Here is a 144,179-nt window from a genome sequence, read left to right as displayed (position 1 = left end):
GCAGCTTCCCCTGTGATTGGTATGCACCTTGCAGGGACTGGTCAAGACTATGGAAATGAAGTGTTTGTAGCCTACTGTGCAAATGAAACATCTGTGGCCTACTGAGTCTGTTTGTGGTCCTGGTGGGAGGGTCATGCCTTGAAATTGACCAGGAGTTTGTGTATCTATGCAGCCAGCCAACCCCAAAGAGGTTTTTCAGACACAAAGGAGTAAGAAGAGGAGCAGCAGGGAGAAGCAGAAAGATGAGAGAAGAAACAGAGAGAGAGGAGGCAAGAAACCTCCTGAAAGGGCTATAACATAGGTGAAGGGCTGCAAAACTGAAGCCATCAACTAATAGGTTCTTGTCAAGCAGACTAGTGAATTGAAGTCAGCCAGATGCAGGGTTGGAAGAATGAAAAGGTTTATTCATAGTTTCCAAACCAGGAGATAGGCAGGGTCTTGTGACCTAAAACTGCCAGCTCCCTGAACCAGGGCAGATTTGCTCCTTTTATAGGGAGTGACATACATATGCGTGAACAGTGAGGGGAGGATCTTCAGTGTTGTGATGCGAGGGCAGTCCACATAATTTTAGTGAATGAGTTTTTGTGGCTCTAAAAATACTGCACACGGCTCTAAAAATGGCGATGACTTGCTACTGGCGCTACGGCAACACCAGGAAGGTCATATAGTCAGTAAATTGCGAGTCAGTGTGCCTCCCCCTCAGGCTCCTGCCAGGAGAAGGGAAGAAACCTGTGGATTCGACCACTCATGGTGAAGTGCTGTAAAAGTTGTAACAAAAATGTACCAAAGTAGACTTTTCTGAAAAACAACTTTATGGGATGGTTAATAACCCTTTCATGACTGCCTGCTTCAACACTTGAAGACAGTGAGAAGCCCAGAAGGGGCCCTGCAGCAGAGTTAGTGGTGACAGACAGAGCCCAGAGGATCCTGTCGAGAGGGGGCCGAGAAGAGCCTTCCTGAAGGGACAGGTAGGAGCCTGTCCTCAAAGGGCCCAGAGGAGCCTTTTTTCAGGGAGCAGAGAGGAGGCCTGTACTGAGGAGGCTGAGAGGAAGCCTACATGGCTGAGAGGAGCTGAGAGAGCTGTCCTGCACTGAAGAAGAAAGATTTTGCATACATGCTTCCTAATCCTGATCCAGAGTTGTAGCCTCTTGATCATGATTCTGAATTGTACCCTGTTGCTTCCTTAATAAACCACTTAATTATAGTATGATCTGTGAATTCTGTGTGGCCATTGCAATGGATTATCAAACCCAGAAGAGAAGTAGAGAGTGCCTTGGGAGGGACGACTGGTGTCAGAGTTGGTAAAAAATTTGGAGAGTGGGGGTATGTCTGACCTCCACCTCATGGGAATCAGATTTGGGCTGAGCCATCATTAAAAAAAAAAAAATCTGCCCTGAAATTAGACAGGTTCTGACACTACTACTAATACTACTAGACCATTTACACAGATGTGATTGCAGATAGGGTTTTCATTGGCTGAGTTTCAGAAGTGGATTGCCAGGCCTTTCTTCCTAGCCCATCTTAGTTTGGAAGCACTGCCACCGTCCCCAATATACCTGTTATGGATTGAATTGTGTCCCCCCAAAATGTGTATCAGCTTGGCTAGGCCCTGAATCCCAGTATGGTGTGATTGTCCACCATTTTGTTATCTGATGTGATTTTCCTATGTGTTGTAAATTCTACCTCTGTGATGTTAATGAGGCAGGATTAGAGGCAGCTATGTTAATGAGGCAGGACTCAATCTACAAGATTAGGTTGTATCTTGAGTCATTTTCTTTTGAGATTTAAAAGACAGGAACAAGCAGAGAGATGGGGGACCTCATACCGCCAAGAAAGCAATGCCAGGAGTAGAGTGTGTCTTTTGGATCCAAGGTCCCTGTGCTGAGAAGCTCCTAGACCAGGGCAAGGTTGATGACAAGGACCTTCCTCCAGAGCCGACAGAGAGAGAAAGCCTTTCCCTGGAGCTGGCGCCCTAAATTTGGACTCCCAGCCTACTAGACTGTGAGAGAATAAACTGTTTGTTAAAGCCATTCACTTGTGATATTTCTATTGTAGCAGCACTAATACTAAGGCAATACCTAATACAATGATTTATATAATAATTAAAAAAAAATAATACAAAATTCTGGCAAAAAAGTGGAGCAGGCATAACTTTATACTTTGGAAAACAGTTTTTTGGTTTCTTATAAAGTAAAGTTAAGCATATATTACCATATGACTCACCAATCTCACTCCCAGGTGAATCTCGCGAGAGAGAAATGAAAACCTATGTCCATACAAAAACCTGTATGAAAATGTTTATAGCAATATTAATCACTGATAACCCATGACTGGAAACACAAATGTCCGTCCACTGGTAAATAGATGAACAAATTGTGGTATCTCCATGAAGCAAGAAGAAACTACTGACACATGCAATAAAATAGGTGACTCTCAAACGCATTATGATACGTGAAAGAAGCTAGACACAAAAGGTTGCATACATATTGTCTGATTCCCTTCATACAACATTCTGGAAAAGGCAAAACTATAGAAACATAAATCAAACCAGTGATCCCCTGGAGCAGGGGGTAAGGAGTTGGGAGGGATTTACTACTTCAAAAGGTCTCAAGGGAGCCTTTGCGTGTTAATGGAAATGTCCTATATCTCAATGTTGCTGGTGGTTACATGACTGTATGCATTTGCCAAAATCCATCAAACTGTATATCTAATACTGTATATCATGTATGTAAATTATACTTCAATAACGTGAATTTTAAAATAGTGCATCCCTAAAAAAAAAAATCAGTCAATGTAATCAACCATATTAAAGGATTAAGGAGAAGAATCACACGGTCGTCTAAATAGATGCAGAATTTTATGAAATTCAACATCCAATAATAATAAAAGCTCATAGAAAATAAAAAATATAAGGGAATGCCCTTAATCTGTTACAGGATTTCTATGACATACCTCCAGCAAACCGCCATTATTAAAGAGGAAATAATGAAAAAATTTCCATTTGAGATCAGGAACAGAACAATGGTCCTGGTATCACTCACTTTATTCACTCTTTCAGATGTTCTAAACAACCGAGAGTAGTTAAAAAACAAAGTCATAAGTATTTAAAAAAAAGTATACACTCCCATTATTTGCAAATAACATGCTCCTATACAGAGAAAACCTGACATATTCTACAGATATAATTATTAGGATTAATAAAAGAGTTCAGTGATACTGCTGGGTATAAAATTAATATGAAATAATTTATTTTCTGATTCATTAATCACAAACAATTAAAAATTGAAGTTAAAGAGATACCATTTAAAATAGCATCAAAAATGTGAAGTACCTAGGAATAAACCTAACAAACATATGTCAGATCTCAATTAATAAAATTATAAAACTTTATGGACAGGCATTAAAATTTTAAATAAATGGAAAGATAGTCCATGTTCATGAATAAAAAAACTAAAATTGTAAAGGGTCACTATGAGGCAAGATCGACTCGACAGCAATGGGTTTGATTTTTTTTTTTTTCAATTACCCCAAGATGATTTATTTTCAGTGCAACTCCAACAGGTTATCTTGGTGAAGTTAATGGGTTGTTCTAAAATGTATACGGATGGGGCCAAGAGTAGCAAGGACAATATTGAAATAGTAAATGGGATGAATTGTTCTCTCGGACACCAAGGCTTATTAAAAAGGTTATAGTTATGACATGTGTTAGTGCAGGATTAGATAAACAGACCACTGGAACCCAAACAAAGTCCAAAGTGTAATTGGCCACTTAATACATGACAGTTATAGCACGGCATATCAGTGAGGAAAGCCTGGGTTATTCAGTAAATGGAATTTAGAAAATTAGATACCATATAAACCCAGTGCCATCGAGTCGATTCCGACTCATAGTGACCCTATAGGACAGAGTAGAACTGCCCTGTAGAGTTACCATATAGAGAAGGAAAAGAAAAAAGAAACTGGATCTAAACTATATTAGCCTGTTTAGATTAAGTTATACTGTGATTAACAAACGCAAAAATCTCTGTAGCTTACGACCTGTTGATGTTGTTAGTTGCTGCCCAGTCAATTCTGATTCATGGTGACCCCATGTGTGCAGAGTAGAAGGGCTCCATAGGGTTTTCAAGGTTGTGACCTTTTGAAGGCAGATCACCAGACCTGTCTTCTGAGGCACCTCTGAATGGGTTTGAACCATCAACCTTTTGCTAGTAGTCAAACGCTTAACTCTTTGTGCCACCCAGGGCTTCCAGTGGTTGTCAAACTTTAATATGCAGAAGAATCATCTGGAAGACTTGTTGAAACACAGGCTTCTCAGCTTCTCCATACAGTTTCTGCTTCAGGATGGGGTGAGCCTGATAATTTGCATCTCTGTCAAGTTCCCTGATGCTGATGCTGCTGGTTCAGGAATGATGCTTTGAGGACTACTGGCTCACAAGCCAGTTTTATTTCTCAGTGATGTTACTTGTCCTTTGCAAGTCAGCTAAAGTTCTGGTCTGTGGTGTCTTTAATTGGGATCAGAGCAAAAAAGCAGCCTATTTGGGATATGCCAGGTTAGAGGTGGAGAGAAAAGAGGAGAGTTGAGTAGTACCGCGTTCTTAAAGCTTCTGCTCAAGTGGCACACACTGTTTCACTCATATTTAATTAACCAAAGCAAGTCAAATGGCCAAACTGATGGCTATGGGTCAGGACATAGACTCCCCTGACAGGGAGGGTCTCCTTTGGGAAGGGCCTGTAAGGAGAGGCCGAGAATATTTTTAGCGGTGATGTACTTTACCACAAATCACTACCTTACACCATACTTATGTCAACTTCAAGTGACTTATAAACCTACTGTGAAAAACAAAACCACAAAGCTTTTAAAAGACAATATCTTAGGACTTTGGAGTCATGAAGGAATTCTTAAGGCACAAAAGAAGGAAGAGTTTGATAAATTTAACTACATTAAAAATAAAAACTTATGTTCATCAAATACATGATAAAGATGGGGAAAACGAGCCAGAGAAAGAGGAAACATCATTGCAATAAGTAATAAAATAGTCATATCCAAAAAAAGTAAACCCTAAAAATCAATCATAAAAAAAACAGGCAACGCAACATACAGAAAAAATAAGCAAAAGATTTGGAGAATCACTTTCCAAAGGAGAAATCTAAATGGAAATATTCTATTTTTTTTTTTTTTTATCATGTGATACTGGTGCTCACATAAGGGTTAGTTTATGGAGCCATAGGATTTTCTTGCTACTACTCTGAGAGTTACTTTTCTACCTTTAGGCCAAGTACAGAAAGAAGTGCCAGTAAACTCTGAGAACTGTTTGGATATTGCATTTGAACTGTAGATTTCTCTGTCTTTGTGTCTTGTATTTTCTGCCTGTTTGAGATTGAATTAGTCAAAATGAACTCTAGCAATACCACTATACACCTATTAAACCCAGACCCAGTGCTGTCAAGTTGATTCCGACTCATAGCAACAGAGTAGAACTGCCCCACAGAGTTTCCAAGCAGTGCCTGGTGGATTCAAAGTCCCGACCCTTTGGTTAGCAGTCGTAGCACTTAACCACTACGCCACCAGGGTTTCCACACCTATTAGAATGGCTAAAATCCAAAACTGACCATACCAATTGCTGACGAGGATGTGGAGTAACACGAACTCTCATTCGCCACCAGTAAAAATGCAAAATGGTACACCTACATTGGAAGACAGTTAAACACAGTCTTCCATGTGATCTAGTAACTGCACTCCTAGGTATTACCCGACTAACTTGGCAACTTATGTCTGTAGAGAAACCTGCACCCCAATGTATATAACAGCTTTATTCATAATCTCCAAAAACTGGAAGCAGTCAAAATGTCTTTCAAGGTGAATGAATAAGCAAACTGTGATATATCTATATAATGGAATGCTAGTCAGTGATAAAACGGAATGAGCTATCCAGACATGCAAAGACTTGGATGAAACTTAAACGCAAATTGCTAGGCCAAAGAAGCCAGTGTGGTAAAGCTACATACTCTGATTCCATTTATATGGCATTCTGGAAAAGACCGAATTACAGAGACAGTAAACAGATCAGTGGTTGCCAGTGGTTTGGCAGAAGAGGGCAAGGTTGAATAGATAAAGTACAGAGTATTTTCTAGGGCAGTGAAAATAGTCTGTATGAAACTGTATTGGTGGATACATGCCACTATGCAGTTGTCAAAAACCGTAGAACTTTACACCACGAAGAGTGAACCTTAATATATACAAATTTTAAAAAATCACGTAAGAAATCTGGGGAGTCCAGAAAGGAATGCAGAATGTAGCAAAGAATCTAAGTATAATACAAATATGTGAAACAACCTCACTGAAATGGGGCAGGGAGTGCAGACCCAACTACCTTTGTAAATGAGCGAAGTCTGCAACACTGAAGGCAAAAGAAACTATATAAGCACTGTATTCCATCTGTTTCATAAAGTTGTTTCCCATGGGCGTACAGGTCAACAGTTCTGAAACCACTATACATGTATACTGGAATTGAATAATTAAGTAAGTGGCAAATGTTAGGAGCCAGGTTTGTCACTGCTGGAGTGGAAGGTTACAGATAAGCAAGGGAAGAAGGCTAGAATGATCTGTGTGGTAATGGATTAGAATTGGAGACATCAGTATGGACTCGTGTTTGGCTTAACATAGATAGAGGTGGTGTCTTGGTTACCTAGTGCTGTCGTAACACAAATACCACAAGTGGGAGGTTTTAAAGAACAGAAATGTATTTCTTCACAGTTTTGAAGGCTAGAAGTCCAAATCAGGGTCTCAACTATGTTGATTCCTTCAATGGGCCTCTCTCCTAGTTTCTGGTGACTGCTGGCGTTCCTTTCCTTATAGGGGATTTTCACATGCCATCTGTCTTCCCTCTATGTGCATCTCTGTGTCAATTCAACTCTTTTTATAACTCAGAAGTGACTAGGTTTAGGAGCCACCCTACTCTGATATGACCTCATTAACATAACAAAAGATAACTCCTATTCCACAACATGGTGATATTTACAGGTACAGGAGTTAGGATTTCAACACATATTTTGGGCTGACACAATTCAATCCATAACAGATGGTTACATATAGAAATATTCATAAATATCTGTGTATATACACAGGTTAGTAGTGTATATACATGGGTTTCTTGCTCTGTCAGCTGAGAGGGTCTAAAAGCAAAGACACCGCAGTTGCAAGGAGCAAATGTAGGACCCATATCTTGTTTTCTAACACCATTCTCCAATTAAAAAGAAAACAAAAACCCAGGGCTCCTTGGGGAAATAGCTGATTCTAGGACTCCCAACCCAGACCCAGTGCCGTGGAGTCGATTCCGACTCATAGCGACCCTATAGGACTAGGCCACGAAATATACAAAATGAGTCTGGAGCATCTGGTATTGCCAGAAAGTAAGGAAGTGCTCAAAACAAAACAAACAAGTATTGGGGGCCAGTGGCATCACTATGATTGGTGTCACCCAGTGTGACATGGTGTCAACCGTCTCATGGCCCTCCTCCCCTGTCAGACCATGCAGAATCCTTAGTAATGTTTTTTTTGTACTGTTACTCAAAAATCGTGATTTCTGTATATCACTCCTTCTTTTCCTTTAATTACTACTTCATTCTCAAAAAAATTATTGATATAGGTTCACAAATGCTAATTACTACAATATTGTAAGTAGAATATGAGAAAATTTGACAAAATCAGCCACTGTAAAAACACGGGCAACAAGGAGAACAACAGCGAGTGCTTGCAGTGTGTGCAGACAAAACCACGTGATTCAAAGAGTCGTTGTAATTGAGTAATAATGACAGCTCTGACCGGAGCACGTTAGAAGGTTCAAAAAGTAAATTAGCTTTGAGTTTTAGCCTTGTAGGTATCTTGAGGAGTCCCGGTGACGCGATGGTTAAGAGCTGTGTTGCTAACCAAAAGGTCGGTAGTTGCAATCCACCAACCGCTCCTCGGAAACCCTATGGGGGAATTCTACTCTGTTCCATAGGTTCGGTATGAGTCGGAGTCAACCTGACCGCAATGGTTTGGTTTTGGTTGGTAGGTACATTTACACCTGTGAGCTGGGCTTACAAAAAATGTTTTTGTCTTTATAGCTACCTACGGTGATATTTTTATAGGCAGTCACTTTGGTGTCACACCTTCTGACAGTGTCATCTGGTGTGGTCTGCATCCCCCACATCCCCCTAGTGACACCACTGATTGGGGCATATATAGGGACAAAGAGCAAATAGAAAGAGCTCCTAATGGCCAAACCAGGAAAAATTTGAGCAAAAAAAGTGGCATTGGATTATAACCCAAAGTATAAAATAAATATTGATGAGTCCCTACTGATGTAAATCAATGAAAAAACAAATAACTGAGATAATAAATCTTCCTTGCAAAAAAATTCCAAATAATTTGTGTAGTGTGGAAATAAATGAAAAACACCCAAATAAGAATTAACAAAGTCTATTTATTCGGAGCTTGCTATATAGCAAAGGAGTCATCCATCATCACTTTCATGTGACAGAGACTCAAAGGGAGTGGGAAACCTTTAAAGTGAAAAAAAGGGAAGGCTTCAGGCATGCCCTGATTGGAGGATGTTGGCATGGGAATGCTGAAGGTGTGAGTTATCCTATGTGATTGGTCAGGGGTGCATATTTGGCCTTCTTCAGTTGGTATAAGTTAGGAGCAAGGGCAAAAATTAGGGAAGTAGTCAGTTATTGATCAAGTCTTGGTCATTTTGGGCCTACTGTTACAAGGATTGTTGTTTGGCTTCCTGACCTGATAGCTGCAGATAGTGGTTTGACTTCCTGGGATGGCGCTGCAGATGGTGGGTCAGAGTTCTATTTTCGTATATGGCCTGGCCATTGTTCTTGTTCATTCAGTCTCTCAGTAGATAGTCTTCCCTCAAGGAGGTGGAGCATAATTCCCCACTCTTTAATTGTGGTCCGTGCATAGCAACTTCCTTCCAAAAATTACAGCATGAGAAGGCAGAAAAAAAATGAGTAACTTTATAGTGGAGAAACTTGACAAACGCTACCTCAGCCAGGTAAACGAGTTAACATCAACAGTGAGAAGTCATATTGATAATATGTAGCTTGACATGATGTATAATGTGGTGAGAATGAAATTTTATCTCTGCGCCATTGCTCCAAAAAACGATAACTCCAGTCTAATAGTGAGAAAAATATCAGACAATTCTCAGTAGAGGAACATTCTAAAAAATACCTGAACTGTACAACTCAAAATTGTCCAGGTCATCAAAACAAGGAAAGTCTGAGAAACTTACTGCCAAGAGGAGCCTAAGGGAGACATGACAAATGCAAAGTGATATCCTGGATGGGATCCTAGAACAGAAAAGGGACATTAGGTGTGTTTAAAAAAAAAAAAAACTGAGACTCAAATTAACGGATTCCTCTAAATGCATAGGAAATTTCTCAAAGGTCATTGACCAATGTGGAATGTATCCAAAAACTGATACAAAGGAGACACAAATAATCATAGAATCAGGCAAACCCCCTTTGTGACATGACATTTGTTAACCATGGGCTCACTTGAAGTTTACCTTGTGTAAAGAATTTAACTTTACCCAAGTAATCTGATTTTCACCCTTCTTTCCTGAGAAGATATTTGAGATACCTTTGGAACCCTGGTGGCACAGTGGTTTAAGAGCTACGGCTGCTAAACAAAAGGTCAGCTGTTCAAATCCACCAGCCACTCTTTGGAAACTGTATGGGGTAGCTCTCCTCTGCCCTATAGAGTTACCATGAGTTGGAATCAACTCTACGGCAATGAGTTTTTTGGTTTTGTTGTATCTCATACTGTAGCGTAACAACTTGCATCCAAGCCTTCTGCAACAGAGATTTTTTTAAATATATTTTACCATTTTTCTTTACTTATTCTTTAATAAGCCTTTTTGATTTTTTCCAATTTTTGTATATTTTTATTGCAAATGTTTTACTAGTCTTTTAATTTTGCTTATATTCTTTCTTGATAGTCAAAAGTTTAAAATACTTTTGCCACTCAAATGCAGTATCTCCTGTGTCATTCATGCCATTGAAAAAAACATAAAAAGATCTTGTCTATTTGGAGACCAACTAGATATCAAATAGTTTTTTTAAATTTTTTTGTTGTGCTCTAAGTGAAAGTTTACAATTCAAGTCAGTTTCTCATACAAAAACTTATACACACATTGTTATGTGGCCCTAGTTGCTCTCCCTACAATGTGACAGCGCACTCCTTCTTTCCACCCTGTACTTCCCGCATCCAATCAAACAGCTCCTGTCGCTCTCTGCCTTCTCATCTTGCCTCCAGACAGGAGCTGCCCACATAGTCTAATGTGTCTACTTGAGGTAAGAAGCACACTCCTCACCAGTATCATTTTATGTCTTTTAGTCCAGTCTAATCTTTGACTGAAGAGTGAGCTTTGGGAATAGTTTTAGTTTTGGGCTAACAGAGAGCCTGGGGGCCATGACATCTGGGGTCCCTCCAGTCTCAGTGAGGCCATTAAGTCTGGTCTTTTTACTAGAATTTGGGGTCTGCATCCCAGTGTTCTCCTGCTCCATCAGGGGTTCTCTGTTGTGTTCCCTGTCAGGGCAGTCATTGGTGGTAGCCAGGCACCATCTAGTTCTTCCAGTCTCAGGCTCAGGCTGATGGGAGTCTCTGGTTTATGTGGCCCTTTCTTTCTCTTGGGCTCATATTTTCCTTCTGTCCTTTGTGTTCTTCATTATCCTTTGCTCCAGCTTTTAAGGCCCCACACGCCACTCACCAAAGTGGGATGCAGAAGTTTTCTTAATACACTTTGTTATACAAATTGACTTAGATGTCCCCTGAAACCATGATTCCCCAGACCCCTGCCCCTGCTACTCTGTCCCTCAAAATGTTTGATTGTATCCAGAAAACTTCTTAGCTTTCGAATTAGTCCAGTTGAGCTGACTTCCTCTGTACTGTGTGTTGTCCTTCCCTCCACCTAAAATAATTCTTATCTGCCATCTAATTAGTGAATACCCTTCTCCCTCCCTCCCCATCCTCTTAACCATCAAAGAATGTTTTCTTCTGTGTTTAAACATTCTCTGGAGTTCTTACAAATAGTGGTCTCATACAATATTTGTCCTTTTGAGACTGGCTGATTTCACTCAGCATAATGCCTTCCAGATTCCTCCAAGTTATGATGAGATGTTACACTGATTCATTGTTGTTCTTTATTGTGTAATATTCCACTGAGTGAATATACCATAATTTGTTGATCCATTCATCCTTGATAGGCACCTTGATTGTATCTATTATTTTTTGCTATTGGAAACAGTGCTGCAATGAACATGGGTGTGCGTATATCTATTTGTGTGAAGGCTCTTATTTCCCTAGGATATATTCCAAGGAGTGGGATTGCTGGATCCTATGGTACTTCTATTTCTAGCTTTTTTTTTTTTTTTTTTTAATATTTTTTAATGTGCTTTAAGTGAAAGTTTACAAATCAAGTCAGTCTCTCACATAAAAACATATATACACCTTACTACATATTCCCAACTACTCTCCCCCAATGAAACAGCACGCTCCCTCCTTCCACTCTCTCTTTTTGTGTTCATTTTGCCAGCTTCTAACCCCCTCTACCTTCCCACCTCCCCTCCAGGAAGGAGATGCCAACATAGTCTCAAGTGTCCACCTGATCCAAGTAGCTCACTCATCATCAGCATCCCTCTCCAATCCATTGTCCAGTCCAATCCCTGTCAGATGAGTTGGCTTTGGGAATGGTTCCTGTCCTGGGCCAACAGAAGGTTTGGGGGCATGACCACCAGGGTACTTCTAGTCTCAGTCAGACCATAAAGTCTGGTCTTTTTATGAGAATTTGGGGTCTGCATCCCACTACTCTCCTGCTCCCGCAGGGGTTCTCTGTTTTGTTCCCTGTCAGGGCAGTCATTGGTTGTGGCCAGGCACCATCTAGTTCTTCTGGTCTCAGGATGATGTAGTTGCTGGTTCATGTGGCTCTTTCTGTCTCCTGGGCTCGTAATTACCTTGTGTCCTTGGTGTTCTTCATTCTCCTTTGATCCAGGTGGGTTGAGACTCATTGATGCATCTTAGATGGCCGCTTGCTAGCGTTTAAGACCCTAGACTCGACTCTTCAAAGTGTGATGCAGAAAGTTTTCTTCATAGATTTTATTATGCCAGTTGACTTAGATGTCCCCTGAAACCATGCCCCTGCTACACTGGTCTTTGAAGCATTCAGTTTATTCAGGAAACTTCTTTGCTTTTGGCTTAGTCCAGCTGTGCTGACCTCCCCTGTATTTAGTGCTGTGCTTCCCTTCACCTAAAGTAGTTCTTATCTAATATCTAATTAGTTAATACCCCTCTCCCACCCTCCCTCCCTTCCCCCTCTAGTAGCCACCAAAGAATGTGTTCTTCTCAGTTTAAACTATTTCTCAAGATCTTATAATAGTGGTCTTATATAATAATTGTCGTTTTGCAACTGATTAATTTCACTCAGCATAATGCCTTCCAGGTTCCTCCACGGTATGAAATGTTTCACAGATTCCTCACTGTTCTTTATTGATGCGTAGTATTCTATTGTGTGAACATACCATAATTTATCCATTCATCTGTTGATGGGCACCTTGGTTGCTTCCATCTTTTTGCTATTGTAAACAGTGCTGCAATAAACATCTGTGTGCATATATCTGTTCGTGTAAAGGCTCTTATTTCTCTAGGATATATTCCAAGGAGTGGGATTGCCGAGTCATATGGTAGTTCTGCTTCCCAAAGTGGTTGTACCATTTTACATTCCCACCAGCAGTACATAAGTGTTCCAATCTCTCCACAGCCTCTCCAACATTTATTATTTTGTGTTTTTTGGATTAATGCAAGCTTTGTTGGAGTGAGGTGGAATCTCATTGTAGTTTTGATTTGCATTTCTCTAACGGCTAATGATCGTGAGCATATCCTCATGTACCTGTTAGCCACCTGAATGTCTTCTTTAGTAAAGTGGCTGTTCATATCCTTTGCCTATTTTTTCTGTTTTTTAAAATAATATTTATTGTGCTTTAAGTGAAAGTTTACAAATCAAGTCAGTCTCTCACACAAAAACCCGTTTACACCTTGCTACACACTCTTTTTTTACACGCTCCCAATTACTCTCCCCCTAATGAGACAGTCTGCTCTCTCCCTCCACTCTCTCTTTTCGTGTCATTTTCGCCAGCTTCTAACCCCCTCGACCCTCTCATCTCCCTTCCAGGCAGGATGCCATAATGGTCTCAAGTGTCCACCTGATCCAAGAAGCTCACTCCTCACCAACATCCCTCTCCAACCCATTGTCCAGTCCAATCCATGTCTGAAGAGTTGGCTTCGGGAATGGTTCCTGTCCTGGGCCAACAGAAGGTCTGGGGGCCATGACCACCGGGGTCCTTCCAGTCTCATTCAGACTATTAAGTCTGGTCTTATGAGAATTTGGGGTCTGTATCCCACTGCTCTCCTGCTCCCTCAGGGGTTCTCTGTTGTGTTCCCTGTCAGGGCAGTCATCGGTTGTAGCTAGGCACCATCTAGTTCTTCTGGTCTCAGGCTGTTGTAGTCTCTGGTTCATGTGGCCCTTTCTGTCTCTTGGGCTCATAATCGCCTTGTGTCCTTGGTGTTCTTCATTCTCCTTTGATCCAGGTGGGTTGAGACCAACTGATGCATCTTACATGGCTGCTTGCTAGCATTTAAGATCCCAGACGCCACTCTTCAAAGTGGGATGCAGAATGTTTTCTTCATAGATTTTATTTTGCCAATTGACTTAGATGTCCCCTGAAGCCATGGTCCCCAGACCCCTGCCCCTGCTACACTGGCCTTCGAAGCATTCAGTTTATTCAGGAAACTTCTTTGCTTTTGGTTTAGTCCAATTGTGCTGACTTCCCCTGTATTGTGCTAAAGTAGTTCTTATATCTAATTAGTTAATACCCCTCTCCCACCCTCCCTCCCTCCCCCCTCTCGTAACCACAAAAGAATGTTTTCTTCTCAGTTTAAACTATTTCTCAAGTTCTTATAATGGTGATCTTATAGAATACTTGTCCTTTTGCAACTGATTAATCTCACTCAGCATAATGCCTTCCAGGTTCCTCCATGGTATGAAATGTTTCACAGATTCCTCACTGTTCTTTATCGATGTGTAGTATTACATTGTGTGAATATACCATAATTTATTTATCCATTCATTTGTTGATGGGCACCTTGGTTGCTTCCATCTTTTTGCTATTGTAAACAGTGCTGCAATAAACATGGGTGTGCATATATCTGTTCATGTAAAGGCTCTTATTTCTCTAGGATATATTCCAAGGGGTGGGATTGCTGAGTCATATGGTAGTTCTGTTTCCCAAAGTGGTTGTACCATTTTACATTCTCACCCATTTTTTTTTACCTGCAGTACATAAGTGTTCCAATCTCTCCACAGCTTCTCCAACATTTATTATTTTGTGTTTTTTTGGATTAATGCCAGCCTTGTTGGAGTGAGATGAAATCTCATTGTAGTTTTGATCTGCATTCCTTTAATGGCTAAAGATGGTGAACATTTCCTCATATATCTGTTAGCTACCTGAATGTCTTCTTTAGTGAAATGTCTATTCATATCTTTTGCCCATTTTTTAATTGGGTTATTTGTCTTTTTGCAGTTGAGTTTTCGCAGTATCATGTAGATTTTAGAGATCAGGCGCTGATCAGAAATGTCATAGCTAAAAACTTTTTCGCAGTCTGTAGGTAGTCTTTTTACTCTTTTGGTGAAGTCTTTGGGTGAGCATAAGTGATTGAGTTTTAGGCGCTCTCAGTTATCTAGTTTTTCTTCTATGTTCTTTATAATGTTTTCTATACTGTTTATGCCATGTATTAAGGCTCCTAACATTGTCCCTATTTTTTCTCCCATGATCTTTATTGTTTTATATTTTATACTTAGGTCTTTGATCCATTTTGAGTTAGTTTTTGTGCATAGAGTGAGGTATGGGTCTTGTTTCATTTTTTTGCAGATGGATATCCAGTTATGCCAGCACCATTTGTTAAAAAGACTGTCTTTTCCCCATTTAACTATTTTGGGGCCTTTGTCAAATATCAACTGCTCATATGTGGATGGATTTATATCTGGATTCTCAATTCTGTTCCATTGGTCCAGGTATCTGTTGTTGTACCAGTACCAGGCTGTTTTGATTACTGTGGTGGTATAATAGGTCCTAAAATCCGGTAAAGTAAGGCCTCCCACTTTGTTCTTCTTTTTCAGTAATGCCTTATTTACCCAGGGCCTCTTTCCCTTCCATGTGAAATTGGTGATTTGTTTCTCCATCTCATTAAAGAATGTCCTTGGGATTTGGATCGGAATGGCATTAAATGTATAGATCGCTTTTGGTAGAATAGACATTTTTATAATGTTAAGTCTTCCTATCCACGAGCAAGGTATGTTCTACCACTTATATAAGTCTCTTCTGGTTTCTTGCAGAAGTGTACTATAGTTTTCTTTGTATAAGTCTTTTACATCTCTGGTAAGATTTATTCCTAAGTATTTTATCTTCTTGGGGGCTGCTGTAAATGGCATTGATTTGGTGATTTCCTCTTCGATGTTCTTTTTGTTGGTATAGAGGAATCCAACTCTTTTTTGTGTGTTTATCTTGTATCCCAATACTCTGCTGAACTCTTCTATTAGTTTCAGTAGTTTTCTGGAGGATTCCTTAGGGTTTTCTGTGTATAAGATCATGTCATCTGCAAATAGAGATACTTTTACTTCTTTCTGACCAATCTGGATGCCCTTTATTTCTTTATCTAGCCTAATTGCTGTGGCTAGGACTTCAGCACAATGTTGAATAAGAGTGGTGATAAAGGGCATCCTTGTCTGGTTCCTGATCTCAATGGGAATATTTTCAGGCTCTCTCCATTTAGGGTGATGTTGGTTGTTGGCTTTGTATAAATGCCCTTTATTATGTTGAGGAATTTTCCTTCTATTCCTATTTTGCTGAGAGTTTTTATCATGAATGAGTGTTGAACTTTGTCAAATGCCTTTTCCGCATCAATTGATAAAATCATGTGATTCTTTTGTTTTATTTATGTGGTGGATTACATTAATTGTTTTTCTAATGTTGAACCATCCCTGCATACCTGGTATGAATCCCACTTGGTCATGGTGAATTATTTTTTTGATATGTTGTTGAATTCTATTGGCTAGAATTTTGTTGAGGATTTTTGCATCTACATTCATGAGGGATAAAGGTCCATAATTTTCTTTTCTTGTGGTGTCTTTACCTGGTTTTGGTATCAGGGAGATGGTGGCTTCATAGAATGAGTTTGGTAGTATTCCATCCTTTTCTATGCTCTGAAATACCTTTAGTAGTAGTGGTGTTAACTCTTCTCTCAAAGTTTGGTAGAACTGTGCAGTGAAGCTGTCCGGACCAGGGCTTTTTTTTGTTGGGAGTTTTTTGATTACCTTTTCAATCTCTTCTTTGTTATGGGTCTATTTAGTTGTTCTACCTCTGTTTCTGTTAGTTTAGGTAGGTAGTGTGTTTCTAGGAATTCATCCATTTTTCTTCTAAGTTTTCAAATTTGTTTGAGTATAGTTTTTTATAGTACTCTGACATGATTCTTTTAATTTCAGTTGGGTCTGTTGTAATACTGCCCATCTCATTTCTTATTTGGGTGATTTGCTTCCTCTCCTGTTTTTCTTTTGTCAGCTTGGCCAATGATTTATCAATTTTGTTCAGTTTTTCAAAAAACCAGCTTTTGGTCTTGTTAGTTCTTTCGATTGTTTTTCTGTTTTCTATTTCATTTAGTTCAGCTCTCATTTTTACTATTTGTTTTCTTCTGGTGCCTGTGGCTTTCTTTTGTTGCTCTCTTTCTATTTGTTCAAGCTGTAGGGATAGTTCTTTGATTTTGGCCCTTTCTTCTTTTTGGATGCGTGCATTTATTGATGTAAATTGGCCTCCGAGCACCGCTTTTGCTGTGTCCCAAAGGTTCTCAGAGGAAGTGTTTTCATTCTCATTGGATTCTCTGAATTTCTTTATTCCCTCCTTAATGTCTTCTATAATCCAGTCTTTTTTGAGCAGGGTGTTGTTCAGTTTCCAAGTGTTTGATTTCTTTTCCCTGCTTTTCCTGTTGATTTCCACTTTCATGGCCTTATGGTCAGAGAAGATGCTTTGTAATATTTCAATGTTTTGGATTCTGCTAAGGCTTGCTTTATGACCTAATATATGACCTATTCTAGAGAATGTTCCATGTGCACTAGAAAAGAAAGTATAGTTGGTTGCTGTTGGGTGGAGTGTTCTGTATATGCCTACGAAGTCAAGTTGTTCGATTGTGGCATTTAGATCTTCCGTGTCTTTATTGAGCTTCTTTCTGGATGTCCTGTCCTTAACCAAAAGTGGTGTGTTGAAGTCTCCTACTATTATTGTGGAGCTGTCTATCTCATTTTTCAATGCTGATAGAGTTTGTTTCATGTATCTTGAAGCCCTGTCATTGGGTGCATAAATATTTAATATGGTTATATCGTCTTGGTGTATTGTCCCTTTAGTCATTATATAGCGTCCTTCCTTATCCTTTCTGATGGATTTAACTTTAAAGTCTATTTTGTCAGAAATTAATTTTGCCACTCCTGCTCTTTGATTGTTGTTTGCTTGATATATTTTTTTCCATCCTTTGAGTTTTATTTTCTTTGTGTCTCTAAGTCTAAGGTGTGTCTCTTGTAGGCAGCATATAGACGGATCTTGTTTTTTAATCCATTCTGCCACTCTCTGTCTCTTTATTGGTGCATTTAGTCCATTTACATTTAGGGTAATTTTGGATAGGTATGAATTTAGTGCTATCATTTTGATGTCTTTTTTTGTGTGTCGACAGTTTCTTTTTCCCACTTGATTTTATGTACTGAGTAGATTTTCTTTATATATTGTCCTTGCCTCATATTCGTTGTTGATTTTGTTTCTGCTGAGCCTGTATTTTTCGCTTGTATTTTATTTTGATGAGTAGGATAGTTTGTGTCCTTTGTGGTTACCTTATTATTTACCCCTATTTTTCTAAATTTAAAACTAACTTTTATTTCTTTGTATCGCCGTATCTTCCTCTCCATATGGAAGATGTATGATTACATTTCTTAGTCCTTCTTTATTATTTTAACGTTGTCTTCTTTTATATAATAACATTGCTGTTACCCTGTGTTGGGCTTTTTTTTTTTTTTTTTTATCTTGCTTTGTTTTTTTGGATTTCTCTGTCTGGGTTGACTTCTGGTTGCTCTGCCCAGTGTTCTAGTCTTGGGTTGATAACCGATATTATTGATTTTCTAACTAAAGAACTCCCTTTAGTATTTCTTGTACTTTTGGTTTGGTTTTTACAAACTCCCTCAACTTGTGTTTATCTGGAAATGTCTTAATTTCACCTTCATATTTAAGAGACTGTTTTGCTGGATATATGATTCTTGGCAGGGAATTTTTTTCCTTCAATTTTTTAAATATGTCATCCCACTGCCTTCTTGCCTGCATGGTTTCTGCCGAGTAGTCTGAGCTTATTCTTATTGGTTCTCCTTTGTAGGCAACTTCTTTTAACCCTCACTGCTCTTATAATTGTCTCTTTATCTTTGGTTTTGGCGAGCTTGATTATAATATGTCTTGGTGACTTTCTTTTAAGATCTACCTTATGTGGAGTTCGAAGAGCATCTTGTATAGATATCTTCTCATCTTTCACAATATCAGGGAAGTTTTCTTCCAATAAATCCTCAATAATTTTCTCTGTATTTTCTGTTATCCCTTCCTGTTCTGGTACTCCAATCACTCGTAGGTTATTTCTCCTGAAAGAGGCCCACATGATTCTTAAGATTTCTTCATTTTTTTTAATTCTTTTATCTGATTTTTCTTCAAATATATAGTGCCAAGTGATTTATCTTCGAATTCAGAAATTCTATCTTCTACTTGCTCAATTCTGGTCCTCTGACTTTCTACTGAGTTATCTAATTCTGTAATTTTATTGTTAATCTTCTGAATTTCAGATTGCTGTCTGTCTATAGATTTTTCCAGCTTATTAAACTTCATTATGTTCCTGAATAATCTTTCTAATTTCTTCAGTTGCTTTATCTGTGTGTTCCTTGGCTTGTTCTGCGTATTGCCTCATTTCCTTCCTGATGTCTTGAAGGGTTCTGTATATTAAACTTTTGTATTCTGCATCTGGTAATTCCAGGAATGCACTTTCATCTAGAAGCTCCCTGGATTCTTTGTTTTGAGAGCCTGTTGAGGTGATCATAGCCTGTTTCTTTATGTGACTTGATATTGATTGTTGTCTCTGAGCCATCTATAAGTTATTGTATTCGTTTATGCTTGCTTACTGTGTCATAACTGCTTGCCTTGTTTTGTTTTGGTATACCCCTGTGGGTTGCTTGAGTGAGCTAGCTTGATTATTTTCGCCTTTGGAGCTCTGGTGTCCTGCCCCCAGCTGGCTAAAGCTGTTATCAGGTATATCAGTCTAAGAGTCCCTTCAGTTTTCTTCTATGAATTCAGCTCAGGTTTTCAGGTAGCTCATATCAAGTGTGTGGTACAGGCTCTGTCCTACAGTCTTAGAGGGGCAGGGCTAATTGGCGTATATACTGGTACATGATTGCAGCAGGGAGTCACACTCTGAACAATGCAGGGGCCTGAGAACCGACCCCCAAGTGTCTCTGAGGAGAACGCATCTCTGTTCCCTAGAGTGTGCTGGCGAGTGGGTTCTGCAAAGGGACCATGGGCACCCAAAGTTTTTGTGGTAAGGACTGGGAGGTACCAGTTATCTTTGGACCTCTGTCGCGGGTGGCTGGGTTACCTGAGTGGAGCTACCAGTCCTTAGGTCCCTGTTGTGGGTAGGTGAGGACTTTGTTTAATAGGCAAAGCAATGTCAAACATCAAACACCCATCTCTCCACCGTACAGCTGAAACGATTGGAGTTTGCCAACAAGGGCCTATTCTCCCGAAATAGGCCCACACAGGTCCATGCAGAAGGGAAAGGTGCTCAAGGTCGACAGACGGTTTATGCTTGGACGGGAGCCACTTCTGTCCTGAGCTCCCCCAGTTAATGGAGCTAGCAAATTATCTTTTCCCCCCAGTTGCAAATTTTTTCCTTCCCGAAGGCTGGGAGGATGGCTCCAGGTGCTCACCAGGGTCTATCTCAGGCTCAGGGATTCAGCCCAAGCTGGCCTGGGGGTGGGAGGGGGGCGTGGTAAAATGTACGGAAGTACTTAGCTTTTGCCTGGAGCTTGCCGTTCTCAGGTTCTGGAGGTGTGGGTGGGCCACGTGGCTGGCCGCTTCTCCCTAAGGAAACTGCGGCCCAATGCTAGTACCAGCTCGCTGCCCCGCCGCTGCCGCCACTGCTCCGGGAATGATGCCTGAGGGCTCCCCGCGATTCAGGTCCGGTAACTGCTCTCCGCTTCTGAATGACCTGTTCCTACCCTGACCCCAGATTATTGTCTAAGCTTGCCTTTGATACTCAGGGCTCCGAGCTTGTCACAAATATACTCGTTTCACTTGTTTTTTCGGGTCTTCGTTGTAAAGAGGGCTCGATGGAAGCGCCTGTCTATTCCGCCATCTTGGCTCCGCCTCCCCTTTGACCATTTTTTAATTCAGTTGTTTGTCTTTTTGCAGTTGAGTCTTAGCAGAATCACGTAGCTTTTAGAGATTGGGTGCTGGTCGGAGATGTCTAGCTGAAAATTTTTTCCCAGTCTGTAGGTGGTCTTTTTACTCTTTTGGTGAAGTCTTCAGATGATCATAGGTGTTTGATTTTTAGGAGCTCCCAGTTATCTGGTTTCTCTTCTGCATTTTTAGTAATGTTTTGTATTCTGTTTATGCCTTGTATTAGGGCTCCTAATGATCTTTATCTTTTTTTTTTTCTTCCATGATCTTTATCGTTTTAGACTTTATCTTTAGGTCTTTGATCCACTTTGAGTTAGTTTTTGTGCATGGTGTGAGGTATGGGTCTTGTTTCTTTTTTTTCCAGATGGATATCCAGTTATGCCAATACCATTTGTTAAAAAGACTATCTTTTCCCCAATTAACTGACACTGGGCCTTTGTCAAATATCAGCTGCTCATATGTGGATGGATTTATGTCTGGATTCTCAATTCTGTTCCATTGGTCTATATATCTGTTGTTGTACCAGTACCAGGCTGCTTTGACTGCTGTGGCTGTATAATGGGTTCTAAAATCAGGTAGAGTAAGGCCTCCCACTTTGTTCTCCTTTTTCAGTAATTCTTTGCTTTTCCGGGGCTTCTTTCCCTTCCATATGAAGTTAGTGATTTGTTTCTCCATCACATTAAAAAATGTCTTTGGAATTTGGATCAGAAGCGCATTGCATATATAGATGGCTTTTCGTAGAATAGACATTTTTACAATGTTAAGTCTTCCTATCCATGAGCAAGGTATGGTTTTCCACTTATGTAGGTCCCTTCTGGTTTCTTGCAGTAGAGCCTTGTAGTTTTCTTTGTATAGGTCTCTTATGTCTCTGCTTAATTTATTCCTATGTATTTTATCTTCTTGGGGGCCATTGTAAATGGCATTGATTTGGTGATTTCCTCTTTGGTGTTCTCTTTGTTGGTGTAGAGGAATCCAGCTTATTTTTGTACGTTTATCTTGTATCCTGATGCTCTGCTGAACTCTTCTACTAGTTCCAGTAGTTTTCTTGAGGATTCTTTAGGGTTTTCTGTGTATAAGATCATATCATCTGCAAATAGAGATGGTTTGACCTCTTTCTTACCAATTTGGATGTCCTTTATTTCTTTTCCTAGCCTAATTGCTCTGACTAGGACCTCCAGCACAATGTTGAATAAGAGTGGTGATAAAGGGCATCCTTATCTTTTTCCCGTTCTCAAGGGGAATGCTTTCAGACTGTCTCCATTTTGGATGATGCTGGCTGTTGGCTTCCCTTCTATTTCTATTTTGTTGAGAGTTTTTATGATGAATGGGTGTTGGGCTTTGTCAAATGCCTTTTCTGCATCAGTTGATAAGATCATGTGGTCCTTGTCTTTTGTTTTATTTATGTGGTGGATTACATTGATTGCTTTTCTAGTGTTGAACCATCGGTGCATGCCTGGTATGAAGTGTACTCGGTCATGGCAAATTTTTGTTTTTTGGTATATTGTTGAATTCTGTTGGCTAGGGTTTTCTTGAGGGTTTTTGCGTCTAAGTTCATGAGGGGTATTGGTCTGTAATTTTCTTTTTTTGTGTGATGTGTTTACATGGTTTTGCTATCAGGGATATGCTGGCTTCATAGAATGAGTTTGGGATATTCCATCCTTTTCTATGCTCTGAAATACCTTTAGTAGTAGTGGTGTTAACTCTTCTGTGAAAGTTTGGTAGGATTCTGCAGTGAAGCCGCCAGGGCCAGGGTTTTTTTTGTTGTTGTTGTTGGGCATTTTAAAATTATCTTTCCAATCTCTTCTTTTGTTATGGGTTTATTTAGTTGTTCTACCTCTGTTTGTGTTAGTTTAGGTAGGTAATGTGTTTCTAGAAATTTGTCCATTTCCTCTAGATTTTCAAATTTGTTAGAGTACAATTTTTCATAGTAGTCTGTTATGATTGTTTTAATTTCAATTGGGTCTGTTGTCATACCGCCCATCTCATTTCTTATTTGCGTTATTTGCTTCCTTTGCTGTTTTTCTTTTGTCAGTTTGGCCAGTGGTTTATCAATTTTATTGATCTTTTCAAAGAACCAGCTTTTAGTCTTGTTAACTCTTTCAATTGTTTTTCTATTTTCTATTTCATTTAATTTCTCTCTAATTTTTATTATTTTCTTCTTTCTTGTGCCTGAGGGCTTCTTTTGGTGTTCTCTATTTGTTCGAGTTGTAGGGGTAATTCTTTGATTTTGGCCCTTTCTTCTTTTTGGATGTGTGCATTTATTGATATACATTGACCTCTGAGCACTGCTTTTGCTCTGTCCCAAAGGTTCTGGTAGGATGTATTTTCATTCTCATTTGATTCTATGAATTTCTTTATTCTGTCCTTAATTTCTTCTATAACCCAATAATTCTTGAGCCAGGTGTTGTTTAGTTTCAATATGTTTGTTTTTTTTCTTTGCTTTTTCTGTTATTAAGTTCTACTTTTATGGCTTTATGGTCAGAAAATATGCATTGCAATATTTTGGTGTTTTTGTATTTGTTAAGGCTTGCTTTATGGCCTAATATGTGGTCTATTCTGGAGAATGTTGATGTGCATTGGAAAAGGAAGCATACTTGGCTATGTATAAAGGAAATGTATATGTCTATGACTTTTAGTTTGTTGGTTGTGGCATTTAGATCTTCCATGTCTTTATTAAGCTTCTTTCTGGATGCTCTGTCCTTTACCAAAAGCGGTGTGTTGAAGTCTCCTACTGTTATTGTGGAGCTGTCTCTCTCTATTTTCAATGTTGTTAGAGTTTGTTTTATGTATTTTGGAGCACTGTCTTTGGGTGCATAAATACTTATTATGGTGATGTCCTCCTGGTGTACTGACCCTTTAATCATTATATAGTGTTCTTCCTTATCCTTTGTGGTGGATTTTACTTTAAAGATTATTTTGTCAGAAATTAATATTGCCACTCCTGCTCTGTTTTGGTTGTTGTTTGCTTGATATATTTTTTTCCATCCTTTGAGTTTTAGTTTGTCTCTTGTAATCTTTTACATAATGATGTCTGTTTCCCTGTTTGGAGCATTTTAGCTTTGATTTATTTTTGTGATTTTCCTATCTGGGTTGATACCCTGTTACTCTGCCCTGTGTTCTAGTTTTGGGTTGTTATCAGACGTAATTGACTTTCTATCAGGAGGGCTCCCTTTTGTATTTTTTGTAATTTTGGTTTTTTTTTTTTTCAAATTCCCTAAACTTCTGTTTAGTTGGAAATATCCTAATTTCGCTATTATATTTGAGAGACAGTTTTGCTGGATATATAATTCTTGGCTGGCAATTTTTTTCCTTCAAGACTATATATGTCATCCCACTGCATTCTTGTCTGCATGGTTTCTGCCAAGTAGTCCGAGCTTAGTCTTACTCTCCTTTGTAGATGACTTTTTATTTATCCCTAGCTGCTCTTAAAATTCTTTCTTTATCTTTGGTTTTGGCAAGTTTAATTCTAATACATCTTGGTGGCTTTTTGGGGGGGGGGGATCTACTTTGTGTGGGGTTCAATGAGCATCTTGGATAGATATCTTCTCATCTTTCACGATGTCAGTGAAATTGTCTGCCAACAAATCTTCAACAATTTTCTGTGTTTTGTGTTATCCTCCCATGTTCAGGAATTGCAATCACTCATAGGTTATTCCTCTTGATAGAGTCCCACGTAATTATTAGGGTTTCTTCATTTTTTAAAACTTTAAAAAAAAATTTTATTTTGCTTTAAGTGAAAGTTTACAAATCAAGTCAATCTCTCATATAAAAGCTTATATATACCTTGCTACATACTCCCAATTGCTCTCCCCCTAATAAGACAGCCCGTTCCCTCCCTCCACTCTCTCATTTCATATCCATTTCGCCAGCTTCTAACCCCCTCTACCCTCTCATCTCCCCTCCAGGCAGGAGATGCCAACATAGTCTCAGGTGTCCACCTGATCCAAGAAGCTCACGCCTCACCAGCAGCCCTCTCTAACCCGTTGATCAGTCCAATCCCTGTCTGAAGAGTTGGCTTTGGGAATGGTTCCTGTTCTGGGCCAAGAGAAGGTCTGGGGGCCATGACCACCGGGATCCTTCTAGTCTCAGTCAGACCATTAAGCCTGGTCGTTTTACAATTTTTTTAAAACTCTTTGTCTGATTTTTCTTCAGATGTGTTGGTGCCAAGTGCTTTATCTTCAATCTCACTAATTCTGACTTCCATTGCCTCGTTTCTGCTCCTATGACCTTCTACTGAATTGTCTAATTTTTCTGAAATTTTGTTGTTAATCTTCTGAATTTCTGTTTGCTGTCTCTGTATGAATTCTTGCAGCCTATTAAATTTGTCATTATGCTCTTGTCTAATCTGCTTAAGGTCCTCTAATGTTTTTTCTGTGTGCTGCTTGGCTTGTTCTGAGTTTTGTCTGATCTCCTTCCTAATCTTTTGAGGAGTTCTGTATATTAATCTTTTGTATTCTACTGCTGGCAGTTCCAGGAAATTCTGTTCATCTGGAAGATTTCTTAATTCTTTGTTTTGGGAGCTTGCTGAAGACATCGTGGTCTTCCTCTTTATGTGATTTGATATTGACTGTTGTCTCCGACCCATCAATAAGTTGTTGTATTTATTTTAAGTTTGCTTACTGTGTCCTAGCTTCTTGTTTTGTTATGCCCAAAAAGGCTGTTTGATTGAGCTAGTTTGATTATTGGTATCTTTGAAGCTCTAATGTCCTGTCACCAGGTGGTTAGACCTGTTACTAGGTATGTGACCCCAGGAATCCATTCACTTTTCTCATATGGATTCAGCTCAGGTGTCCAGGTAGTCAGTCACCAAGTGTGTGGTGCAGATTCTCACCTAGAGTCCTAGACTAGCAGGGGTGATTGGTGTAGGCACAAGCATCTGGCTGCAGTAGGGGGTCATGTGCTAAGCAAGGCAGAGGGCTGATAACTGCCCCTGAGTGTCTGTGAGGAAAGAGTGTCCCTGTTCCCTAAAGCACGTAGGTGGGTGGGTTTTTCAGCCAGACTACAGGCACCCAATGCTGTTGGCTGTAAGGACTGGCAGACAACACTTATTCTTGGACCCCTGTCACAAGTGGCTAGGTGGCGTGGGTGGAGTCACCAGTCTTCAGGCCCCTAATGTGGGTAGGTGAGGACTCTGTTTAATAGGCAGAGTGGTATCAAGTGTCATGAACCTGCCTGTCCACATGTAGCTGAAACAGTTCAAGTTAGACTTCAGTTATATACCCTGTTGTAGTGTCCTAAGTTCCTGACTTAGAGGAACCAGCAGGTTGTTTTTTCCCCGTTTGTTAATTGGTTCCCTCTCCAAGGCCAGGAGAATGGCTAAGGGTGAGTACAGGGTCCTTCTTCAGGCCCAGGGGATGTAGCCAGCTGGAACCCATTGCAGGGTGGGCAGGGAGCAGGTAAGTGGGAGAGAGGTTTTTCCCACAGGGGTATTTTTGGATCTGCTCAGAAGGTTAAACACAGGTCTGTTGCAGACTTAGGGCAGCTTCTCGCTTGTTCGGGAAGGTTGAGCAGACACTTCGCCACTTATTCTCTTCCAATGTGGAAAATCATTCCAAACATGACTGCTTGTGTTACTGTGCTTGCACCAGCGGAATCAGCCTGCAGGGTGCCAGTTCCCGCTGGGTCAGGTCTGGGAACTTCTCGCTGCTTCTGAACCATTTCTCCCTCCTCGTCACTATTATAAATGGTATCTCTTAAAAAATTATGATTCTTCAACTTTGCCTTTAATGTTCAGGGCACCTAGCTTGTCATATATAATCGATTCACTTGTTTTTTCAAGTCTTTGTTGTAAGGGGGACCACAGGAAGCATCTGACTACTCCCCCATCTTGGCCTCTCCTCTCTTAAATAGCTTTTATTAGTTATTCTTATCAATAAATTGTTTTATATATATATATATAATCATATATTAATTCAAAGAATATTTGATTGCTTTATGATTTAATAAACAATTTGCAAATTGGAGAAATGTCTTCTTGTGAGAGGAAACTGCTTCTAGAAAATTCACAGAGGGTTATGTAACTTTTGCTTAAAGAATATAGGTTTCCATGATGATGAAGTATTTAATGAGTTAATATTAAAAAAAGTAACTTCATGGAAGATTTGCTCCTCCACACACCTGCAATCCCAAGACCTCCAAAAAACCTAAACTCTGCTGTTGAGTCTGTTCTGACTCATAGCGATCCTATAGGACACAATTGGACTATCTTTTTTTATATGGATTCCAAGGAGCGGTTGGTGGATTCAAACTGCGACCTTCTGGTTAGCAGCCCAGCACTGTACCACCAAGAAGCCAGTCTTTCTCAATCACCGGTTAATGCTTTTGTTTTGGTCAGCTCTTTGAAACAGCCATTTTGGGTGAATAAGGGGTAAAAAAAAAACCCACTGGTGGATTAATTTTGGGTCAGGAAATTCTACCTTCATAGATAAGATAATCCCTCTTGAAATAAAAGTAAAATATCTATTTTTTTAATATAAATTTCATTTATATATATATATAAATTTCATTTATATATATATATATTTTTTATATATGTATATCACCTTGTGTTATCTTGCAGGAAGCACTAGATTATCCTTGGCCCTTTGATTTTCTACATAAATTTTAGGCTCTATTTGTTCCTAGCCAGGTAAATCCCTTTGGGATATTGTTTGGATTACACTGAGTCTGTAGATCAATTTGAGGACCACTAGAACCTTCACATTGTTGAGTCTTTCTATCCATGAACATTTTATACCTCCCAATTTATTTCTTCTTTTATGTCTTTCAATAAAGTGTCATAATAGTTTCCTTAAATATTTTACCTGTCTTTGGTTAGATGATTCCTACCTATTTCCATTGAGTTGATTCCCACTCAAAGGACAGAATAGAACTGCCCCATAGAGTTTCCAAGGAGCAGCTGGTGGATTTGAACTGCTGACTTTTTGGCTAGCAGCCAAATGCTTAACTACTGCGCCACCAGAGCTCCAGATGATTCCTAGTTATAGCATATATATTTTGTAGCTATTATAAATGGTATCTCTTAAAAAATTACATTTTCTAACTCTGTTTATAGAAAGGCAAATGATTTTAGAATTGCTCTTACATGTTGTGTTCTATGTAACCAATCATCTCATCTGCAACTGATGAGAGTTATGTTTATTCCAGTTGTGATTTTTCTTGGTGGGGGGGCACGGGTTAGTGCCCCCTAGAGGGAGTGATAATTGGAATTGTTGTCTTGTTCTTATTTTAAAGGAAATAAACTCTTCAAGTGATTTATCACTGAGTATAATATTTTCTGTAGATTTTTGGTAGAAAATCTTTATCAGGTTAAAGAAGATCCCTAGATTGCTAAATTTTTTTTTTTTTTTATCATGAGTGAATGTTGGATGTTGTCAAATGCTTTTTCTGCATCCATTTAGATAATCATTTTTTTCCCCCTTTAATCTGTTAATGCAGTGAATTACGTTAATAGCTTTTCTAAGTCTTTAATCTGTTAAAGTGCATTTCTGGGACAAACCAGACCTGGTTATGATATTTTTATGTATTTCAGTTTGCAAACATTTTGTTTAAGATTTTTAAACCTATGCTCCTGAATTTGGCCTGTAATTTTTATTTCTTGTACTAGCTATATATTAATCTCATAGAATGCATTGTTAAATGTTTTCCTTTTTTCTCTACTGGAATTATTTGTGAAAAAACTGTTCTGCTGCAACACATGTTTCTATATTGTAGATTAGTTCTGTGTTACGTGGCAGGTTTCTTAGTGAGGAGATACTGTTTGTTAAAAAAAAAAAAGTGTACAAGCCTTTAACCAGGGAACAAATTTTTTTCAACAGTATGTATGTGTATTGTTTTTAGCTGCTATAGATTCGGCCCCTGACCCATGCAACCCCATGCACAAGAGAACAAAATGCTGCCTGGTCCTGTGCCATCCCCATGATGGGCTGTGGATCAGAATGTTGTGATCCATAAGGTTTTCATTGGCTGATTTTTGGAAGTAGATCCCTAGGCCTTTCTTCCTATTCCATCTTAGTCTGGAAGCTCTGCTGAAACCTGTTCAGCATTACAGCAACGTGCAAGCACCACTGACAGACAGGTCTGGCTGCGCATGAAGTACGTTGGTCAGGAATCGAACCTAGGTCTTCAGCATGGAAAGCAAGAATTCTACCATTGAATCACTAAAAAAAATAACCAAGCCAGTTGCTGTTGAGTTGGAATCGACTCGTGGCGATCCATATGCATCAGAGTAGAACTGTGCTCCATAGAGTTTTCAGGAGCTGATTTTATACAAGTAGATCACCAGACATTCCTTCTGAAGAGCCTCTGGGTGGACTCGAACTGCCAACCTTCCACTTAGCAGCCCAGTGCTTAACTTTTTGTGTCATCCAGGTACTCGGCTGATCCACCAAACCCCTTATATATATGTTCTTATTGGGTGCCATCCAGTTGAGTCCTACTCATAGTGACCCCATGTGACAGAGTAGAACTGCCCCACAGGGTTTTCTTGGCTGTAATCTTTATGAAAGCAGATCACCAGGTCTTTCTCCTGCAGAGCCACTGGGTGGGTTTGAACCACGCCATTTTGGTTAGCAGTTGCGCGCTTAACTGTTACACCACCAGGGCTCCTCCCTATGTGTGTGTATATATATATACACACACACATATATATTCTTAATATCTGTCACATAGTAAAGTGTGAACTCTCATCACTCACAATTATTTTATTACTACTCTGGATAGGACAAGCCTCAGAAGAGAAATATATGGGCGTTTAGACAGCAGGATTAGAAACATTAAACTGAAATGTAAAAAATAATATAATTTTCTACATTAAATTTCCCACTGTAAAGAAATGAACAATGAAGCAAAACAAAAAGGACAGCAACTTGCTCAAGGTCATCCAGGTAAAAATTGACAGGACAGCATTTAAACCGTGCCTTCCCCGCCTCAGATTCTGTGCTTGGAACCACTACGCTTTAGCTAAGTTGAATGTCCTGGAATGCCTCAGGCCCAGTCAGAGTTTGGGGGTCAGGGAGCAAGCAGGACTTCTGTTAGCAGACCTTTTAAATTTCATCCTATGCATCAGCAAGCATTTTCTCAGCATTAGGTCATTGAGTCCAAGCAGCTGTTTGTTAATGCACAAGTGGTCCGTGTGATCAGTGCGTGGCCTGTGACTGGGAGTCCTGCCACGTATTCTCCTCCACTGCGGTCAGGCTGGAGAGGTAGCTGGTTCTCTGGATATAGCTCTGAGAAGGTGAGGGGTGGGGCCTGGGAGCATCTTTCTGTCAAGACTCCAAGAGTTCATGCCTTTGCAGTTTCCAGTTCCACTCTTGGGTAAACTGGTCCCTGCGGCCGTCCCCAGGGCATCTGGTGGTGGCAGCACACCTGGTGGTCATGGCTTAAACTGTGTCTTTGTGCAGTCTGGTCACCTGGCAGGGAAGAGCAGGAATGGGGTAGGGGTGGGGGGAACCAAACCTGTTGTTGTAGAGTCGATTCCAACTCATAGTGACCCTATATGACAAAGTAGAACTGCCCCATAGAGTTTCCAAGAAGTGCCTGGTGGATTCGAACTGCCCACCTTTTGATTAGCAGCCATAGCTCTTAACCACTGCACCACCAGGGTTTCTCCGGAATCTTAGGCTTTGAGTGAAGAATGGGGTGGATTGGGTGGCTGGTTCCTTCTCTCCTGCTCAACTTCTTAATGTCAGCGTCTCCTGGCCTCCGTCCTCACCCTCTGTTCACACTGTCTGCCAAGGTGATCACATCCATCCCTCGGCTTTAAATACCATATATTCGCTGAGTCCACCTGAGCTTTATCTCCTGCCACTGAGGCCTGGCTGGTCCCTCAATTCCAGAGTCATAAATCCAACTGTAGATTTGACCTATCCTCTCTAATCTCGAGTGGGATTCTTGGCTTTCGTATGTCCAAAACTGAACTGGTCTCTGCCCTCCTCCGACCTGCTCAGGGAATACTGTCCCCTGCCCAGGTGCCCCAGTCACAAGGCCTTCTCTCCCCCACCCCTCTGAGTCTACTACCCCAGGCCTGACATCCACCCACTTCTCTCTTTGCTGCCATTACCACCCTGGGAATGGATGCTTTTGCCCTCCCCTGGGCCCTTGTGAGAGCCTCTTGTTGGTTTCCCAGCTTCCCCTGAAGCTCCTTGAGAGTTCATCCTCCACCCAGGAGCCAGTGGGATGCTCTGATCTGTGAGTCTGGAACCTACGGCTGCAACTCTGACCAGTCATGAGCAGGGAAGGGCCATCCACCTCAAACAGTCCTTGCCTAGCACTAGCTAAGTGCCCTGCCCTTACCAACTTGTAAAATGTGTAGAGGTCGAGCTGGATGTGGGCCTCCTCACTCCAGCCTCTGCTAGAGAGGTGACTGGACAGCTCTTAGTGTGGCCAGAGAAGAGAGAAGGGTGGCATGGCTTCTGCTTACTCCCCCTGCTGGCTGATCAAATTCCCACAGGAGCCTTAATCCACCCTGTCTAATGCAGCCCAAGTCGACTCAGGCCCCCAGGTCCAGCCTGCTAATCCCTGTGCTGGGAGCACACCACCTGTCTCAGAGCACACGTTGCTCCCTTGGCATCAGAGAGCAAAATCCAGGGCTCCAGACAGGGATGGTGGTCAGAGTATCTTTTGGCCAAGCACCCTCATCTTGGGGCCAGTGGTGAGATGGGAAACTCAGGTATAGAGAGCCTCACATTATATGAGTCAGTCGCAGCTCAAGGCACTGCTTCAGACCACAGAACCCAGGAAGACCTTATAAATGACCAGAAGAACAATTCCTTAGGGTTCCATCATCAGATGCAAGAAGCAGGGGTGGGAACTGCAGGGTGAGCTGGCCCTGCTCCCTCCCTCCATCAAAGGTGGTGTGGCCTGGCAGTTTCTCACCAAGCTAGGCGTAAGTAAATCCTCACGCTGACATGTGCCAACTGTGTGACCTTGGCCAAATTACGTAATTTCTTGAGGCCTCTATTTCCCCCTCTGCAAAACAGGGATGATGGTAAAAGTATCTTCTTTTCAGGATTGTTGTATAAAGCAGAGCTCGCACTATTATTAAGGTCTGCTCTCGGGTGGGTCCTTCCTGTCCGGCCTTGTCCTCCTTCCACTAGTTCAGGTCACTTGGCTCACTCAACCTTTGCTCTTTTCTCCCTCCACTTGTGGGTTTACTGTGGGGTTTTGCAAGGAGAACATTTTGATGTACATTAGGCAGGTGGAATCAGAAGGACTGGTGGCCAGGAAAGAGAGGAAGAGACAGAAAAAGGAAGGGTAAGACATGGAGACAGAGAAATTGACACACAGAGACAGAGGCAAGAAGAAACAGAAAGAGATGAGAGAAATAAGGAGAGAGAGAGACAGAGACCAACAGACCAAAAGACAGAGTAAGACAGATATAGGACAAGGAGAGTGTGAGTGTCAGAGACAGCCCCCGAGGGAGATAGAGTTGGACTTACATCCAAAGACAGGAAAAAGAAGAGAATGGATCGGACCGGGGGACTAGAAGAGGGAGGGAAAGGAGATGTGGAGAGAGTGAGAGGGAGCCAGTTCTGCGCAGCACGTCCGTACTCCGGAGGGGTCTCCGCCCTCAGGGCTGCCGCTCATCCCCTTGCTAGAATCCTTAAATCCTCTCTCTCAGAGCCCCTCGGCATCTGTCACAGGCTTGTCCTGAACCAACAGCGGCTGGCGCAGGTGAGTGTGGTCAAGAAGGTGCGCTGGGGATGGACTTCAAGAAAGAGGGGCCCAGTGTCCAGGGTTGTTGGGAAGGGCCAAGACTGGAGGGGTGCAAACAGTTGTTAGGCAGGGGAACGTGTGCTATAAGGTTCAGAGCGCTGGTCTGGGAACTCTGGGTGGAGGACCGGGAGGACTGGCAGGGTACCTATCCCATTTAGTTACCAGAGCACTCGGCAAACATTTCTTGCTCTTCTTTCTTCTCCCTGGCCCCAAGACTCCCTCCCTTTGTCCCGGACTTTCCCCCGGACTTTGCCCCTGGCTCTCGGAGAGTTCTCCTTGCAGAACACCTGTTCCCATCTGCCTTCTCTCTTGCAGCCCGCGAGCCATGGCCGGGCCCCGGCGCATCCCGCGCCCGCTGCTTCTGGCGCTGCTGCCGCCCCTGGCGTGGCTGGTGCCGGCAGGCCTATCGCAAGCGGCGGGCTCGGTGCGCCTGGCCGGCGGCCTCACACTGGGCGGCCTGTTCCCGGTGCACGCGCGCGGCTCGGCTGGCCGGGCGTGCGGACAGCTCAAGAAGGAGCAGGGCGTGCACCGGCTCGAGGCCATGCTGTACGCGCTGGACCGCGTCAATGCCGACCCGGAGCTGCTGCCTGGCGTGCGGCTGGGCGCGCGGCTGCTCGACACCTGCTCGCGGGACACGTACGCGCTGGAGCAGGCGCTCAGCTTCGTGCAGGCGCTGATCAGCGGCCGCGGCGACGGCGACGAGGCGAGCGTGCGGTGCCCCGGGGGCGCCCCTCCGCTCCGCGCGGCGCCCCCGGAGCGCGTCGTGGCGGTCGTGGGCGCTTCAGCCAGCTCAGTCTCCATCATGGTCGCCAACGTGCTGCGCCTCTTTGCGGTGAGGGCCGCGGGGCCGTGTTTAGTTCCAGCATCTCTTGCCTGTCTTCGCCCTTGGGGTGGCCGATGTCTTTCGTGTTTTTCTCTCTTTACCTCAGTCCGGAAAGGTCTCCGCTTTAATCACTCTAATTTATACAGATTTAAAGCAGCTTCAAAGAAGCTCTCTCCGTTGGATCAGACACAGGCCTGAATCAGATCCAGCCACCTACCCCTAGACCCCCTTGTCTATTCTGACACCCCCCAGGCTGGCAGCCCCTCGTGTGAGTTAAGAAAACCTGCCTTCTGGGTTTCCCCCAGGCAAATGCAAACCCTGCACAGCTGTACAAGGTGGGCCTGCCCCTGGGCCCTGTGGAGGGCTCTGGGTGGGAGGAGCTTTGAGTTTTCCCTGGATCCAGGACCCTCCTTCGAATGCTGCAACGTAGACGTAGACACACCTTTTAATCATCTCTTGATGGCCATCTGAAGAGGCAAGACGACAGTGGGATTTCTTTTCTACAGCGCCCTGCCCAGCCCTACCTGAGACGCCTGGACCGCCTGCGGGGCCCTCATCTTTAGAGAACTGTCCTCTGTGAGGGACACAAGTTCCTTGCAGCCCTAGGCGACAATGATCGGGGTCATAGGAATCAAAGATTAGGCAACCTTTGGCATTATAGTTTGGGGGTTTTCTATAGTAGTCATTCACCGAAAGAGGCTTGTGGGATAGCTTTACTGGGGCTCTTCTAGGGTCCCTCTCTGTCCTTCCATGTCTGTGTGGATGGAGGGAAGCTTTGCTTCCATCTGTTAATTGAGAGTTTTCTTGAGAGCGTCTCTTGTTTCTACACCAAGCATTCTGGGTAGGATCTTTTCTGGGTCCTCCATCATCTGCACACATTTAATCTCTCTCTCCCCACAGTGTCCTCTGGATGGCAGCACTGGTGCCGGGCATACCGACACTGTCTAGCGGGCACAGAGAGAGGTTGTGGCTGTCTAGTGTGTCTGTGTGTTTGTGCGTGTAGGGGTGTCCGTTTTCGCTATCTGTAGGCTCTGTCTAAAGAGCCTGGTTTCTGTTGCTCTCCCTGTCTCTGCCCTTTAGGTCTAATGAAGGGATCTGAAACTCAAGGGCCTCCAAGGGCCAGGTGGGGACTGGAAGTGAGCGAAGCAGGACTCTGTGAGCCCAGGGCCCACTGCTGCCTGGCTCAGACCAGACCAGGATTCCAGACCAGATAGGGTTTTATATGTAAACATTCTATTTTTGGACATCAGCTACTAATTCAAAAATTAAAAATACAACATGGTGCACAAAACACAACCATGAGCCAGATTTGGCCTCATGGGGGCCATTTTGCGATTTCTATTGTAGAAGAAACTATGAGGGTCTTGAGTTCATTTCCCAGCCACGTCACTGGGATCACAGACATTTTAATTGATTTGACCTACCCTCAATTTCATCATCTGTGAAATGGAGGTTAAACCTGCATGAGAAGGTTGTTGCTAATCTGAAGTGTCGTGGAGTGCCCAATGTAGCTCCCTCTTTGCTCTTTGCTCCGTGTGATGTGGTTCTGATTCACACCCTCTCTCTGTCAGCCACCTCTTCAGTCCTCTGTTGCCATTCTCCACTGCTGTTTCAAACTTGCTCCTCACCCCACTCCCAGATCAGCTTAGCCTATAATCCCTGCTACTAATCACTACAATGCACACAGATAAACCCAGTTTCAAACAAGCCTCTCCATGGGGCCAGACACAGCCTTGAATCAGACACTTCCCTCCAACTCCTGTTTGCTCTGACCCTTCCTGTACAGACTGTCCCTTTGTGCTTTCCCCTGGGGCTGACAAGGACACTCCTTTTCCCCAGGTGGATGCAGCTGGATTGGGCTACAGACTGGACTTCAGTTCCTTCTTCCCTCTTGCTTAAGAGTTGGTGTTCAGGACACACCCTGCACAACTGTATAGGGCGACCTTGTCCTTTCTCTTAGACCCTCACATCTCCCGTATCCCACCAGATCCCTTCACAAAATGCAGACCTTTCCCCATACCTTCTGGCCTCTCCATGTAGCCACTCCACCTGGCCCCCAGCTCCCTACCCCAAACCTTCCATTCTCCCATCCATGTCCTGGATCTCCACAGCCATACCTCCCTAGGGCCACTACTAACCCTCCATTCACAGCCCAGGGATTCTTACCCCTTCCAGATACCACAGATCAGCTATGCCTCCACAGCCCCAGAGCTCAGCGATTCTACACGCTACGACTTCTTCTCCCGTGTGGTGCCACCTGACTCCTACCAGGCCCAGGCCATGGTGGACATCGTGCGAGCACTAGGATGGAACTATGTGTCCACGCTGGCCTCCGAGGGCAACTATGGCGAGAGTGGGGTTGAGGCCTTTGTGCAGATCTCCCGTGAGGCTGGTGAGTTGGGGTGGGGGGCTGTCTGAGGCACCAAAGAACCTACAGGGGTGTGGGCCAGGGGCCATTGGGTGGGGCAGGAAGCTGTAGGGTGGGGACACTGGATCTGTGGTGGGCCTCAGGGCTGCGATTAGCCTGGATGGGTCCCTGTGGGTGGTTCAAGGCTTGGCAGGCAGACAGCATTTTGTGTGGAAGAAAGGGTGCCCCTTCCTTTGGTGTACCCAGCCTCAGGCCATGTGGCCCAGCAAGTGGAGCCCAGGCTTGATTCCACCCCTTTCACCCCTCAGCCAGGCCCCTGATGACAAGCTAGGCAGTCATCTATGGTGGTGGCCCCCTGTGGGTACAGGGGCCGAGCCCTGATTTAGGCACCCCCGGCACCGAGGGGGGGTCTGTATTGCACAGTCCATCAAGATTCCCAGGGAACCAAAGCCAGGAGAATTCAACAAGTTAATCAGGAGACTCATGGAGACACCCAACGCCCGGGGCATCATCATCTTTGCCAATGAGGACGACATCAGGTGGGACAGCGTGGGTTCATTTACTGCTCTGAGGAGGCTCTCCTTGCATGCCCTGCCTCCCATTTTTACATACCCACCAGATTTGCACATACTCCTCCTTCCCCCTTGTTCCTCCCACCCACTTGAATCCCCTGCTGCCATCACTACATCTGGTTGCCCAAATGATCCCGGCCGGGTCTGGGTGGAGATGCCCCAGCCCAACCAGGGAAACTCACATGAATACTTGCCTGTTTTTACAACCGAGAGAGAGAGAGAGAGCGAAAGAGAGAGAGAGAGAGAGTGTGTGTGTGTGTGTGTGCGCGTGTGTCAGCAGAAGGGGCTGTCAGGACTGAGCCTAGGCAGTGTGGAGGGTATCAGCAGGGTCCTGCCCAAGTGGAGGTTCCTCTTTCAGCCTGGAGGTGCTGGAGGCAGGGTGTGGGGGTGGAGGGACTTCTGAGTGGCCTTGATCTTCCTCAAAGAGCACCTCCAAAGGCCAGACAGAGTACATGGGCTGGTCTGGGGTCAGAACCTGGTGTGGCATTCTACTAAGTGTCCTAAACACCCTGCACCCCGTTTTTCCTGGTAAAGAGGGTCTGCTGAGTGATGTGAGAGGGACAGATGGGTGAAGAAGAATGCTAAGTGGCCAGGGCTAAGTTGGAAGAGGATTCCAGGCCTCACTCACCTCCCAACCCTGTTCTACCAGGAGGGTCCTGGAGGCCACACGCCAGGCCAACCTAACGGGCCACTTCCTGTGGGTCGGCTCAGACAGCTGGGGAGCCAAGACTGCACCCATCCTGAACCTAGAGGATGTGGCCGTGGGCGCCATCACCATCCTGCCCAAAAGGGCTTCCATTGATGGTGAGTGGCAGTGTTGGCTCCCACATTCTGCCTCCCATCCCCATTTGTCCTTCCCCAGAATTCCCTCTTGGGAGCACTCATTCTCCCATTCGTATAATTGGTTTAGTGTTAGAATTCTCACCCTCCATGTGGGAGACCCAGGTTCAATTCCCAGCCAATGCACCTCATTCACAGCCACCACCCATCTGTCAATAGAGGCTTGTGTGTTGCTATGATGCGGAACAGATTTCAGCAGAGCTTCCAGACCAAGATGGATTAGGAGTAAAGGCCTGGCGATCTGCTCCTGAAAATCAGCCAGTGAAAACCCTATTGATCACAATGGTCCAATCTGAAACAGTTCACAGGGATGGCACAGGATCAGACAGCATTTCGTTTTATTGCACATGGGCTGCCATGAGTAGGGGGCTTACTTGATGGCAGCTAATTACAAAAATATATAATTGTTACCATGATCCAGGTCCCTTCTAGGGTTCTCAGATTCTCTGAGTCTGTAGTTCTGTGAATACTCCCCTCACAGCCATGTTTGAAGGGGGATGGCGTGTGAATAAGAGCATACCCGTTGTACAGGGTAAATAAATGTTAGTATTTTTTAAAATTCCATGCTTGTATTCTGGTACTACCAAAAGCACTAATTTAGTGGGGAGGAGGAGGAAGAAAAATCAAGGATCTGGAACATACCATCCTGCCGATGAGAGTGATGAGGCTTGCTCTGCCTCCCTGCTCTCCCTTTATCCCACAGGAGAATCATGGCAGCCTCCTGTCTCCTTCCCTACCTCCCAGGGTTTGACCAGTACTTCATGACCCGCTCTCTGGAGAACAACCGCCGGAACATCTGGTTTGCTGAGTTCTGGGAAGAGAATTTTAACTGCAAACTGACCAGCTCGCATACCCAGTCAGATGATTCCACTCGCAAATGTACAGGTGAGCGCTGCCCAGGGTGGAGAGGGTGGTAGGGGAAAAGGTGGAGGCCAGCTCAGGCATGTGGGGGCCAGGCCCACTTCCTGGCTCCTGGTCTCAGGGGTGGGGCATCCCTAGGACAGGCGAGGAACGCATTGGCCGGGATTCCACCTACGAGCAGGAGGGGAAGGTGCAGTTTGTGATCGATGCTGTGTACGCCATTGCCCACGCCCTCCACAGCATGCACCAGGCGCTCTGTCCCGGGCACAGAGGTCTGTGCCCAGCCATGGAGCCCACTGATGGGCGGACACTGCTGCAGTATATTCGAGCAGTCCGCTTCAATGGTGAGTGGATACTAGCATTCCTGTGGGTGAGGGGAAGGCCCCTGGGACAGATTTCTGTGCCAGACATGGGAGGATTCAGGATTGAAAGGAGGGAGAGGCAGAATGGCATAGTGGGCACCTGGGGCTGAGGGCTGGAGAACTGAGCCAAGCTCTGGTCCCCACTTTTTAAAAAATCCTAATTGTAAAATCTACATAAGATTTTCCATTTTAATTATATTTAGTGTACAATTCAGTGTCATTAATTATATTCACCATGTTGTACATCCATCACTACTACTTATTTCTAAAACTTCTGCATCACCCCAAACAGACACAGCACTCCTTAAGCAGTGTTGTTGTTAGGTGCCATCAAGTCAGTTCCTACTCATATCGACCCTGTGTACAACAGAAGGGAACACTGCCCGGTCCTGCCCCATCCTCACAATCGTTGTCATGCTTGAGCCCATTGTTGCAGCCACTGTGTCAGTCCATCTCCTTGAGGGCCTTCCTCTTTTCTGCTGAACCTCTACTTTACCAAGCATGATGTCCTCCTTCAGGGACTGATCCCTCCTGATAACATGTCCAAAGTATGTGAGATGAAGTCTTGCCATTCTTGCTTCTGATGAGCATTCTGGTTTACTTCTTCCAGAACAGATTTGTTTATTCTTCTCCGGCAGTCCATGGTATATTCAGTATTCTTCGCCAACACCATAATTCAAAGGCATCAATTCTTCAGTTTTCCTTATTCATTGTCCAGCTTTCACATGCATACGAGGTGACTGAAAACACCGTGGCTTGGGTCAGGTGCACCTTAGTTCTCAAAGTGGCATCTTTGCTTTTTCATACTTTAAAGAGGTCCTTTGCAGCAGATTTGCTAAATGCAATGTGTCATTTGATTTCTTGACTGCTGCGTCCATGAGTGTTGACCGTGAATCGAAGTAAAATGAAATACTTGACAACTTCAGCATTTTCTCCATTTATCATGATGTTGCCTATTGGTTCAATTGTGAGGATATTTGTTTTCTTTATGTTGAGGTGTAATCCATACTGAAGGCTGTGGTCTTTGATCTTCATCAGTAACTGCTTCAAGTCCTCTTCACTTCCAGCAACAAGGTTGTGTCATCTGCATATTGCAGGTGTTAATGAGTCTTCCTCCAATCCTGATGCCTTGTTCTTCTTCATATAGTCCAGCTTCTCAGATTATTTGCCCAGCATACAGATTGAATAAGTACGGTGAAAGGATACAACCCTGACGCACACCTTTCCTGACTTTAACCATGCAGTGTCCCCTCGTTCTGTTCGAACAACTGCCTGTAGGTCTATGTACAAGTTCCTCATGAGCACAATTAAGCGTTCTGGAATTCTCATTTTTCACAATGTTATCCATAATTTGTTATGATCCACACAGTCAAATGCCTTTGCATAGCCAATAAAACACAGGTAAACCTCTTAACTCCCTATTTCCTCTCTCCTCAACCCTTAATAACCACTATCCTATTTTCTGTCTCTATGCATTTGCCTATTCTAGATATTTCATATGACTGGAATCATACAGTATCTGTCCTTTCATGTCTGGCTTCTTTCTCTCACATAATGTATTCAAGGTTCGTCCATGTCGTAGCATGCATCAGAACCTCATTTCTCTTTATGGCTGAATTCTGGCTCCCCCTTTCTAACACCCCTCCCTTCCCAGGCTTCAGCACTCTGTGCCCCAATTTGCAAATTCAGAGTTAGGGAGCTTCTCTGCAACCCTGCCTGCCTCACACTCAGCGGGTTACACATAACTCCCCTCCACCGTGCAGGGCTGAGAGGCATCTGGACTCTAGGGTGTGTGGAGGACACAGTGAAAACCGCTCAAGGCATGGCCCACACTGTGGATGACCTGCCTGCTCTGAGTCACAGGCTTCTAAATGCCGCTAGGCTGGGAGCTGCTTGAGACAAGGGGCGTGTCTGATGCTTCTGTGTCTCCCAGCAGAGGGCCTGGCCTGTGGTCAGGACTCAAAACAATGTCTTTTGAAAAGAATCTAATGGACTCAAGCTGTACTCATGGTTTTGGGGGAGAGATTTGCTGCTTAGTAATTAAAACCAGTTGCCAGAGAGTTGACTCCGACTCATGGCAGCCCCATGTTTGTCAGACTAATAATGTGTTCCTTAGGGTTTTCAGTGGCTGATTTTTCAGAAGTAGATCACCAGCCCTTTCTTCTGAGGCACCTCTGGATGGACTCGAACCTCCAGCCTTTTGGTTATCAGCCAAGTGCTTAACTATTTGCACCACCCAGGGACTCCTCTTGGTAAATACTATCCTTCATAAAACCAAAAACTCTGTTCCCTCACCAAATATATATTGCGCACCTTCTCTCTGCCAAGCTTTCTTAAATATTATCCCAGACCAGCACTAGAGATTTTAGGACAAGCTTCTCAAAGAAACAAAGCTGACTTCAAAATGGTACCAATTTCATGCTATCATGAAGATCTTGGACCAGGTCTGAACTCTTCCTCAAGCCTGGGCAGTCAGACTCTATCTTACTTGCCCTGGATGCTGGCCAGCCCAGGTGACCTCTCTAGGAGGTGGCTCTGATGGGCAGGAGGGCCAGCTAAGGATGATGGGCTCTCCTCCAGGCAGTGCGGGCACCCCTGTAATGTTCAATGAGAATGGAGACGCACCCGGGCGCTACGACATCTTCCAGTACCAGGTGGCCAACGGCAGTGTGGGCAGCGGCGGGTACCAGGCTGTGGGCCAGTGGGCAGAGATCCTCAGGCTGGACGTGAGTAACACAGACAAAACCCTGGCATCGAGAGGTGGACCCACCATTCTGCAGCAGGGGGTCACAAGCCTGTGTCTCACTTGTCTCAGGTGGAAGCACTTCAATGGTCAGGCGACCTCCAAGATGTGCCCTCATCTCAGTGCAGCCTCCCCTGTGGGCCAGGTGAGCGGAAAAAGATGGTGAAGGGTGTCCCCTGCTGCTGGCACTGTGAAGCCTGTGACGGGTACCGCTTCCAGGTGGACGAGTTCACGTGCGAGGCCTGTCCTGGGGACATGCGGCCCACTCCCAACCACACAGGCTGCCGCCCCACGCCCGTGGTGCGCCTTACCTGGTCCTCCCCCTGGGCAGCCCCTCCACTCCTCCTGGCCATGCTGGGCATCATGGCGACCACCACAGTGGTGGCCACCTTTGTGCTGCACAACAATACACCCATCGTCCGGGCCTCTGGCCGAGAGCTCAGCTATGTCCTGCTCACGGGTATCTTCCTCATCTATACCATCACCTTCCTCATGGTGGCTGAGCCTGGGGTCGCAGTCTGTGCTGCCCGGAGACTCTTCCTTGGCCTCGGCACCACGCTCAGCTACTCTGCCTTGCTCACCAAGACCAACCGCATCTACCGGATCTTTGAGCAGGGGAAGCGCTCAGTCACGCCCCCACCCTTCATCAGCCCCACTTCGCAACTCGTCATCACCTTCAGCCTCACATCTGTGCAGGTGGGTCCTCAAGAGCCCCAAGGTGGCAGGGTGGGTGTTCTGGAGGCTGGGGGTGGGGTGAATTAGTCTCTTAGTAACGCCATAATTAAGTACAACAGAGTGGGTGGCTTAAAACAACAGAAATTTATTGTCGTACAGTTCTGGAGGCTAGTCTGAAATCAGGATGTCAGCAGGGCCATGCTCCCTCCCAAGGCTCTAGAAGCCCCTTTCTTGTCTCTCCCACCTTCTGGTAGCCCCAGTGCTCCTTGGCTTGTAGATGCATCACTCCATCTCTGCCTCCTTCATCACATGGCCATCTTCCCTCCATGTCTGTGTCTCTTCTCTTCCATAAGGACACCACTTATATCGGATTAGGATCCAGCTTACTCCATTATGACCTCATGTTAACTTAACTGATAACATTTTCAAAGATCCTATTTCCAAACAAGGTCATATTCACAGGTACAAAGTTTAGGACTTCAACATGTCTTTTTTGGGGGACACAATTCAGTCCATAAAAAGGCGGTTTGTACGCAACTTCAATCAGAGAAGTGGTATTTCTAGAGTGAGTCACTCCTTTCCATTTTTGGTTCCCATGTTAAAATAAAAATAGGCCCACGATATAGAGCTCTACTGTTTCCTTGAAAATGAGAAGAACTCATTTAAGAGAAGCCATTCCTCCCCTTTCCCTCACCTGCCACTGCCTCATTCAATCCATGAAGGAAATTAGGTAAGGTGGGACACATGAGTGTCTAGTTATTTTTGGTAAAACAGTGAAATTGTTTTCATAAAGTGAATATGCGCTTCCACAGTTGGGCTCTTATACAAACATAAGGAAAAGAGACGGCTGACTAATTTTCCTCAAAAAAAGTATCTTTTTCCATGAAACTAGTTACTGCTGGCCAGTTCACTGGGGTAGACTGGATGAGAGGTACAGGGTCCAGTGATTTTTTTGTGGAGTGTTGTTGTTCTTACGTGCTGTCCAGACAGCTCTGACTCGTAGCAACCCTGTGTACAACAGAAGGAAACACTGCCTGGTCCTGCACTATGCTCACCATCATTGTTATGCTTGAGCTGATTGTTGCAGCCACTGTGTCAATCCATCTCCTTGAGGATCTTCCTCTTTTTCACTGACCCTTTACTTTACCAAGCTTGATGTCCTTCTCCGGGGGCTGGTCCGTCCTGATAACATGTCCAAAGTACGTGAGATGAAGTCTCACCGTCCTTGCTTCTAAGGAGCATTCTGGCTGTACTTCCTCCAATACAGATTTGTTTGTTCTTTCAGCAGTCCGTGGTACATTCGATATTCTTTGCCAGCACCATAATCTGAAGGCATCAATTATTCTTTGGTCTTCCTTATTTATGGTCCAGGTTTCCCATGCATGTGAGGCCACTGAAAATACCATGGCTTGAATTTTTTTTTTCTTTTGGGTCAGGCACACCTTAGTCCTCAAAGTGACATCTTTGCTTTTTAACACTTTAAAGAGGTCTTTTGCAGCAGATTTGCCTAATACAATACAAGGTTTGATTTCTTGACTGCTGCTTCCATGAGTATTGATTATGGATCCAAGTAAAGTGAAATCTTTGACAACTTCAATCTTTTCTCCGTTTATCATGATGTTGTTTATTGGTCCAGCTGTGAGGATTTTTTTCTTTATGCTGAGGTATGATCCATACTGAAGGCTGTAGTCTTTGATCTTCATCAGTTAAGTGCTTCAAGTTCTCTTTACTTTCAACAAGCAAGGTTGTGTCATCTGCATGTTGACATATTGCTAATGAGTCTTCCTCCAATCCCGATGCCATGTTTTTCTTCATATAGCCCAGTTTCTAGGAGTATGTGCTCAGCATACAGATTGAATAAGTGTGGTGAAAGGATACAACCCTGACTCACGACTCCTGATTTAAACCACGCAGTAATCCCGTGTTCTGTTTGAACAACTGCCTTTTGGTGTATGTATAGGTTCCTCATGAGTACAATTTAAGTATCGTGGAATTCCCATTCTTTGCAATGTTATCCATAATTTGTTATGATCCAGAGTTGAATGCCTTTGCATAGCCAGTAAAACACAGGTAAACATGTTTCTGCTATTCTCTGCTTTCAGCCAAGATCCATCTGACATCAGCGATGATATCCCTCATTCCATGTCCTCTTCTGAATCCTGCTTGAATTTCTGTGGAGTACAGTGTCTAATTCCATAAAACAGCTGATGTTTTATGATGTAATGTACATCAAAAACAGATTTCCTTTGTGGTTTTCCCTAAATATAAGTACTATTACAGCTTTGGAAATGACTTGCATAGTCTGGAAAGCTCTAGATGTTTATGTGCAGAGGGTATTAAGAGACAGATGGCTTGGGGTGGTGGAACTGGTGTAATATTGCAGAGCCAGTCATGTTCTAAGGGCCAGGTGGAAGGTGACACAATTTCCACTCCAGACAAGCCCTTCTCTCATGTAGCTCTGCATGTACCACATTCATTCTTACCCATAGGCCTTTGTGCATGCAATTACCCATTAGTAGAAGGTGCTCCCACCCTCCCTAACAGGAATTGAACTTCCCCTTGTCAGGCCCAGCATATTCTGTGAAGGCACCTTGCTACTCCTGTGTCTCAGATACTTCCTAGTTCCCTTCGTCCACAGGATGGAGATTCTTAGCCTGTATTCACTGTTTCCCAATCTGCTCACCTCCCTGGTCTCACCTGCTTGAACTCCCCACATTACAACCGCCTTTCCAGATATAATGGACCCTTTAAAAGATGCACCTCTTCAAACTTTGTAGGTATTTTTGCCAAAAGGATGGATGTTAAATAGCATCTCATTTTTTTTAATTTGGCTATACTTAATTGTTAGCACAGTTGGCCTTTGGAATCTCCTCTTCTGTGAATTGCTTGTTCTTATCTTTTGTTCATTTTCTATAATTTTGTAGGAGTTCATACATGTATACTAATTTTTTTTTCTGCCACTTAGAAGTGTTGCAAAATATGTGTTGTACATTTTGGTTGTTACTTCTGTGCACTATAACTGAGTTTTATGATAGTTTCTCACAGGGGACTTCTCCCCGCAACCTACAGAGAGGAGTGAGAATGTAAGCTGGCCTGGGAGGTCTAAGTGCCAGGCACAGAGGCGCTTTCTTCCTGCCTTCCTAGACAGTGGGTGGAGTTTATTTCATTCAACCCTTGCTCACAGAGCAATCGCCAGAGCTGCTGCCTTGTGAGCATCACAAAAAGGTATTCCTTTTGGGCAGACAAATGATAAAAAGTGTCCCTTCCTTCAGAGTCACACCACCCAGCTCCAGGTCACTGCACAGCATGGAGTTTTGGTTGGGTTTCAGGTGCCACTTGCCTCCTGGAGTGCAACCTGCACACACGTATGGGGCAGCCCTCCGAGGGTCCCACCTTTATCCAGGTGTCTCAGTTCTTAGTCTTCAGCTTCTCTTGGATCAGGGTCTTGTCTCCTATCTCTGTGAGGGAATTGATTAGGGCCTGTGTTTGGCACTTATATGTCCCAGGCCAGCTCACATTCTCACCCCTGTCTATCAAGTGCTTCCTTTGTTTATTTTACCTGAGATGTTCCCTTATTTTGAGCATCACTATGCATTCACACATCATTTCGTTACATTTTACTCAACAGTTTTCTGGATTTGGACAAGGAAGGGGGTGCTCAGGAACTAGGTTTGCATGGTGCTGAGAGTAACTGGGAGTCCTTGGGTGTCACAAACAGTTAGGTGTTCTGCTACCAGCTTAAAGGTTGGTGGTTCACATCCACCCAGAGGTGCTTCTGAAGAAAAGCCTGGCAATCTACTTCCAAAAAATCAGCCATTGAAAGCGTTATGGAGCACAGTTCTACCCGACACACACGGGACGACCATAAGTCAAATCAACTCTATGGCAACTGGTTTGGGATTCTTTTTGGATTTAGAAGTGATCAATCTAGTGTGTGTTCACATCTACAGATAAGATAATAACACCTACCTGGAGGGTTGGGAGAAGTAGACAGAACGTCTCTTTAGGACCTGATTCTTAATATGTGCTACATGTACCAGGTAACCCCCTAAGATGGCATTTTGTCCTCACAACAACATTCTGAGGAGAGATTATGAGGGTTCCACTCTCTATATGGAGAAGCAGAGGCCAAGAGAGAAGTTGTGTTTAGGGTCACACAGTCGGACTTCAGATCCTTTGCCTGCATTCACTACCCCTTGAAGGGGCTTAGTCAATGGCGGTGGTAATGGGAAGAGCGCAGGAAAAGGGCATCAAAAATTGCCACATATCAACCAGCCCTGACGTTGCCAACACGTACCTCCACTACAGCCCTTCTCTCCACCTGGCTGTATCCCAGACCTCTGCTCAGGCAATCCCTCTTACCTGGACTTCCTTCCTTCTTTTTGGTGGCTCTCTCAGGCCTGAGAATCCCACTCGGTAGGCCAGAAGCTTTGAGGGAAATCCTATCCTGCCAGAGACCGAGGTCAGGGACTGGGGTGGGCTTGTTCCTGGAATAGGATATGTCTCTGATACGGTGTTGGTTCCTGCAGGTGGTGGGAGTGGTGGCATGGCTGGGGGCCCAGCCTCCACATAGTGTGATCGACTTTGAAGAGCAGCGGACAGTGGACCCAGAGCAGGCCAGAGGGGTGCTCAAGTGCGACATGTCAGATCTATCCCTCATTGGCTGCCTGGGCTACAGCCTTCTGCTCATGGTCACATGCACTGTGTACGCCATCAAGGCCCGTGGCGTGCCGGAGACCTTCAATGAAGCCAAGCCCATTGGCTTCACCATGTACACCACCTGCATCATCTGGCTGGCTTTTGTGCCTATATTCTTTGGCACTGCCCAGTCTGCTGAAAAGGTAATCTGGGGCCCCCTAGGAAGTTTGGCCACCTCATTTATTTCCTGCCTGTCCACTGAAGGGCCTGATTGTTTCAAGAGCTTAGCGGTACATTTAGATGCTTAATTCCTGGACTGACTGCTTGGTTGTTTGACTCATTTGTGCACTTAAATCCTTGTTCATTCATTGGTTTTTTCAATATCCCTCTGCTTGTTTATTCAGTCATTCCCCTCTTCCTTTGTTGACTCATTCATTGATTCACCCACTTGTCTATCCATCCATTAACTTGTTTTTATTCAATTATTTCTTCATTTCTTTACACACTTTATCTGTCAATCCATTAATTCATTGGTCCATTTGCTTGAACATTTAGTCATTCATTTATGTATACAGTAGAATATCCATCTATGTCATCCATTTGTTCACCTGTTTGCTCCTTTATTCAGTCTGTGAACTCATTCATTTGTATATTTGAAAATATGTTCATTCATTCACTTAACATGCCCTAGCCTGTTTTAGGCTTACAGATGATTTTCCCAGGTCTCCCTGTCTGTTAATTCACCCCTCCCTTCCCTCAATTACTTGTCCACTCAGTCCCATGTCACTCACCTACCTCCCTTTCTACACCAGAGGCACACGGTGACCACCAGACTCTTTATGCCACCAGGCTCTTCCCTATGCTGCTGTCTTTTCCTAAGTGCTCATTCCCATTCATCCTTCCTAACCCAGCTGACATAGACTCACACCCAGTCTATGTGGCAACAGAAGTGTAGGGGGTATGGAGGGCATAGGGCTGAGACCCATCTCATTCCTTCCTCCATGACTTAGATCTACATCCAGACAACCACCCTGACAGTGTCCTTGAGCCTCAGCGCATCAGTGTCCCTTGGCATGCTCTACGTCCCCAAAACCTATGTCATCCTCTTCCACCCAGAGCAGAACGTGCAGAAGCGGAAGCGAAGCCTCAAAGCGACCTCCACAATGGCAGCCCCACCCAAAGGTGAGGGCACAGAGGACCCCAAGTAGCAGGGTTGGGGATGAATGGGACTTGCTGCTTCCTCTTGTCTTCTCTTTTCTTTCTCCTGCTTCATGTGGAAGTTGTAAAAAGCCCAAGTGTGCAGTGAACCATTAAAGACAGGGAGCAAACCTTAGTTCAGGAAGGTCACACCCACCATGGAAGGGACTGGCCCTCAGAAAGAACTGGACCCATGCTTCACATTTTACCCCTACTTTTCTCTGGATATCAGCTTCATTCTTCTCAATGCAGACCAGACTTCTTACCCACAGTGGAAAATAGCCACTGAGAGGGCCCCACCACTAAAGAGAGCAAATTTACACTCTCTGAAGTTCAAAGGTCATGATGAAGCCCTGGACTTGCCCAGTTTGGGTGAGATTTCTATCCCTCAACTGAGCGCTCTAGCCTGCGGATTGGGCGGCATGTAGGAATGGGTAGATCCCAGAATGAAACACAGGGTTGGTATGGGAGAGGAGCACTCCAACAAGAGGAGACCTGTGGGTCTCTATTCTGGACAGAGTAACTCAGGCTTGGGTGACTATTTGGCTTGGCACAGAGGCTGGGCCCTTGGATGATAGCGCTGTGAGCAGAGGATGGGCCTAATGAGGACACAGGAGCAAGGAGAGGAACTAGGGTGCATTCCCATGAGGTTACTCACATCAAAGTATTTTCCTTGGGATCTTTTATCCTGGACTCTGGGGAGTGTCACATGTAGAGTACGGCTTTCTGTTTCCCCTTCCCATGTGTACTCCTGTCTTAGTTTCCTATTGCTGCCATAACCAAAAATACCACAAGTGGGTGGATTTTAAAGAACAGAAATGTTATTTTCTCATAATTCTGGAGGCTAGAAGTCTGAATTCAGGACATTAGCTGTGGGGGAAGGTCCGTCCCTGAGGAAGGTCCTTCTTTGTCTATTTCAGCTTCTAGTAGCTGCTGGCAGTCCTTAGGATTCCTGGACTTGTACATGCATCTGCAGTTTTTGTCTTCACATGGCATCTTCCCTCCTGTGTGTATCCACGTCTATTCTGCTCTTTTTATAAGACACTACTCAAATGATTAGGTTAAGTCTCCACCCGACTCGTTAACAATGTGATCTCATTAACATAACAAAAACCTTAAGTCTTAGTCACCTAGTTCTCCTATAACAGAAATGCCACAAGTGGATGGCTTTAACAATCAGAAATTTATTCTCTCACAGTTTAAGAAGCTAAGTCTGAATTCAGGGTGCTGACTCTAGGGGAAGGTTTTTTCTCTCTGTTGGCTTTGAGGGAAGGTCCTTGTCTCTTCAGCTTGTTTCCTGGTTCCTTGGAAATCTCCATGTGGCTTGACATCAGTCTTCCCCCATCTCTGCTCTCATGCTTGTTTTAATCTCTTCTATATCTCAAAAGAGATTGACTCAAAACACACCCTACACTAATCCTGCCTCATTAACATAAAAGACACAAGCCATTCCCAAATGAGATTATAACCACAGGCATAGAGGTTAGGATTTATAACACATATTTTTTGGGGACACAAATGAATCCATAACACCCTACTTCCAAATAGGCTCATATTCACATGTACAGGGGTTAGAACTTGCACATTTCTATTTGGGAGACACAATTCAATCCATAAAAACTTTTAAATTACTCCCAAACCTTAAGTGAATCTCATACACCTGTGTGGTGGTAGTGGTTTGAGAAGAAAGGAACAGAGTGGCATTTGCCCTTCTCTGATAACTGCGGAGGTTCTGTTTTGGAGTTGGGGTCAGTGTCTGAGAGTCGTGTGCATGGTGAGTGTTATGGATTGAATTGTGTTCCCCAAAAATATGTGTTGGAATCCTAATGTCCATATCTGTGGATGGGATCCCCTTTGGAACTAGAGTTTTCTGTTAATTAAGTCATAACTGAGTAGGGTGGGTTACACCTCATCATTTCTGAGTTACAAAAAGACCAGAATGGACACAGAGACACATACAGGGGAAGAAAGACATGTGAGCAATGTAGGAGGAATATAGTAAATCTTCTCTCCCAGTATTTACTAGGAAGTCTCCTTTGAAAGGAGAGCATGAAGCGTGTGGAGGAAGATACTTGGACTATAGATAAACGGATGTTCGTTTGTCAGTCATCTTTTTTACAAAAAGTTTTTCAGTTATAGAATATTGTTTCCCTGGGGTAGAATGCAAATTTGTTAATTTGACTGTTTCAATTTTTCAGTATAAATTCTATAGTATTTAACTAACTTTGAAAGGCTAAGCACACTTCATACAACATAGAGACTCTTCCCAATACAAATTCTTTGATGCACAATAACTTTTGACCTTCAGACTAGGATTTTTCACTACTTAGATAAATAAGGCATCTCCTTAGAATATCATCTTTGGTGTACAAATTCTCCTTCCTCACATTTGTTACATTAATAGGGTTTCTTCCTTGTATGAATTATAAAGTTTCATTTATTGATTAATGCTTTCCCAAATCATTATTTCTTAGGGCTTCTTTGTGGGTTCTCTGGTGTACAATGAGGTGTTTTCTTGCTGACGACTTTTCCACTCAGTACTTTATAGGGTTCTCCCCTATATAAACTCTGAGTGAGTTTTGTCTTTTTATGGACTTTCTCTTGTTCAGTACACTTGTAAGTTATCTCTACATCTTAGGTACAGTGGGGGCATTCTCTATGACTAAAGGCATTATATTTAACACATTCATGAGGTTTCTGTACTTTGTGAATTCTCTGTATACAAAGATATGATTTCTGTTGTTATTGTATTGTCATTAGGTGCCATTGAGTTGGTTCCGACTCATAGCAACCCTATGCACAACAGAACAAAACACTGCCCGGTCCTGTGCCATCCTTACAATCGTTGTTATGCTTGAGCTCATTGTTGCAGCCACTCTGTCAACCCACCTTGTTGAGGGTCTTCCTCTTTTCCACTGACCCTGTACTTTGCCAAGCATGAAGTCCATCTCCAGGGACTGATCCCTTCTGACAACATGTCAAAGTATGTAAGACGCAGTCTTGCCATCCATGCTTCTAATGAGCATTTTGGTTGTACTTCTTCCAAGACAGATTTGTTCGTTCTTTTAGCAGTCCACGGCATATTCAGTATTCTTTGCCAACACCACAACTCAAAGGCGTCAGTTCTTCTTCGGTCTTCCTTATTCATTGTCCAGCTTTCACATGCATATGATGAGATTGAAAATACCATGGCTTGGGTCAGGCGCACCTTAGTCTTCAAGGTGACATCTTTGCTTTTCAACACTTTAAAGAGGTCATTTGCAGCAGATTTACCCAATGCAATGTATTGTTTGATTTCTTGACTGCTGCTTCCATGGTTGTTGATTGTGGATCCAAGTAAAATGAAATCCTTGACAACTTCAATCTTTTCTCCATTTATCATGATGGTGCTCACTGGTCCAGCTGTGAGGATTTTTGTTTTATGTTGAAGTGCAATCCATACTGAAGGCTGTGGTCTTTGATCTTCATTAGTAAGTGCTTCAAGTCCTTTTCACTTTCAGCAAGCAAGGTTGTATCATTTGCATAACTCAGGTTGTTTAATGAGTCTTCCTCCATTCCCGATGCCCTGTTCTTCTTCATATAGTCCAGCCTCTTGGATTACTTGCTCAGCATACAGACTGAATAGTATGGTGGAAAGATACAACTCTGATGTACACCTTTCCTGACTTTAAACCAATCAGTATCCCCTTGTTCTATCTGAACAGCTGCCTCTTGATCTATGTAAAGGTTCCTCATGAGCACAATTAAGTGTTCCCAGAATTCCCATTCTTCGCAATGTTATCCATAATTTGTTATGATCCACACAGTCAAATGCCTTTGCATAGTCAAGAAAACACAGGTAAACATCGTTTTGGTATTCTCTGCTTTCAGCCAGGATCCATGTGACTTCAGCAGTGATATCCCTGGTTCCACGTCCTCTTCTGAAACAAGCCTGAATTTCTGGCAGTTCCTTGTCAATGTACTGCTAAAGCCGTTTTTGAATGATCTTCAGGAAAATTTTGCTTGCATGTAATATTAATGATATTGTTCTATAATTTCCGCATTTGGTTGAATCACCTTTCTTGGGAATAGGCATAAATATGGATCTCTTCCAGTCAGTTGGCCAGGAAGCTGTCTTCCATATTTCTTGGCACAGAGGAGTGAGCGCCTCCAGCACTGCATCTGTTTGCTGAAACATCTCAATTGATATTCTGTCAATTCCTGGAGCCTTGTTTTATGATGCTAGAGGAGTGTTTTTCCACATTCAATATGTACATAAGATTTCTCCCTTTGATCATTTCTTTGATGTTCACTTGGGGGTTGACAACTCCCTGAAGGTTTTCTCATAGTTTTTAATTCTCCAATCTCCAGATGAAGGTTTCCCTGAATTTATTGTTTTCTTTGTGTTTCACAGTATGAATTCTCTGATGTGCAGTGAGTTTTGACTGCTAGTTGAAGCCTTTTTCATATCTGTATCTATATCTACATACATTTGTGTGCTTTTCCCCACGCTGAACTCTGACCTAGGATTATTTCTTACCAGAAGCATTCCTACATGATTGTAATTGATTGCATTTAGAAAATTTCTTTCCAGGATGAGGTTTCTGACTTAGAGTCCTTGCTTCCTGCTGAAGGCCTTCACACACTTCCCACAACATTTAATATATTCTTTAATACATTAATCTCTCTGATGTGAATTCCTTGATGCATAGTGTCTTAGTTACCATGTGCTGCTGTAACACAAACACCACAGGTGGGTGGCTTTAAAAAACAAAAATTTATTTTCTCACAATCAGGAGGCTAGAAGTTTCAGTTCTGGGCATGGCTGTAGTGGGAGGTCTTTCATTGCCTATTTCAGCTTTTAGTAGCTACCAGCAATCATTGTAGATGGATCTGTATCTGTCATTGGTCTTTTCTCCCTGTATCTCTGCATCTATTCTGGTCTTTTTATAACTCAGAAGTTACTAGGTTTAGGATGCACCCTACACTGGTATGACATCACCTGATTGATTACATTAGACTGTGTTATGAATGGTGATTACATTGTATTAGATTACATTATGGAAAGTAATTACATTATAGAACAGCAACTAGACTAGTGTTTGCCAAATCACTGGGAACCATATCCTAGCCAAACTGACACAAATTAACTGTCACACCACAGTGAGTTTTGTTTTTTTATGGACTTTCTCTCATTCAGTCCACTTCTAAGTTGTCTCTGCAGCATGAATCATATTATGAACAGTGGGGGCATTCTCTATTACTAAAGGCGTTATCATATTTAACACGTTCATAGGGTTTTTCCCCTTTCTGAATTCTCTGTATACAAAGGTATGATTTCTAGAGGGGTGTTTTTTCACATTCAATATATACATAAGATTTCTCCCTTTGATCATTTCTTTGATGATGTTCAGTTGGGGTTGACAAGTCCCTGAAGGTTTTCCCACATTTCTTTTTTTTTTTTTTTTGCATTCATAGTTTTTAATTCTCTGATGTCCTATCAATCAATTTTGACTTCTGGATAAGCCCCACCCCCCCATTAGTGGAATTTATAAGGCATTCTCCATGTATGATTTTTATTATATTAATTAAGGGCCAAGCTATACCTGAAGGCTTTCTCATATTCATTGCCTTTGAATGATTTCTCCTTAATATGAATTATATGTTCCAGTGGAAATGGGACTTTTGATTGGAGGCTTTTCCACATTTATTACAAATACAGGATATCTGTCCAGTATGAGTTCTCAAAAGCAGAATAAGATTACATTTTGATATAAGCTTCTTCCCACCTATTCATAAGGTTTTTCACCTGTGTCCAATGAGTTGAGATTTGTATAGGAAGGCTTTTTTATATTAATTAAGTTCTTATGCTTTCTCACCAGTGTGAATTTTCTGACACCATTATTACAGCTTTGTTACATTTATTACATTTTTCGCTCTTTGGAAAATTTCTCCTAGGTAATTACGCTCATTGTCTCTCACTTTAGTCAGTGACATCTTGTTAAATAAATGTAACTTTTCCCAAAAGTTTGACTTGGGTTTCCTGTTGCTTATTTATACAATTTGCAAGACTCCTAAAATGGAATAAAATGCACAATTCCAAGTGAATATTTCCATCGGCATTTTATAGAATGAAACCTCTTAAGGAATACTCTTTGTTATATTGACACCTTTATTTCTAAGTATGGAAAAATTCTATGTGCAAATATTTTCCATCTTTTGGACTTGGAGGGAAAAACTGCTCTAGTTGGACCTACAGAAGCAGAATATTGATAGTTATTACAAGTAGCTTTGGAAGTTTCAAAGATGACCATTCAGCCTATGGAAGAAAGGATAAAGAAATACAAAGAGTAGGAGTGAAGAAAGGATAAGGTTCTGAATGGGGATGAGGATTGAATGGAAAGGTAAACAAGGATGTACGGAGGCAAACCAGTGAAAGGACTGGATTGGAAATCTTAAATTTTGCTGGTTTACTCATAGATTACTATCACTAGGATTCTAACTAGTCTTTCTGCTTCCTCTATCTTCCATCTCTTATCTATTACACACACAGTATAAAAATCATCTTTCCATGACACCAGTTCCCCCGTGTTTCAGGAATATTACTGTGGCCTGGTCCCCTCTCAGCACCTCCATTTCCTTGTGATTCATTTTTCATACTTGCCTGCAGACTCAGAAACAGACACAGCAGGAAGGGTACATTAGTCTAGAGATTGTGGCTCAGATTCTGTTCGCTGATATAATCTGAAAGATTAAGTATCAACGGGTTTTTCTACCAGAGAATTTGAATATTGAATAGATCCTTAGAATGAAGTTCTGAGTTATTTTACCCTTCCGATTTTCTGGACAAGGAAATTTCCCAGGTTCACAGACCTTGTCTTGCTCCTACCACTGCACTTCCTTAAGTCAGCTTGCACATCTTGAAGTTGTACACCATCATGGTTAAGATTTCTTGAGATCAAGTTTACCTTTGGCATTTAGTAGATGGGTGACCTTGGGCAAGATAATTAGCCTCTCCAACAGTCACTAACAGCCAAAATCTCCCTAACGATTGAACCCCGTAGAGATGCTCAAATCACTGGCCCATGTACCTACCACTGACACTCCCAGTTCTACCAATTACTGCCCAGGCAGACTCCACTCATTCAGCAAACACCACAACAGAACAATCACAGGGCCCAATCACAGACCTATGCTCCCCGTTCACTGACCCCACAGACTGCTCATTCATTATTGTTTTGACAAATATCATTGAGTACTTACTCTGTACCAGGCACTTGGGATACATCATTGTACAAAACAGACAAGGATTGTTGCCTTTGTGGGGCTTAGATTCACTTACATTCTAGTAACGTAGACACACAATAAACAATATACTAGAAAAAGAAATTAGATAATGCATTAGAAGGTGACAAGTGCTGTGGAAAAAGAAAATGGTAGAGCAGGGAAAGGGGAAGGGGGAAGGATAGAAGATATTGGCTGCAATTTAAATGGACTGGTTCAAGATAGGCTTCATTGAAAAGGCAGGGCTTGCAGGGGACAGGGAGTGAGCCATGGGGATCACCGGGGGAAGAGCAGATGTCGTAGCCAGTGCAGATGCTCAAGGGAAGACGTGTGCCTGGGGTGTTTGAAGAACAGCAAGGAGGCTAGTGTGGCTGGAGCAGACAAAGGGAAGGGAAACTGTGTGAGAAAGGTAGACAAGGTAATGGGAGTATATAATGTGGAGACTTGTAGGCCATTATAATTATGGACCTTGATTCTAGGTAGGATAAGAAGACATTGAAGGGTTACATTTGAGGTTTTTAAGAGAAGATTAAGATGATATGACAAGTTAAAAGGACCACTCTGACTGCTGTGTTGAAAACAGACCATAAGGGCTAATTGTAGAAGCTGGAGGTAATTAGGAGACCAGTGTAGTAACTCAGGCAAAAGGTGATGGTGGCTTGGACCACAGTGATAACAGGGAAGTTAAGGAAAAGTGGTCTGAATAGGTAAAAATTGTGAATGTAGAGACATCAAGATTTCCTTATGATTTGTTTGAAGGAGAAGGCAGGGGAGGAATGACAAGGAAAAAAAAAAAAAAAGAATTAAAGGATGACTCTAAGGTTTTGTGTATAAGGAGGTATGGATTGCCATAAACTGAGATAAGGAGATCTATAGGAGGAACAGGTTATGAGTGAAAGATACAGGGTTCAGTTTTGGATACACTGAATTTCATGTATCTATTAGCCATTCAAATGAAGAAGCTGAGTAGGTTGTCGGGTATGTGAGTTGGGGTTCAATAGAAAGGACTGATTGAAGATACGAATTTGAGAATCATTATAATATAGTGTCTTAGTCATCTAGTACTGCTATAACAAAAATACCATAGTGGATGGCTTTAACAAAGAGAAATTTATTCTCTCACAGTCTAGGCGTTGGCTATAGGGGAAGGCTTTCTGTCTCTGTCAGCTCTGGAGGAAGGTCCTTGTTCTCAATCTTTCTTTGGTTTAGGAGCTTCTGAGGCGCAGGGATCCCATGTCCAAAGGATGTGCTCTGCTCCTGGTGCTGCTTTCTTGGTGGTATGAGGTTCCCTACTCTCTACTTGCTTCCTTTTCCTTTTATCTCTTGAGAGATAAAAGGTGGTACAGGCCACACCCCATGGAAAACTCCTTTTACACTGGATCATGGAGGTGACCTGAGCAAGAGTGTTACATCCCACACTAATACTTTTAACCACAGGCAGAGGTTATGATTTAAAACACATAGGAAAATCACAAAATGGAGGACAACCACACATGGCCTACCAAGTTGATGCATATTTTGGGGGGACACAATTCATACCATTACATATAGGTATCATTTAAAGCTGTGAGACTAAATGAGATCAACAAGAGTGTGAGTGTAGATAACAACAACAACAAAAAAAACCCAAACCCACTGCCGTCAAGTCGATTCTGACTCATAGCGACCCCTATAGGACAGAGTAGAACTTCCCCATAGAGTTTCCAACGAGTGCCTGGTGGACTCAAACTGCCAACCTTTTGGTTAGCAGCCATAGCACTTAACCACTACGCCACCAGGGTAGATAGAGAAGAAAAATGGAACAAGGATTAAGACCTGGACTATATTACATTAAGAGGTAAGACCCCATTCCTTTTAATCACAATGCCACACACACAAAATGCCCCCCCCAAATAAAACCAGAGTCATATATGACCCTTAGACCCTGTAGTCATACACTTCACAAAACCTAAATGGTTAGGAATGCCTAGGAAGGTGCTGTATTGGAGGAAGACTCGTTAACAACCTGTGATATGCAGATGACACAACCTTGTTTCCTGAAAGCGAAGAGGACTCAAAGCACTTACTGATGAAGATCAAAGACTACAGTCTTCAGTATGGATTACACCTCAGCATAAAGAATACTAAAATCCTCACACCTGGACCAATAAACAACATCAGAAATGGAGAAAATACTGAAGTTGTCAAGGATTTCCTTTTACTTGGATCCATAATCAATGCCCATGGAAGCAGCAGTCAAGAAATCAAATGATATTCTGCACTGGGGAAATCTGCTGCAAAAGACCTCTTTAAAGAGTTGACAAGCACAGATGCCACTTTGAGGACTAAGGTGTGCCTGACCCAAGCCATAGTATTTTCAGTCACCTCATATGCATGCAAAAGCTGGACAATGAATAAGGAAGACCAAAGAGGAATTGATGCTTTTGTATTATGGTGTTGTATTATGGAAAATATCAGATATACCAGGGACTACCAGAAGAACAAACAAGTCTGTCTTGGAGGAAGTACAGCCAGAGTGCTCTTTGGAAGCGAGGCTGGAGAGACTTTGTCTCACATACTTTGGACATGTTATAAGGAGGGGCCAGTCCCTGGAGAAGGACATCATGCTTGGTAAGGTAGAGGGTCAGCATATAAGAGGAAGACTCTCAATGAGATGGATTGACACAGACTGTGACAATGGGCTCAAACATAGTAATGACTGTGAGGAAGGTGCAGGACCAGGTGGTGTTTCATTCTGTTATACATAGGGTTGCTTTGAGTCAGAAGTGACTCAACAGCACCTAACAACAACAACACACAGCTAGGAAGTGGAAAAAACAAAATGGGAGTCCCTGTCTCCATGTCTATCATTCCTACAAATACACCATGACTCTTCTCAAAAATACCCAAGCATTGCTTCTCTCACATTCCTTACCAAGTGATTTCAGTTTTAGAGATCACTTACTGTATACAGCCAAGCTTCCTGAAGCCCTTGTAACACTGCTGTCATTTCTGTTAATTCTGACAGCAGTTTGTTTTTATCTACTCATGGCTCTCGTCAGAGTTTTGTCACGTATCGGGGCTACTTATTTTTATCGAGTTGGAAGCCTATCGATGGCAATGGGGTTTTTGGTATTTTTATCTAGCCAAATGGATTATAATAGTTCATGGCTCATACATTTTTCTTTAAATCCCTGGTGACTCTGAACATTCATAATGAAATCTCAGGAAAAAAAAAAAAACTTAGAAATACAGTCAATTTTCTTTATTCATGGTAGTTATGTTCTTTAAAGTTGCTGTGAACACTGAATTAGCAAATACCGATCCATTGCTGCTAGGGGCAAATACAGGGTTAGGTTCCTGCAAGCCTGTGGTCACATTTTCATCAACCTATCAATCTATAACCTTGTTTTATGTATGCTTCTGTTTAAATACACATTTAATATATACCGTAAAACCTGTGAAAGCCGGAACCTGGGTAAGATGGAAACCTGCCAGAGATGGAAAACTCAAATATTTTCTACTAATAGAGAGTGACAGACAAGTGGTACGACTGCACCCTGTCAAAGGTAGAAAACATTCGAGACCCAGAAAAACAAGGCATTCCCGTCGAGTTCTGGCTCTCAATGGTTTCACTAAGTAATGTAATATATATTGTTAAGTCATTAACTGAATTCACAGCCAACAGTAGTATAACTCATGCCTGAACAAAAATTACCTAACACATATATTTTCTCTTTAAGGTCCATCACAGCCTTCTTGAGCTTAGGAACACTAGCCAGCACTTCAACACTACACTTGGGGGCCTTTTTAAACAACTAAATCACCAACGGAAGGCACAAAAATGTGAAAAGCGTGGGACTAAATAGGTCGTGCAAAGGATATGCGTTTACAATATAACAGCTGAAACCAGAAGGCACAGTGTCGCCTTGTTTGACCTCAGCAGGGAACATGCTCATCAGGCAACTCAAATTCTTTACCACTCTGCACATGTCTGTGAATAACGGGAAAAGTGCCACATGTATTGATTTTTGAGTTACAAATAACTTTTAGCAAGTAGGCGAATTTGCAAATAAGGAACCACAAATAATGAGGGTTAGCTATATTAAATGTAAATCTTCAATTTTCAACAATTCTCATCCCTTAAAAAATGGGTTCAACTTAGCATAAGGACCAACAATTGAACTGTATAAACAATTATACTATTGTGTACACAAAATCAATTATGGAGGACTTATTTATCTTGACATTAAAGCATAGTAACTCTCATCCAGTATTTATTCATTTCAGAATTCTTCTCATATGAAAGCTTTCATAATCATACTACAGTAACATCTGGAACAATATAGTTAACTAATCAAATTTAGTCCCTTTAAAAAACAAACAAACAAACCATTGCCTTTGAGTCACTTCCAACTCATGGCTACCCCATGTGTTACAGAGGAGAACTGCTCCATAGGGTACTCTTGGCTGTAGTCGTTATAGAAGCAGATCACCAGGCCTTTCTTCTGTAGTGTGACTGGTGGGCTCAAACTGCCAACCTTTAGGTTAGTAGTCAAGCACAAACCATTTGTGCCACCCAGGGACCTTTATCCCCTTTAGAACAGATTCAAATTTAACTCCACATTATATTAGAAAAAGATACACTTTGTTTTAAATTTATAAACCAAATTATACACCTTCGTTTTCTAGATACCCATAACCTACAGAGCAGGTTTTTGTATCTTTTAGTTTACAATGAAAACCTATTTATAACTACTCTACTGCAATCAGGAAACCCTGGCAGTGTAGTGGTTAAGTGCTACGGCTGCTAATCAAGAGGTTGGCGGTTCAAATCTGCCAGGCACTCCTTGGAAACTCTATGGGGCAGTTCTACTCTGTCCTATAGGGTCACTATGAGTCGGAATCGACTAGATGGCAGTGTGTTTTTTTTGGTTCTACTACAATCATGGATATTCTATATCTAAAAGATAATTTTCATATAATGTATTGATCTATGGAGAGCTTTTGGTTGGCTAGATTGTTAGATTTAAATGTCGGTCCCTAAATATGAATGTCCATTTCAACTTTCATCAGAATGTCATGAAAGGAATAAGAGTACACATGAATATACAGAACAAATTTCAATTCTAAAATCATAAAAAAGCTCTATCAAAATCCTGTTTTTTTTTTTTTAACCTGTCATGTAGCTACATAAACTGATATAGTTTTTACTGAAATAAATTGATATAGCCTGTTGGTTTAAAATGGTCAGTTAAACACTTATCTTTATCCCATCACCTATATTAAAAACCAAAAAAGCCAAATCCATTGCCATCGAGTTCATTCTGACTCATAGCGACCCTGTAGGATGGAGTAGAAATGCCCTATAGGGTTTCCAAGGAGCAGGGTGGATTTGAACTGCTGACATTTTGGTTAGCAGCTGAGTTCTTAACCACAGCGCCACAGGGCTAGGCCTCACTAAAATAATAGTAAAAGTATATGAATTATATAAACTCATACGAACAAAGAGAATATGAAAAACGACACAGTAGACAAGAGTACTTTGAAAAGTAGACAAGAGTACTTTGGGACAAGAGTACTTTGGGAAAGAGAAAGCAGAGAGCACTAATTTGCACAAGAGTCCCCCCAAGAGGCTGAGGGATTAGAAGTAGGAGATATAGAGAAGAGGGGGTGTGTGACAATGGAGGGAGAGCAGAGAAAACAGGAAGTTATTTTGAAAGTCCATCCATGAAACAATGAACCCTCACATCCTAGACACAGAAAGCCATCAACAGACACTTACCCACCAGGGATGAGACAAGCGGGTAGTTTGTTTTTTTCAGAGACAGTATCTGGGGAAGTCTGAGATTATTGGGTACGTAAGACATGGCAGGGGGCAGGGTGAGGCATGGGGTTAGAAGTAAGGGAAGTAAGGGTATTATTTAAAAGCCTACTTTCAGAAAGATTAACTTGTCACCTCACCCACCTCTAGAATTCTATAATCAGTCAACTATCAATAAATGTAAAGGCAGAATGAAGACATATTCAGGCATAAGCTTTCTTTCTTAGAATGCTTTTGGAGCATATCCTCCAACAAAACAATGGAGTAAGCCAAGAAAGATGAAGACATGGGATCCAGGAAACAATGCTTCAATCCAAGAAATTAGTAAAGAGAAAGTAAAGAGTTGGAAAGATATCAGTAATTTTAGACAGCAAACAGCCCAAATTGAAGGAGGACCAATGGCTCAAAATGGATGTCTACAGGTGAAATAAAGAGAGAAGATGGTAAATATACATAATGAAACATCTGGAGAGAATTAAGGATCTATGTGAATTTATGTAAGCAAAACTTACAGGAAATTAATTTAGGGAAAACACAAAGCTGTACAAAAATAAAAACTTTTATACAAGGTTCCAGTTCTGGGTAAAATGGAGTAAGCAAGCAGGCTCCACTCCTCTCTCCCACTGACACCCACTCCCTTCTCCCACTGAAGGCCTCTATAAAACCTGGACAGGATGCATGGAACAGCTATTTGAGGGTTCTGAAATATAACCGATAGCATGCAGGTTGGGAAAGAAGATCAAAATTTGAAAGCCACTGAACTGGCAGCAAGTTTTCCTCCCCCTCTTGTTTTTTTCTCTGTTGTTCCTCAGCCTGAAACCTGGAAATGAGTACAAGACACTGACAGAGAGACTGAGGTCAAGAAAGGGGTCTCCTAATGCTCAGAGAGAGGAAAGATACCCCACAGTTTTCTTCCTCTTTGTTCTCTTGTGCCCCATCCCCAGGCAGGTTTGGGGAGGAAAAATAGAGCTCAGTTTTGGATATGTTAAGATTGACACCTCTATTAGACATCCAAGTAGAAATTTTGAATAGGCTGTTACATATATGAATCAGGATTACATGGTAGACATCTTCACTGAACACATAAGCCTGGGAGTCCTTAGTATGTGTTGTTCCTAGTTGCCACTGAGTCAGCCAGGACTGCGGCAACCTCGCGTATCTGGTCACGTGCCAGCTTCGTGATCATTGGTGTGTTTGAATCTATTGTAGCTATTTTGTCAACCCATCTCATTGAGGGTTTCCCTTGTCTTGCTGGCCTTCTATTTTACCAAACATGATGATCTTTTCTAGAGATTGGTGTTTCCTGATGACAAAGACAAAGTAAGTAAGCTTACTTTGGACACGCCTCAATACAAAGATGGTATTTAAAGCCATACATTTGCATGATATCACCAAGAGAGTGATTGAAGATAAAAGAGAGGAAGTCAGAGGGTAGAATGTCTCAGTATTAAGAAGTCAGGGAGATGAATATGAACTAGAAAAAGATACTATTACAAAGAAATAGCAGGAGGACAGTAGCAGCGGGAAAAAAAACTCAAGAAAATGGATTGATCTGAAAGACAAGTAAATATTTTTAAGCAAATTAGAGTAGTAAACTGTGTCAAATGCTGCTAATAAGTAATGTAAGAAGAGGACTGAGAATTGACCCTCAAATTTAGCAAATGTGTAGGTCACTGATAACATTGTCAAGAAGAGTTACAGTAGAATAGTGGGGGCACCTGGCTGGCTGCATTCTAGAGAGCAGAAGGTCCTATTTCTGGGAAGGGAGAGAACAAGTTTACTGAAACCAAACTCTCCTGATTTCAGAAACTAAAAGGCATACTAAAATATTTTTTAAATCTTCTTAAAAGCATTGAAAAGCTGAAAGGATTGTAAGGATTATCAGGCCAAAATTTCAGTGAAAATGGGATCCAGTGAGGTGACTGCTGAAGCTGCTTTTTTCTTGATGGCATTTGAAGATCAAGGCAAATTTGAAAGTTGGTTTTTGATAATCTCCTGAGGCAATGCAGACTGAATTCAAAGCCCAAAGCCACCACATTAGGAGCATCTAATAGAAAATCTACATTCATGGTAAGGAAGAAATCAGAATTAACCTCGTCCGTGCCTCTCTCCATCACACAGAGGACTGCAGATACATTTGCCTGCATTGTGCAGCGTGGATCAAGGCAAAGACAGATCTGTTCCTTAGAAGTTAGAACCACAACAGCTTCAGTGTGGTCAAATTTACATCTCCTGCTGTTCACAGTCGCCTCGAGGGCACTGGGTTTTTTTTTTTTTTTTTGCTGTTCCAAAATATCCGAGCTATACAATTAAGTTTCCAGAGTGGCAGGGCCATGAGGTTAGTGGCAGAAGCAAATACAAATCTTCTTTGGAAGAAGGCACCTTCATCCTGTCATAAAAATTTCCTCAATATAGTTATTCAAAAATAAGGAAAAATATAGTATCAAAAGTAATCCAGCCAAAAGGGAAATGAGGTACCATGAATAAGAACCAGCATAAACAAGAGATGACAAAAAAAGACTCACAAAGACTTAAGATACTGAACTGATCAGACATAAATTTAAAAAACAACATGCTTCCTATGGCTAAGAAACAGGAGACAAGCTTGAAAATATCTTCTGTTACGAGGATACTATAGAAATGTATTAAAGATCTGCTTTAGTTTTGATATGTAGTATTTCCATTGCCATTCAGCTTTCTGCAGACATCAGTGCTGCATTCTATATATATTTCTTTTAGGTCAAGTTTGTTAATCATTCTGTTGAATTCTTCTATATCGTACTGACATTTTTTGTCCCATGATTCAAGCCAAAACATTTAAAAGCAAAAGAAAGGGTGAAATCTATAATGGAGACAAAGAAAGTGGACATCATTAAACATGCCAAAAGCAGTGACTGTTGAGCCCCGTTCGCAGAAGTTCATTAGACTGGACCAGTTGTCTGGGGCTTTAACTGTGAAGGCAAAGGACATGTACAAAGGGTTGAAAATACATCATTGAAAATTAGGCTTAAAAGTTAATGATGGAGAGATGGGCAAATACTTAAATGTTTACCGACATTCTTCCTAGCATTAAAATCAAGTTCTAATTATCGTCTTAAGTAAGGTGAAAGAACAAGATTTGAAGAAATTACTTTAGACAAATAAAATAAATTTTATTGTCTGTATTTAAGGGTCAATTCATGTTTTTAAAAGCTACAGTAATTCAAAATGTGTACTGGCTCATAGACCATAAATAGACCGATGGGACAGATAAATGATCTAGATATATGTGGAATGTGGTGAAACAAAAAGATGGCATTTCAAATCGGTACAGGAAAAGATGACTTAGTTAATAAATGGTATTGTGAAAACTGGGTAGCCATCTTTAAAAAAAAATTAAATTGGCTTCGTTATCTCACATCTTACATCAAAATGATTCCGAGGGATCAAATATTTTACATGAAAAATAAAAACAGAAAGAGGTGGGCAATTTAAAAGTAATCTTTGTGCGGGTAAGGACTTTCTACTATGATTTAAAACATAGAGGTCTTGGTGAGTAGCTTCTGGGGTCTTAAAAGCTTGTGAACAGCCATCTAAAATACATCTATAGGTCCCATTAGGTTTGGAGCAAAGGAGAATGAAGAAAACCAAAGACACAAGAAAAATATTAGCCCAAAGGACTAAAGGACCACATGAACCACAGCCTCCACCAGCCTGAGCCCAGAAGAACTAGACGGTGCCTGGCTACCACCCACTGACCACTCTGACAGGGATCACAATAGAGGGTCCCAGACAGAGTGGGAGAAAAACTTAGAAAAAATTCAAATTTACAAAAAAAAAAAAAGAAACACACCAGACTTTTGGGTCTGATGGAGACTGGGAGACCCCCTGAGGCTATGGCTCTGTTGACACCCTGCTAATTCAGAACTGAAGCCACTCTTGAAGTCTACCTTTCAGCCAAAGATTAGACAGGCCTGTAAAACTGTGGTGGCATAGCGGTTAAGAGCTACGGCTGCTAATCAAAAGGTTAGCAGTTCAAATCCACCAGGCGCACCTTGGAAACCCTATGAGGCAATTCTACTCTGTCCTGTAGGGTCGCTATGAGTCGAATCGGCTTGACGGCAACAGGTTATAAAACAAACAGGTACGTGCTTCTTAGTTCAATCAAGTGTATGAGACCAAATGGGCGACATCCCCTCAAAAGCAAAGACGAGAAGGTAGGAAGGGACAGGAAAACCGGACAAATGGACACGGACAACCCAGGGTGGAAAAGGAAAGGGGGAGAGTGCTAACACATTGTGGGGATTACAACCAATGTCACAAAGTAATCTGTATATAAATTTTTGAATGAAAAACTAATTTGCACAGTAAACTTTCACCTAAAACACAATTAAAAAACAAAACCAGAAGTCTAAGAAAAAAGATTATTCAATTTTATTTAAAAATAAAAACTCTTTGCACTAGAATCAACAAACCCATATGAACAAAGTCAAATGGCAAACTGAGAAAATACATTTGAAACTCATGATGGAAGACTAGAAAGAGATCCTGTAAATCGATTGTTAAAAACCAACAAGCCAAGAATAGAGATATAATGGCTCTTAAACATATGAAATCATGTTCAACTTAATTCATAGTAAGAGAATGGCAAAATAAAACCACCCTGATACATCGACTTATCAGGCTAGCAAAGTATAAAAACTTGGCTAAGGTTCTGTGCTGGCAAGGGTGGGTGGCACAGTCTCTTCCCCCAATGCAGGTGCACACTAGCACAACCTCTAAGGAGGGAAAGTTAGCACTTTCTAAATTGAAAAAATGCACCCATTCTTTGAACCCAGCAATGCAATTTGAGGAATTTTACCTAAAACTATACTTGCCCAAGTATGGAATGGAATATATGTAAGAATATTAATTGCAGCATTGTTTGCAGTAATGAAAAATTTGAAAACAACCTAACCGCACCTCAGTTTGGGATCAGCGATTGTTGTCAGAATGGTGCTGTCGAGTCCATTCCGATTCAAAATGACCCTACGTAAAACAGAACGAAACACTGCCTAGTCCTGTGCCATCCTCACAGTCATTGTTATGTTTGAGCCCATGTTGCAGGCACTGTGTCAATCATCTCATTGAGGGTCTTCCTCTTTTTCAGTGACCCTCTACTTTACCAAGCATGATGCCCTTCTCCAGACACTGGTCCCTCCTGACAACATGTCCAAAGTATGTGAGACAATGTCTCTCCAGCCTCTCTTCCAAGGAGCACTCTGGCTGTATTTCTTCCAAGACGGATTTGTTTGTTCTTTTGGCAGTCCATGGTATATTCAAAATTCTTCACCAACACCATAATTCAAGGTCATCAATCCTTCTTCGGTCTTCCTTATTCATTGTCCAGCTCTCTCATGCATATGAGGCGATTGAAAATATTATGGTTTGGGTCAGGCACACCTTAGTCCTCAAAGTGACATCTGTGCTTTTTAACACATTTAAAGAGGTCTTTTGCAGCAGATTTGCCCAATGCGATATGTCATTTGGTTTCCTGACTGCGCTTCTATGGTGACGTTGATTGTGTTTCCAAGCAAAATGAAATCTTTGACAATTTCATCCTTTTCTCCATTTATCATGATATTGCTTATTGGTCCAGTTGTGAGGATTTTTGTTTTATGTTGAGATGCAACCTATACTGAAGGCTAGTTCTTGATCTTCATCAGTAAGTACCTCAAGTCCTCTTTGCTTTCAGCAAGCAAGGTTTTATCATCTGCATATCACAGGTTGTTAATGAGTATTCCACCAATCCTGATGCCACATTCTTCTTCACATAGTCCAGCAAAAATCATACAGATTAAATAAGTATGGAGAAAGGATGCAACCCTGATGCACACCTTTCTTGATTTTCAAGCATGCAACATCCCCTTGGTCTGTTCAAATGACTGCCTCTTAGTCTATGTACAGGTTCCTCATGAGCACAATTAAGTGTTCTGGAATTCCCATTCTTTACAACGTTATCCATAATTTGTTATGATTCACACAGTCAAATGCCTTTGCATAGTCAGTAAAACACAGGTAAACATCCTTCTGGTATTCTCTGCTTTCAACCGACATCCATCTGACATCAGCAATGATATCCCTTGTTCTACATTCTCTTCTGAATCCAGCTTGAATTTCTGGCAGTTCCCTGTCAATGTACTGGTGCAACCACTTTTCAATGATCTTCAGCAAAATAAATACATTAAATGGGACCAATATTAAATACATTATGCTGTCTTGGAAGAAGTATAGCCAGAATGCTTCTCAGAAGCGAGGATGATGAGACTTTGTCTCGCGTACTTCGGATATGTTATCAGAAGGGACCAGTCCCTGGAGAAGGGCATCATGCTTTTTAAAGTAGAGGGTTAGTGAAAAAGAAGAAGACCCTCAATGAAATGGAGTGACACAGTGGCTGCAACAATGGGCTCAAACATTGCAGCAATGATTGTGAAGGTGGTGCAGGACCGGGCATTGTTTTCTTCTGTTGCAGATAGGGTCGCTATTAGTCGGAACCAACTGGATGGCTCCTAACAATGACAACGATATGGTGCATTCAACAATGGAGTATTTTGCACTTATTACAAAGAATGAGGCAGCTCTATATGTACTGAAATGAAAAGAACTTTGAGATATGTTGTTAAAGAAAAGTAGCAAAATGCAGAACATTGTATCTAATGTTACTTCCAGTAAAACCAGGTGCATTCCTACCCATGATGATGCCAGGTGTGTTGGAGTAGAACTGTGCTCCACAGGATTTTCAATGACTGATTTTTTGGAAGCGGATTGCCAAGCCTTTCTTCTGAGGTGTTTCTGAGTGGACTCTAACCACGAATCTTTCAGTTAGTAGTTGAGCATGTTAACCCTTTACACTACCCAGGAACTCCAATATCCTATCATCTGTATATGTACAGACTATCTCTGGAAGGACACACAGGATTCTGGTAACTGTTGTTGCCTCTGGCAAGGGAAATTGGGTAACAGGGGCATGGGAAGGTGAGAGACCTATTTTTCACTGTACACCCTTTTATTCCTTTTAAGTTTGTATCGTGTACTACCAAAATCCACATTATTTTAAATTTATGTATCTGTTGAATAACACTCAGGGGGTACCACCACAAATGCCTCCTTCCTTTCCCTCTCCAACATTTATACCACAGCCTAAGTCCCAGGGTACAGAACTTTCCCTTATAATGCAGCCCTCTAGAAAAATAAGCTCTGTTTATAAACTTCCAATAGGACAACTAAGGCATTTTACTTTAAAGAAATGCGTCAGATCCTCTACAGGCCTCAGCAAATATTCGTTTGAAATAATTGGGGCTAATTTATTTACTAACACACATTTACCGACATCAACTATGTGCCGAGCTTTAGCTGGGTACTGGGCACAGTGGGTTAAACTGGGCCAAGTCTCTGCCTTTGAGCTCAGTCTAGCTGGGGAAACAGACAATTACAGTTTGTGGTGCCAGGATCTTCTGCAATTTCCTTGTGTCTGCAATATAAATTGTGGGAGCTGAGGTGGGAGGTTAGGCTGGAGAGGTCTGCGTGGATCCACGTGTGTAGGGCCTTGAAGGCCTTGCTTAGAAGAGTAGCTCTTCTACTCTTGGCAAAGGGTAGAAAGGGTTTTAAGCAGGCAAGTGCTATGTCTGGTTAGGCAGATCACTGGCGGCTGGCGTGGGAGGTGGGCTGGAGGGGACCAGACCATAGGCAGGAAGATTGGTGAGGAGCCTGGGGCAATTCACCAGGGGAATCTGAAATAGCCCCTTCTGTAAAGATTTGGAAAAGGAGCCCTGGTGACACAGTGGTTAAGCGCTCAGCTGCTAACCGAAGGTCAGTCGGCAGTTTGAACCCATCAGCAGCTCCACAGGAGAAAGAAGAGGCAATCTGCTTTTATAAAGATTACAGCCTTGGAAACCCCATGGGGCAGTTCTACTCTGTCCTAGTGTTGCTATCAGTCCGGATGGACTTGACAGCAATGGGGTTGTAAATGTTTGTAACACCTTTATTTTTTCTTATAATGGTCAGAAATTATAAAACAACATTATGTAACATTTGTGTTTTAGAGAGCAATTGAACTTTGGGTGATTTTCCAAACTTTGGAGTTTCTTAGCTGCAAGGGAAATTAATAGGGAAAGAAAGAAAATTAATTGGGAAGCGCATCAGTTTCCTAGGGCTGCATAAGAAATTACCACAAGTGGGTGGCTTTAAAATAACTTATTCTCTCACAGTTCTGGAGGCCAGAAGTCCAAAATCAGGGTGTCATTCGTGTTTTCTTCTGAGGGATAATCTGTTCCATGTTTGTCTCCTAGCTTCTGGTGATGGCTAGCAATCTTTGGCGTTCCTTGGCTTGTAGACGCATCACTGAAAAATCTCTACCTCTGTCTTTATATGGCTGTCTTCCCTTTGTGTGCCTGTGTCTCTTCTCTTTCATAACACCACTCAGATGGGATTACAACCCACCCTACTCTAGTATGATCTCATGTTAACCAATTGCATCTTCAAAGACCCCATTTCCAAACAAAGTCACATTCACAGGTACCACGGGTTTGAACATACATTTTTGGGGCGACACAATTCAATTCATAACAGGAAGTTTTCCATTTTTTACACTCCTATATAAATTTAACACGTAAAAACTATCTGTACCTTGAAAGTTTGAAATAAAATACCTAAAATCTGGTAACAGCTTCCTCTGGGTTTAGAATGACGCCAAAGCTCACTGCAAGGGCTAAGTGGGTCTATGTGGTCTTGCTCTTCCTATCAAACCTCATCTTGCACATGTAGGTTCTGACTCTTTGGGTTCCACCCACACCTTTGTAAAGTCTCTCAAGCAGCCCAAGCTAGTTCCTGCCTCACAGTTCTCCCACATGCTGATCACTCTGTCTACAAAGCCCCGAACTCTGTGTCTGTCTTGCTCATTTATCCTGGGTCTCATCATCAGTTAATTTCCTCAGTGAGGCCTACCCCAACCACACAAACTAAAGCTGGGACCCTGACACACTCTTTCACAGTACCCTATTCTATCTACTCATTCTACTTACTACAATTATTTGCAAATTATTTGGCTTCATTTTATAATACCTGCCTTCCCCATTAGGTTTAAGGTTCATGGAAGAATAACTATATGCATATATAATCACTGTATACTATATTTGACAGAAATGATTTAATAAATGAATGGCCACTTCTCTGTTTTTCTCTGGCCACTAGCCTCCAAAATAGGTATTCCTAGTAATAACCCTCTCATTTGCCCTGGATCCAGGACCTGTCATGGCTATCTCAGGCTGTGCCCATGAGATGTCACAGGACCGTGTTGTCAGACTCAGATAAGTGTTTGTGAACACATGGATTCTGGACTTTCAGGTAGCAAGAGCACCTAAACTCTTTCCACCTTGACAAACTAGGGCTTGAAGAAAAGACTTCAATCCTATGTGTGGAAAGCCATGACAGGAAGCCTGGGTTGCAAGACTGAAGACTTTGCACACAGCCATCCCACCGCCATGCACATGAGTCCCACTTCAACACCTTAAACCATGTGGTTCACTATGTGCTCTAGAATGTGTCATAAAGGAGGTGGCCAAGTGCAGTGGTTAAGTGCCCAGTAGCTCTGCCACCTGGGGAAAAGTCCTTGATTCAACCTTTACCAGCTGACTTTTGGCCAGTTTCTAAATCTCTCTCCTCAATCTTCAAACAGGGATGGTACTGACAGTCTCATACAATTGTAAAGATTGAGTTAATATATGCAAAGCGCTTACCACAGTATCTGGCACAGAGTATGCTCTCAAATGTGAACCATTTTCCTCAGTGAGGAGGATACAGCTCTTTACATTCCACAGCCTGAACACTATGCTCAAGAAGCAAAAATTCAAAGTTCTCTGCTTTCCTATGAACACAGGGTTTAATACGTTCAGAAACCTGGACAAAGTTAGGGCAAGGACCAGAATGCAAAATTTCAATATTCTGTGGGTAGCAAACATACTCTGATGCAGTGGACACAGAGGTCTGTTCAGCCAAAGAAACCAGAGTAGATCAGCGCGCTGTGAGAACTGCCCTTGTGGGTCTAACCTCTTATGTCAGTTGTACACCAGGAACACAGGTTGCAGAAGTAGCCAGTGGCTCAGACGACCACAACTAGGTGGTTGGTATCCCTACACCTGAAGGTGAGCATGCCCCTGACTGCTCTGTGCAGTGAACTTAACTATAGTGCGGAACAACTGGAAGGTAATGACCACAGACTAAGGCCCCTATTGTAGGTATCACCCCAGGGTCAGAGTCAAGCTGAGCCCCAGAGAAACTGGGTAAATCAAGATTTTTGATTAAATTCTGCCCCCTAGGCAGGGGTCCTGGATTTTTGAAAGATGAATTTGGATGCTGTATCTAGAATCGTGGATTGTGAATGAAGTCAGATTACCACACTCCTCAAAGAAAATGAGGTGGTGACAAAGGACATGATGTTAATAGGCAGGAGTTGCTACATTAACAGAGGAACACACCATTCAGATGAATTGTCCCAGAAGAATTCAGGTAAGAAGCCAGTGGCTACACAGACCAGGGAGATCTGACAAAAGACGGACTGAAGTAGAACGTGGAAAACATAATTAAAGTAATTCCTGGGCTGACACATGGGTGACTGTACTTTCTTTAAACTGAATGCCTGGAGTGTGGGTGAGGAGAGAAATAAGAATTTCATTAAAGGTAGCAACCCTCTTATATAAGAGAATGAAGTAGAGTGAAATGCTTGTAGACCATTTCCTTTATTTCCCTTTGCTTCTCAGCCTTAATTTCTGCAATTTTATAATTTTTCTTAATAGTCAAAGTATAATTTTCTTAAACCAATTTCTATGTCCTTAGTGAAGCTCTGTTTTGGTTCTGATACTTGGTAATTCAGACTAATTAAACAGTACTGTTAATTCTATTGAGGCAATAAAAACAATAAGGAGTGTTTGCCATTCTCAAATTCTCAAAATGCACAATGTTGTGAAGCTTAACTCTTAGTACGTAAAATGACCATTTTGCTGTAAGCTTTCATAGTTATTTTCTAGCATGGATTTTCTTACATTCAGTAATTAACATACTCAGTCTCAAAGCTTTTCCATTTAAACTGCATTCATATCATTTTTCCCCAATGTGATGTCTCTGATGCTGAATCAGATTTGCAGTCTGGTTGAAGGCTTTCCCACATTTATTACATTTATAGGGTTTTTCTCCTGTATGAATCCTTTGATGTTGAGTAAGGTGTGTGCTTCGGATAAAGGCCTTTTCACAGATTTTACATTTGTAAGGTTTTTCTCTAGTATGAATTCTTTTATGTTGAGTAAGAGCTGAATGGTCACTGAAGGCCTTCTCACATATATTACATGTGTAAGGTTTTTCTCCAGTATGAATTCTCTGATGTTGGGCAAGGGCTGATTGGTCCCTGAAGGCTTTCTCACACAAACCACATCTGTATGGCTTCTCTCCAGTATGAATTTTCCGATGTCGAGCAAAAGACGAATTATCCCTGAAAGCCTTCCCACATTCATTACATTTATAAGGTTTCTCTCCAGTATGAATTCTCTGATGTTCCGTAAGGGAAGAGTTCACCCTGAAGGCCTTTCCACACTGATTACATTCAAATGGTTTCTCTCCAGTGTGAATTCTCTGATGCTGAAGAAAACTTGTACTCTGATTAAAGGCTTTCCCACATTCGTGACATTTATAGGGTTTCTCTCCACTATGAATATTCTGGTGCTTGGTAAGATGTGCCCTGCAGACAAAGGCTTTTTCACATACATTACATTTGAAAGGTTTCTCTCCAGTATGTATTCTATGATGATGGGCAAGATGTATATTTCGAATAAAAGCTTTTCCGCATAAGTTGCATTCAAAAGGTTTCTCTCCAGTATGAATTTTCTGATGATAAGTAAGTGAGGAGCTCACTGAGAAAGCTTTACCACATTCTTTACATTCATAAGGTTTCTCACCAGTGTGAATTCTTTGGTGATGAATAAGGTGTGTACTCTGGTGAAAGGCTTTCCCACATTCTCTACATTTATATCGCTTCTCTTTAATAGTTTTCAGATTTACATTAGGTTTTTCAGTATGGATTTTCTGATGTTTTTTAAGGGTTGAATTCTTAGAGAAGACTTTTCCACACTCATTACACTCAAAGGCTTTTTTGCCAGACTGACCTCTCTGACTTTGAATAAAAGATGAGCTCATAGTGCAGTCCTTCCCAGATTCATTATGCTCCTGGGCACCAACCCCAGATAGGGTTTTCTGGTGTGCAACTACTACTTGCTGCATATTTATCTCCTGGCCTCCATGCTGCTCTTCTAACAGGTTATCACATTTCCAGTGACAATCTCTAGCGAATCTTTCCTTTATCTTCCACTGATCCAATTCTTCATCAAGAACCTCTGCCTTGAGAGTGCACTTATTACTCATAAACATAGCCATCCAGTCTGAAAGACATTAAAAATAAATGTTTTACCTTAGTAAAACATCCATTTGGGATAAGATGATGAGCCTGTTAATGTTGACAAACATGTTACAGCACTGAAGTGAAGATAAAGAAGGAAAGGGAGGAGAGGTGAATAGAAGACTATGCAGGAAGGGGCTGATCTACTGTATAATGTATGAAGCAGGAGCGCTTGGAAGCTTTTGCTCAGAAGTCACAGGTCTGGGGTTGGAATCCTTAATATAAAACTTACTCTCCTGAGGGTCATAGAAAAGTTATCTGACTTTCTAAGCCTCAAAAAAAAAAAACCTGATATAGACCACACTATGCTAACAAATAAGAAAAAAATATATACCCTGCTCTCTTCTAGTGATGTGGTGTTTAAAACAAATAACCCAGATGTGGTCTCAAGAAATCACTGAAACTAGAGGTCAATACTTGGTAGAAAAAGAATTCAATTTAGGAGTAACTACCAAAGCTAACACTTTTATGTACTACAGGATTATTTTAGCATTCAGATAGATAATAAAAAGTAGGCTGCTGTAAAGGCTGTGTGATATGCTCATATCTACTAATAAAATTAGGACACCTCCTGTTTGTGAGGAAGCAATGTATATAAACCCATATGAATAATGTGACATCTACGTAGGAAAATGTACCATAAGGAAGTATGGTGACTATAGTAAATTAGGAACAGAAGAGCAAATCTCTCAGGATATACCCAGTATGTCTAGGACGAAGAGGGCTGGATCTAGGGGCAAGAAGTATAGTGGTCACTAGAACTAGGACTCTGCTACTGGGATAGGAGCCACGGCCCCATGAATTATCTGAGAAAATGATTCTTCTCCACAACACAAATTCCACACTTACTCAACAACCTCTTGCTTGGTTTCACGGGTCTCTCAGTATTAATAAGTAGAGTTCTGGATTACATATTGATCTTTCAGACTTCTTTGTGAGTATTCATCTTTTAACTTAATTCTACTTCAGGGTTTGTACTAGGACAAACTGCTAAGTACTAGAAACTAAAAACAGATGATGCAAAAGTTACTGTAAAATCCTATCGAGAACAAGCCTCTCTCTTCCTTTCTTCTTCCCAGTCACTCCAGAAAAATTTCTACAAAGAGCGACAATTAAAAAAAAAAACAAAAAACTTTACTTATCTGAAGAGGAAAGTTAAACAGGTACATTTTAAGACTAAAATCCTGCTGAGCTCAAAACAAAGAATGATCGAAGTTAAACATCAGGATTGCCAAGCCTCAAAATCTTATAGGTTGATTTCCACTGTGGTCATGATAGAGTTGCCTATGGCAGACCAACACTCCTGCAGAAAATATACATTAAAAACAAAACTAAGAAACCCCAAAATGGCCAGAAGGCATCCGATGTCATCTGAGACAGACCAAACTTGATAGTCTAATACCTGGAAGAGAAAGGAAATGCAATGATCCCCACATTTAATGGCTTTACCTCAAAGAATTTTCTGAATTCTTAAGAATTTTCTGAATTCTGAAGCTTCCAAGGGCAAGGGACTAAAACTAAAGAGAAATCCAGAATAGTTTATAATCTTATGGCATTGTCATGCCAAAAACTGCAGTTCATGACCTTCCAAGGAGGGGGTCATAATAAACATGTGAGGCTGTCAGCTGGAACTCCTGAGATCTACAAGATAGGAATAAGGGCAAACACTGCAATCCAACCTCCAGCTAAAACAGTCCCTGGCTGGATTAAATTGGTTTGCTCATAGTCTAGCTGTCTACCAGTGGAGAAGGTGTATCTTCTCTGGAGGAATACGACATCGTCCAAAGCCTTTAAAATCCTTCACACATAATGTCAGGCATTCAATCAAAAGGTAACATGTGTACTAGGAAACTGAATCAGGAGAAAAAATAGACAGTAGAAAAAGACTCACAGAACCCAGATACTGAAATTATCATGGACTTTAAAATAACTGTGTTATTATATTCAAGAAAACAGATAGGGATGAAAATTACAATAGAGATCTAAAACAAGAGAATCGAATGAGAATTCTAGAACTGAAAAATACTATAATTGAAACTAAGGACTCAATAGATAGATTTAATAGTATACTGGACACAGCAGGGGAAACAGTGAACGAGAAACATATTGCTGTTAGGTGCTGTTGAGTCAGGTTTGACTCATAGTGACCTTATGTATTACTGAACAAAATGTTGCCCAGTCATACATAGAAAATATCCACAGTAAGATATGGAGAAAAAAGGAAAGAGCTATACAGAATATGGCCAAAAGTTTGAACATATGTATGGCTGATGTTCTGGAATGGGGGGAGGAAAATGAACAGGTAAAAACATTAATTGGAAATAGAAAGTCTGAAAAGTGAAATTTGAGAAGCACTATGAACTCCAAGCAGGATAAATGCAAGGAAAACCTACCTAGACACATCATAGTAAAACTACTGAAAACCAAATAAAATCTTGGAAGCTGCCTGAGAAAGATGTATTACCTTCAGAAGAGCAAAAATAAGTCTGACATCTACCTTTTCAACAAAAACAATGGAAGCCAGAAGTCAATGAAATAACGTCTGAAGTGTTGAAAGAGCACTTTCAAATTAGTATAGAAAGATAAAATATCCCTAAAAAGTGAAGACGAAATAAAGATATTTCCACACAAATAAAAACAGAGATTGTGTCACCAGGAGACAAGTATTAAAAGACACAATGATGGAAAGGAAATAATAATTTCCTTTAGGCAGAAGGAAAATAATCCCAAGTGGAAATATGGAAATGTAAGAAGGAATGAAAAGCAACGGAGAGAATATGTGAATCAATAAAACCAATAATTACTGTAAAAACAATAACTATGTAATTATAATGTCTTGAGGGGTTGAAAATATATGTGGAATTAAAATAAATAGCAAAAATAGCACAAAAGGTGAAAGAAAGAAAACAGTAATTTAAAAAAAGATTTTAGCATTATCTGGTAATTATTAAAAGTAAAAATTTACATTAGACAGTAATAACCTGGTTTTACTTATTAGACTTGCCACTACATGACTAATTAAAGGTAAATTAATCAGCTTATACAACAGGAAAATGGAACAGTAAAAATATTTAATCCAAGATGAAAAGGAACATAAAGTAAGTAAAATATAAAATAAATTATAATACAGTACACATCAGATCCTACATAGTAATAATTGGTTTAAGTTATTCCATTAGAAGACTAAGACTGTCAGGCTGGATTTTTAAAAAAAAAAAAAACCTAACTAAATTCTACTTAGAAGAGAAATACCAAAAATATAGACAAATTTGAAAATGGAAGACTGAACAAGATATACCACGCACACAAACACTGACCAAAAGAAAGCTGGTGTATCTATACTAATATCAGACAAATCAGACAGTATTAAAGGCTTACGATTATTTCATATTTAGAAAAGGGTCAATTTTGCCAGGTACATATAAAAAAAAATCTAAATTTGTATGTACATAATAACTTCAAAATGTATAAAATGAAAATTGAGAGAATGAAAAGGAAAAATTGACACTCATAGTGGGAGATTTTACACACCCCTCTCAATAACTCAGAAATCAAACCATTAGAAATAGAGATGGCCTCAACAATCCAATAAACAAACCTGACCTAATTTATATACTTAAAACACTATATCTAAAAGTGACAGAATACATATTTTCAAGTGCACACTGAAGATTTACCAAAACTGACCATATACTGGGCCACAAAGAAAAAAAGTGTGAGTAAATTTCATAGGCCTGAAATACTTCAGAATATGTCCTTTGAACTAAGTGGAATTAAGCCAGAACTGGATACCAAAATAAAACAAGATAATTAGAAAATCCACGAATGCTTCTAAATTATATAATATATACAACAAAGAAGACATAATGTTTTAGTCATCTAGTGCTGCTATAACAGAAATACCACAAGTGGATGGCTTTAACCAAAACCAAATCCACTGCCGTTGAGGCAATTCCGACTCACAGGGACCCTACAGGACAGAGTAGAACCGCCCCATGGAGTTTCCAAGGAGCACCTGGTGGATTCGAACTGCCAACCTCTTGGTTAGCAGCTGTCGTACTCAACCACTACGCCACCAGGGTTTCTGGCTTCAACAAAGAGAAGTTTATGCTCTCACAGTCCAGTAGGCTACAAGTCTGAATTCAGGTCCCAGTTCCAGGGGAAGGCTTTCTCTGTCAGCTCTGGAGGAAGGTCCTTGTCATCAGTTTTCCCTGGGTCTGGGAGCATCTCAGTGCTGGAATCTCAGGTCCAAAGGATGCACTCTGCTCCCAGCACTGCTTTCTTGGTGGTATGAGGTTCCCCTGTCTCTCTGCTCACTTCTCTCTTTTATATCTCAAAAGAGATTGGCTCAAGACACTACCTAATCTTGTAGACCTCATCAATATAACTGCCACTAATCCATCTTATTATATCATAGTGATAGGACTTAATAACACATAGGAAAATCACATCAGAAGATAAAATGGTAGACAATCATACAAGGGAATCATGACCTAGCCAAGTTGACAGATTTTTGGGGGGACACAATTCAATCCATGACACATCACAACAAAAATCAGAAAACATTTGAACTGAATGATAATGAAAATATGAATTGGAACGTGTAGGATACAGCTATAGCCATGTTTAGAAGGAAATGTATACACACACATATTTTGTGTATGTATGAAATTAACGACCTAAGTATCAAATCTCAAGAAATTAAAAAGAACAGCAGAGAGGGAAAGAAAAAATAAAAATAACAGAAATTAACGAAAAACTGGTAGACCTCTAGCTAGAAAAGTCCAGAAAAGAGAGAAGGCATAAATTACCAACATCAGGAAGGATAAAGATAATATGAGAATGGATTCTACAGAGTTATAAGATAATAAGAATATAGTGAAGAAATTCTATGCCAATAAATTAGACAATTTAGATGAAAGCAGCAAATTCCCAGAAAGGTACGATGTAATAAAGCTGGCCCAAGAAGAAACAAAATCTGAATAGTCTTATATTTAATAAAGAAATAGAACTTTTACTTTAAAATCTTCTCATGATGAAATTTCCAGGCAAAGATGGCTTTACTACTGAATTCTTCCAAACACTCGAGGAAGAAATTATACACAAATAATCTTACACAAACTCACTCAAACTGAAAAACAACGAACATTTTCTAAATTGTTCTATGAGGCTAGTACAATCTACCAGAACCTGAGGACATTAAAAAACTGTAAAATTGAAGTGCAGTCTCTCTCATGAACACAGATGCAAATTCCTAAACAAAATATTAGCAAGAGGAATACAGTGTGATATAAAAAAAGGCTAATATATCATAACCAAGTTGAAATTCAAAGTTGTCTTCACATTCAAATCACTCAGTGTCATTCACCACATTAACAAAATAATGGAGAAAAACCACATCATTATTTCAATAGCTGTGGAAAAGGCATCTGACCCAATTCAACACCCGAAAAACCTGTTGGTGTCCAGTTGATTATGACTCATGGTGACTCCATGTGTGTCAGAGTAGAGCTGTTCCTTAGTGTTTTCTTGGCTGCAATCTGTATGGAAGCAGATCACCAGATCTTTCCTCCACAGTGCTGCTGGGTGGATTCAGACTGCCAAGCTTTCGTTTAGCAGCCAAGAGCAAGCCATTTGCACCACCAGGGATCCCATTCAACACCTAGTCATGATAAAAACTCATAGCAAAATAGGAATAGAACAGAATTTACTTAATCTGATAAAGAGCATCTCCAAAATACCTACACCAAATATCACATTTAATGGCGAAATACTGAAAACATTTCTCTGAGACAGGGATGAAATAAGCATGTCTGGTATCACCATTTCTATTCAACACTGTACCAGAGGTCTTAACCAGTACAAGGTAAAGAAAGAAAAAAATGCAAAACACTCTATAATCAATGAGAATTAATAAGGGAATTTAGTAAAGTTGCTGGATACAAGATCAATACACAAAAACCAATGGTATATCTATATATAAGCAAAAACATTTAGAAAATTAAATTTTCTAAAGATATTTGTAATTGCATCAAAAAATCAAATACTTAGAAATAAGTATGATGAAAGATGTCTAAGAATTCTACACACAAAACTACAAAAACAACTAAATAAAAAAGAAAAATTGACAGAAATTAAGAAAAATCTAAAAAAATGTAGGGATATACCATGTTAATTAAATGGAGTACTTTCAATTCTCTCCAGTTAATCTACAGATTCAGTTCAATTCTTATCAAAATCTCAGCAGGAATTCTGTGGAAACTGACAAGCCAATTCTAAAGTTGTAAAAGAAAAGAACAAAGCTGGAGGACCTACACCGTTAATAAATATGAGTCATTATAATGCTAGAGTAACTAAGTGATACTGGTACAACGCTAGACAAATACCATAATGAAACAGAACATAGAGTCCAGAAATAGACCTCATACACAAATAGACCAATGGAACAGATTAGAGCCCAGGATCAGACCCATACACATGCAGTCACCTTTTGTGGGATAAAGGTGACACTGCAGTACAGTTGGGAAGACAGTCTTTTCAATAAATGATCCTGGGTCAACTGGATATCCATATGGAAAATACTGAATAATGGCTCTTCCATGTAGATTGTACACCTATACCTACAAGGTAAAATAATAAAGCTTCTAAAGGAAAACACAGATCTTCATGGCCTTGGGGTGTGAAAAGTTTCTTAAGCAGGACACAAAAAACCTTAACCACAGGGAAAAAACACCACAAGGAATTGGACTATCCTAAAACTTTAGAACTTCTGTTTATCAAATGAAACCATTTTCCACAGAGAGTGGAAAACAATATTTGTAATACATATATTTCACCCATCCCATAGGGTTTCCAAGGATTGGCTGGTGGATTCGAACTGCAGATCTTTTGATTAGCAGCCAAGCTCTTAACAACTGCACCACCAGGGCTCCAAAAATATGAAAAAGGACTCGAATTCCAAATATATACCCCTATAAATCATTAAGAAAAAAATCAGACACCTGAATAAAAAATGGGAAATAGACTCACAGATACTTTACAAATGAGGTTATTCAAGTGATGAATAAAATAATGTTCAACTTCATCAATGATAGGTTGAAATACACTGAGATACCCAATACATCATCTAAAAATAGCTAAAATTAAGAAAAAGTGATACTGAAATATCTAGAATGTAAGAGGATATGGAACTCTATATCCTGCTGGCTGGAGTATAAATTGGTATAATCACTTTGTAGAACTATCAGGCAGTATTCACTGAAGACCAACATATGCATAAACATAGTAATCCTAGCTATATACTCAAGAGAAATGTATAATATATTCTCTAAAAGACAGGTACAAGGATGTTCATAGCAGTACTATCCATCGTAACTCCAAACTAGAAAGCAGCCAAAAGTCTAGCAAAAGTTGAATGGACAAATAGTGGTAGATTTACACATATATGAATTATTAAACAATGATAATAAACTATTGTTACACTCAACAACATGGATAAATGTCAAATATAATGATGAAATAAAGAAGCCAGAAACAAGAGTGCATGCTGTATAATTCCATCTATATAAAGTTAAAAAAAACAAGGCAAAATAGATCTTTGGTCAGGGTAGCTGTTATTTTTGGGATAAAAGCAAGTGAGGTCATTGGGCAAGTTCTGGAGTGCTGGTAACGTTCTACTTCTTGATATGGGTGTGGATTATACAGATGTGTTCACATTGTAAAAACTTTGTTGAGTTGTACACTTATGATTTGCATACTTTTCTGTATTTATGCTATACTTCAAAAAAAGGTTAACAAGTATGGGAGATGGCTTTCAAAAATAATCAACAAAAATCATGCATTTTTAGCTTTCTTTCCTAGCAGTTATTGGATAGTTATGTCTATTAAATCCTTTTCTTGACTGTGATAATAAAAACACACATATATATGTATTTATATTTTCTTATATAAACATGTAAGAAATATATATAAGAAATATTTGTCTTTTTAATAAGTTGTTACAGGATAACGCTCATCTAATTGCTTATCAAAGAGAAGAGGCAGATGGATTCTGTTTTCACCACGCTGGAAATTAACCGAGGAATGGAAAAACTGGACATACTGAAACTGACTGTGACTTTTCTACGATAGAGCAGGCTAAGTGTGCGTACCCAGAGTCAGTACTCACTGAAGCCCAGGTCACTTTAGGTGGGCTGAATTAAAGAGGCAGACTCCTATCTGCACTCGTCCCATTAAAAAAAAAAAAAAAAGCAAAAAACAATACGGTTTTAAAATAGGTAACTCTAGGGCTTAAGAGTTCGGCTGCTAACCAAAGGGTTGGCAGTTCAAATCCACCAGATGCTCCTTGGAAACCCTACAGGGCAGTTCTACTCTGTCCTATAGGGTCGCTATGAGTCGGAACTGACTCAACGGCCATGGGTTTGATTTTTTTTTTAGGGTTTCAGGCAAGGCACGTAAATAGTATGCTCAAGCCCCTATGCAATGTAGTCAAGAGGTCAAATTCAGGGAGGGACCAAAAACTAACCCAATTTACTTCCAAATAATCACCAAAAGGCCCAAGAATTGGTGGTATCAGGTATACCTGAAATAGGGGTGGGGAGTGGGGGTATATAAAATAAAGAGGATGGAACTTAGGTCAGTTTACGAAGCCATTAGGTTTTCAGATCCCCTCCCCGACTCGGAGGAGCTGGGGGATTCTCCTCTTCCAACTCACCAAAAGATTGGAGGTATACTCTTCTGGAGAGAGTAAAGCAAACCTTCTCTGGACTGAAGGACACCAGGGCAGTTGGCCGCAGGAGTACCTTGGTGAAAATTCAAGCCACTAACCCACACTGAGCTTCCAAAAAAGACTTTAGTCCTCCCAGTCCTCAACTGAACAATCAGGGATTACTAGCTAGCTGATGAAAGCCTCTAACAAGAAAGAGATACCAAAATGATCAAACAGAAATGAGAGAAAGCAGAGCCTACGAAGAGAGAAGAAATCACCTTTGAAAATCTATTAACAGCTTTAGAGATAAGATATCTTAACTATAAAACATAAATAGGAGCTTATAAAAAAAGGAATATACAGAGAAACAAGAACTCTAGGAAATTAAAAATGATTGCAGAATTTAAAAACTCAATAGAGAATTCCCATCATTAGCAATTAGAAAATCAGAAAAAAAAAAAAAAAACAGATATATAAACATTTCTAGACAATGGACAAATGGCATGAAGGACGGTGATGCCCAAGAGAAGGGAAAACACAGAGGTACGATCTACAGATGCCCCAGTTTAGTCCCTGGAGGCAGTTTCCAGGTCATAGACCAGGACAAAAACAGAGCCCAGGGGTCTCACTGAATTGAGGAGACAGAAGTCAGGTGGACCACCCTGTGGACCACTGAAGAGAAGAAGGCTGCAGAATCTGAATTCACAGTTTAAAACACTTCCACAAAAGAAACTGCTGACCCAGAACACTTCACTGGTCCTACCAGACATTTAATGAAGAAATAACACCAATTCAAGTTTTCCCAGAAAACAGAAGAGCAGGGGAAATTTCCCAGTTTATTTTATAAGGCTAACATTACCCTGATACCAAAAACAAAGATATTACAAGAAAAGAGAACTACAGACTAATATCCTTCATAAACACAGATGCAAAAATCACTAAAAATGTTAGCAAATTAATGCAGCAATATTTAAAAAGTATAATTAATCAAGATTAAGTTGGGATTATCCCAGGGGTACAAATATGGTTTGATATTTAAGAATCAGTGTAATTAACTATATCAACCATATCATCATCTGAAGAATTCAGAAAAGCATTTGAAAAAATTAAATATCCATTTATGATAATGATTTCTGTCAAATCAGAATAGAAGGGAACTCCTTCAACCTAATTAAAAAAAAAAAAAAAAAAACCCAAAAACCAAACCCAGTGCTGTCAAGTCGATTCCAATTCATAGCGGCCCTATAGGACAGAGTAGAACTGCTCCATAGAGTTTCCAAGGAGCACCTGGTGGATTCGAACTGCTGACCTTTTGGTTAGCAGCCGTAGCACTTAACTACTACGCCACCAGGGTTTCCAACCTAATAAATGGGCGTCTATAAAAAACCTAAAGCTAACCATCATACTTGCTGGTCAAAGGCTGAATGTCTTCCCCTAAGAGCAGAAACAAGTCAAGGATGTCCATTCTCACCACTGCTACTCAGCACTGTACTGGAAGTCCTAACCAGTGCAATAAGACATCTGTAACTCTCATAGTGAAATGGCCATGTTGAGAACAGTGTGGCAGTTTATTATAAAATTAAACATACACTTACTATACATTCCAGCAATTAGGCATTTACCCTAGTAAAAATGTATGTCTATAAAAAACATATGAACTGAAAATATACCCACACAAAAACTTGTGCAAGGATGTTCATAGCTGCTTTAGCCAAAAGCTGAAAACTATGCAAATGTTCATTTATGGGAAATGCATAAACAAATGGTAGTTTAGCCATATAATGGGATGTTACTCAGTAAACGTAAGGAACTACTGACACATGAGACAACAAGCATGAATCTCAAAAGTATTACATTAAATGAAAGAAATCAGACACTGAAGAGTACAAACTGTGTAATTTTATTCATACGAAATCCTGTTAAATCCTATAGTGATAGAAAGCAGATCAGTGGTTGCCATGGATTGGGGTTAAGGGAGGAGATTAACTGCATAAGGGTAAGAGAAACTTTTGGGAATAATGGAAATGTTATTTGTCTTGATATGGTGACACATAGCTGAGTAAATCTGTCAAAATGGATCAAATGTTACACTTATAATGGGTGAATTTTACATGGTACTTCACTAAAGCTGATTAAAGATATTTTTAAAATCTCAACAGAAGTTGGGAGAGAAAATTAAGGAAATCTGTCAAAAAGTAGAATAAGAAAACAAAAAGATGGAAATTTTGAGAAAAAGAAAATTAAAAAATCAATTCAGAAGATGCAATATTATCTATTCCACAAAGAGAGAGAGAGAGGAAAAAAAAAAAAACAGAAGGTAGAAATCAATCAATAATAGAAGAAAATACCCTAGAAACATGGGATGTGGATTTTAGGATGAAAGTACTCAACCAATAGATAAGAACAGAATCTCATCAAGGTGCATCACTGAGGAACTTCAGAACACTGGAGTAAACGAGAAGATCCCATGAGCTTTCAGAGATGAAAGACAAGTCACAAACGATCAAGAATCTCATCAAGGTGTCTCAACAGCAGCCTGGGGTCCAGGAAACAATGGAGCAATGGCTTTAAAATTCTGAAGAAAAATGATTTTCAATGATGAATTATATCCAGTGAACTATCCAGCAAGTATCAGGGTAGAAAAAAGACATTTACAGACATGCTAGGTTACAAGAAATTTATTCCCACGTATTCTTTCTTAGGAAGCTATTGGGAGATGTATGCCACAGAAAGAGAGTAAACCAAGAAAGAAAAAGGCACAGGACACAGTAAACGTGAGATTCAGTCCAGGAAAGAAGGGCATTCACAGGAGGATGACAGCTGGGTGCCAAATGCAGAAGGCCAACTGTCCTAGAATGGAGCAGGTCAGAAGGCTCCAGAAGAGACTTTTCCAGGAAAAGGAATTGTCATAATGATCGACAAATCTGAAAGTCTTTCAGAGGAGATATAGACAATTAGAGAAGAGCTGGGATTAAATTAATGATCAATATAAACTAAGAACCAATCAATTCTGGGAACGGATTGCTTAGAAAAGCAAAAGTTAACATAATTCACCACATCAATCAGTTGTGAACAGCAATTAAGAATGTAAACATTAGATTATTGATCTAACCAAAATTGCACCACAATTGTACCGGGAGGACAGGAAATAGAAAAGCTAACAAGCATGAGTGCTTGAGGAAAGAGGGGGTGAGGTTAATCCTTTCTTTAATAGAAGGAATAGAATAAATACTACAGGTAACTATACAAACACATTACTTGGAGACATGGAAGCAAATATACGAAATAATCAGCTAAACAAAAGAGAAAGTGGCTATGAAAAAAGGGGACAAGGAGCCACTGTTTTTCATAATAAGCCTTGTAGAGTTTCACTAAACTAAATGCATGTATTACTTTGATTTAAAAAAAAATAACAAAAAAACTAAAGGGGGGGCGGGGGAAGAACAGAGTCAACTCCAGAAAAGTGAAAGAAATGAGAAACAAAAATTAATGAAACAGGTAAAGATAAAACAGAAATGAACAAAGTCAAATATTTATTCATTCAGTCTAATAAAAAGACAAACATCTGACAAGACTTACTTAGAAAAAAAGAAGAGAGTAAATATTATTAGAAGTCCATTCTTCCATTCAATGAACACATATTGAGGTCTCACGTGCTGAAGATACAATAGCAAACAAGACAAAGTCCTTCTCTCATGGATCTAAGGGTCGAAAGAATTATTTAAACATGATTCAGAAAGCACCAAGAAAAAAGATCACAAAGATAAAGACTGATATATCTTATGTTATTAATTAAGAACTGTTAGTAAAGACAGAAAAGTTACAGACTGGGAAAAGATAACTGACATACGTATTAACTGATAAAAAGTATTAGATTGTTGAATATTTAAAGAATTCCTACAAATAAGTAAGAGAAAAATAAACTATAGTACAAAACTGGGCAAATAATATGAATGCATAAGTCACATAACACAAATGATCAATACATATATGAAAAGATGCTCACCCTCACTAGTAATCAGGGAAATACAAATTAAAACCACAGTGAGATAACATTCCTCAGGAGTGGGACTAGCAGAATTTTTAAAAGTATGACAATGCCAAATTTTGGCAAGGATGAAAAGCAACTGGAACTTGCCTCAACTATTAATATAAATTGGAACAACTAATTTGGTCAGCAATCTGGCAATACCTAGTAAAGCTGAAGAAGTATATACCATTAAGTCCAGCATTTCTACCTCTATGAGTGCACCTAAAGAAACTCAAACAAGGCCCAGGTGTATAAGGAAACATGTTCACAATTATTCAGGTCACCATTATTCACAACAGCAAAAATACTACAAACAACCTACATGCCCATCAGCAAGAGGATGGCTAAATTAAGGCACAGTCATCCAAAGAATATCAAAGTGCAGTTTAAAAAGTGAACTACAGATAGCTACATGGACTTTAAAAAGGCAACTTGTGGAAACGTATCAACTGTTGTTGTTACTAGGCGCAGTCGAGTCGGCTCCAACTCATAGCAACCCTATGTACAACATAACGAAACACTGCCTGGTCCTGTGCATCCTCACAATCGTTGTTATGCTTAAGCCCATTGCTGCAGCCACTGTGTCAATCCATCTCATTGAGGGTCTTCCTCTTCTTCACGGACCCTCTACTTTAGCAAGCGTGATGTTCTTCTCCAGGGAGTGATTCCCCGACAACATGTCCAAAGTATGTGAGACATAGCCTCACCATTTTGCTTCTAATGAGCATTCTGGTTGTACTTCTTCCAAGATAGATATGTTTGTTCTTTTGGCAGTCTGTGGTATATTCAATATTCTTCACCAACACCAAAATTCAAAGGCATCAATTCTTCTTAGGTCTTCTTTATTCATCATCCAGCTTTCACATGCATACGAGGCAATTCAAATTACTATGGCTTGAGTCAGGCCCACCTTAGTCTTCAAGGTGACACCTTTGCTTTCAACACTTTAAAGAGGTCGTTTGCAGCAGATTTACCCAATGCAATGCATCTTTTCATTTCTCCACTGTTGCTTCCATGGGTGTTGATTGCAGATCCAAGTAAAATTAAATCCCTGACAACTTCAATCTTTTCCCCGTTTATCACCATGTTGCTTATTGGTCCAGTTGTGAGGATTTTTGTTTTCCTTGTGTTGAGGTGTAATCCATACTGAAGGCTTTTCGTGATCTTAGATCTTCATCAGTAAGTGCTTCAAGTCCTCTTCACTTTTAACAAGCAAGGTTGTATCATCTGAATAATGCAGCTTGTTAATGAGTCTTCCAATGCCCTGTTCTTCTTCATATAGCCCAGCTTCTCGGATTATGTGCTCAGCATACAGATTAAATAAGTATGGTGAAAGGATACACCTGACGCACACATTTCCTGACTTTAAACCACACATATCTCCTTTTTCTGTTCAAATGACTGCCTCTTGATCTATGTACAGGTCCCTCATGAGTGCAATTAAGTGTTCTGGAATTCCCGTTCTTCACAATGTTATCCATAATTTGTTACGATCCACACAGCTGAATGCCTTTGAATAGTCAATAAAACAATATATACTGAGTTTAGAGAATACAAAGCTAAATAATTTTGTTTAGCCCTACATACATATGTGGTAAAATTACAAAGAAAAGCACAGGAGAGGCTGGTGCAAAATGCAAGCTAGTGGCTTTCTTTGGTATAAAAGAGGAAGATGTGATTAGAAGGGGCACACTGGGACTTCAAATGTGCTATATGTTCCACTTCTTAAGCTGGGTAGTGGAGTTTGGGAACCATTTCATTATTATTCTTAAAACTGTTCAAAAACATTATATATTCTCTTTTGTATATAGGCTGTGGAAACACTAGTAGCATAGTAGTTAAGAGCTACGACTGCTAACCAAAAGGCTGGCAGTTCAAATCCACCAGGTGCTACTTGGAAACCATATGGGGCAGTTCTACTCTGTCCTGTAGGGTCGCTATGAGTTGGAATCAACTCGACAGCAATGGGTTTGGTTTTTTTGGTTTATATAGAATGTACAGTATTTAAAATAAATTTATTTTAAGTAAACAAAGGAAATGATAATGCTAAGTGCAGAAATAAAATTACAACATGTAAGAGTGATAAAATAAGAACTGGTCCTTTAGAAAGATCCCCAGCAAATTTAAGAGAAATAAAAATGCTGATAAAATTGGAAATAATAAAGAGGACAAAATATAAAATGCTAAAATTGTACATGAAACTATGCACAGTTGTAAACTAATAAATATTATAGCTCAAAGATAATTTAATTCTAACAGGTAAAATGTATAACTGATATAACAAAAAGAAACTTAAACAGATTAATAAATAATGAAGATATTATAAAAGTTATTAGCAAATTTTTTTTATTCTGCCGAGTAAACAGTTTCTGTACAGTTAAAGCTACTTTGGAGAAGGGAATACCTGTCTTTTTTTTTTTTTTTCTGGTACATTTTATCATTAATAATATGTACTACATACAATGTTGCAGCCTGTAATTTACTGATGTTATCATTCTTAGATGTATACTCCCAGATGTTCAAGGACAAATAAAGATGGATTTAAAAAGATAGTGATAGTAAAAGGCAGTAATAATGAAAACTAAAATAAAATGAGGTATACGACTTACATCAGAAGCGACTTATGATGGAGTCCTTGGAGCGGAACCCCATTTTAAGTACGGGACTGCCTATATTCTAAACCAAGAGTAAGTAGTGCAGCAACAGAAACGTTCTTGATCAAATTCCTTGAAAATCAGAAATAAAACCTATTATCATTGTTGGATATGGTTTTTGAAGTCCTAACCAGTCATTAAGACAGGAAACAGAAATGAGAAGGAAAAAATAATAAAAATGAATTCAATGAACATTTTCAGAATTAAAAAGAGTCAGAGTGGTAAAAGGGGAATAAAGCTTGGAAATTTAGTATTTCTTTATGGCAGCAATTTTTAGTTATAAAAACAAATAATAGTATGGTTCTATTCAAAAATAAAAAATATAACTGTAATGGGAAATGGAGGAAAAAGCAGTAAAACATCACCAGGAGATATAAAATAGGACTTCTTTCCATGTCTGCCTGGCTAACTGCTAATCATCCTTCATGAATCTGCTCCATCTCCAAGCAATTCCGGTCTGTAATAGAGGCTTGTGAAAGGTATCTGAGGAAAGGATTGAGCCTTCACGTTGTTGCTCACAACGAGACTACGAAATCCCTTCTAGGCATGAAATCCTTTCTCCATCATCATATTCCTTCCACAGAGGTGCATCATTAGTGTTAGTGATGAATAAGTGGATAAATGATTTAAATAACAGTTACTATGCCAGGGAAGTAGGATTGTGGATGCATTTCTTTTGTTTAATCCCCTCACCCCCCTCCTTTTTTTGGTTACAACACTCCATAATACAGAAGGAAAACCTGGCATCAGGACTGGAGGAAGACTCATTAACACCCTTTGAAATGCAAATGACACAATGTTGTTTGCTGAAAGTGAAGAGGACTTGATGCCACCTACTGATGAAGATCAAAGACTACAGTCTTCAGTATGGATTGCACCTCAACATAAAGAAAAGAAAAATCCTCACAACTGGACCAATAAGCAATATCATGATAAACGGAGAAAAGATTGAAGTTGTCAAGGATTTCATTTTACTTGGATCCACAAGCAACACCCATGGAAGCAGCAGGCAAGAAATCAAATAACATTGCACTGGGCAAATTTGCTGCAAAAGACCTCTTTAAAAGTGTTAAAAAGCAAAGATGTCATTTTGAGGACTAAGGTGTTCCTGACCCAAGCCATGGTGTTTTCAATCACCTCATATGCATGCAAAAGCTGGGCAACGAATAACGAAGACCAAGGAAGGATTGATGCCTTTGAATTGTGGTGTTGGCAAAGAATGCTGAATGGATTGCCAGAAGAATGAACAAAACTGTCTTGGAAGAAGTATAGTCAAAATGCTCCTCAGAAGCATGGATGGTGAGACTTTGTCTCAATACTCTGGACATGTCATCAGGAGGGATCAGTTGCTGGAGAAGTACATTATGCTTGGGAAAATAGACAATCAGCAAAAAAGAGGAAGACCCTCGATGAGATGGACTGACACAGTGGCTGCAACAATGGGCTCAAGCACAGCACAGATTGTGAGGATGGCACAAGACTGGGCAGTACATGGGGTCACTATGAGTGGGAACCTAGTCAACAGCACCTAACAACAACAATACAGAATGAAATATTAAAAGTACCTAGTTTGGTTATAATACAACATTCAAGTTCATAGAATCTTTTTTTTGATAACTGAGTTTCAGAGTTAAGATATTTAAGTTCCATAACAGATTGGGTCATAGACATTCCAGGTAAACAGGTGACTGTAGGTTATAAACTCCTGCCTCCGTCACTATGCTACTGTGAAAAAATCAATTAATAAAAGATTGGAAAAAATATTCTGCAGCCTGAAAAATGCTGGCTGAAAATGAAATGTTATAGTGTCTTGGATAAGACAATATGATCTCTAGAATATTGATGGGGTGGAGGTAGATGCATACCTGCCTATAAACTACTAGATACAATGGGATCCTTAAGCCAAGTAACAGCCACTAAACTGTCATGTTCCCTGGGTTCCCAGTCAACAAATCTATGCTGATCATGGTGCCAGGTGTGAGTGATGCAGCAAAACATTCGATAAACATGGTCCTCACCATCATGGTGCCTAAAACCCAGCATGGTGCCTGGGAAAATGTGGAAGGTATTTAAATGCTAGTTGAATATGTGAATGCACGCATGAAAAAATATGACGGCAATAGGGGAAATGTAACATGTTTAACTCGAAGAAGAGATGTCTTAGTGGGCACATGAAAGCTAGACCTTAATGCTAAAAGCTGCCCTGATGTGTGTAACCCTGTGTGTTTTCAGAAGCAAAAGTATGATTACATAGTGGTCACTACAAAGAGGCAGATTAAAACCAGATTAAGGAAGGCTTTCTTTCTTTTTTTTTTTTAAATAAAATGCTGTCTACAAAGAAATGTATAACATCACCAAGAAGTAGGTTCCTTCTCACTGGAGAAGTTCCAGCACAGACTGCACTGTGAGGTCCTGAATAGGCCACTCAAGTTGCCCAGTTAACATTTTAGGTCTTTTCCAAACCAAAGACTCTATTAATCCATGCCAAACAGGGAGAGAAGAAAAATCATGGAAACGAAGGCTGAGAGAGAAGCAAACTGCAGGGGCAATGAATACTGGGACAAATGTGGCAACAATGTACAGAGGTAAACGAGAAGTGAAAACATGTGCATTTCCCAATGTCCAGGCCTGGCACATTTGCTGAGCTACCACACCAACCTTGACCAGCTGAGGTCCTCCCAATGCCTACCACAGATGTGACTCTTACCAAGACAGGAGTCTCCCGAGGCATCCTCCAGCATCCATTCTTCCCCCGTTTTCATCTGGGAAAACATATCTGGTTTGGGTCCTAAAATTCCTGTTTTTGAGGGGGAAAAAATGATCCACATCTGTTCAGGCCAGAGATAAAACTGTAGGGATGAGATCTCATCCTCAGAACTTCCTGGAGAGTGTGACTTAAGAGGAAGGTACAGAGAGGTGTAAAGGACAGCTGGATGGATTCAACATCGTGCTCCCAGGAGGAGGAAATGATGGTTGGCCTGACACAATCTGTTTCCAGGTACCTTCCCTACCAGCAAGGACAGAGGATCAACCCCTAGTCCCCTTTGAGGCATCTGCACTTGGGCTTCAAAAGAGTCCTGGGCCTGGGACACCAAGGATAGGTAAGGAGCAGCCTTGAAGACAACATCCTCAATTGGCCCATTTCCAATCTAATCTTCTATATAGTACCAGTTTAAAGGTCCCAACCAACCAAAACCAGTTGCTGTCGACTCCAACTCATGGAGACCCCATGTGTGTCAGAGTAGAACTGTGCTCCACAGGATCTTCAATGGTTGAATTTTCAGAAGCAGGTCTCCAGGTCCTTCTTCCAAGGCACCTCTGGTTGGACTCAAACCTCCAACCTTTTGGTTAGTAGCCAGTTCATTAACCATTTCTACCACTCAGGGGTTCCAAAGGGTCGCAAAAAAGATCCTTAAAATCTGAAGATAAGCCTTCAGAGGCTCCCCATCTTACCTACTGAGACCAGGTTGCTGTAGTTCTCCAGCATCACGTCCCTGTACAAGGCCCTCTGGGCAGAGTTCAGGTGTCCCCATTCGTCCTGGCTGAAGAGCACGGCTACATCCTTGAATGTTACTGACTCCTGTAACAGCAAACCCATTCTTGTTGATATGGGCTACTCCTTCACACAGCTCTCTGGGGAAGGCTGAGACTGGAGCTTGCTGAGATTCAAAGGACCATTAATATACAGGGAGCTGGTGTTCTGTGCCAAGAAAGCACTTTTTTAGGGGCCTTGCTTGCATTAGACTTTGCCCCCCACTTTGAAAAAATATATATTGTAGAAAAGATGTTTCCTAAGCACTGGGACTTCACACTTGCTATCTCGCCCAGAACATTTCCTCCCATCTCTCTCAATCTGCCCAACCCTGCCCTAGCCTCACTCCATAAAATGAAATCCTACTTCAGGTCTCAGCTTAGACCTCACTTCCTCAGCACAGTCTCCCTAACTGCTCCTATAGTTGTCTATGCAGTCCCATCAAAGCACGGTCCCATTTTACTGTGATTTTTGGTTTACTTTTGTTCTCCTCCACTGGACTGTTAACTCCAAGAATATATGGACCATTTCACATCTACCTTGTCTTCCCAGTGTCTAGAACACAATTCATATACTCAATATTATCTGCTGTTCAGCAACTGTGCTTTTCTTGAACTGCTCCCCTGCCCATCCCCACCACATATACACAGCTCCCATGGAAATAACCATTCTGTACAATGTGATCTTGTTCTCTCTCTGATCACAATTAGGCCCTCCCTTGGAAACTTTCAAACAGGGACAGAGACAAAACAGTCTCTCTCAGGGTGTCTGAAATCTAACATGTAATAAACTCAGTAGCTATTATACCTATGGTTTTCCTTGTAGGTTGAGAGACAAAGAGAGTTGGTATGCACTGAGAAAGAATAAGCAAAGCACAGAGAAGAAAGCCAAGAGTTCAGGAGAAAGGGCTTTTAGGGTTTTCTAGACTATTCTGGACTTCATTTCCATAGTCAAAATTTAGTTGCATCCTTGCCTCTGGATTTTGGAAGATACCCCAGTGTCTTCCCAATACATGCTTGTTTTGCTTAAGGCAGTTTGAATTAGGTTTCTGTTACCTGCACTCAACACCTTCCACATGGTAGGCAATCAAGAAACACTTGTTGGGATGAACCCACGAACCAATTTGTCAGCGGTGGTGTAGTGGTTAAGAGTTATGGCTGCTAATCAAAGGTCAGCAGTTTAAATCCATCAGGTGCTCCCTGGAAACCCTATGGGGCAGTTCTACTGTGTCCTATAGGGTTGCTATGAGTTGGAACTGACTCGATGGCAGTGGCTTTTTTTTTTTATTGTTCAGCCTGTATCTCTAACATAGATCATAATACCTGACCCACATTTAAAATTCCTAACATATGTCTGTTGAATGGCAAGCAAATCAAGGTAGTTTGTAAACATGAAATAAATTGTGTGACACAGACAATAAATTTGAGTAAAAGGTTAGGTCACAGTTGACTGGCACCATGCAGACAAGTTTCACAGAAAAAGTGGTGCTGGAAATGGACCCTGAAGGATGAGTCTGAAATCAAGAGGAGTGTGAGCAGCTGTTGGGCAGTGACTGGGATGAACACAGCATCTTCAACCAGCTGCTCATCCCTTCCAATGATTTCTGCCACAGATTCCTGTTCTGGAAAGGTTTTAATGTGAAGAAACATGTGCATCAGAATATATACATTTAAATGAATGTTGCCCCCTTCAAAGTAGAGTCCATACCCTTCTTCTAAAAAGGCTGGCACCGCTCAAAGCTTTTTAGGAATTTCTCGAGCTTGGAAGTAGTCACTTGAATAATTTCACTGGTACCCAGTAGATGTTAAAAAAGCAAATGTCACTTTTTAAAAAGTCCAGTAAATCTCACCTCTCCACCCAAAATTTTAGATTCCTCCCTTCTCAACTTATGTTAGCCTTCACCACTTTAGACCCCTACTCTTATTGGCTAGTGGAAAGAGGGCAGGTTTTCATATTAGACCGACCTGTGCCACTTTGACCTTCAGCAAGTTACTTAGCTCCATTAGGACAGGCCTAATGTTGGTGGCTTAGGGGAGGAATGGAGTCAGATCTCTGAGTGAGACTGGATTGGGAGAAAAAGCAAGAGAAAAGCTCCTGGTCAGGGGAAAGAAACATGCCCACCTTCTTCAAATCTAGAAGGGAATTTACGGGGGGGGAAAACCACTTACCTGGATCACAACTGGCAGGCGCCTGACAGCCATTCCTTCTTCCTTGATGAGTCCTCTCAGCGAAGGGCAAAGCTGTGAGGAGGCAGGTGTGGAGTTTTGCAGCTGCGGACTTCTCAGGCTAGAAACTCCTGCACACCTGTGGGGAGGAGAGGCTGTGTGCATCAGATTCTGAGAGTCCTCCAATGGCCTGAAGCAGTGGATTCTTTATTCCCAATTGTCTCTCCTCCACTTCCTCCACTTGTAAAGTGAATCGCTCACCATGCTACTATTTTACCTCACATCTTTTCCCTAGAATCTGAGAAACATCCTCCGTATCTCCCCTTCTCCGTCTTAAATACACTGACTTTTTGCAGAAAGCTTGCTCCAACCCCAGGACCCAGGCTTTCAACTTATCTTCTAGACTTTGCCCTGAAACTGTGGTAAGAGGTCTCAAGTGAAGTGTGTCTTCTGGACATCCGCCTAATCCTGGGAGGGAAGGGCAGGAGAGGAAGTGTGGGAAGGAGAGCCTTCTTTCTTCTCAAAAAGGAGGCTAAGAAGGCTGGATCTAGGAGTTTATTGTCAAAGTCCCTCAGGCTAAACCCTTCTCTGGTTTCAGGCCTCTCGCCTCCCAAACTCACTCTCTGGGGTCCAGTTTGGGTGACCTGGAGTCAACGGTGAGTCAGAAGCGGTGCGTGTGTGTGTGGACAAGAGGGGACTAGGAATCTTATTCACATTAGCCACCCTCCCCTCCTCTGCCGCCTTGCTAGGGCTCTGGGGAGCTACTACACCGGCTGCCTCACACGGGCGGTACCTATCCGGTACCTATCACCGGAAGGTAACCGGGCTTCCAGGAGTTTGCTCTAAGACACATACCACAGACCCTGGCCCCATCTTCCTCCACATGCACTCAGAGATTCAGGCCTTAAACTCAAGATGCCCACACCTGGCAGCCCCCCCTTCTTCTCTTCGGAATTAAATCTCAGACATACATTCCGGGGACTTTGGGGCATTAGATCACGACCTCCTGAACTGACCACGACCCAGACCTACTCGGCTTTCCCTCCGCCCTTCTTCTCTGGCCCCGCCACCCCGCGGCCGCTCCCCGCTCTCCCTATGCAGCGCTGGCCACAGTGTCTGGTCACCACTGCGATGCCCTTCCAGGAGGCTCTGCCTGCGGTGAGAGATGGCAACCGCCACATTGCAGTCCAAACACAGCGAGCCGGAGACTGCAGCCTGGGAACGAAACTGCGCTTGCGCGTTGCCCCGGGAACCGCTGAGCCCAATCCCCACAAGTCGTAAGGCTGCAGCGCGTCAGCCTGCCGGACTCCACTTGCCAGGGGTGAAAATCGGCCGGCGAAAGTGATGTTGTGAGCCTGCGCAGAATCGCTCGCGCCTTGCTTCTTTCAGGGTTGAAACTATATTTCAGAGGCGTCGGTGGGGTGTTGCGGTTCCGCCCATTTTCCCTCTGTGCGGACTTGATGCTGTCCTGTTAGTAGTGGGATTCGGTCTCTACTTTGAAGTAACGCCCAGGAAGATTCTACCCGTTGCCGTAGAATCGATTCTGACTCATAGAGACCCTTCAAGACAGAGTAGAACTGCCCCAAGGAGCGCCTGGTCGATTCGAACTGCTGACCTTTTGGTTAGCAGCCCTACCACTATGCCACCAGGGTTTCCCAGGAAGATATAGACCTTCGAAAAGTTAACGATTAAAGTAGGTTAGTCCCAGAGAGCGGCGCCTAATCCCACTGAGGAAGGTCCCCAAAGAGAAGAGGTGACAAGCCGAAAAGGCGCATTTCTGACGGAGAAACGCGTCCGAAGAGACGTGGAAATGCCACGGAACCTCCTTGGCCTCCAGGAAGCATGAAATACATTCAGTCTGGCGCGGCGGTCGGGCCAGTGCTGGTTTGGTCGAGAAGTGACAATAATTTGCGTTTGTGGGGAACAGGGAGGACAGCGATGTCAGGTTAGATCAGTCAGGAGGCCGCGGCAGCGATTCAAAACAGAGCTGATGGTGGCTCTAACTTGGGCGGTGGCTGTTTGAGAAATGTTCAGGAGGTAGAGTAGACTTCGTTCTTGGTGACTTATCAGACATAGGCGGTGAGGGAGAGGAAGAAGCCAAGCCCCGCCAAGGGGTCTCTATCTTGCACTGCCTGGTGATATTTAGAGAAGTTGGGATTTATTTTTGTTGATAGTATTTTGCCGGGGCGGGCAAGGATAAAATCATCAATTGGAAAATAAAGCTGGAGATACTTAGGTGTCTTTGAATACAGATTTTCATGGAGCGCAGGAAGGAAAGAGGATTGTTAACTTTGTTGGTGATGAGAAAAATTTAAAAATGTGACCGGAGGCTTATCAGGGAATTGTTGACCACCTTTTAAGACGCAGTATCAGTGATTTCATGTGACACTACAGCATTCTGTTTTATTGAGTTTCATTCTGTTAACACTCATGGAGCACTTCGGTGTCAGACACTACTCTAGGAGCTGAAGCACTAGTAATGAAAACCCTGCACTCATTCATGGAGGCTTAACTATTAGTCAATGAAATCAATAAAAAACAAATAAATAGAAAATATGGTAGCAGGTAGTGATGAATGCTGTAAAAATATAAAGCTGTGTTAGGGTTTAAAGTGTGGCAAGGGCGTGGGGATTATTTTAAATACTGTTACTGGGAAGTTCTTTGAGGAAGTTAACATTTGAGCAGAGATTTGAATAGTAAGGGAGGAAACCATGTGAACATCTGGGGTACAGCCTTCTAAGAGGAGGGAACAGAAATTATATCCAGAGATACAAGTGTGCCTGGTGAGTCTGAAACTTAGCAAGACCAGTATGACTAGAGAGGGCATAGTGAAAAAGGGAGAATGGGAGGTGAGGTTGGAACAGGCTGCTCAGCCATATCTTGAACAGAACCTGTGCCATTTTTCCTTTCCCTAGCCTGTCTCTGTCTCCAACTATGATTTTGCTGTTAGCTCCTCTAAAAGTTAAGTGTTAACCAGTGTTTCTCCTAGGACTGTGGAAAAACAAGTGATAATCTATCTAAGCCTGTCAAACAGGAAGAAGGATGGTGCCAGTCACCCCCTGGGCTGATGGGATAATGGCAGGAAAAGATCTACAGTTTCCTAAATAAACACTGGGCTCTCTTTGCTTTTCTGCCATTACTTCTGTTGTTCCTTCTACCTACCTGTTTCCTCCCCACCTTCTGCTCTGCACCCACTGGTTCACTCCAATGGTAACTTGTGCTTTCATCTTATAACCTGTGTCCTGTAATTTTCTGTTTACATGTTAGGGTCCCCAAGATCAGGAGCTACTTGACAGCAGGACCAGGGGTCATTGATCCTAAAATTCATAGAAGCTGACCTATGATACGAACTCAATAAATGCTAGTTGCATGAATGAACTAAACTGAGAGCAGGAACTATGTCTTATTCATCCTTGTAGACACTTCAACACCTAGCAAAGGGCAAGCACTTGTAAGTCTGTTGACTGTTGGCAGGAATTGATTTATGCCAATACGTGGATAATACAAGGAAGTAACCTATCTCATTTATACCCCAAACATTCAGGTTTTCAGTCCCTTCCCCTCCAGATGTTGTGATTTTTCTAGGGAGCCATATGTAGTCCCTAAGTTCAGGTTTTGGGGACTATGCTTAGTCTAGGAGAGGAGTAAGAAAAAAAAACCCAAACCCATTGCCATTGAGTCGATTCCAACTCAAAGCAACCCTATAACAGAGTAGAACTGCCCCATAGAGTTTCCAAGGAGTGCCTGGTGGGTCTGAACTGCTGACCTTTTGGTTAGCAGCAGGAGCACTTAACCACTAATGTCACCAGGATTTCCAGGAGAGGGGTACTGGTACCATAATAATCTTCATGCCCGCCCCTATTAGAGAACCTTGACTGGTAACCTTTAAAAATGTCCAGATACCATTTCACAGAGCTTCAGTGGGGGGAAAGGCCCTTATTTGAGTCTTTTGAGTGAAGACACAGCCATAGAGAAAATATACCATGATCATCCCCATTTTCTATAGTCCCAAAGGACCCTGTGTTTCTTGCCTTCTGAGAAATCATCTTATAGCATCCTAATTCCTGATTTATTTGTCTCCCTTACCATGAGCCCCTCAGAACTCTAAAACCTAAGTGACTACTGAGTAGGGGCTTACTAAGTATCTACAAACATACTGGTCATTGCTACCCAGAAGCTCTACTGTATGGAGAGTGACTACGTGGCAGCTCTCCTCCTCACCAGCTGATTAGAACAGGGATGGATAACTGGCCAGAAAAAAGTGACTCCTGAGGCCTGTTTTAAAAGGATGATCTGGGTGGAATTTTAGAATTAGGATAGAGAGACTTGGGGGTTAGGAGGATGCCAATAAGGTCACTAGATATAAGAGCTGATGCTGACATTTTGAGTCATGTGCAAACTTAACTGTAAGCAAAAGAGCCAAATCATCAGTGAGGGGATGGAAAAAAAGCAGAAACAGGGGCCCATATGGTGGTGGTGACAGTGGCAAGAGGAGGGGGGAGGAGGGGAGAGGGAGAAAACACACACATCCTTGGTGCTGATGGTTCCCTGTTCCCATGTAATTTTTTGGTGATGTAATGTTTTTTCACTAATGGAATGCATGGTGAATTGCTGAGTGTTGGTAATATTTTGTTATGTAATATGGTTTTTTATTAATATTATGTGGTACACATATATACCAGTGAACTCTGGAGATAGGTGGAATGAGGCAGGGAAAAAATAGTTTTTCTTAGCAATTTTTTTTTTTTTGTTGAGTGGAACTTTTGAAAATATAGGTTAACACATAGAGTTACCCTACATCATTACGTAACTGCCCTTACAACTGATTGGCTGGTCACGTCAGATCACATTACAGAGAATGATTACATCATTGCCTAACGGCTAAACTATATCAGTACATAATTGCCAAACCACTAGGAATCATGGTCCAGCAAAGTGGACAAAAAACCTCAACAATCACAGCTGGATAATACAAATACCATACTTCCAAACCAATATGAGAATCCACGAGGGGAGACCTTGCATAATTCCAGCCTCCTATAAAACTAAAGCCCCAAAAGGAAGTGCTGTTGGGGGAACGTTACCACTGCAATACATGGCCTCTTACTGCAAAACAAGTACTTACAGCTCAGAAACCAGAAGATAGGGCCTTGATGATTGCTTGAAACATACATGCAGTATATCAAGGATGCTACAATATGTGCTTACACTGTATTTCTCCTAAAAATAAGTTTTTCACATGAATATTACCTAATCTCAAAAACTGCACCTACCCGATAACAAAAGAATATGGTAAATATCCTTACAAGGCTTACCTCGCTGTTCAGAATTCCAAACAGCCAAAAAATGTAATTGGTACTTGCTTGTACATGAGGTTATGTCAAGGATGCATGTTTACAGTGTACCTGGCCTGAAAATAACTTATGCACTAAAATATTACCTAATGCTGAAAACTGCACCCTCCCAATAACACAAAGGAAACAGTAAATGTATTCACAAGCCTTATCTCGCCGTACAGAGGGAAAAAAGAGACAAAAGTCATTCACAGTCACTCATCCCGGCTGCAGCACCTCCTGCAATAACCTCTCAGGACAACAACAATACCGACGAACTTCCTTCCAGTTTACACAGCTTACACAAGTCCCTGCCCTAATGCCAGCACATATTAAAAATGCTACAAAAGCATATGTATAAACCCCAGAGGCAGAAAATGTGAGTGGTATTTATATATACCGGTATACATGAAAGGAACTTCCTCCATTGCTTCCCACAAATGTTTCTTCTTCCGTACCCATCATTTCTGGATTCCTACGGCATCTACCTACACTCTGAATTCTATTCTCCTACTTTGAATTGAACACCCACCTCTTTTCTGAACCTTCAGATTCTCCCACTCATCACCTTTTCAATTATAAACATATTAACTTCCCTACCTTAAAACACTCCCTCTGGCAGACTATTGCTTGGCTAAATCAACACTATTCTCAAACTTCCTTTTCTTTGCCTATCTACACTATAGACACTGGGAGAGCTAAATATTTTCTCAGCCTCCCTTGCTGCTGGGGATGGGCTTCAAAATAGTTATGGACAATGAGATGTAAGCAGAAGTCTGCTTAAGCGGATTCTGGGAAAACTAAAGGCCCAGATGTTGCCAGTGCTATCCACACTCCTTCCTGCCTCAAATGCAGATGTTTTACTTGGTGCTATGAGTTGGAATCGACTTGATGGCACTGGGTCTGGTTTGGTTTTGTATGGCAGCCATCATGGTCATGATATTCAAGACATTGATATGATCCTATCTCTGAACCAATTCTAACAATTCCCAGGCTTGTTATGTGAGAAAAATAAATCCCTACTTGCCTAAGCCACTATTAACTGGGCTTTCTATTATTCGTAGCCAAGTTATTCTGCTTTATACACCCTCTCTAACTCCCATCTAGCTATCTTTCTAAATCTCTTCTTTTTCAATAAAGCCACTAAGTCCTTTTCCACCTTTAATTCAGTGTTCAACCCACTGAAATTTACAGAAGCTATCAATAAAACCAATGGTTTTATTTCTATAATTTACTTAATCCCTCAGTAGCATTTGGCAATATTAATTATCCCCATCCCTATGTTAAAATTCTCTTCCTTATACTTATGTGACACTACCTTTTCCTGATTTTTCTATTTTTTTTGACTGTCATTTCCTCTCAGCTTCTGCTGATTATTCTGCCTCCACTTACCCCATTCGGTGACAGTACCATCAAAAACAAAACAAAACCCCTTTGCTGTCGAGTCAGTTCTGACTTATTACTTAAAAAAAAACTAAAAAGTTTTTACCTTCTACTTATTCTACTGCCTACCAGGAATCTTTGCCTGTATGTATCACAGACTCATCCAAATGCCCTAAAACTAAATTCATCATTACCCCATAAAATTGGTCAACTTTCTGTGTCTCTTAATTATGATTCTACTCTCCACCTGAATAAGAAATTCAAGACATCTTAGACTCTTCTTTCTCACCCAACTACCTACATTTAACCAGTCACCAAGTTACATAGATTCTGACTCATTATCACTTGAATTCTTCCTTTCCTGTCCCATCCCATTTTCTTAGTTTAGCCCTTGAGAACAGAAAACATATCTTATTCATTTTCATATTTCTAATGGGTAACATCCTATGTAGTACATATTTAGCACTCAGTATGTGCGTATGAAAATATACATCTACTATCATAACTGTAAAACTACCTGTAAAAACCTATAAAATTTCCCTATGGTTGTGTTTGAGTGTGTTTTGAGTTGCAAAGATTTTGTTAATGTTATGTCAAATCTCTGGGTCTACTAATGTTCAGTCTCTCTTTCCCTTCCCCTTTCTACTTTCAGAGTCAGAATATAACATGACGATATGTATTTGATTCCCATGCACTTAAAAACTATACTTAAGTTATACTGTTTTCTAAATAATCAGCTTATTTAACAACAGTTTAATGACTATCAATTGAGAACTCAAAACAGCATGCTATCTCATTAAGATCCACACAATTATTCCATCACCTGGTAGGAACCAGTCTCTATTTTGAAGATGATAATAATACTGGTGGAGGTAGGGGATAAAGGGGGGATGGGATCAGTAGAGGTAGAGAATTTTGACTCAAAACATCCACGGAAACCAGACCGTAGAATAAAAGCATCTAGACAATATCATATATAACATGGTAAAAGATCAGGATTTCCCAGTATTCACTGTATTTATAGCCTTGTAGCATTTTAGGTCCCTGGGGACCTTCTAAATCCCAAATCCTTCATGTACCAGATGAAGAAACTGAAATGATAAGAGTAGGTGACTTGTTCAAATTAGTGGCAGATTAGGGACCAGATCCCAGGTCTTTTGACTGTCAACTATTTTCACATTTTTTTTCCACTGTGATATCTCTGATGTTCAAAGTAGAATAAATTAAACCTAAACATTTCTTCAGTATAATACAATATTAGAACTTATATTCAACATGAATCCTCTTTGTTTAGAATGAGCTACTGAAACCTTCTGGTCTACAGTAAGTTTTACCATTTATCTCCATTTTTATATGATTTCTCCCTGTATTGTCTGATGCTATACTTCAACTAAAAGATTTCTACAATCATTGCATTTATTAGGCCTCTACATTATACAACTAATCTGATTATTAAAAAAATTTTTTTTTTTTTTATTACTGAAGTGTTAATCATGGTGAAGGGTTTTTCCAAATTCATTCCAATGACACAATTTTTCTCACATATGAATTCTTTGATGTCATGTAAGGTTTGTACTCCAACTGAGAGCCTTTCCACATTCATTACACTGATAGCATTTCTCTCCTGTATGAGTTCTCTGATGCACTATAAGGGATGGGTTTTTAATGAAGGCTTTTTCACACTGATCACATTCATAGGGTTTCTCACCAATATGAATTCTTTGATGCTCAATAAGATATGCACTCCGGCTGAAGGCTTTCCACATTCATTGCATTCATAAGGTTTCTCTCCAGTATGAATAACCTGATGTATTTTTACAGTTAGGGATGATCGGCCAGTGGAATGTTTTCCACATGCTATACACTCATGAGGTTTCTCTCCTGTATGATTTCTCCGACATTGAGTTAAGAGATGAGTTCTTACTAAAAGCTTTTCCCTACTGATTGCATTCAAATGGTTTTACTCCAGAATGAAGTCTCTGATGTTCTATAAGGTATGTACTTTGGCTAAAGGATTTTCTGCATTTGTTACATTTATACGGCATCTCTCCAGTGTGATTTCGCTGATGTAGGGTAAGAGTTGAGCTCTTACTAGAGGCTTTTCCACATTCATTACACTCATAGGGTTTATCTCCAGTATGACTTCTCTGATGTGCAATAAGATGCATGCTCTGACTGAAGGCTTTCCTACATTTGTTACATTCACAGGGCTTTTCTCCTGTATGAGTTCTCTGGTGCACTGTAAGATTCATGCTTTAGGTAAATGCTTTACCACATTCATTACATTTGTAGGGCTTTTCTCCAGTATGAATCCTTTCATGTTGAATCAGGGATGAGTTCTTACAGAAGGCTTTTCCACATTCTCTACACTGATAGGGTTTCTCTCCAGTATGAGTTCTTCCATGAACAGTAAGGTTCATGCTCTGACTGAGGCTTTCCCACACATTCTTTACACTCGTAGTGTTTCTCCCCAGTATGAATTCTTTGATGTACAGTCAGGAAGGAACGTTCAATGAAGTGCCTTCCACACGATTACACTTATACGGTTTTTCACCAGTATGAATCCTCTGGTGCTTAAGAAGCGATGAACTCTGGCTGAAGGCTTTCCCACACTCATTACACTCATAGAGTTTCTTCATCATGAACATTCCTTGAGTTTTAATTAATTTGGAATTTTGTTTGGCATCTTTTCCAAACAAATCCCAATTGTGGGGCTTCTTTCCCATAGAAATACTCTGTTGTATATAAAAGAATGAGCCCTGACTGGAACATCTTTCAAATTCACTACTTCCACAGACCCTCCTCTTAGTGATTGTTTCCTTATGCATAACTGCCACTTGGCCCAGATGTCTATCTTGGTTTTTTGGTGGCCCTTCTAACCAATTATCAGGTTTCCAGGTTTCCCCTAAAGTAGAATGCCAGAGACCTTCCCTTTCCATTATTACCCCATGGGAAAAATCTTCAGGAATGCTGGGCTTTCGAGTTGACTCTTTGGTTTCAAGTCCTGTCTCCCAGTCTGAAAAAAATTACAAAAGTAAAAAAAAAAATCAATGCACACTGGTTTCTGTGCTGGGAGACTGAAAACTGTATAAGATGGGAATGAGAAAATGAAACGGAATAACTACAAGGCACATTTGAGGACTTTTGAAGATGTCCATCCTATTACAAAGAAAAAGGGAGGGAAAAAACAGCAAACCATTAGCTAATAGAGGAGCTAGAAGCAGGGAGTAGCAGATACAACATATAAACAGAGAAAGGAAAGAGCCCATTCAGGAAGAATGGACAGTGAAATCAGCAACCATGGGGGTAGGCTAAATAATGAAGATGGAAAATATACAGAAGATCTGGGACTTGGAGAGACAGATCAGAAAGATTTGCCATGTTACCCCATGTTCCTACTAGCAGTTTCTTTTCTCTAAGACTTCCTATAACACTGATACCAAATTAATCCTTCTAAAACATCACAGTGTAGCACAATGAAAGAAATGTTGACCCTAGAGTTAGACAGACTTGGGTTCAAATCCTGACTTTAACACTAACCTCCTGAATTAGTACTTGTTTCTCTGAGCTCAAGCTTTCACATATATCAAATGAGGATAATCTGATAAAGACTGAGATAATATAAATAAATTACCCTTTGAAAACATACTGATTTTGACCATACAATACCAGAACATACTTGGTACTTTAAAAATGCTAGTTATTACACCTATATCACTGGTTGTCTTCCCTTCCTCCAACACTTGCAGTCAACAAGCTCAAATATGTTTAGCTGCAGCTATTCTGGCACAGAGCCTGAGACAGGCAGAGTGCTGTGAAGAGAGAAGTTCATTTTCTGGAGTCAATATACGTTTATATCCTAGTTCTGACATTTGCTAGCTACTTAGAGCAAGTTGGAAACCCTGGTGGTACAGTGGTTAAAAGCTCAGCTGGTAACCAAAAGGTCAGCAGTTTGAATCCACTAGGTGCTCCTTGGAAACCCTACAGGGCAGTTCTACTCTGTCCTATAGGGTCACTATGAATTGGAATTGAATCAACGGCAATGGTTTTTTTTTTTTTTTAAGAGCAAGTTAATGTCTTTGAACCTATTCATCTTTATAAAGAGGGAAATAATGGTTGCTGTGGAACATAAATGTAAATGCATGTAAAGACTATCATGGCATGTATACAATAAGTGCTTAATAAATGTAAGCTTTATAAGTATAGAGTTTATGGGTTCAGGCCCATCTGCAGTCATTAGAAATAATAAAAGAGGTTTAGGATCCTTTATCCAAGGATCAGTCTGACTTCTTTTCAAATCTTCCTATGATCTGCCCACTAAGATCTACAGCCTGACCTACTGGTTCCCACATATTTTGCTCCATGTTTGCTTGTCCAGTCCTGATGAACTAGATCTGATTTCCCTAACTGTGCAGATTGTAATCCTACATTTTCTGTACAACTGTTAACTCTCTTCTAGTCCTTGCCTAGAGAAGGTAAATAAACACTGTTTTCCATACTCTGATCAAAGTGTTATTCCTCATATCAAAATCTGCAAAGATTCCCATATAACTACTACAAACCTAGTTTTTTTCTTTTTTTAAAAAAACAACTACTTTCTATTAATATTACTCACCAATAAAGAGGCCCTGTTACAATTAGGTCAGCCTCCCACATGTCTCCCCATCAAGGATTAACAATTTCAGGGGCCAACTCAAGCCATACAATTTTTTTTTTAATTGTCCTTGACTACAGATCATTAATTTCTCTGTCTCATCTTTTTTTTTTTAATAAATAAAACAAAAAACCAAACCCATTGCTGTTGAGACGATTCCAACTCATAGTGACCCTACAGGATAGAGTAGAACGGCCCCAAAGGGCTTCTAAGGCTATAATTTTTACAGAAACAGACTGTCACATCTGTCTCCCACAGACTGGCTGGTAAGTTTGAACCACTGACCTTTTGGTTAGCAGCCGAGCACTTAACAACTATGCCACCATCACATATAATACCTCATTTAATAATCAAGATAACCCTGTGATGTTGGTAGTATCAACCCTTTTTCAAATACGAGGAAACTAAAGCTTAGCAAAGTGAATCTGTCCAAGGACATACAACTCACAGTGGTTGAACCAGAATCATACCCACGCTTGGCTGATGATGCTTCTTTTACTATACCACTATGCCTCTTCAACATAAAGAAAACAAAAATCCTCACAACTGGACCAATAAGCAACATCATGATGAACAGAGAAAATGTTGAAGTTGTCAAGGATTTCATTTTACTTGGATCCATAATCAACGCCCATTTAAGCAGCAGTCAAGAAATCACACAATGCAGTGCATTGGGCAAATGTGCTACAAAAGACCTCTTTAAAGTGTTAAAAAGCAAAGATGTCATTTTGAGGACTAAGGTGTTCCTGACCCAAGCCATGGTATTTTCAATCACCTCACATGCATGTGAAAGCTGGACAATGAATAAGGAAGACTGAAGAAGAATTGACACCTTTCAGCTACAGTGTTGGCGAAGAATATTGTACATGGACTGCCAGAAGAATGAACAAATATGTCTTGGAAGAAGTACAACCAGAATGTTCCTTAGAAACAAGGACTGTGAAACTTTGTCTCACGTACGTTGGACATATTAACAGGAGGGACCAGTCTCTGGAGAAGGACATCATACTTGGTAAAGTAGAAGATCAGCGAAAAAGAGGAAAACCCTCAACGAGATGGATTGACACGGCGGCTGCAACAATACGCTCAAGCATAACAACAATTGTTAAGATGGCACAAGACTGGGCAGTGTTTTGTTCTGTTGTATATAGTGTCTCTATGAGTCAGAACCAACTCGACAGCACCTAACAACAACAAAAACACGTCTCTTTGGCACTTAAATAATATACAGATTTGCAGCATTGTAACTTGTCCAGATATAAGTATAAATGACTCAACATTTCATTTGGCTATAGCTTATCTTAACTTCATTATTTTTCTCGAACATGAGGATTTCTCTTTATGAACTATTAAAAAAAATAAATATATTATTACAAAAATAACGTGCATGGAAACAACTTAAGTCAACATAAAGTATTATCAAGTGAAAAATGGAGGGACCCCCTCCCCTCTCCAGGGCCCAAAGGTAAACACTTTTAAGAGATTCTTGCATATCATTCTGAAAACTTTTTATGCATAAGTGTCTAAACACTTATCTCACACAATCTCACATACTCATACATAAAATCTCACAGACTCATATATGAAATGTAATTTTATAAGTCCCTTTAAAAAATCACAATTGGAATTATATTAGGCCTACTATTGAGGGACCCCTGGTGGAGCAATGGTTAAAGCACTGGGCTGTTAAATAAAAAGTCAGAGGATCAAACCTACTAGCAGCTCCATTGGGGAAATGACCTGGCAATCTGCTCCCATAAAGATTTACAGCCTAGTAAACCCTTGGGGGCAGTTCCACTCTATCCTATAGGACCACTATGAGTCGGAATTGACAGCACACAATGACAACATTCTGGAGAGGGCAGTGGTGGTTCGGTGGTAGAATTATCACCTTCCATGTGGGAGACCTGGGCTCAATTCCTGACCAATGCTCCTGAAGCCACCACTTATCTGTCAGTGGAAACCTGTGTGTTGCTATGATGCAAACAGGTTTCAGTGGAGCTTCCAGACTAAGAGACTAGGAAGGAAGACCTGGTAATCCACTCCCAAAAATCAGCCAGTGAAAATCCCATGAATCACAACAGTCTGATCTTGTGCTTGGGAATGCCATGAGTCGGGTCAACTGGGTGGCAGCGAACAACAACTCCTGGAACTTCATTTTTTTTTTTACACACAAAAAGTACCTTGGGTACAATTTCATAAAGCTTTTAAAGTTATGTAACATTTTCCTGGTGGATGTAGCATTTTTAACTGATCCCCTAATCAGCGATCTTTAGGTTGTTTCTTGGTTTTGGTTTAGTTTTGTTTTCACTATTACAAACAATGGTGCAATGAACATACTTGTGCATATATTTGCATACTTAAAGGAGAATACCTGTAGGAGAAATTGTTAGAAGTGAAACTACTGGATTAAAAAACTGCATTTTTGATACATAAGGCCAAATTTCCCTAAAAATTGTTACATCAATTTTTCTTACCTCAATTGTTTATGAGAATACTTGATTTCCTATACACTAAACAATCTTTGCCAATGCACGGAAATGAGTTAAAAAAAAAAGTATGCCTTATATAATTAAACCAGGAAATAGCCACAATCTCATAATACAAACAAGATTTAATTACTTAAGGGAGGATGACAAAATCCAAAAGCTTTTCTCCCCAACTTTAAACAAACTGTAAATTTCCCATGAAATAAGAGAATCTTAAGGGCCCTGCCTTTCCCAAATACCTATTTCTTAAAGATGAGATGGCAGGAGTGGCCAGTGAGAATCTGTTGAACTGCTTCAGAGGGGCACAAACCTTAGCCACTCAGGTTTATGTTCTCAGATCTCATTTCTTATCCCAGGCAAAATAGTCTGGAAGCAATGAGAAGCAGAGGATAGGAAACTGTAATCAGTTTTACAATTACTGACCAGAGTCAACAGAGTAAGATCAATACTCTACCAACAAACCAAAGACTTATGAGCCATGGGGCTTGACTGTGAAACAAAGAATATGCATTGACAACGACCTCCTCCTTCCAACTTGATCTGCTTACATAAAAACAGAGAAAAAGTGGAAAGTCAGGCAGACTTCACCTCTAAAACACACATGCCAGCAGATAACCCCAGAGAGCCAACTAGCAACACATAAATTGGAAGCTGCCTCTTGCCACACCTCACTATCATCATATCAAGCCATCCAACTCAAATTCTTTGGGAACATTAAAGTGCTACTCAATGAACAACACAGAGAGCAAAGGAGAAAAATAGGGAAAAGAATTGAATAGGCTCTTAAGAAAGGAAAGCTTAATGGTAAACAAAAACACAAGATGAAAGGCAAATTAAAATCACAGTGAGATACCATTACCATTTCCAACTGAGTAACAAAATTTAAACATTCATACTGACCTTTCAGATGTTGACAAGGATGTGCACTAATGGGAACTTTCATATGCTGCTGGATGGGAGTAAAAACTGCCTCAAGCATTTTGAAAAACTGTTTAGCGCTACCTAGTAATACAGAACAGGCACACTGCCTGTGATTTAGCAGGTCCAATGCTAGGTACATATACTTAGATAAATTTACCTTGCAAAGTTACACCAAACCCAAAAAAACCAAACCCACTGCTGTCGAGTCGATTCCGACTCACAGCAACCTTATAGGACAGAGTAGAACTGCCCGATAGAGTTTCCAAAGAGTGCCTGGCGGATTCAAACTGCTGACCTCTTGGTTAGCAGCTGTAGCACTTAACCACTACGCCACCAGGGTTTCCAAAGTTACACCAGGATTAATAATTTTACAATAGCATTGAGTACATTAGCAAAAAACTGGAAACAACCCAAATTTCCATCCGTAGAATAGATAATGAAATTGTCAAGTATACAGTGGAATAACTGACAACAGTGAAAATCAATAAACTAAAGCCATGCATATCAATGTGGATGAATAAATAATTTTAAGCAAAGTCACAGAAAAATATACATAGTAGTATTCCATTTAGATAAAGTATAAAAACTGACTAAAACTAAATACGTTGTTTAGAGATTTGTTTAGAGATGGAAATACTATAAAGAAAGTAAGAGAAGGGAATTATCATCACAAAAGTCAGAATAGTGGTTACGTCTTCAGTACAGGTAAGAAGATGTGAATTAGTAAGTACGCACAAAGCGCTTCTAATGTGCTAACGATGGTCTATTCTTAATCCGTATTCCGGTACTCGAGAGTTTGTTTTCTTTATTTTTCATTAGTTGTTATTATTAGCTATATAGAGCAGCATCATAGCATAGCAGTTAAGACAACAACTCTGGAGTCAGACTCCCTGGTTCAAATCCAGGATCCACCACTATTAGCAGCGTAACCTTGGGCAGTTACTTAACCTCTCTGCTTCAGTTTCCTCATCTGTTAAATGGTACCTATCTCATAGGGTTGATATGACTAAATTAGTTAATATTTACAAAGGGCTTAGAGGGGTATCTGGGAATTAGTAAATACTATGTAGGATTTTGTTAAAAAAATATTACAATTATTTTATACATTCTACTGTATACATATTTCAAAAATGGATGAGATTCTGCATCGTAGTGAGGTACGTAGCGTCTGGGGTCTTAAAAACTTGCAAGCAGTCATCTAAGATAGAACTATTGGTCTCCACTCACCAGGAGAAAAAGAGAGGAAAGAAACCAAATGAAAAAATTAGTCTACAGGGCTGACAGCCTACACGAGCCACGGCCTCATCTACCCTGAGACTAGAAGAACTAGATAGTGCCTGGCTACCACTACCAACAGCTCTGATCAGGGCCACAATAGATTGACCCTGAGAGTGTTGGAGAAAACCACAAAACAGAACTCAAATTCTTAAAAGGCCCAGATTTACTGGACCATTTGAGACTACAGGACTCCCTGAGACTACTGCCCTGAAATGCGCTTTACACTTTGAACTGAAACTATCACCTTTTGGTCACATACAAGTGTTTTTTGATGGAATACCATACTCATACACTAATTGTAGCTTTTATCTTATTTTTTTAGCTTTCTTCATGGTATCTTTTAGGTAATATCCTTTATTTTGTATGCCAACCTGTTAATTTCACTAAAAGGTTTCGGTATAGCTTTATGTACTACAGTGAAACCTGTGAAAGCTGAAACTCAGTGGGACTACCTTGTTTTTCTGGGTCTTGCAAGCTTTTCACCTTTGACAGTCCTATCAGTTTTCTATTGCTTGTTTTAGTGGAAAATATTTGAGTTTTCCTTCTCAGACAGGTTTCTGCCTTACACAGGTTTTGGCTTTTGCAGGTTTTACTGTATAAATTAGATATAAATTAGTAAAATTACTGCATTTTTATGCAAATAATGTACATGTTATACATTTTTTTGGCAACTGTCCCTCTCCTCATGAGGTGTTTTAGCATAGCACATTAGCATAGCACACTTAAAATACCTCACAGATGTAGGGGAGAAGGGTGTGGTTGGCAAAAAAACATAACGTGTATTATTTGTGTAAAAATATGGTAGTGTAAATTAGAGATCTAATTTAAAAGTTAATTCTGAAGACTTGTTGCCTAAGACAAAGAAAAAAATGTACGTTCCCTATAAATTTTTTAAAACTGGCCTAAGACATCTCCTTGGGAGCATTAGCTGTGAAAAGATAACACCTGCCATGTCTACAGAGGATTGAGGAAACACTGATGTGACCAAAGAATTCAGCATGACTAGTATTATATATATGTGTATAGAAAACCAAAATAAATTCTTAAATTTGAAAGATTAAATAACTATAGTCCTCCTAAGCCATTACTGAAATACTGCTTAAAGATTCAATTTGGTCACAGTAAAGATAAAAACTGAACTCTTGAATGGGGAAGTTTGCATGTGAAAAGACTGGCAGTAAACCATTGAATCTACATATAAGCATAGAGTAAACAATATTGTTAAATACTGACTAAAGTGATAGCAACTGATATAACTTATTAAGGGAAAGATAATACAATAAAAAGAATTTGATGATAACAGATTGGACAATGTTTCTAAAAACAAATAAGAACTAGAAGTGGCAGAATAAATAAATACTAATTTCTCTTTTAAGAAGAAAAATAAGACATTCAGTTTTATTTCTGAAGTTGCTAAACAAAGAAATATAGGATTTAGAATATTATTTAAAATTAAAATAAACTGATGATATGCCTTCTAAATTAACACAGAAAGCAAAGAGAGTGAACAATAAACAACAACAAAAATCTCATAAAACAAAGAAAACCCAGAAGGTATTGCCAAAGCCGGGAAAAAAAGAAAAGCAAACATTTCTGTTAAATCAATAAGTATCTGTTACTTTTCATCAGAAAAGGAAATCTAATTATATTCTATCAATAATGGATACTCCTAAACCAACAGGCCTCAGAAAGGTCAAAAGTTAAAAGAAAATATATACCAGATAAATGCAAATAGCTAATCAGAGTCATAACATATATATCAAAAAAGATAATACCAGGCAAAAAAAGAGAAATAGAATAGTCACTAAAGGCTAGCAACCATAATTAAGTCGTAACTGTCATAAACACTTTTGCTTCAAATTAAAGGACATAAAGCAAGGAATACAGAAAATACAAAGCAAGAAATACAGAAAATACAATTGTCAGGAATATAAAGGCGATGGGAGATTTTAACATATATTTTGGTGCTTTGCAAAGCAAATATATACAAAAAAGATAGTCATTCTGTATGGTGTTGTCATTGTTAGGTGTCGTCGAGTTGATTCCGACTCATAGCGACCCTATGTGACAGTGAAGAACTGCCTCATAGGGTTTTCTAGGCTTAATCTTTATGGGAGCAGATTGCCAGGTCGTTCTCCTGTAGAACCACTGGGTGAGTTCAAACTGCCAGCCTTTCGTTGACCAGCTGAGCACTTAACTATTGCACCCTAGGGCTCCTTTAGCTATAGATTCAAAATAAATCCAAATCCACTGCCGTGGAGTCGATTCTAACTCATAGTGACCCCGTAGGGTTTCCAAGGGTGTAAATCTCTATGGAAGCAGATTGTCATATCTTTCTCCAGCAGAGCTGCTGGTGGTTTTGAACTGCCGACATTTCGGTTAGCAGCCAATCGCCTTAACCACTGTGGATTGGACTGTGTCCTCCCCCAAAAGATACACTGAAGTCCTGAACTCCAGTAACCGTGAAAGTGACTTTGTTTGGAAATAGGGTCTTGGAAGACATCATCAGTTAAGCAAATACGAGATCATACTGGCATAGGGAGTGTCCTAATATGATATGAGTGCTGTTCATATAAAAGAGGAGACACACATGGAGAAAACAGCCAAGTGAAGTCACTACCAGCCAAGGAACACCAAGAAATGCCTGGGACTATCAGAAGCTGGAAGAGATAAGTAAGGCTCTTACCCTACAGTGGTCTGACAAACCACGGCCCTGAGACATCCTGAATTTAGACTAGCAGGCTTCAGAACTGTGAGACAATATATTTCTGTTCTTTAAAGCCATCTAATTTGTGGTATTTTATTACAGCAGCCCTGGAAAATTAATATAATAATGACAGTATTCAAGTACCAAAAAAAAAAAAAAAAAAAAAAACCCACTGCTGTCGAGTTGATTCTGACTCATAGTGACTCTATAGGACAGAGTAGAACTGCCCTGTAGTTTCCAAGGAGTGCCTGGCAGATTTGAACTGCCAACCTCTTTGTTAGCAGCCATAGCACTTTACCACTATGCCACCAGGGTTTCCTATTCAAGCTAAAATCCCACATCTCATTAGCATAGAAAATTCTGTTCAAGTGTCCATGAAATATATACAAAAATTCTCCATATATAACAAAGAAAAAAACCTCAATAAATTGTCAAAAACAGAGTTTATAGATAACCTCTGGCCAAGAGAAAAAGAAACTAGAAAATTATCAAGAAAAGAAAAAAGCAGACTATAAAATAACTCTTCAGTCAAAGGGACAATAAAATTCCAAAATTCAGAAAATCTAAAAATAAGCAATACAGATACAGCTAACATATAATGTTAAATTTAAAAAATATATATATATAAAAGAAATGAATCAAACATTCTACTAAAGGTAAAAAATCCCCCAAATCTAAGGAAAACATAAAGAATAAAGTTAAAAGCAGAAATCAATAAACTAAAAATATGAGGATGGACTAGAAGTGATGCAAAAAAAAAAAAAAAGTAAAAATACATAAGCCTCAAAAAAAATGAAGCAAACACAAAAAAGTGGGAAAGTGAAAATAAGCACAGGTACAAAGTAAAAGAATTAAAGTAATTCCTTGTTTGATTCTATGTTCATACATTTGAAAGGCTGGATAAAACAGCAAAAAGAAATTGAAAAATCTAAACAAACAAAAAACATGGAAGATATTGACAGTGTAAGAGCCCTAGGCACAGGTGATTTCATATATGAATTCTTAAAAATCTTTAAGGAGACGAAAATTCAGGTGCTATTTAAGCTGGTACAGACAACAGAAAAAGAAGATCTAATGAACTAAGTTTCAAATTTATTTGGGAAAGCCCCAAATATTTGGAAATTAAGCTCTGAACCACTAAATTTCCATAGATCATAAAAGAAACAACAATGGAAATGAGAAAATATTTTGAACTGAATGAAAATATTTCAAAATTTATGGGATGTAGCTACATCCATGCTTAGAGAACAATTTATAGCTTTAAGTGTTTATACTGAAAATAAGGATGGTCTACAACCAATGATCTAAGCTTCTACGTTAAGAGGTTAGAAAAGGAAGGTAAAATTTAAAACCAAAGTAGAGCACTAGTTCTGGGTAAGATAGAGTAATCACGCTTCACTCTGTCTCTCCCACTGAACGCAGCTATAAAAACTGAACAGGATGTATGAAGCAATTATTTGAGGACTCTCAAAAGTAAACAGCAGTTATTGAACTGGGGAAGAAGACCAAACAAAATCCAAGAACCACCAAACCAGCAGTTAGCTTACCTTTCCTTTCTTCTCAAGTATCCCCTACACTAAAACTGACAGCAACCTCAAAGTAGGCACTACGGTACAAACATGGAGAGCTCCAGAAGCAGCTCTCTAGTTCTGGTTCAGGGAGTGGGAAGGGACTCCTAAAGCTTAGAGAGAGTAGGAAATATCATCCAATTTTTTTTCTTTTCTCCATGCTATCATACCTCAGCCTCCTAGCAATCACGTGGTGACTGCAGCAACAGTAGCAGTGGGAGCTCACAGGAGCCTAAAACCAGGAGGAAGGGGAGCCTGCTAACTCATTCAAAGAATTTGTAGTCTCAAGAGGATGGTGAGAACCCCCATTTATTTTTCCCTTTGTCCTCCTGCTGTTCCACTTCAGGTGCAGACCATCACTGAAAGCCCCTGCTTTGTGGCCAAAGGACTAACAGGGGAGCCCCAGGAAACTGGAAAATATTGGGAGATAGCAGAGAGGGAGGAGCTCGGGAAAGTGACTGCCTCAGTCATCTGGTGCCGCTATAACAAAAATGCCACAAGTGGATGGCCTTAACAAGGGAAGTTAATTCTCTCCCAGTCCAGTAGGCTAGAAGTCCGAATTCACTGCACTGGTTCCAGTGGAAAGCTTTCTCTGTCTGTTGGCTCTGGAGAAAGGTCCTTGTCATCAGTCTTCCCTTCGTCTAGGAGCATTTCAGTGCAGGAACCTCAGGTCCAAAGGATGCACTCTGCTCCCAGTACTGCTTTCTTAGTGTATGAGGTCCCCAGGTCTCTCTGTTTCCTTCTCTCTTTTATATCTCAAACATGATTGGCTTAAGACACTACCTAATCTTGTACACCTCATCAATATAACTGCCACTAATCCATCTTATTACATCATAGCGATAGGATTTACAAAACATGGGAAAATCACATAAAATGCAATACTGGTAATCATGACCTAGCCAAGTTGACAGGTATTTTGGGGGGACACAATTCAATCCATGACAGCGACCCTTAAAGTTATTTAAGAACTCCTGGGCTTACTCTCAAGGTATGCATACATGAATCTGACCCTAGACAGCAGACACAGACTTCAAGAACAGAGTGACAGGATGGATCACTGCCCAAATTCCAGACGGGTTATAGAGTGGCACGTACATGGGACAGATTCAAGTAGTGCTGCAGAGTGTGTGAAAACTGAACGTACACTGGAACTACAACCGACAACCCACAGAAAGCCGGGAGGACTTTGTGGCCTGAACTCGACTGGGTCAACTGCCTGGTAAAATCAAAATATTAACATTTTCTGTGGGAAATCTTATAATGGTCAAAATGTCCAGGAAATAATTCAGAAGTCACTGAGAGTAGAAAGAACCCAGAATTATCAACTGTGATGGGGAAAGATGATCAACAGATGCCAAGCAAGATGCTGCATATATTGGAATTAGCCAACAAAGACTTTAAAGCAGCCAGTATAAAAATGCTCCAAGTAAGGTAAACACACTGGAGATAAATAGAAAAAAGTCTCAGCAAAGACATATTTGATAATATCCAATATCCATTCCTAATTCAAAAACAAAAATTTTAGTGTTGCACTATAATAATAATAAAACACTAGAAGAATTCTTACTAACAACAGAGTCAAGGAAAGGATGTCAACTATTAAAACTGCTATTTAATATTGTCCTGAAAATGTGACCGATACAATTAGACAACTGAGAGGAGGATGACACTTAATTTTTCCTAGGTTACATGACTCTACCTGGAAGACACAGTTAGTGTTAGGGTGACTAATCAGAATTAATGAAGTATTGTGGGCTTGCAATTTGAGCACTAAGGGTCAAAAACTCTTCCAGGATTGGACAATGTTTCAGATTCCTACCATTTTGCTACTTTACTAAATAAAGATTCTGTAAAGCACGTAGCATGATAATTGGCCATAATAAGGGTTTAATCATTACCATTATTATTTTATGGTAAGCAATATATAGCTCTGCTTTACTTTTTGTCCTAAACAGGGCTTTCAAGTGATAGCCCAAACTCCCTTACTGTCTTAGAATGCTTTTCACCCTTCCCTAGTTAACACATTGCTGCTGAGTTGATTCTGACTCATAACGACCCTATAGAACAGAATAGAATTGCCTCACGGGGTTTCCAAGACTATAATCTTTAGGGGGAAACCCTGGTGGCGTAGTGGTTAAGTGCTACTGCTGCTAACCAAAAAACGCTGGCAATTTGAATCCACTAGGTGCTCCTTGGAAACTCTATGGGGCACTTCTGTTCTGTCCTATAGGGTCGCTATGAGTAGGAATCAACTCGATGGCAATGCGTTTGGTTTTTTTGGTTTAATTTTTAGGGAAGCAGCCTGCCACATCTCTCTCCCACAGAGTGGCTGGTGGGTTCTAATTGCTGACCTTTCTTTTTTTTTATTATTATTATTGTGATTTAGGTGAAAGTTTACACAGCAAATTAGTTTCTCATTAAACAGTTAATACACAAATTGTTTTGTGACATTGGTTGCCAACCTGCAATGTGTCAACACTCTCCCTTTCTCCATACCAGGTTCCCAGGTTCCACTCATCCAGTTTTCCTGTCCCTTCCTGTCTTCTCGTCTTTGCTTTTGGGCTGGTGTGCTCATTAGTCTCATACACATGATTGAACTATGAAGCATGTCCCTCACGTGTGTTATTCTTGGCCCTAGAGACCTGCCTAATCTTTGGCTGAAGGATGAACCTCAGGAGTGACTTCAGTACTGACTTAAAAAGGTGTCCAGGGGCCACATTTTTGGGGTTTCTACAGTCACCGTCAGACCAGCAAGCCTGGTCTTTTCTTTATGCGTGTGAATTTGAATTTTGTTCTACATTTTTCTCCCACTGTCTGGGATCCTCTGTTGTGATCCCTGTCAGAGCAGTCGATGGTATTAACTGGCGCCATGTAGTTATTCTAATTGTCGACCTCTTGGTTAGCAGCTGGAGTGCTTTAACTACTGCACCACCAGGGCTCCTTCCTTAGGATTTATATAATTTTAGTACTCATCAGGATATGAGCAAGAGTCCCCAGGACCAAGATGTCAGGTAAAGCCCAAATCCTTCAGTACTTATGGCTAGAACAGGCCATAGTACAGATCAAGAGCTTATAGAGTAATTAGGGAGGGAGAAGGTTGGGAATCAGGTCCTGCTCTTACTAGATCAAGCTGATTTATTCCTTCTAGCCTTTAATATGGAGCCCTGGTGGCGTAGTGGTTAAGAGCTCAGCTGCTAACCAAAAGGTAAGCAGTTCAAATCTACCAGCCATTCCTTGGAAACCCAATGGGGCAGTTCTACTCTGTCCTATAGAGTCGCTATGAGTTGATACCAACTCAACGGCACCTAACAACAACAAACCTTTCATATTCCTTCCATCCGCTTGTAATAGTTAAACTACTCCTGCTGTCTGGGCTTCTTACTCCCCCTAGAATGCAATCTCCATACAACAGCCAGCATAGTCTTTTGAACATGATAAACCATTCATTCAAAAAACATTTATTGAGCCAGGCAATGTTCACAGCACTAAGGATATAGCAATGAATACAACAAATTTCTGCTCTCATGGAGAAGAGGAAAGGCAACTAACATAATGGTAAGTAAAATATTCAGTATTTACTAATAAGTGCTATGGAAAAAACATAGGAATTCCAAGGAACAGCTGGTGGATTCAAACTGCTGATCTTTTGGTTAGCAGCCTGAGCTCTTAACCACTGCGCCACCAGGGCTCCAACCACAGGTACAGGGGTTAGGATTTATAACATATACTTTGGGGGCACACAATTCAGTCCTTAATATCTCCTCCCTACTCTTGCTCCCTCCCTTCTTTCTTTCTTTCTTCATTTATTGTTTGCCCCATGGACTATAAGTTTCCAAGAGGAAACTTCGTTTTGTTTACTGCTGTATTCCCAGTGCTAGGAACAGGGCCTTAGTGCTCAATAGATATTTGCTGACTGAATAGATTACTTACACAAAAATAAACAGTAATCAAATCCAGAGAACTCTGTAATCAAAGCAATTAAAGCTCCCTCAGGGGATCATTTTATATCTAATAAATTAGCATTAAAAGTATAAAATAATCTCCTAAATTGTACAGTATATAGAAGAGCCATAAAAACTCATTTTTCTTTGACCCATTGATTCTGCTCCTAGAATCCTATGCTTTAGAAAGCTTACTGGAAACCAACAGAATGGTCTTAAATTATTTTTTTTCCTATTAATACATTTTTTAATAATTTATTTTATTGCTCTCTACTTAGAACAATACCATCCAGAGATCAAATATATATTTGCCTGTCTTTTTAATTTAAAAAAAAAAAAGCATCGAAAGAAGTAGTGATCAATGCTTGCAATAAAGTAAAGAAGACAAAGGTGTAAGATACATTTGCTTAGAGAAAAGTTAGTGATAACATCTAAAAGAGAAATCTCAGCTGTGAGAGGGGTTAGAAACCAGATAACAAAGGTAAAGCAGCATTAAATGTTTAGAGGAGAATGGAACTGAATGGGTAGCAGATACAGATTAAAAATATGACAATGAGAAAGGAAATACATAAAATGAAAGATCCCTAGAAGAAAAGGCAATGCCAAAGTCATTTTTCATTTGTTTTTAAATGAAGACCTGTGTAAAATGCCTGTACAATGTAGAGGAAGAGAAAAGTTAATTCCCTTTAAATAAGAAAAAGCTTACAAACGTTTAAATGAATAAAGTAAAGGGACTGCTGGATATAGGTTAAGACTGAGGAAAAGAAATACTTGGAAAAGAGCATAAAGGCCCAGAGGAGAAAGAAAGAGATCTGAAGTACAGATGAAAACAGAGGAAATAATTACTAACATTTATAGAATGCTCAGTATGTTGCAGGCGATGTTTAAGTGCCTCAAATGTGATAACTCATCTAATGCCCATCACATAAGGACATGTGGGAGTCAGAGTCAGACCCAGGGAGAATGAGAAGTATCAGGAAATTGGAGGTATTTGAAAGAGTACAAACGGTCACATTCTCTTCAGATACTCAGAGATCCCTGAAGGGCTTTCTCCGCAACAGGACACACACATGTAACAAGTCCTCGCAGCCTGATACCCACCTGGAGAGACGTGCCCCAGAAGTTCTTTTTCCCCCAGGCTCAGTTCTTCTTGTTCTAGCCGGGAAATAACATTTGGTTTGGAAAGCTGATACCCTGCTAAGGAGGAAAGACGCAAAATTTAGGTTCTGAACTGAGTATAAAACCCAATCCCAGCACTTGTTCTTATTTCTTCCCCTCAGGGCTTCTGAAAGAAGGTGAATTCTAATGTTGCCCATTTTCAATTCTATGCAGAAAAGGCATTTTACCTTGGAAAGAGGTGACACCAAACAAACACCCTAAAATAATGTTCTACAAAATCAGGGATTACAAGACTAAATTTGCAAATTTCAGAGGCTGTACAGCTTTGAGAGAAAAAAAAAAAAAAAAAGAAGTGTGAAAAGTAGATTTTGAGTTACAAAAAGTCCTTACCTAGTGAGACCAAGTTCTGTAGTTCTCCAGTATAGCTTTCCCATACAAGTTCCTCTATGAAGAATCTAGTTGAATCCACTCCTCCCAAGTGAAGTCCACAGACACATCCTTGAATGTCACTGACTCCTGAAACTATACATTCCTGCTCAACAAGCAATTATGCCAACAAAACCCTGTGAGTGAAGAAACAAGCAGCACTAGGAGGAGAAGTGATAGGATGGAGAACATCCATAGTGAAAATAAATATTACCACAAAATAATCAGAGATAAATACAACACAGAAACTGCTTTGAGAAAGGACAGGAAGAGGTAGAAGAGAGTAACAGGGAAAGGAGCTAAAGGTTGCTCTAGATTTCACTGGAGGATAGGAAGTGGGAATCCCAGTAAGTGAGGAAAGCATGTGCGACAGGATTAATCTAGAATGTGATTGGTCTATGAGAGACCAATTAAAAAACCCCAGCTTGATTTGAAAATGGCATTTCAAATTTATAAGCCCATTGCAGCTTTGTTCCCTAACCCTTAGCATAGGAACTAAAACACTGTAAGCATTCAGCATCTGTTTAGTGAGGGACTATGTAACTGAGTGGTGGTCTCCACGTACGATAACTCACGTTGGTACTGTGTTTTATACTAATAGGAGACTCACAAGCCTCACCTCATTTAATCAGTATGACTACCTGTTAGATTGATAACATTATCATTTTATGGATGAGGAACCTGAGGATCAAAAAGGTTAGATAACTTATCCAAGTTAACACAGCTGGGGCTAGAATCCAAGTTTATCCAACTCCCCGTGTTGTGAGAAGAGCAGAAGGTAAAGAAAAGAACCCTAGCAACCCTCAGCAAGCAAGGGATTTGGAGAAAGACAAAAGGAGAGGTAGAAGGAGATTCAGGATTGAAGTAGAGGTCAGGGGCAGAGAGAGTGCCAAGAAGGAGGTAGTGGTCAAAAGTATCAGAAGTGGGAGCAGGTCAAACAGAACAATAATTGAAAAGAGAACTGCAGATTTGAAAATGAGGTAATTTCCACAGAGTGGTGTAGGCAGAAGTCAGCTTACAGTGGATAACAGAATAAATGGGAGCTAACCTCTCAGGTCGGGTTTTTTTTTTTTTAAGGAATCAGAAGCAGTCGGATTAAATTACTTAAAACTTTTTGTGAAAAATATGAGAGTTAAGAATGCCTGGAAATAAGTAATGAACAAGTAAAGGAAATAAAGTAATGGAAAAAGTTTTTAGGGCAGAGAGCATCTTAGTATGTCTATATGCAAAAGGGAGAAAATTAGCATAGAGGGAAGAAAATTAGCAGAGAGGGGAGAACTGAAACTGAAGACACAAGAGCTACAGCAAATCCAATTCCAAAGAAATCTGCATATTTTAGATTCCATTAACTGTGAACTCCAGAAAAAGTGTAAATCCTGGGCATGGTGTTCATTATATTTCTATTTCATTATTTCCCCCTAATTTTTATTTAATCAACATATCAAAATGACAAAATATATACGTTAAAAATCACTGACAAATATTGTTAGGGAAAGTAAATGTAGTTTAGCTACTTGTTGTGAGCTGTAGTGTCAATTCTGACTCAAAGTGACTGCACAGGACAGAGCAGAACTATATCCCACAGGGTTTTCTACGCTGAAATCTTTATGGGAGCAAGTCGCCAGGTCTTTTCTCCCATGCAGCAACTGGTGAGTTTGAACTGTATACCTTTCGGTTAGCAGCTGAGCACTTAGTCGTGCAGCTGCTAATACGATTCAAATGGTAGAATTTCCATTTTATGAGAGGGAAAAATGAATCATGAAAACATCATCAGTTCAGCAAATGTAAAATAAAGGAAAAAAAAAGAAATAAGAAAGTATAACAACCACAAATCATTACATAGCCAGAAAAAAAGACCTAACACATGTAGAACAACACACATAATTGGGTTGACTTTATCTATTAAAAGACATAAACTCTAAAATGAGATTAAAACCCATCAATAGGAAACCCTGGTGGCGAAGTGGTTCAGCGCTACAGCTGCTAACCTAAAGATCGGCAGTTCGAATCCGCCAGGTGCTTCTTGGAAACTCTACGGGGCAGTTCTACTCTGTCCTATAGGGTCGCTATGAGTCATAATCGACTCAACGGCAGTGGGTTTTTTTTTTTTTTTTAATATGAAACCTATAAAAAATAAACCTAAAACAATCCAGAACAGTTAAATACATGTATCTAAACCACACATCAAGGATGGGATGTAGCTCAGTGGTAGAGTATTTGACTGTAGATCAAGAGGTCATTGGTTCAAAACTGAGTGTTCCCTCCATGATCCCCCTCCTGTAACTACTGTAATTCCATTTTAAACCACAAGCCAAATTCTGGTTTTTTTTCAAAGGGAGGTGAGAGAATAGAGAGAAAATATAGCAGGCGAATGCAAATAAAAAGAAAGCAGGGATGTTGTTGACGTTGTTAGATGCCATGGAGTTGGATCTGACTCATAGCGACCCTATGTATAATAAAATGAAACGTCGCGTGGTCCTGTGCCATCCTTACAATCACTGCTCTGTTTAAGGCCGTTGTTGTGTATACTGTATCAATCCATCTCGTAGAGGGTCTTCCTCTTTTTCACTGACACTCTACTTTATCAAGCATGATGTCCCTTCTCTAGGGATTGGTCCCTCCTGACAACATGTCCAAAGTAAGCAAGACAAATTCTCACCATCCTCGCTTATAAGGTGCATTTTGGCTGTACTTCCTCCAGGACAGATTTGTTAATTCTCTGGCAGTCCATGTTATATTGAATATTCTTTGGCAACACTGGAAACCCTGGTGGTGTCGTGATTAAGTGCTATGGCTGCTAACCAAGCGGTCAGCAGTTCAAATCTGCCAGGCGCTCCTTGGAAACTCTATGGGACAGTTCTACTCTGTTCTATAGGGTCACTATGAGTCAGAATCGACTGGACGGCAGTGGGTTTGGTTTGTTTCTTTTGTTTGTTTGTTTCGGCAACACTAAAATTCAAATTATCAGTTCTTGTTTGGTCTTCCTTATTCATTGGCCAGCTTTCACATGCATATGACGGGACTGAAAACACCATGGCTTGGGTCAGGCGCGCCTCAGTCCTCAAAGTGACATCTTTGCTTTTTAGCACCTTAAAGAGGTCTTTTGCAACAGATTTGCCCAATGCAATATATCACTTGATTTCATGATTGCTGCTTCCATGGGCATTGATTCTTGATCCAAGAAAACTGAAATCCTTGACAACTTCAATTTCTTCACCATTTATCATGATGTTGTTTAATTGGGCCAGTTGAAAGGATTTTTGTTTTCTCTCTGTTGAGGTGTAAACCACACTGAAGGCTGAGGTCGTTGACCTTCATCAGTAAGTACTTAAAATCATCTTTACTTTTGGCAAGCAAGTAAAGGTTGTGTCATCTACATATCGCAGGTTGTTAATGAGTTTTCCTCCAATTCTGATGCTACATTCTTCATATAGTCCAGTTTTTCAGATTATTTGCTCAGCATACAGATTGAATAAGTATGGTGAAAGGATACAACCCTGACACATACCTTTTTCTGATTTTAAACCACACAGTAGCCCTTTGTTCTGTTTTGTGAACTGCTTCTTAATCTATGTATAAGTTCTGCATGAGCATAATTAAGTGTTCTGGAATTCTCACTCTTTGCAATGTTACTCATAATTTGCTATGATCCACACAGCCAAATGCCTTTGCATAGTCAATAAAACTCAGGTAAACGTCTTTCTGGTATTCTCTGCTTTGAGCCAAGATCCATCTGACACTGGCAATGATATCCCTCTTTCCATGTCCTCTTCTGAATCCGCCTTGAATTTCTAGTAGTTGCTTGTCCAGGTACTGCTGCAACCATTTTTGAATTATCTCCAGCAATTGATATTGTTTGATAATTTCCAAATCCTCTTGGGTCACCTTTCTTTGGGATGGGTACAAATATGGATCTCTTCCAGTCAGTTGGCTGAGTAGCTCTCTTCCTCATTTCTTGGCATACATGAGTGAAAGCTTCCAGTGTTGCACGCATTTGTTGCAGCATCTCAATTGGTATTTGAAAAATTCCTGGAATCTTGTTTTCCACCAATGTCTTCAATGCAGCTTGGACTTCTTCCACTGGTTCTTGATCATATGCTACCTCCTGAAATGGTTGAACATTGACCAATTATTTTTGGTACAGTGACTGTGTATTCCTTCCATCTTCTTTTGGTGCTTCCTGTGTCATTCAGTTTTTTGTACATAAAAACCAATTGCTGTCAATTCGATTCTGACTCATAGCAACCCTAATAGGACATACCAGAACTGCTCTATAGGGTTTCCAAGGAGTGGCTGGTAGATTTGAACTGCCAACCTTTTGGTTAGCAGCCCAGCTCTTTTTGTCCACAGAATCCTTCAATGCTGCAGCTCAAGGCTTGAATTATTCTTCAGTTCTTTCAGCTTGAGAAATGCTGAGTGCATTCTAATCTCTTTTGGTTTTCTAACTCCAGGTCTTTGTATATTTCAATATAATACTTTATCTTGTCTTCTCCAGTTGTCCTTTGAATCTTCTGTTCACCTCCTTTACTTCACCATTTCTTCCACTCACTTTAACCACTCTGTACTCAAGAACAAGTTTCAGCATTTCTTCTGATATCTATTTGGTCATTTCTTTCTTTCCCATCTTTTTAATGATCTTTTGTTTTCTTCATAAATGATGTCCTTGATGTCATCCCACAACTCTGCTGGTCTTTGGTCATCAGTGTTTAGTGAATCAAATCTATTATTGAGATGGTCTCTAAATTCAGGCTGGGTGTATTCAAGGTCGTACTTCAGTTTTATCTGATACTTACATTTTCTGATCGCTGCTTACAATAAACTTATATGTCAGTTTGTTGTAAGCAGAGATAAAACAAAACCAAACCCGTTGCCGTCGAGTCAATTCTGACTTATAGTGACCTATAGGACAGAGTAGAACTGCCCCATAGAGTTTCGAAGGAGCAGGTGGTGGATTCAATCTGCTGACCTTTTGGTTAACAGCCGAGCTCTTAACCATTGCACCACCAGGTCTCATATAAACATCAGATGAGGTAAATGTATGTGAAAACAAAAACATAAGCCCTTCTTAGGCTAGGTTCTCCAGAGGAGCAAGAGCACTTAAACGTGTATATATAATATATATATATGAATGTATGTATGTATATATAAGTGTATATAACCACACATAAACATATACACATACATACGTACATATATACAGAGAGAAATATATATATACACACACATACAGAGATTCATATAGATAGATAGATAGATAGACAGACAGACAGATAGACAGACGCAGAGAGAGAGAGAGACATTAATATCAAGGAAATGGCTCACACAGTTGTAGAGGCTGGAAAGTCCCAAGACCATGGGTCAGGCTGGAGGCTACTTCTGACTCACAGAGCTGCAGGTGGTGGTGAACCCAAGATTGGCAGGTCGGACAGCAGGCCTCTGGCTCACAAGCTGCAGAGGCCGACAAACCCCAAGATCAGCAGGTCAGATGGCAACCTGCTCGCTCACAGGCTGCAGAGGCTGATGAATCCCAAGATCAGCAGGTAAGCTGCTAGCTCAAGTCCCAAAACCCAGAGGGCAGATGAGGAGGCAGCTGCAGGATCCAGAGTGAGCAAAAGTCAGCGAGCTTTACCAGAAAGTCCACATATATTAGATGCAGGCCATACCCCCAAGGAAACTCCCTTTCAACTGGCTGGCTGTTCATATCAGATCTCATCATGGAAGTGATTACATTATATAAGATCTCATTATGGAGGAGATTACATCATTACATAGCTGCCAAACTACATCATAACTGCCAAACCACTGAGAATCATGGCCCAACCAGGTTGACAAACATTCTTAACCATCACAATCCCCTTCTTGGTAAAAAAAAAAAAAAAGGAAGATACAAATGGGAAATATGAGATTCATTCCCCTTCTGAAAATGAATCAGCTGTTTACAATAAACTGCTAGCTGGATGTATTTGGCAAAAAGTCCAAATTTAGATTGTTAAATGCTGTATGTTCATCTTCCTTACTTGCCTACCTTCTCAACACCTAAAGGTAATAGCCCTCAAGTGTGCCACAGAGCTTGTCTCTTTATAAAATGTACTTTTGGGTCCCCGGAAATCCTGGTGGCATCTTGGTTAAGAGTTCAGCTGCTAACCAAAAGGCTGGCAGTTCAATTCTACCAGATGCTCCTATGGGGCAGTTCTACTCTATCTTCTAGGGTTGCTATGAGTTGGAATCAACTCGATAGCAATGGATTTGGTTTGGTTTGGTGCTAGCCTCTGGCTTGTGATGTACTAATTTAGATAACTACAACAAGACATTTAAAAGGCTGGTGTGAAACAATGATATCATTCATAAAATGTATCTGTTGTTAATTCCTTAAGATTTTTTCACCTTTCTCTGTCCCACTTAGTATGGGTCTATTTTTCTCCCAGCACTATATTAAGCACAGGGTAATTCACAGCATTTGAAATAAGCAGCTTCAATGTCCAAGGGTTACAATTTCTCCACATTCTTGCCAACACTTGTTATGTTCCATTTTTTTAAATAACAGCCGTCTCACCCATTACCCACTGCTGTCAATTCCAACTCATAGCGATCCTACAGGAGAGAGAAGAAATGCCCTATAGGGTTTCCAAGGCTGCAATCTTTATAGAAGCAGACTGCCACGTTTTTCCTGTGGAGCAGCTAGTGGGTTTGAAAGCCAACCATTCAGTTAGCATTCAAGCGCTCCACCATTGGGCCACCTACAAAAAAATCCATGGCCATCAAGTAAATTCTGACTCATAGTGACCTTGTAGGACAGTAGAATTGCCCTATAGGGTTTACAAGGCTTTAATCATTATGGAAGCAGACTGCCAGTTTTTTCTCCTACGGAGCAACTGGTAGGTTAAAATCATTAACCTTTTGGGTAGCATCCAAGCACTTAACCACTGTGCCACTAGGGCTCCTTATAGCCATCCTAAAAAAAAAAAATCCTAGGTGGTGTGAATTCGTTGTCGTCGTCATCGTCGTTTTGATTTGCATTTCCTTAGTGACTAACGAAGGAGTCCTGGTGGCTGAACGGTTAAGAGCTGGGCTGCTAGCTGAAAGGTTTGTGGTTTGAATCCACCAGCCACTCCACAGGAGAAAGATGTGGCAGTCTGCTTCCACAACATTACAGCCTTGGAAATCGTACAGGGCAGTTCTACTCTGTCCTATAGGGTCGCTGTCAGCTGGAACTGACTCCACGGCAACAGGTTTGGTTTTTTTTTGGTTAACAATGAATGAGGTTAAGTATCTTTTTATGTGCTACATGTCTATTCAAGTCATTTGCCCATTTTTAAATTGGGTTGTCTTTTTGTTGAGTTGTAGGAGTCGTTTGTATGTTCTGGATATTAAACCCTTATCAAATATCTAATTTCCAAATATTTCTCCCATTTGTAGGTCTTTTCAATTTCTTGATAATGTCCTTTTGTGCACAAAAGTTTTTATTTTGATGAAGTCCAATTTTATCTATATATTTTTTATTTTGTTGTTCATGCATTTGGTGCTGTATCTAATTATCCACTGCCAAATCCAAGGTCCTGAAGTTTAACCCCTGTGTCCTCTAAGAATTTTATGGTTTCAGCTTCTATAAGGAGGTCATTGATCCATTTGAGCTAATTTTTGTATATGGTGTGAAGTAGGGGTCTAACTTAATTTTTCTGCATGTGGAAATCCAGTTGTCCCCACTGAATAGACCTGGAACCCTTGTCAAAAATCAGTTGGTCATAGACACATGTATTTATTTCTGGGCTCTCAACATTATTCCATTGATCTCTCTATATATGTGTCTGTCCTTATACTAGCACCACACTGTTTTAATTACCGTAGATTTGTAGTAAGTGTTGAAATTGGGAAGCATTAGTCTTCTAATTTTGTTATTCTTTTTCCAGATTGTTTTGACTATTCGGGATGCTAGGCACTTTTTACTTACATTATATCATTTGAACTTTCAATAAACCTACGAAGTAGGTATTATTAAGTGAAATAAGCCATGTGAAATTCTTAACAATGTCAGTATGTGGTAAGCACTCATTTAACGCTGTTATTTCTATTACCACCATGAGGAACTGATGCTTTAGAGAGGTCAGGTCACTTGCTCAAGACAGTGGATCTATTAAATAGTAGAGTCAAAATTCAAACTTGGGAAACCCTGACTCTGAAGCCTGACCACTTTCCATAGAGCAAATCTTCTCCACTTGTCTCTACCCTACCCTTCAGACAAGCTGACACTCCCTACTTTTTGTTCCACACTGATATTCTCCTCCTCTAGGTGTTAGAACACTGACATTCTGGGTACCTAGCCATACTTGTCATATTATAATGTCATAACATGTCATATTACAATGATATGTGCAAATACCTGGAGTTAAAAAACCAAAAGGGAAGAACACGCTCAGCATTTCTCAAGCTGAAAGAACGAAAGAAAAAATTCAAGCTTCAAGTTGCAATATGTAAGGACTCCATGGGAAAATACTGAACGATGCAGGAGGTATCAAAAGAAGATGGCAGGAATACACAGAGTCACTGTACCGAAACGAACTGTTCAATATTCAATCATTTCAGGAGGTAGCATATGATTAAGAACCGATGGTAATGAAGGAAGAAGCCCAAGCTTCACTGCAGGGAATGGAGAAAAAGAAGGCTCTAGGAATGGATGGAGTATCAATTGAGATATTTCAACAAACACATGCAGTGCTGGAAGGCCTCACTTGTCTATGCCAGGAAATTTGGAAGACAGCTACCTGGCCAACTGACTGGAAGAGATCCATATTTATGCCTATTTCCACGAAGGTGATCCAAATGAATGTGGAAATTATCAAACAATATCATTAATATCACATGCAAGTAAAATTTTGTTGAAGATCATTCAAAAGTGGTTGCAACAATACATGGACAGGGAACCGCCAGAATTTCAAGCCGGATTCAGAAGAGGAGTTGGAGTGAAGGACATCATTGCTGATGTCAGATGGATCATGGCTGAAAAGTAAAGAATACCAGAAAGATGTTTACCTGTGTTTTATTGACTATGCAAAGACATCTGACTGGGTGGATCATAACAAATTACGGATAACATTGAGAACCATGGGAATTCTTAATTGTGCGCATGAGGAACCTGTACTTAGACCAAGAGGCAGTCGTTTGAACAGAACAAGGGGATACTGCATGGTTTAAAGTCATGAAATGTGTGTATCAGGGGTGTATCCTTTCATCATACCTATTCAACCTGTATGCTGAACAAATAATACGAGAAGCTGGACTAAGAGAAGAAGAATGCAGCACCAGGATTGGAGGAAGACTCATCAACAACCTGCATTATGCAGATGACGTAGCCATGCTTGCTGAAAGTGAAGAGGACTTGAAGCACTTACTGATGAAGATCAAAGACTACACCCTCCAGTATGGATTACACCTCAACATAAAGAAAACAAAAATCCTCACAACTGGACCAATAAGCATCACGATAAATGCAGAAAATATTGAAGCTGTCAAGGATTTCATTTTACTTGCTGCCACAATTAACACCCACGGAAGGAGCAGTCAAGAAATCAAACAACACATTGCACTGGGCAAATCTGCTGCAAAACACCTCTTTAAACTGTTAAAAAGCAAAGACGTCAGTTTAAGGACTGAAGTGTGCCTGACCCAAGCCATGGTGCCTTCAATTGCTTCATATACACGTAAAGCTAGGCAACGAATAAGGAAAACAGAACAATTGATGCCTTTGAATTATGGCGTTGGTGAAGAATACTGAATATACCATGGACTGCCAAAAGAGCTAACAAATCTGTCTTGGAAGAAGTATACCCAGAATGTTCTTTGGAACCAAGGATGGCGAGACTTGGTCTCACATATTTTGGACATGTCCCTTGAGAAGGACATTATGCTTGGTAAAATAGAAGGTCAATGAGAAAGAAGATGACCCTAAAGGAAATGGACTGACACAGTGGCTGCACTAACAGGCTCAAACACAGCAACTACTGTGAGGATGGCACAGGACCAGGCAGTGTTTCGACTCATAGGATGGCTATTAGTTGGAACTGATTCAACAGCACCTAACAACAACAACAGCCATACTTGTCCTTATTATCATATTCATGCGCAATCATTATACTGTATCCTGTACAGACTGTCCTGATTTAGATTCCCTTAGAGTCCATAAGCCCTATAAGCACGAGAACCATTTCTCATATGATTTTTATTCCTTTTTTCACCCTTGAATAGCACCAAAAGCTCAGCAGGCTAGGGTCTCCCAATGAATAAGTGGTAGCTAAGAACAGCGGTGAGGGACCCTGAGGGAGACGCTGTGAAAAATATCCAACATCATGATATCTCAATAGCTCTGTCCAGTACAGTGAAGCCCACATAAAAACCAAACCAAACCCAGTGCCGTCAAGTCAATTCTGACTCATAGCCACCCTACAGGACTGAGTAGAACTGCCCCATAGAGTTTCCAAGGAGCGCCTGGCAGATTCAAATTGCCAACCCTTTAGTTAGCAGCCATAGCACTTAACCACTATGCCACCAGGGTTTCCGAAGCCCACGTACAATTTACAAATATGGGAGAGATATGAGAGAGAAAAATGAGCTCACCTGAGCTCTCAATGGCAGAGGCCCAGCAGCCATTGTCTTCTCCTTCCCGTGTGGTCATTCCTAGGAGTTGGGGAGAATTCAGAGAAGGCAGAGCTGAGTGAAGAAAAAGATGCTATGAGAAACCAGACTCCAATAACAAAAAATAAATAAAATACCTACAGATAAACTAAAAGGCATGTACAACATATATATAAAGAAAAAGTTTTATTTATGTTTATTAATGCTATTTAGTAAATTTCTTAAAATAAAGAAAGAAAAATACCCTATTCCTGGAAGGATGTCTCAAAATTCTAAGTTGTCATTCCTTTGAAGTTAATTATAAACTTAACACATTCCCAATTAATTTGTACCTAAAACCAAAAAACCAAACCCTTTGCCACCGAGTTGATTCTGACTCATAGCAACCCTATAAGGCAGAGAACTGCCCTACAGGGTTTCAAAAAGGCACCTGGTGGATTTGACCTGCTGACCTTTTGGTTAGCAGTCATATCTCTTAACCACTGCTATGAGTGGAAACTGGTTCCGCAGCAACAGGTTTGTTTTCTTTTGGTTAGTGAATACTGAGGTTAAATTTCCTGTCTTGTGCTACATGTCTATTCAAGTTGTTTGCCCATTTTTAAATGGAGTTGCCTTTTTGTTGAGCTGTAGGAGTTCTTTACATATCCTGGATATTAAACCCTTATCAAGTTTATGATTTCTAAATATTTTCTGCCATTTTTTTTTTTTTTGGTCTTTTCACTTTCTTGATAATGCCGTTTGATGCACAGTTTTTAATTTTGATGAAATCTATTTTTTTCCTTTTGTTGCTCATGTATTTGGTGTTGTATCTAAGAATCCACTGCCAAATCCAATGTCCTGAAGGTTAACCCCTATGTTTTCTTGTAAGAATTTTATGGTTTTAGTTTTTATATTGAGGTCATTGATTCATTTTGAGTTAATTTTTGTATATGGTGTGAGGTAGGCTACAAAACTGTACTGATATTGATATCCATATTTTCGTTTTAAAATACCTATATCCTGACATACACATTTCAACGTGCACATTTCTGTACATTCTAGCGTGTCCCCCCCCCCCCCCACTTTTTCTCAACTGCATTTTCCAGCTGTCCTACGGTGAACTTGTATTTTTGTAGAGAAAATAAATAATTTAAAGAAAAAGACTCTCAGACTAGAAGTCTGCACAGGGTGGGCCTCCCTAACTATAAGGTCAAGGGTACCCCACACGAGCGCCGCTTGCAATCAGAAAGCACAAAGGGCAGGCGCTGGGGCCCGGAGATCTCGCACCCCAGTCCAGCATCCCCCAAGACATCCGATTGCGTCGTTTCCCTCCAAATTCGCTACATGTCTCGGGACAAAGATGCGCGGGGCTCAAGGAGAGCAGCGGTGGGAAGGAGCCCAGAGACCGAAAGACTCCCCGAGCTGAGACCTGTGTTCCTTGGACCTGGGGCAGCCAGCCAGGTCCCCCGCCCTCTCCGCTCCCGGGCCTCGGCGCTCTCCCGGAACCGGTGGTGAAAGGACAGCGTCGGGGGAGAAAACTGGCCCTTGACTGATTCCCCAGGGCAGGAGGGGTGCACCTGGGACTCAGTGGTTCCGGGCTCCGCAGCAGTGGAGAAGGCCGCCCACCCGCGGCCGACCCCACCCTCAGTCTGCAGAGGCCTCGACCAGATGTCCCGGTCTCCTCCTGCCCGGACCTCTGCCCGGTGCCCACCAGACCCGGACTCAGTGCCAGCGGCTAGCGCGTCCGCGCCGCGGGCCCCGCCCCGCCTCTCCGTCGCCTGCCGGGGCGGGCTCGTACTCACCTCTACCAGCGAGAGCGTCAACTCAGCCCCTCCACCCCGGAGGGCACAGACTACATTGCCCACAAGGCTGCGGGGCGCGGCGCCGGCGTCCGGAAGTGCAGGCGCCGGGCCGCGGGAGTGCTGCAGGGTGGCGGATGCTGGGGTGTCAGCCATGAGTGTTGTGGGTTTCCGGACGTGCGAAACGAGATTGCGTGTTTACCCAGCTTCTCTAAAGAATCCCCTCTTTAGAGCTCGCCGGTGCCCCGCTCCCCCATGAGTAGGCAGAGGAAAGGAGCCAGACAGTTTTGGTTAAGCTTCAGTCTCCTCTGAAATAGGGGAGCCCGGAGAATCCACTTGTAAAGTCAGGTGATCGAGGAGATTCGGCAGTATCGTAGGGGATACATAGTGGACACTCAATGAGTGGTAATTACTGTACTTGCTCAGTGTCTATGTGTCAGGCACACAGTTCTAAGTGCTTCAAGATTATCACTGTATAGAATGAGGACAAAATTTCCACCAATTGAATGTGTGGCCTGTGGTCAGTTTCAGCTGGATCAGCCATGGTGGACTTTGGAGACGTGCATGACATCCGGGTCACATGGATCGTAATATTTTGTTTTCTGAAAATAATTGCTAGTTTCTTCTGCCTTTCTCTTGCTGTCTGAACTATTTAAAAACACTGATAAACAAGAAAAGCTTCATAATTCATATCCAAGGTAACCCAGATAGCACCAAGGAAACCAAGTAAAAATCTGTCATTGCATTAAGACAAATGCTTTGCCTTGGATGAAATCGTTTTCTCCAGAACGATAAGGGCATTTTAACAGTAGAAACTATGTGAACATACAGTCATACCTCAGAGATATTGGGGGTTCGGTTCTACACACCACAATTAAGTGAATGTTGCAATAAAGCAAGTCACATGAGTTTTTTCCCAGTGCATATCAAATTTATGTTTACACTGTAGTCTATTAAGTGTGCAACAGCATTATGTCTTAAAAAAAAGTACATACCTTAATTAAAAAATACTTTATTGCTAGAAAATACTAACCATCATCTGAGCCTTCAGCAAGTCGTAATCTTTTTGCTGGTGGAGGGTCTTGCCATGATGTCAATGGCTGCTGACTGATCAGGGCGGTAGTTGCTGAAGGTTGGGGTGGCTGCAGCAATTTCTTAAAATAATACAATGAAGTTTGCTGCATTGATTGACTCTTTCTTTCATGCACGATTTCTCTGTAGCACGCGATGCTATTTGATAGCATTTTACCCACGGTAAAACTTCTCTCAAAATTGGAATCAGTCCTATCAAATGCTACAGCTGCTTTATCAAGTAAGCTTATGTAATATTCTAAATCGTTTGTTCATGGCATCTTCACCAGGAGTAGGTTTCGTCTCAAGAAACCACTTTGTTCATCTGTCTATGAGAACCAACTGAGGCTGCACTTGAAGTTCTCTTGCTATTTCTACTACATTTGCAGTTACTTCTTCCACTGAAGTCTTGAATCCCTCAAAGTCATCCATGAGGGTTGGAATCAACTTCTTCCAAACCCCCGTAAATGTTGATATTTTGACCTCCTACCATGAATCACGAATGTTTGTAATGACATCTAGAACCGTGAATCCTTCCCAGAAGCTTTTCAATTTACTTTGCCCAGATCCATCAGAGGCATCACTATATACAGGCAGCTATAACCTTACAAAATTTACTTAAGTAGTTGTTTTTTTAGTAAGACTTGAAAGTTGAAATTACTCCTTGATCCATATTCGGTAAACCATGTTAAACCGATGTGCTGTCATCCAGGTTTTGTTGTTCCATTTATAGAGCACAGGCAGAGTGGATTTAGCATAATTCTTAAGGGCCCTGGGATTTTTGGAATGGTAAATGAGCATTGGCTTCAACTTAAAATGACCAGTTGCATTAGCCCCTAACAAGAAAGTCAGTCTGTTCTTTGAAGTTTTGAAGCCAGGCATCGACTCCTCCTGTCTAGCTATGAAAAGTCCTAGGTGGCATCTTCCTCCAATATAAGGCTGTTCTATCTACACTGAAAAAAAAAAAACTCTGTTGTTCAGTGTAACCACCTTCATCCATTATCTCAGTGAGATCCTGTGGATAACTTGCTGTAGCTTCTACATGAGCACTTGCTGCCTCACCTTGCACTTTTATGTTTTGCATTCACAACTTTGTTAATTATTTGGTGCAAGAGGCCTAGCTTTTGGCTTATCTCACCTTTTGAAATGCCTTCCTCACTAAGCTTAATCATTTCTAGCTTTTGATTTAAAGTGAGAGACATGCAACTCTTCCTTGAACACTTAGAGGCTGTTATAGGTTATTAAATGGCCTAATTTCAATATTGTCATGTCTCAGGAATTAGGGGAACCCGAGGAGAGGGAGAAAGAGGGAGAACAGTTGGTTAACGGAGCAGTCAGAACATATACAACATTTATCAATTAAGTTCATCATCTTATATGGGCATGGTTTGTGGCCCCCCCAAAACAATTACAATAGTAATAAGATCAATGATCACTGATCACAGATCACCGTAACAGATATAATAATAATGAAAAAGCTCGAAATATTGTGAGAATTACCAAGATGTGACAGAGACATGAAGTGAGCACATGGTGTCGGAAAAATGGCAGCAATAGACTTGTTCAATGTGGGGTTGTCACAAACCTTCAATTTGTAAAAAACACAATATTTGTGAAGTGTAATAAATCAAAGTGCAATAAAACAAGATATGTCTGTATTCATCACAATGTTCCAGTAGACAGAGAAATGGCCCTTGATAAAACTCCTCAATACAGTGTAATTTCCAACAACTAGGCACAGTGTGGAGTTGTGGGAGGGAGAGAAGGGATAAAAGAAACAGAGACAGAAAAACTGAGACAAAGTACATATGAAGGTGGTAGCAAAAAATCCAAATCTGTCAGTAATCACTAGATATGTACATGGACTGAACTTTCCAATTAAAGGCAAAATCTGTCAGAGCAGATTTCTAAAAATCTAGCTACATGCTGCTTATGAAACATATATAAAATATAAGGATAAAGATACAGAAAAGTTGGAAAAAGACTACAAAAATGTGAACCATAAAAAAGTAGCTATATTTAGATCAAACAACATAAACATTAATGCAAAAAGTATTGCTAGAGGTAGAGGTCATTGCATAATGATAAAAGGGTTAAGTTATCAGGAACACAAACTGTTCCTTAAAAATTTTATGTACCTAGTAACATAACCTCAGTATAGATAAAGCAAAAATTGACAGAACTACAAAAGAACACCAGAAAATCCACCAATAGAGAGTTATTTTTAACCTGTCTCAGTAATTGATAGAAAAGCTGACCAAAAAGTCATTAAAGATACATATTAATTGAGGAGTAAAATTAAGTCTGATCTAACGAACAGATATATAGAATGCTGCATTCCAAAATTGGATAAAACATTTTCTAAGCATGCATTTACAAAAATGACCTCATGCTAGGCTGCAAGCAGGCTCAACACATTTCAAAGAATGGGTATCATATAGACCACATTCTTTGACAGCAATGGAATTAAGTTAGAATTATTCTAAAAGGTTAGAAGACTAGAAAGGCTTTTTGTTTTGTTTTTTAAATTTAAGTAAAGGAAATTTTAGAGGACAATGTGGAGCCTTTGAAGCACACAGCAGAGAAAAAAAGAAAGCAGGTTAGGTTGGACATATATCTAATTTTGTTACCTCCTGTGATGCAGGGAATTTACCTAATATGGCTTTTCTAGCCATAGTCTTTGTAACTTCTACCAAGTGATGTGGTAGGACTATGCAAATGAGGGGCTCATGGTCCATGAAGGGTACTGGATAGCTTGCTAATATATAAATAAGGTGCATGGCACCCTTGTGGGGCTAGGACCATACAAATAAGGTGTAAGGCACTCTAAAGAGAGAATTGGTCAGTTTTGCCATCCTGGTAGCCTTAAAATGAGCCATCCCAGAGGCGGGAAGGGAGGATCTCACCATCTCCAAGAAAGAAGAGCCAGAAGTGGAGCATGTCCTTTGGACCTGGGATTCCTGCACCGAGAAGGTCCGGGAACCAGGAGACCGAGAGAGAAACAGCTTTAACACTGAAGATGGGGAGAGGCAGCAGTAGAAAAACAGTGGCAGCAGAGGCAGGAGACCTGCAGGAGACAGCACGGTGGGCTTCCTGGACCACGGAGCAAGAAAACTGAGTTCCTTAGGTGCCTGAGGCTTATTGGCAGAGTGCGGTACTCTGGGGCACTTATTGAGAGAGCTAAAACTGCTTTGTAATATCTGCCTGAGCAGGGCAAATGCTGAGGGGCCAGAAAGAGGTGTGCCTGCGGGCATGGAGAGAAGAGGCTGTCCTGATCGAAGAACTGTTTCCAGAGCGTTCCTGAACCTGAAATGTAACTGATTACTTCCCTGATAAAACTTGTAACTGCGAGTATTGTCTGTGAGTTCTGTGTGGCCACTGCAATGAATTATCTAACTCAGCAGATAGGTAGAGAGTACCATGGTAGGGATGGTTGGTGTCAGAATTGGTAAAAAAAAGTTGGAGGGTGAAGGTGTGGCTGATGGGAATCAGCCTTCGGTTGTAATCTTGATTCTCCTACCCAGTTGTGAAGTTAGAAAAGGTAAGATGCTGCTGCCACACCCACCATTCTTACACCTCCCAATACCAACTAAAGCCAAATTTAAGGGATTATTTGAAAAGATGTTAAAAGGTCAGGAAAACAGGTAAGAGCACACCAGCAATAAAACATTAGGCTTGGGAAGTAGATGGATGTTACTTGCTTGGCAAACATGGAAAATGCCAAATCCCCAGCCAGCTGTAAGAAAAGTAGAGAGCCAACCTGACTTTATTCTCAGAAACCTCAAAAAGTACAGGAATAGCAAAACCAGGTACTTCTAGAACTGGAATTGAAGGTGGAAGGTTTGGACTAAAATAAAGAAGATAAAGAGGACATGGTGAAAATTTTTTTGAGATAGATCTTTAGATCTCCTTTCCCAATCAACATACTGGGTACTATGGATTAAATTGTGCCCTCCCAGAAGTTATGTTGAAGTACTATCCCCTGTATTTGTAAATATGACCCTGCTTGGAAATAGGGGTTTTCTTTTATGTTAATGAGGTCACATCACAGTAGGGTGGGCCCTAAACCTAATCCCTTCTGAGTGGTATCTTATAAAAACAGCAGAACAGACACAGACACACACGGGGGTGTAGTGGGGGTGTCACTGGAAGATGAAAGCTTATGAATCTACAAGCTCAGAAAAGCCAAGGATTGTGGACAGCTACTAGAAGCTGAATGAGACAAAGAAAGCCCTTCCTCTAGACTCGACCCAAAACCCTGAATTCAGATTTCTAGCCTCCAGAACTGGAGAAAACAAATTTCTGTTCTTCAAAGCCACCCACTTGTGGTGTTTTTTGTTATGGCACACTAGGTAACTAAGACACAGGGCAACTTCTGCTCCCCTACCTTGGCAGAAACCTGGAGATTTAGTCTCTGGAGAAGGGGAGTGAGGAGAGGAAAGTAAGAGACAGACCTAGCCACATGATACCTGTTGTCGTGTAGCTGATTCCAACTCATATCAAGCCTATAGCGACCCTATAGATCAGAGCAGAACTGCCCCATTGGGTTTCCAAAGCTGTGATCTTTACAGAAGCAGACTGCCCATCTTTCTCCCTGGAATGGCTAGGGGGTTCAAAGAGCTGACCTTTCAGTTATCAGTAGAGATCTTAAACACTGAGCCACCTTAACCAAACAAAAGTTTAATTAGTATAGAATGTTTACCTTGAGCATTGGGCTTTTTTGAAGAATTATCTATGTGTGGTCAACATGACCACACGAACTTCAAAGGTTAGATGAGAAGGTAGGCTTTAAGATTGATCTTTGATTATTTGGTGTCATGGATTGAATTGTGTTCTCCCAAAATATGTGTAGAATTGGTTAGGCCATGATTCCCAGTATTGTGTGGTTGTCCTCCATTTTGTGATTGTAATTTTATGCTAAAGAGGATTAGGGTGGGATTGTAACACCACTCTTACTCAGGTCACCTCCCTGAAAGGGGAGTTTCCCTGGGGTGTGGCCTGTACCACCTTTTATCTCTCAAGAGATAAAAGGAAAGGAAAGCAAGCAGAGAGTTGGGGACCTCATACTGCCAAGAAAGCAGCACCAGGAGCAGAGCACATCCTTTGGACCTGGGGTCCCTGTGCCTGAGAAGCTCCTTGACCAGGGGAGGATTGAGGACAAGGACCTTCCTCCAGAGGCAACAAAGAGAGAAAGCTTTCCCCTGGAGCCAACACCCTGAATTTGGACTTACAGCCTACTGGACTGTGAGAGAATAAACTTCTCTTTGTTAAAGCCATCCACTTGTTGTATTTCTGTTATAGCAGCACTAGATGACCAAGACATTTGGAAATCCTGGTAGTGTAGTGGTTATGAGCTACCGGTGCTAAACAAAATGTCAGCAGTTCAAATCCACCATGTACTCCTTGGGAACCCCATAGAGCAGTTCTACTCTGTCCTATGGGGTCACTATGAGTCGGAATCAACTCAATGGCAATGGGTTTTATTATTTAACTTGTTTTTCAAGAAATGTTGCATGGAATCCTGTAAATCTACAAGTAATCTTTTAATTCCCTTTACCATGGAAATATGTAATTATGGACAATAGACTCAGCTCAGCTGAGTTATATAAGCTTGTAACTGTGAAATAAAATTAAAAATATAGACATCTTCCTTTGATTTCAAGGGGGTTCTCTTACCCAAGCCTAAAAAAAAACCTGACTGAAAACTGCAAAACTATCTTAATGTTGCCTGTAGCTTTGTTAACTTGTTTTTCACCAAACACTGCTAATCTACTTTACAGCTTGTTCACTTGTTTTTGTCAGTTTAAAGAATGTAGTCAGTAACAAACCTATTACCTCATGTTTTAAAGAAAAAGACTGTGTACTCCCTTAAAATGAACTTTGAGCGGTCTTATAGCCACAAATAAGTAAATTGATAGATTTTCCAGGATTATTTTTTAAATGCTAAATCAATAACTGCTAAGTACTTTGTCATTATGGAAACATGTATTCATTAAGCAAAAAAACTTTGTATTTAATCCTCTGTAAAATCTCCAGTCCCTGGGAGCCTTTTTCTTCTTACAGGGAGAGGCGCTGCCAGAATTTGCAAATTGTTTATTAAATCATAGCACAATCAAATATTCTGATATTTTTTGAACTAATTCAAGAGTGTGTTACTAACATAACAATCTTTCCTTTTTGAAGCACTTCTTCACCCCCCAGTCAGAAATGATGCCTGATTTTTAATGACCTCTTGCTTTCTTCACATATGATGTTCTTGATGTCATTCCATAACTCATCTTGTCTTTGGTATTTAGCGCTCAATGTGTCAAATCTATTCCTGAGATGGCCTCTAAATTTAGGTGGGATATCCTCAGGGTAGTACTTTGGCTCTCATGGACTTGTTCTAATGTTCTGCAGCTTCAACTTGAACCTGTCCACCAAGAGTGACCCTGCTGGTATTTGAAATACTGGTGGCAAGTATCGCAGCATCACAGCAACACACAAGCAACCACAGTGGGACAAACTGACAGACGTGCGGTGGATTATTGCCTATGAATATGTAAATAAATTTTATCTGGTGGGGGAACAACTGATTTCATTTGACAATACGGACTGTAGATCTCAATGTGAATGGTAAAATAACACATATTAAAGATCAATGCTGTCCAATAGAACTTTCTGCAATAATGGACATGCTCTATATCTGCACTGCCCAATATAGTAGTCATTAGCCACGTGTGGCTGTTGAGCAGTTGAAATGTAGCTAGTGCAACTAAGAACTTTTAAATGAATTTCATTTTAATTCATTTAAATTTAAATAGCTACACGTGGCTAATGTCTGTTATGTCAAATTGTGCATTTTTAGAAGATGTCATAGGAGAGTATCCTTATAACTTCAGGATAAGTTCTTTTTTTTTTTTAACTCACAAAAAGCATAAAGGAAAAGCTTGATAAACTGGCCCATATTAAACCACCATCTCTAAAAATTATTCAAGACACAGAATGGGAAAATACATTTGCACACATCAAGAATATATAAAGAACTCCTAAAAAAAATATGAAATAGACAGAAAATCCAATTTTGAAATGGACAAATAAGTTGAATAGGAAGATATCCACATGCCTGATAAACTTGATTATCAGGAAAACAAAAATTTAAACCACAACACAATACCACTCCATTTGCCACCAGAGTGGCAAAACATTGAAAGACTGACAAAATCAAGTGTAGGTGAGGATGTGGAGTAGCTGAATGGAGGGTAAGTCCATACAACTACTTTGGAAAACCATTCAGCTGTAGCTACTCAAACATTTACATCCCTGTGAGCCGGTAATTCCTCTCATAGTTATGTAAGACTCTTAATTAGCATGAGTCTGCCATCAATAGTATGTACATCTTTATATGCCTTTAGAAAGCCAGTTTGTGAATCTGAAAGAGAATTGGACTCAACTCTGGAGATGTAGTTGGATGCTGTAGCTAAGAGTACCTTATGTACATGGACAGCATCTCTTTACTAGCACAGTCCTCCAAAAGATAACAGGATTTGTAGGTGAGGAAGTGGAAACACAGTTAAGATAACTTTAGTGTATCTGATATAGACTTATTTGGGATTCTGAATTCTCAGTGAGACACTCACGATTCAGTGTCTCCAGTAGGTTTGCGGCAAATTAAACCTGTACTACTAACCAAGGATATGGTCCCTAACGTTTATTTCCTCTTTTGAACAGGGCTGATGAACAGGGCTAAACCATGTATAAGCCAAGATGATTGATTTTTCCTCTTTATCCTAAGACCTAAATTCAAATCAGTCCATGAGTCCTTTCTCCTATCTCATCCTAATGTTGGACTTGAGGGCTGACAATTCTGGCAGTAGAAGAGTACAGAATGATATCTGGGAGGAAGCACATCTTCCCACCACCTTAAAGCAGAGCAGAGACTTCCACCCAATTTGTTTTGTATTTCTGTACTCACTCTGAACCTTGAGATTGTATAAGGACACTTCTGATTTCTTCATTATACAAACCATGTGAAGAACAGCATAAAACAGTATGAAACAGACGAGAGTACTCCTTCAGAAAATAGAATGTTCTAGCCAAGTTGCTCCTTCTATTAGCATCTAGCCTAGGAGTTTTGTCCTTTTATCTTAGACCTATCAGAGCATCCTTCTTAAGCACTACAATGGCAAGAGGGTTTCAAAAGGTTACGGAGGGGTGGAGCCAATTTGATATTGGGACATCATGATTAATTTGTAAGGAGGAAATAAGCTGGACGGTGTCAAAGGACTATGGCTGGACTACTACCGAGAACAGAAGGCTCAACCAGGGAGAAGAGTGGAGAATAGGTATGGCCAAGAAGTAGAGAAGAGAAAACATGACGTGGCACTGACTGGAGAGTCAGAAAGTCAGGGTTTTAACCCCAACTCTACATAAACTCACTGCATTATCTACTCTTGAGGTCTCAAATTTGTTATTAGTGAACTACAGAAGTAGATAGCCTCTACAGAACCTTCAGTAAGCAATGTGTGCTTTGATGGTCTATATTAGACCCGGAAAGTTAGATGAACAAGATAGGCCTTTCTGCTGAGGAGCTTACAATCTAGCTATGAAGTCATCTGCATCGATAAACAAAATCAAATATAGGACGTATTGCAATAAAAGAAGCATGGAGGAGGAACGGACATTTCCTTGGGGAAGAACTCACAGTTAAAAAGAGCTAGTAGGAGTTTAGCAGTAAAAATTAAGGAGAGAAAAAAAGACCTTTCTAAACCTCACTTTTATCATTAGTAAAACTGTGATAATATAAATTCAACTCCTCAGAATGTTGGATATGTCACTTCCCATCTGACCCAGCTGTGAGGATCCTTACTGAAGCTCCATTCCCATAGCAGCACTGTGAAACACTCTTAGACATCCTGTGGAAACTGACACAATGTGCTCTTTCTTGACTTGTTAATTTTAGACATTACTGAATTCCTATTTTGGTTGAAGAAGATTTAGGTCTCCCACACCAACAACCTGATACACACACACACTTCCCCTTGCACCACCCTCCCAGAATAGTTATATTAAAGTTATTGAATAAATATATATTTATTGTGTACTTTTTATAACTTTTATAAATATTATTTTCAAGTAAGTTACAAATTGTACTATGATTATTATATTTCTGTTCATATAACCTTTTTTTATTCTGGCCTTAATCACTAACTTTGTTCTATTAATAATTTATAATTCAGTTTTCAGATGGAACATTAAAACTCCTCTGACTACCATCGAGCATATTGGATAATATATTGGGTATTTTATTGTATTTTGGCAGGGCCACCCCTCCTGGCCCATTCTGAAATGTTTGCTCTCATCCATGAAAATCACAAATGTTGGCATGGATGTGGAAAAATCGAAATCCTTGTCCATTGCTGATAGGCATGCAAAATGGTACAGCTGCTGCAGAAAAGTCTGGCAGTTCCTCAAAAAATTAAACATACAGCATAGCAACTACACTCCCAAAAGACTGGAAAGCAACAACACAAAGGGATACATGTATATCAGTGTTCACTGCAGCACTACCCACGATAGTTAAAAGGTGGAAACAACCTAAATATCTATGAATGAATGAATGAATAAAATGTAGAACATACATACAATGGAATATTATTCAGTCATAAAGAGAAATGAAGTCCTGGTACATGCTAGAATATGGATCAACCTTGAAAACGTTATTCTGTGTGAAATAAGTCAATTACAAAAGGAAAAATATTGTGTGATTTCACTTATATGAAATACCTAGAATAAGCAATTAGGTGGAACCAGAACAGGCATAAGTATACAGATAATTTGGTCCCCTAATGAGGCAATATTCTTCTGATAACCCTATTACAAGCCCACAGGTTTCTTTCTACTCTGGCTTCTGTATACAATTCTTCCTGGCCCTGAATGAACCTCACTTCTCTTAACTCTGTTTCCTAAACTTATGGGCATGGCTAAGCAGTGCTTGGATTCTCTCTCCCTGCTCTATGGCCTAGACACTCTGCAGGCACTGAGCTGGGCTCTTGTAGGACTCACCTCATTGGTTTCTTCACCTCTGGATCATTGTCCTGTGCAGCCTGTTGTTTAGTGTCTGAAAACCATGTGTTCCTGTAGTCTTTTTTCTTGTTTAACGCAAGAAGTGAATTCTGGACTTTGTCACTCCATCAGGGATAGAAAAGGAAGCTCTGGATGTATTTTAAAATACGTCTTGGTTACTCATTTGGGTGTTTGTCAATTATATGTAGTTTTCTAGTTCAGTCCCTAGAGTCAAGAATATTAGATTTTTATTTTCAGTACTGAGGTTGGCTAATTCTTTAATTGATTCTCAGGCAAGTGACTAACAGATTACTTTCTTTTAAAATATTTTTCTTTTAGAAGACTCAAGTAAGTGGAAAGATGTTCTGTAATCATAGATTGGAAGACTTAATATTGTTAAGATGTCAATACTACCCAAAGCAATCTTATATGTTCAACACAATCTTGATCAAAATTCCAATATCCTTCTTTACAGAGATGGAAAAATCAATCCTCAACTTTATATGGAATGGCAAGAGGCACTGAATAGCTAATGCAATGTTGAAAGAAAAGAACAAAGTGGGAGGACTCACACTTCCTGATTTTAAAACACATTATACAGCTACAATAATCAAAACACCCCGGTACTGGTATAACAACAGACACACAGACCAATGGAACAGCACTGAGAATCCAGAAATAAACCCACTCATCTACGCTCAACTGATTTTTGACAAGGGTGCTGAGTCCATTCCATGGGGAAAGAGACTCTTCAATAAATGGTGTTGGAAAAATTGGATTTCCACATGCAGAAAAATGAAACAGTATGCATGCCTCACATCATACACAAAAATTCAACATGGATTAAAGAGCTAAATGTGAAAAG

General features: G+C 40.7%; 2 protein-coding genes across 17 annotated transcripts; one reads left to right on the top strand and one right to left on the bottom strand.

Annotated features, from left to right (window-relative positions):
* Positions 1-32,608: 32,608 nt before the first annotated feature.
* Positions 32,609-47,373, top strand: GRM6 (glutamate metabotropic receptor 6). Its single transcript, XM_049874521.1, has 10 exons — positions 32,609-33,115; positions 35,282-35,498; positions 35,878-36,013; positions 36,696-36,850; positions 37,631-37,771; positions 37,891-38,091; positions 40,690-40,835; positions 40,925-41,548; positions 46,057-46,368; positions 47,176-47,373. The coding sequence occupies exons 1-10, from the start codon at positions 32,609-32,611 to the stop codon at positions 47,371-47,373; spliced, it is 2,637 nt and encodes an 878-aa protein (XP_049730478.1).
* Positions 47,374-63,780: 16,407 nt separating this feature from the next.
* Positions 63,781-132,274, bottom strand: ZNF454 (zinc finger protein 454). Of its 16 annotated transcripts, none has more exons than XM_049874514.1 (9): positions 131,978-132,192; positions 130,404-130,496; positions 125,120-125,385; positions 119,760-119,932; positions 119,352-119,444; positions 93,977-94,112; positions 91,730-91,856; positions 90,984-91,073; positions 63,782-72,868 (listed from the first exon to the last, which is right to left on the bottom strand). In XM_049874514.1, the coding sequence occupies exons 4-9, from the start codon at positions 119,801-119,803 to the stop codon at positions 71,538-71,540; spliced, it is 1,821 nt and encodes a 606-aa protein (XP_049730471.1). In that variant the 5' UTR covers positions 119,804-119,932; positions 125,120-125,385; positions 130,404-130,496; positions 131,978-132,192; the 3' UTR covers positions 63,782-71,537. The 16 variants fall into 16 exon arrangements, with proteins under 16 accessions (XP_049730474.1, XP_049730459.1, XP_049730471.1 ...); XM_049874504.1 differs by lacking the exon at positions 131,978-132,192 and adding an exon at positions 132,203-132,274 and having other exon boundaries at positions 63,783-72,868; positions 119,352-119,447; XM_049874507.1 differs by having other exon boundaries at positions 63,783-72,868; positions 119,352-119,447; positions 119,760-119,891; positions 125,118-125,385.
* Positions 132,275-144,179: the final 11,905 nt, after the last annotated feature.

Source organism: Elephas maximus, chromosome 2 (genome assembly GCF_024166365.1).
Source record: "Elephas maximus indicus isolate mEleMax1 chromosome 2, mEleMax1 primary haplotype, whole genome shotgun sequence".
NCBI classification, from domain to species: domain Eukaryota; kingdom Metazoa; phylum Chordata; class Mammalia; order Proboscidea; family Elephantidae; genus Elephas; species Elephas maximus.
Note: the sequence above shows the minus strand (reverse complement) of the source record. Positions and strands in the feature narration are given on the sequence as shown.

Bases quoted from the DNA above. Each gene is read 5' to 3' on its own strand.
- GRM6 (XM_049874521.1), top strand. From the start codon at position 32,609: ATGGCCGGGCCCCGGCGCATCCCGCGCCCGCTGCTTCTGGCGCTGCTG. The intron at 36,014-36,695 runs GTGGGACAGCGT...CTGTTCTACCAG, and splicing joins GCCAATGAGGACGACATCAG to GAGGGTCCTGGAGGCCACAC. The intron at 41,549-46,056 runs GTGGGTCCTCAA...TGGTTCCTGCAG, and splicing joins TCAGCCTCACATCTGTGCAG to GTGGTGGGAGTGGTGGCATG.
- ZNF454 (XM_049874500.1), bottom strand. From the start codon at position 119,566: ATGGGCAACATTAGAATTCACCTTCTTTCAGAAGCCCTGAGGGGAAGA. The intron at 91,857-93,976 runs GTAAGTGGTTTT...TTGCTGTTACAG, and splicing joins GCCTGCCAGTTGTGATCCAG to GAGTCAGTAACATTCAAGGA. The intron at 91,074-91,729 runs GTAAGATGGGGA...CCTCAAAAACAG, and splicing joins CAGCAACCTGGTCTCAGTAG to GAATTTTAGGACCCAAACCA.